Source organism: Microcaecilia unicolor, chromosome 2 (genome assembly GCF_901765095.1).
Source record: "Microcaecilia unicolor chromosome 2, aMicUni1.1, whole genome shotgun sequence".
NCBI lineage: Eukaryota > Metazoa > Chordata > Amphibia > Gymnophiona > Siphonopidae > Microcaecilia > Microcaecilia unicolor.
The window spans coordinates 555,060,724-555,204,902 of NC_044032.1; the positions used below are offsets into that span (position 1 = coordinate 555,060,724).

The 144,179-nt window shown below is 44.3% G+C and overlaps 1 protein-coding gene across 1 annotated transcript; it reads right to left on the reverse strand.

Annotated features, from left to right (window-relative positions):
* Positions 1-2,431: 2,431 nt before the first annotated feature.
* On the reverse strand, positions 2,432-101,771 carry CHIC2 (cysteine rich hydrophobic domain 2). Its single transcript, XM_030191390.1, has 6 exons — positions 101,376-101,771; positions 63,079-63,133; positions 52,275-52,430; positions 9,776-9,832; positions 9,550-9,609; positions 2,432-6,297 (listed from the first exon to the last, which is right to left on the reverse strand). Exons 1-6 carry the CDS (start codon positions 101,492-101,494, stop codon positions 6,247-6,249), a joined length of 498 nt encoding a protein of 165 aa, XP_030047250.1. The 5' UTR covers positions 101,495-101,771; the 3' UTR covers positions 2,432-6,246.
* Between the last annotated feature and the right edge of the window lie 42,408 nt (positions 101,772-144,179).

Sequence of the window (144,179 nt, forward strand, 5' to 3'; positions counted from 1 at the left end):
AAGATATATAAATAAATAAATCAACTTACAAACTTAAACCATGTCTATTGCAGATGGAAAGAGGCCAAGCAAAGTTTAGCACAGCATCTATTGCGCTTAATTTGAAGGAAGAATATCTCTAATAAATCCTGACTAGCATAGTTTTGTTCTACCATGCATCACACAATTACAAAACTCTTGACACATGGGAATCCCAATATACTAAGGAGGCAATTCTGTAACAGGGCACTTCCATTTAGGCATGCCAAAGGCATGTGGTAGAAGCCTATTCTATAACGGTACCTAAACATCTAGGTTCCATTATGGAATACTGCATAACCAGGTATCAGGGCGCCTAAATGTGGCAAGCACACAAAGCCCTACTCATGCTGCTCCTCTGTGTAGGCTGCCCCTTGCATACAAATGCTATGTAAGTTAAGTGGGTGTTTATGGAATGCTTAGATGGTACACACATATGCGTTATTCTAAATTTACATGTGGTGGGGGGGGGGGGGGGGTGCTGTTGAGCCCACCCAAGACAGCAGTGAGAGACAGTTGCTCACTGTGAGTGCTCTTTAATTCCTCTTTCTTCTCTGGCATGAGATTTATCACCTCACAGATGATTATACTTCATCACTATGCCGAAAGCTGATCCACAGCAACCAGCCAGGCCACGAAGCACTCCTGACCAAACTTGGCATCTTCCCACAAAATGGCAGTTTTATTAGCAATCAAAGCTGAAATTTTGTCTTTGAAAGACCTAATAAAAGACACTTGGGACACTACTGCACAGATTGAAGTCTGAAGTTACTCTGCTTAAAAATGAGCTGGTTTCCTCCACTGCAAGAATTACAATACATGAGAAATACATCAGAGCTGTACAGCAGGAGTTGGACCACATACGATACAAACTGAAGTCCATTACTATGCTGGAGCATGGCCTTGAGGTTAAAAAAAAAATGATCCTGAACATAAGAACTATATTAGATCAGACCATTGGTCCATCTAAGCCCAGTATCCTGTTTCCAAAAGTGACCAATCCAGGCCATAAGTACGGCAAAGTTACTCACCTGTAGCAGGTGTTCTACGAGGACAGCAGGCCAAGTATTCTCACAGCTGGGTGACACCATCTGACAGAGCCCGGTGCCGATGATGACTATAGCAAGATCAAGAATTTTATATGGGATCCCACCCGAGAGCCAGAAAACAGCCCAATCTCCACAGAACTTTGGAGGATAACTCCAGAAGAAGGAATCAGATCTGCCTCAGCCAGTAAGGTGTGATAAGGATCATAGTTCCCTGGTCTTGCTTGAGTTTCATTAAAGTTTTCTCTGAGAGGTTTTGAAAGATACACATACAGAAGACCCATTCCTCAATGTAGGAGACAGGAATCTGATGCTAGTTTGCCATGCGATCTGAGTCTGAAGCAGAACTGGGGGACCTTGTTGATGAGTGGCAAAGAGATCCACTGAGGGGGTACCCCACTCTGAGACAATCTTGCAGGCTATGCCCATATTGAGAGACCCACTCGTATGGTTGCAAATCCCTGCTCAGTCTGGCTGCTAGGCAGTTGTCCTTTCCTGGGAGATGTATGGCTCGGAGGTCCATCTCATGAAGGAGGGCCCACTGCCACATCCCTACTACTTCCTGACACAAGGGGTAGGATCCCGTACCCCCTGCTTGTTTATATAAAACATTGCAACCTGCTTGTCCTTTTGGATAAGAATAATTTGGTTTTCCAACCTTAGGAATCAGCACCCAAGAAAAAAAATCTAGATGTCATTGTAGACAATATGCTGAAATCTTCTGACCAGTGTGTGGCGGCTGCCAAAAAAGCAAATAGGATGCTAGGAATTATTAGGAAAGGGATGGTAAGACCAAGATTATTATAGTGCCTCTGTATCATTCCATGGTGTGCCCTCACTTTCAGTATTGCGTTCAATTTTGGTCACTGTATCTCTAAAAAGATATAGTGGAATTAGAAAAGGTACAAAGAGCTAACAAAATGATAAAGGGAGATGGAACTCCTCTCATATGAGGAAAAGCTAAAGAGGTTAGGGCTCTTCAGCTTAGAAAAGATGGCCGAGGAGGGATATGATTGAGGTCTACAAAATCCTGAGTGGTGTAGAACAGGTAGAAGTGAATTGATTTTTCATTCTTTAAAAAAGTAAAAGTACAGGGGACACCCAATGAAATTACATGGAAATACTTTAAAATGAATAGGACATTTTTTTTCACTCAAGCAATAGTTAAGCTCTGGAATTCATTGCTGAAGGATGTGGTAATTGTGGTTAATGTATCTGGGTTTAAAAAAGGTTTGGACAAGTTCCTGGAGGAAAGTCTATAGTCTGTTATTGAGACATATGGGGGAAGTCACTGCTTGTCCTGGGATTGGTAGCATGGAATGTTGCTACTATTTGGGTTTCTGCCAGGATTGGTCACTGTTGGAAGAAGGAAACTGGGCTAGATGGGCCATTTGTCTGACTCAGTATGGCTGTTCTTATATTCTTATGTTCCAAATGGCCCTGAGCTTGAGGAGACTGATATGGAGATCTGTTTCCTGAGTAGACCAAGTCCCCTGGGCGTGAAGATCATCTACATGAGCTCCCCCACCCTAGGTTGGATGCATCCATTAGTACCACCTGAGAAGGTAGAACTTGGAATGGTAGTCCCACAGTCAAATTTGTCTGAATTGTCCACCAGAAAAGGGCATGAGTCAACTCTGGAGGAATCTGGATGACATTCACTAGGTATCCAGACACTTGAGACCACTTGAAGATAGGGTCTACTGGGCTTCTCTCAAATGAAGAAGTGTCGTGGGTGTGACAATGCACTGTTGAGGCCATGTGGCCCATCAATCTCAACGTTTGCTGAGCTGTGACCTGCGTGCTGCTTTGGATTTGCAAGGTGAGCAATGAAAGCCTCTGCTTCTGTTTGTAGAAGAAAAGCCCAAGCCTGCAATGTATCTAGCAAGGCTCCTATGCATTCCAATCACTGTACTGGGAGAAGGTGAGACTTGGGGTAGTTTATGACAAATCTTAGTAACTCTAAACATGCAAATACTTAGGTGCATTGACTCTGATGCTCTCTCCTATGATGTGCTCTTGACCAGCCAATCGTCCAGATAAGGAAATACATACATTCATAGCCTGTGTAGATACATCACTATTACTGCTTGACATTTCGTGAAGACCCTGGGAGCTGACACAAAGCCATATGGCAGTACACGAAACTGGCAACAGCGTATCCCTATTTGAAATCTGAGATACTGCCTGTGACTGGGAAGTATCGAAATGTGAGTATAAGTATTTAAATACAGAGAGTACAGCCAATCATTTTCCTGAACCATGGGGAGAAAAGAGTGCCCAGAGAAATCATCCTGAACTTTTCATTGACCATGAATTTATTCAAGGCCCTTAGGTCTAGGATAGGACAAAATCCTCTCATTTTCTGTGCACAAGGATGTAACTGGAACTTTGGAGAATCCCTTCCCTTCACCCCCTGTTGGCACGAGTTCAACTGTACTGGCCTGTAGAAGGGTGGGGTGGAGATTTCCTCTAGTACCTGCTTGTGCTGAGATCTGAACCACGTTCTAAGTGGGCAATTTGGTGTTTTTTTGATGCCAATGCACAGCATAACTGAGATGGACTATTTGAAGAAACCACCAGTCGGAGGTTAAAAGGGGTCACCTGTGATTAAAAAATGTCAGCCTCCTCCCTACCAGTAGGTCATCCAGGATGGTTACTTTGACTACAGCTATGCGCTCTCTTGGAGCTCACATCTACGTTAGGGGGACAAACTAATATCCAGATTTCCAGAACATATATTGCAAATGGTCTAATTCATTAGAAAGACATTATCTCTGCTGTAATCCTTTAATAGCAGCTGATACAATTCTACAAAAGGGACAACCTCTGTTCTGCCTCTATTGTATGTTCCATTCTCAAATGTACAGATAATTTACAAAGTATGTGCCGACTTGACTTTATAAAATACTACAGCAGATGTGAAAAACCACATGTAAATTAATGAATTTTATAATCTACACATTTAAGTGCAAACTCTGCCCGTGATCTATATGCATGCTTACAGTGCATGCCATGAAACTTACTTGAGCACTTTCATGCAAACTGGCATTTTCTAAGAGGGTATTTAAGCATCTTCGTAAGAGTCTAAAACTAGGTGAAAGCATATAAAATTACCTCCTCTGTGTCTTTGATAGCCATTATAGGCACTATTGTCAAAACTAGCTGTGCACAGCAATGCTAGACTTCTAAATACAGTGGCAATTATGAGATAGGATAAATCACAAGAAATATGAATCTGCCTTCTTCTCTACCAACTGTGTGAGACCCTTACAAGTTACTATATCACCTTATATAGTTTTGTGTGCTCAGCAGTACTTGAGCACTGTTCCTTCTAGGTGCATATCCTTCACTACCAACCCATCCTATATCCAGATGTGGCTGTGCACATAATTCTCAGAATTATAATATGAAAAGCACTGGAATTCAGGTTACATAAACTTTTTAAAAAACTACTGCTGGAAAAACAACCTTAGGTACCAGAAAAAAATGTTAGGAAACAAGCTATTAGACATGACTCCTAAAGAAAGAGGTCTAACTTAAGGCCCAGCAAATGCAGGTTTCTAACTTCATGGAATAAAAAAAAAAATCATGAGAACTATTCAAAGAAAACTCAACTTTTTAATCAAAAGGAAGAAATACAGGTACAAGATCCACTGCTAACGAGGATGAACTAAAGAATATACTTCCTTCAGTGGAGTGGTTAAAATATACATTCATTATGTATGTATATGTGTGTGTCTATATTATCTTTTTTTCACATATACACACACACATCTATATTTCTATAGATAGAGAATCAACTCACACAAATAACATTCATAAAGTTTAAACAGGAGCTATTCTTTTAGTGGTATCAACTTGTCGTTAGTACAAATACTGAACAAAGCAAGCATATTTGTTTCTCAAAATTATTTCACATTATTGCTGAATACCACAGCTACATGAAAAAAAAAACCAGTTCTTAGTTTCCACTAATGTTTCTAAGATCAGTATTATAAACAAAAGCTTTAAGCCCATTAACAAGCTGTTCAAAAATGAAGTATATGCATAAAGAACTGTCCAACTGACAAACAAAATGATCTGACAATTGCCCAGACCCAACATCATATCATATATTTCAATTTATAATTTGTACAGTGGTGCACAAAATAAACTGTGTAAACTCAGACTGATACATAGCAGGGTGGGATATTCATCATCCAATAGATTTTTAATCTCAGAGTATAAATTACCCCTGTTTTAACTTCCTACAGTTTTGAATTGTATTGTCAAAACTGCATTTCATGCAAATGTTTGCCCAACTAAACAAACAAAATCTTCTTGGACAATCTACCACCAATATTTTGTGTTCCTGTGAACAAGAGCAGGTAAACTATGCTTATTTGACTTGATATACCACCTTTCGTGGCGTCATAACTACAAAAATGTTAATTAAAATGAAGCCATCATTTATGGCATCAACTCAAAGAAAGATGCAAGATAAGCTGCACTACTAGTGCATTTTCTGGTCCTCGCCTCTGATATAATCACAAACATGCAAGCTCTGTTTTGAAATTCTTGCTCGATAAAGAACAAATGTGTCTGATGATTAGCACTGAAGGCAAGATATGTGCAGAACCAGTAGACATGACTTTTTTGTTTATTTGAATGAATGAAAACACATTTGTTAAGTCTTCCAGTCACATTCTGGTCACCAAAATGTTACTAGAGGTAACAAAAGCCCATCATTCTGTGGCTAGTTTGTAATATTAAATAAAGTGAAAAAGTAAACATAGATGTTAGATGTACACAAAGTTATGTCTGATAAGGTGATATTACAAGTTATTTAAATGCCAATGGTAAAGTTTTATAAAATACTTGATGTCCATATTAACGGTTACCAATCTTTGCTTAATTTTAAGCTATTTTAAAATATATAACTGCAGAAAGACCAATGGAACCAATTGATTCTAAAATTGTGGATATATTCCCAAGACAAGGCAAATGGAATATCTTTTGCCAAATGATGTGACAATTCCACATACAGGGGGTATGATCTGTATATTTAAAAAAAAATAAATCATGAGGGTCTGTTGAACCAATTTCATGCCGACATCAGAAGAGCATCAAGTAAGGCACCACTGGAAAAACATACTTGGATAAGTCTCTTGAAATAAAAAAAAAAAAAAGAGAGAGAATGCTAATCAGGACGAAAAATTGGTGTCTTTGGTAAAAATTCTATAAGGATGACCTGTCAAGAAAAAGAAAAGAAAGGAGAAGATCAATCGTTTTATGAGTATTAGCAATCTAATTATATTCAAACAAGAAAGTCATATCAAAGCCTTTGAACAAACTTTCCTGAAAATCTTTTTCTGCTAGGATTTCTATTCAGAACTCCCAACAAAAACTAAAGGTCAGATAATCAGGCCCTGAAGTACACCCTATTTAATTTGAAGGTCATTAGGAAATGATGCTACACAGCATGTGCGGGACCAAGAGCAGTAAACTGCAACACCCACAAAGTATCAAAAGGAGAACAAACATATGGTTGACAGACCACTAAACATGTTAAAGCAGAGCACAGGCTAATTTTTAACCAATAAGTTACAAGGTTCAAAATTTTTTTTATGAGAAAACAGACATTTAGGAGGAATTATACGGGGATAGCTTCTTCTTTCCAAGAATACATTTGAAAGGCAAATTTAAATGTACTCTCTTCCTCTAAATTTCAGCTCTCTTAATATCACATTAGAGTTACTAGTATAACAGTAACATTCAGAATTTTCACAACAAGCAGCATGCTTCAAATGGAGTTCTATATTTGTAGAACAATGATATAAAATTCAAATTAATACTGGTATCTTAATCTGCTTTGAGTTTAGCAAGAAATAAGACACCATTCCATCTATCATCATAGAAATAAAAATAATCTAAAGAACTTTGCAATATGAATACCACTAAAGATCAATAAAACTGAATTTCAAAACACAGAAAGAAAAATAAGTAAACTGAATATTCTCCTCTTAACTGAGATGCTTCTGAAGTATTCACGCAAATGATTGCATTTAATTTTCTTATACATTACCTGCAAGTCTATCGAAGCAGTGTATTTTTCTGTCCTAGGAGGTCTCACAAACTAAAGACTCCTTTTATAAGTAGGTTATGCGTAGCTAAAAACGAGTATCTCAAGACATCCTCAGACTTCCTGTGGTAACTTCAAAATGTGCGCATGCTAATTTTTTTTTTTTTGAGGGAGCATGTTAAGGGCAGAGAGCCGGTGTTCCTACACTAAACAATTAGTGCATCTACATTATTGCACACTAACTGGTTAGTACAGGGATAATGTGTGAGCCCTTACCACCTACAAAATGAATGGCGGTAAGTGTTCCCATAGTAATTTTTTAAAATGGCCGCACACTAATGGCCACATTTAAAAAGAGTATGAACTACATATATTCCATGTTCATCACATTAACACACAAAGAGAGAGAAACCAGTTGGAATTTTTAATGGAAAGTAGCAATCCCATTGAGCTATACCTCTCTGAGGCATGGATATATTAATATACTACTGGTATTTGGAATTTTCATAACAAGCAACATGTACGTTTTAGAGATGAACGTAAAATTATAAGAATTTGACTGACCCATAAGAATTTGACTGACCCAGAAAATTAAGTGTGAAAATCTTTTGCCTTTAGAAAGATAGGAAATTTTCTTGTGCTACACAGACTTCAGAACTAGCTGCAAAGACAGACTAGACTGTGGCATATTTGTTATGTTAAGATTAAAAAAAAATAAAAAAAACATGCTTGTTTACTTCATAGTGAAATGGCATTCATCTGTTAGTCATTTTACATACTTCACAGTGAAATGGCATTCATCTGTTAGTCATTTTACATACTTCACAGAAGTCCCCTGCTTGGACTATAAACATTCTTCCCTCAAATTTCCCAAAGGTTCTATTTGAATACATTTTAAGGTAGCTTTTTAAAGTGTAGAAAAATCCTTTGTAAGAGATAGACACGGAGTCCAGAGAGGCCTGAATCAGCTGGTCTTGCCTAAGCACCTCTGCAGAAAGAGGATCTTGTTAACACTTAGTCTGGAAGCTTCATTATGTCTCAGTATTCGTGCCACATTTTTTCCTGTTGCAGAATTTCAGTCATGTCTTTCATCACCTTAAATTAACATGTTTGATATAATAGAGATACAAAAACCTAGGGTATTCAGTTAATTGAATAGAGCCATTTTGTACAAAAGCATTTTTAAAGCCTTTTATGCCTCAATCTAGAAAAAGGTCTTAACAGCACGAAAGTGGAAGAGGGAGAAATGTTAACTGAGCAAAGATGATTTTAAGGCAATTTTCAACTATTTAAATGCCATTTTAATTTAAATCTTTTTATATCATATTACCAATGCATTGTTTCAAAGAACAGAAAAAAAACACCATATAATAAAAAGGCTGTATGTTAAAAAGTTTTATGCTAAATGTTTCTTCCAAGGCTAACCTACATTAACAGTTAACCCTTTTCTGGGTATAATTCTGCATGTACACTGTAGCTAATTTCTATGAGACCTTTTAAGCAGGACTATACAGTGAAGGATTAGGATACATGTACTGGATGACTTTAAGAAGGTCCCTACTGCTTGTCAAGTGTTCTTAGTCCTTTAACACTGCATATATTTAATGTCCTGAAGACAGCATTAAACAATTTCAAAAGCAAAACTAACTCCTCAGTCCTTTCAAATTGCATACTATGATGCACACAAGCATCAATAAGCTGCTAAGACTTTCACATGGAAGGAGATATTTTAGTAAGAGGGTATCCAGCATGAGCGCACCGTATCACAAAAGGTTCCTTGGTGAACCTCCCCCATACAAAATCGACTCTCCAACAAAGTTTGCAGCATGGAGTTTTATACTGTGAAACACCGCACTGCCCCTTTCATCTCTTTAACTGAAAGAAACTAAGCAGAAGACTAGTGACTGTTTATTTGTTTAGCTAACTATAAAAGTAACATCTTTAAGAACATCATTAAAATGTTATCAAGACTTCTGAGCAATGGGGCAGTTAAAAAGCAAAAAGGCTAAAGGTTTCTTAAGCTCCAGCAGTTTGGTTGAAAGGTCTTCTTCCATACTTTGATATGGCTGTTTTATATAATGCTAATCAAGCCTCGGACTTGCTGCGTAACCAAAGTTCTGCTTATTCTTTATACAGCATCTAAAATTTCACACTCCATCAACACACGCTCAAGCTATTTTATCTTGGCAATTAATTTATTATTTTTCAGAGCACAGTGCAGCCTTGTTTTCGGGTCATTCATAACTTTATAAATCAGTCCTGCACATGAGCCCATGCATCTTTGAACCGTAGAAAATCCATCCACTCAAGCGATTAAGCTCCCGACACCTTTGCTGATTAATAATCATGAAAAGAATAAGATCAGAAGCAAAATAAATGATCATTTAATAGAGAAACTCACAAAACAGCCCTTTAACTTACATATTCCATCATGTTATTCGTTTCACATTTCCTTTTGCTCAGTCTCCAGTGCAAGCACAGCTGGAAGAGGGGGATAGAAAAAGAAGAAAAATGAGTCTTGTTTTATTGCAGCATGCAGACTAACCCATTTGTCCACCTTTCATATTTTCAGTCCAACAAAAGCATCTGTTTCCATACTGTGCAATTCACACCCCAAACGTACGAAGCTGCTCCCTGCGGCACTCACCTTGTGGTATAACCTATTGTTTTCCCATTCTAATAACTTCTCAATCGATCTTCGTGTCTGAAAGACAAATGAGAGAGAATTTTACTCTTGACTGGTTTTAGAAAAACTCTGTTTTGCAGCTGCATTGTGTGTGAAAAGGGGGAAAATACAGGACAGTGACTGAGTACAGGGTGGTCTCCAATTGCAGCAAAGCTTCTCTGGTGTTAAACAGTAACCAGAATTTTAAAAAAATGACAAACAGAAATAAAACAACCCTATGGCTTTTTGAAAATAAGTGTGTCGCCAACTTCAAATGAATTACACCTTAACAGTAGCTGAAACATATTTTTTGAGCCTGATTTCCAATTGTTGAAAATTCCAACTCTATGGACAGAAGTGATAAGTAGATGTTCAATTTAGTAAACTTATCCAGCATCCTGTTTAGAAAAACTTGACTTGTCAGAATCTATTTAAAAGCGAAACTAAAAATCGATTAGGATACTGTTCAAATTGGTAGATTTTGCTCATGAATATCATTGCTCTCCTCAGACTTGTAAGCTATGAGAGAAGAGTTTTTACCTGGCAACTTTCCTCCTACTCTTTTGGTCTACCAACTCTATATGACTCTCGCTTTCAGAAGCCATTGATTTTCCACCATTTTGTCAATCTCCTCTTAGTCCAGCCATCATAGCAGTCCACTAGCTGAAAGGCATAGACCATTTAATTACATTACACTGGCACCCTATGGAGCTACCTACCTTTTAAGGCACTACATGACAAGGGACCTAAATATTTGCACTATTAATGCTCTAGGTTCTAAGAATACTGAGATTCTCACAGCAACAATTGCTGGTTGCACCGGATCGAATAGGACTTCAAAGTACTAGCCACCAAGTGTCTCTCTCTGGTGGGCCTGTTCTGTGGAATTCTATATCTTTAGATTTGAGACGCGAAAGAAAATGATCTGATATTTAGAAAAAAGAACCCCCCAGAAACATATTTAAGGTGTAACAATAAAACAATAAAACAGAAAAACAATAGGAATGCTTTGGGATAGTCAGGGAGGGAGGAAGAACTGAAGGATGGTGAATTTTATATGTGGACAAAATTATTCAGGTGCAACACTATGGAGTTTGCAAATTGCTTTGAATGTTGTGCTGACACATGTACTAAAATATTACTAAATAAATAACTCCCTCTAAACAAGCACACCCGTAAACCAGTCATTAGGTATTGTTATTAAGTCATACTTCAAATTCCCTATGACTGCAAAATTCCAAGAACCAAATCCAGGTCTCCAGCATTGCACTTCAGCTGCTGGGCCGGTCCAGGATACATTTAAATACCAAATACTGGTCTAGTATAGTCCATCTCATGAAACTTGTTTCAGTGAGGAGTAAGCTGCTACAATGAATGACAATATAGTATGTTACCAAGTATTAATTTTCAAGAGAGTGTTACCCACCTATGTAAACGCAGTCCTATTTCCATGCATGCCAACATAGTAATTAAAATAAATTGAAGTCCTAATTAAAGCATATGGCTTTCATAAGAACGTAAGAGTAGCCATACTGGGTCAGACCAATTGTCCATCTAGCCCAGTATCTTAGTTTTCAAACATTGGCCAAGCCAGTTCACAAGTATGCTTATTCCTCTGAGAAGATTACTTATGCTCTCTTCCATTTGCTCCTTCATATACATGTTGCACTAATGTATATTAATCTTGCCAAATGCTCATTAAAGCTATGAGTTACAACAAGATCTTCCAGAACTCAAAAAGATGCATAGACATATACATTTCAGAAGAAAGGACATTTTGGCTCACTCACTTTACCCATTAAAAGACATCATTCTGAATTACTTTACTGCACTGTTTCTAGTGTGCTGTTGTTTTGTGGTCTATAGGGCCATTCTTTGCACATTTTCTCATGTTTACTTGAACATTTGCATTCTTATGATGGCCATAACAGCATTCAGTTCAAACTGTGATGTGCTGGAGGATAAATCACAATGCCAGGTGTCGAGATGAGACTGACAGTTGCAGATGCACAGTGACCCACAATTGCCACAAAGCCAAAATGCAACTTCGTGCAGCTGCAGCTTGCTTACAAAAAGAGAGAAAAACATTTCATGCTGAATAAGCAAACTGGCTTTAGTGCCCCACACAGCAATCATCACATACTCTTATGTACTGACTAGCAATTTTTTCAAAAAAAGTAATATAGAGGAGATTATTGTAATATTCATTACCATGCATTCTCCAGTTTATATATATATATATATATATATATATATATATATATATATATAAATCTCCTACTCAAACAACATTTTAAACTCTGCATATAGTTAATTACTCAAGATTCATAATTGCTATCATTTTGGGGGCAATCCTGATTACAGAAATTTTTGCAGATGAACACGAGAGCCAGTAACTAGATTAAAACAATTTTTCAAGTTCAGTCTTTAGTAAATTTTTTCAAACAGTGCCCTAGCTAACAATGATCAGCAGACCTCGCTTGTTTCTTTATAAAGATAGCCTTTTAGACACTGCTCTCCTTTTAAATGAAAATAGGGCAGCAGTTATGGTCACACTTTTTGTTAATTTAGTTGCCAGTCAGCTCCAAATCAAAAGAAAATAAGGCTGCAGAATGTAATTAACATTCAGTTCAGTCGTTTTGTCCCTTGTCTAGCCCCCAAGCTTTGTTAAAATTGCCATCTGAATGCTGAAGGCTGTAGGGAAATCGATTTGATTCTAATCGCACCATGAAAAGAACATGATCTAACTGCTTTCAGCCCTCCGTAAATCTGTACTAGGTCTTTAGCACAATGAAACTTCCAATTTAAAAAGCACTGAATGTCTCGTCAATGACTTTGTGAAGAAAAAAGAACAAGGAGCAGACATAAAAATTCCAATAGTTGTTTAAGCATTAAAGTTCATTTGCATCACAGCGAACCTGAAAAGGGCTGACCCCTCAAACCGCCTCTCAGGTCTATGAAGTTGTAGCCTTGACAGAGCTCATTGACTCTGAAAGGCTACTCTATCAATGGAGAAAAATGGCAATAGGTTCTACTCTGAGCAGGCATCTGCCTGCCCACCCGCTGCTATCCCAATGGTGAAAATCATTCAAAAACCTGAAGCTACCTTGTCTTCTTTCTTAGCACCTTTTCATGATAGATTAAGATCACTATACAATTTTTTACATCAAGGTTTTAGTTTTCCTGCTCATTTGGAAAACCTTTCAAAGCAAACTAATGGGTAATCTAAATCCTTCATTTGCTTTCTTTTACTTTCACTTTCCAAATCTTGATCAGAGTTACAAGCTGACTTGTTTAAACCTTTTAAAATAATTTTCTCTTAAAATGGGATTAAACGACACCTGCAATTAAAATTATAGTACATCTGCAGACATGTTATAAATTGTTCCGCTAATATTACTGATTTAATTAGGCTCTGAATAATTTAACCCTTTTACTGCTGATCTTGAATAAAATATTTTAAGAAACTGATCAAGATTCTGAAGTGACTTAAATACTGGTTTTCAAAAAAAACTATATATCTTTCTAACAACTGTCACTTATGGCCCCTACCACAGAGCATGAAGTATTTGTAAGGCACATTTCCTCAAGATACTAATATGGATACAATTTTAACAAAAAATTGTTTTAAACATTCAGCGGGTTTGATCTCATTTCTATTTGTTAAGGTATGCCAACAATAGTGTGTGTATATATTACTTTAAAAATGTATTATAATAATTGCATAAGAACTATAGAAACAATTATATCCTCCAAACAAATCCACAGTAAGGTATTGTACTGGCAAAATAATTCAATGAATAGTCTTCTTCCGATAGTTATTTAAAATCAGTAAACCAGCATGTAAAATGTTTAAGGCACAACTGTGTGACATAGCTGCAGTTTTCACAGTGTGGGGTAAAAGCTATGAATCAGACAGTATTGCACAAGTGTCGTATGACTTCTCTCAGATCTGACAGCTGAAAAAAGTGCTTGCACGTGCAGCAGAATTAATCATTGCTGTGAATCTCTCTTCGATTTACAGGGGCAGGTGAGCGCACACCAAATTAAAAGGGATCCTTGAGTTCAGGGTAATTTTTTCAGCTCAGCTTTAAAGCATGAAAATTGTAGTAACAAAGAAAGAGCAAAAGAATTCACAGGGCTTCCCAACCACAGCAGAGAAAAATCAAACCCAAAGGCTGTTCTCAATATTGCCTTTCACTGTGATACTGAAAGCTAAATGATCTGAAGAACACGCATACTCAATGCCACCACATAAGAAACTTAAATGTTTATTTTTTAAATCACAACTCAATTTGCGGGAACAAAAAATGCTACATTAAACTCAGAAAGCACCAATAGAGAGGAAAATACTTGGAGGGAACTAATTTTCTGCCAGAGACCCTTTCCCCCCAGCTATTAAGAGATTTTGCTGCCTATGACAAACACCATTAACTAAGCAGCTGAATATACTATATTAAGACCACTCAGACTATAAGAAAAGCTCTACAAAACCATACTTGTGTCTCCAGAGTACTTTTCAGAAGACAGAAGAAACACACATAGGTTTAAGTGTTGACAGGAGAACTACTGCAATATAAAACCCCCTTGCATTTGCCAACAAACTAATAAAAATTCCTATTTTTAGAATAAATTCTAACATACATACATTTGGTAAAATTAATTTTTCTTCATTAAAATAAATTTAAACATTAGCATGGTAGCTCTGGGTTAAATGGCAAAATCAGAACAAATACACACTACCAAGAGCGCTCACACTGTATAGCAAAATCTAGCAACTGTGTAGGATTAACATCTATTCCAAAGTGCTCACTTGCATTAGACAATATAAAATTAAGGCATTCTATGTTTTTGTTGGCTTATATAAAAACTAGTAAAAAAGGCCCGTTTCTGACACAAATGAAACGGGCGCTAGCAAGGTTTTCCTCGGAGTGTGTATGTTTGGGAGAGTGTATGTGAGAGTGACTGTTTGAGAGTCAGAGTGAAAGTGTGAGTGTGTGTGAGAGAGAGTGAGTCTGGGTGTGAGTGTGTTTGTGAGAGAGTGTGTGTGTGAGAATGAGAGTGTGTGCAAGTGTGTATGTGAGACACAGTGTGAGAGAGAGTGTGTGTGTGTGGGCGAGAGAGAGAGTGTGTGTGAGACACAGATTCTCTGTTTGAGTGAGTGTATGAGACCAAGCGAGTGTGTGAGTGACTGTGTGGCACATAGAGAGTGAATGTGATACAGTGTGAGACAGAGTGTGTGAGAGTGAGAGTCAGAAAGACATTGTATATCAGAGAGAGAGTGTGAGCCGTGCCCTCCCAATCCATGGCCATCTGTCCCCTGGCCCCTCCATTCATCCTTTTCCAGCAATTCCCCTCTCTCCCTGAGCCCTGCCCTCCCAATCAATGCCCATCCATGCTCCTCTGTCCCCTGCCCCCTCCATTCATCCCTTTCCAGCAATTCCCCTCTCTCCCTGAGCCCTGCCCTCCCAATCCATGCCCATCCATGTTTCTCTGTCACCTGCCCCCTCCATTCATCCCTATCCAGCATTTTCCCTCTCTGCCTGAGGCCTGTCCTGCAATCCATATCCATCCATGCCCATCTGTTCCCTCCATTCATCCCTATCCAGCATTTCCCCTCTCCCTGAGTCCTGCCCTTCCAATCCATGCCCATCCATGCTCCTTTGTCACCTGGCCCCTCCATTCATCCCTATCCAGCAATTGCCCTCTCTCCCTGAGGCCTGCCCTGCAATCCATATCCATCCATGCCCATCTGTCTCCTCTATTCATCCCTAGCCAGCAATTTCCCTCTCTCCCTGAGTCCTGCCCTCCCAATCCATGCTCCTCTGTCCCCTGCCCCCTCCATTCATCCATTTCCAGCAATTCCCCTCTCTCCCTGAGCCCTGCCCTCGCAATCCATGCCCATCCATGCTCCTCTGTCCCCTGCCGCCTCCATTCATCCTTTTCCAGCAAGTCCCCTCTCTCCCTTCCATGACCCCCCCCCCCTCGCATCCATGCTCCTCTCTATCCCATGTCCCAGCCTGGCCCGCCCTCTTCTCCTCCCCCCCTTCGCATCCATGTCCCCCCTTCGCATCCATGCATCGTTTTGTTTTTTTTTTTCTTCTTTTTCAATTTGCCTCCGTGGCGTTTCCGGCAGCGAAACGTCAGGGAAGGAGGCGGCGCTCCCGACGTGTAGCTTTCCCTTCGCTGTGTTCCGCCTTATTTTGAAGGCGGAACACAGCGAAGGGAAGGCTAGACGTCGGGAGCGCCGCCTCCTTCCCTGACGTTTCGCTTCCGGATTTGTTTGTTTTGTCGCGAGGGCGGGGCAGAGACGGCTGGCTGGCTGGCTTGAAGGGAGGCTTCACACCACGAATCCACGAACCCTACAGCTTCAGTGACGTCAGATGGCTTCAGGGCATGGCTTCAGGGCTTCAGGGCTTCACAGAACGTTGTCCTCATTAGAACGTTCACGGTGCGTTTTATTATATTAGATCCTTCACATATAAAAATCCTTCACAAGTATTCATTAAAGATTTACAGTTTTTGAGCACAGTATCATTATTAACACAATGTGAAGCAATAGTAGGTTTTTTTTTAAATCACTTAATCATCCCAATCACTTTAGAAGAAAATTACAGTCACATACAGGTACACAAAATGGAGGAGTTAGGGGAAACTGGAAACTTGTGAGCAGCAGCACATTAACAATAGCCACTGACTTTCAAAAACATAATGCTTGGCCTCCATTAACCTAAAGCATAGGGTGACTAATGAAAGATTGTACTTTTGATATTTACTATTTAAGGTAACTAATTAAGAATGTTATGAAATGTGTGCTACTGGTCAGAAGCTATGGCTTGAAGCCTCAACAACAAATGCTAACTACAAAGTTCAACCCCTTTGCATATTCGTTTAAATGAGACCGTTTCCTATGGCAAAGTCCAACTGGAAAACAATTTGCTGACACAGCCAAAAAGAGTTTAAACACAAATACTGTCTACGGGACCCTTTCAGTAAGCTGCGTTAAGCACCCAACGGGTGCTCAGTGCAGGAAAAGAGCCTAACGCATGATCTGTTAAAGCACTCTGCATTAGTTTTGCCGATTGCGCACATACAGTGGTGGAAATAAGTATTTGATCCCTTGCTGATTTTGTAAGTTTGCCCACTGACAAAGACATGAGCAGCCCATAATTGAAGGGTAGGTTATTGGTAACAGTGAGAGATAGCACATCACAAATTAAATCCGGAAAATCACATTGTGGAAAGTATATGAATTTATTTGCATTCTGCAGAGGGAAATAAGTATTTAATCCCTCTGGCAAACAAGACCTAATACTTGGTGGCAAAACCCTTGTTGGCAAGCACAGCGGTCAGACGTCTTCTGTAGTTGATGATGAGGTTTGCACACATGTCAGGAGGAATTTTGGTCCACTCCTCTTTGCAGATCATCTCTAAATCATTAAGAGTTCTGGGCTGTCGCTTGGCAACTCGCAGCTTCAGCTCCCTCCATAAGTTTTCAATGGGATTAAGGTCTGGTGACTGGCTAGGCCACTCCATGACCCTAATGTGCTTCTTCCTGAGCCACTCCTTTGTTGCCTTGGCTGTATGTTTTGGGTCATTGTCGTGCTGGAAGACCCAGCCACGACCCATTTTTAAGGCCCTGGCGGAGGGAAGGAGGTTGTCACTCAGAATTGTACGGTACATGGCCCCATCCATTCTCCCATTGATGCGGTGAAGTAGTCCTGTGCCCTTAGCAGAGAAACACCCCCAAAACATAACATTTCCACCTCCATGCTTGACAGAGGGGACGGTGTTCTTTGGGTCATAGGCAGCATTTCTCTTCCTCCAAACACGGCGAGTTGAGTTCATGCCAAAGAGCTCAATTTTTGTCTCATCTGACCACAGCACCTTCTCCCAATCACTCTCGGCATCATCCAGGTGTTCACTGGCAAACTTCAGACGGGCCGTCACATGTGCCTTCCGGAGCAGGGGGACCTTGCGGGCACTGCAGGATTGCAATCCGTTATGTCGTAATGTGTTACCAATGGTTTTCGTGGTGACAGTGGTCCCAGCTGCCTTGAGATCATTGACAAGTTCCCCCCTTGTAGTTGTAGGCTGATTTCTAACCTTCCTCATGATCAAGGATACCCCACGAGGTGAGATTTTGCGTGGAGCCCCAGATCTTTGTCGATTGACAGTCATTTTGTACTTCTTCCATTTTCTTACTATGGCACCAACAGTTGTCTCCTTCTCGCCCAGCGTCTTACTGATGATTTTGTAGCCCATTCCAGCCTTGTGCAGGTGTATGATCTTGTCCCTGACATCCTTAGACAGCTCCTTGCTCTTGGCCATTTTGTAGAGGTTAGAGTCTGACTGATTCACTGAGTCTGTGGACAGGTGTCTTTCATACAGGTGACCATTGCCGACAGCTGTCTGTCATGCAGGTAACGAGTTGATTTGGAGCATCTACCTGGTCTGTAGGGGCCAGATCTCTTACTGGTTGGTGGGGGATCAAATACTTATTTCCCTCTGCAGAATGCAAATAAATTCATATACTTTCCACAATGTGATTTTCCGGATTTAATTTGTGATGTGCTATCTCTCACTGTTACCAATAACCTACCCTTCAATTATGGGCTGCTCATGTCTTTGTCAGTGGGCAAACTTACAAAATCAGCAAGGGATCAAATACTTATTTCCACCACTGTAAGCCTGCAGGGTTTATTTTTGGAGGGAGGGTGTCAAGACGGAGAAGGGGCATGGAACAGTCAGTCAGTGTGCTGTCATCCCTGGTCTGCTAACTGCTTAGTGCATGCATAACGTGGGAGCATTTAGCACTTCCTAAATACGAGGCGATAAGTGATCCTCAGGTTAATGTTTTAAAACGTTTGTGGCAGAAACTCTATAAATAGAAAAATGCCTATTTTACGGCTGCACTGGAAATGGGCTTAGCATGTCCCTTACTGGGGCATGCTAAGCCCAGTTTTACTAGCTCAGCTTAGTAAAAGGACCCCTAAGTTTGCTCCACAATTCAATCAACTGACTTTAATTAAAAAATGACCGGGGAAAGCAATGATAAACCAACCCACAAAATCTGCCAAAAAACTGTTTTGCAAGTGGCGATGCTTAAATTGTTTAACAACCTGGTACTTTTATACTGGAAACCACTTCTACCCTTATTTTTAACATTTAACAAATCTTGTTTGATATACACAAAAGCTTGTACTTACAGCTCATAGCCCTGCTATCGGCTAAAAGCTTTTTCTTCCTCAAAAAAGGATTATTGCAAGCAATTAAATATGGTCAAGGCTTCTTCAAAAACTATCACTAATACTCTAAACTACTATGTGAATACCTTTTTCCCGTCATCTCAACTAACCTTAGCAGTTCAGTCTTTGAGAAGCAGCATGTCAAAAACAAAAAATCCTGCAACAAATGTAAAATTTCTATGCAGCATATTTCATTAACTAGATGTTTCAGTATTTTGGGACATCAAACTAATAAAAATTTTACTTTCCAAGAAAAAGCAGACATGAAATATTTTAATTTTACTTACGAGCTCTCTTATCAATTTCAACCATAAGGTTGATTTTCCTGATATTCAGCCGGCGCATGGAAATATTCAAACCCTGCTGTAAAAGTAGTATTTAGAGATCTTCCACCTCCTATCCAGAAATTAGGTATTTAATCGCCCTATAAACAAACCTATATATTTTATTTATTTTTTATTTTTGTTACATTTGTACCCCGCGCTTTCCCACTCATGGCAGGCTCAATGCGGCTTACATGGGGCAATGGAGGGTTAAGTGACTTGCCCAGAGTCACAAGGAGCTGCCTGTGACTGAAGTGGGAATCAAACTCAGTTCCTCAGTTCCCCAGGACCACCTTTTTGCAGGCTCAATGTGGCTTACAGAGTATGGAAATGAAAACGTCATTACATGATATAAGAAAACAGTCGATCATAAGCTGAGGTGAAAGAAGAAATTAGGTAGAAGGTGTTAGGTAAGGTCGTGTGAGAGGTGTTTTGGTGTACTTGGGTGGTTTAAGGAATGATTTGTTTCATTGAGGGTGACTTTTGTAGGCTCTGTTGAAGAGATGTGTTTTTAAAGCTTTGCGAAAACTGGTTAGATTGGTCATGGTTTTTAGGGCCATGGGTAGTGCGTTCCAAGACTGTGTACTTTTGTACGCAAAGGTAGTAGCATAAGCCTGTTTGTATTTCATTCCTTTACAGCTGGGAAAGTTCAAGTTGAGGAATTTGCGGGCCGATCTTTTGGCATTCCTTGGCGGTAAGTCCACTAAGTTTAACATATAGAGTGAGGCATCTGCGTGAATGATTTTGTGAACAGTCGTGCTGATCTTGAACTCAATTCGCTCCTTGAGCGGGAGCCAGTGCAGTTTCTCTCTGAGGGGTTTCGCACTTTCGTATTTAGGTGTTCCAAAAATGAGTCTGGCTGCGGTGTTCTGGGCTGTTTGGAGTTTTTTTGATGGTCTGTTCTTTGCAGCCTGCGTACAGAGCGTTACAGTAGTCCAAGTGGCTTAATACCAATGACTGTACTAGGGTGCGGAAGATGTTTCTTGGGAAAAAAGGTTTTATTCTTTTGAGTTTCCACATCGATTGGAACATTTTTTTCGTCGTGTTCTTCGCGTGGGTGTCGAGAGTGAGGTTTCGATCTAAAGTGACTCCAAGGATTTTCAGATTTTCTGAGATAGGATGTGTGAAGTAGGGTGTGGTTATTGTGGGGTATTTGTTTGTGTTGTGTTGGGAGGTGAGAACTAGACACTGAGATTTTTCTGCGTTGAGCTTTAGCTTGAATGAGTCCGCCCAAGACTGCATGGTCTGGAAGCTCCGGTTGATCTCGTTGGTTATTTCGTTTAAGTCACTTTTGAACGGGATATGGCTCGTAACGTTGTCGGCATAAATGTAAGGGTTAAGGTTTTGATTGGCTAGGAGTTTGGCTAATGGCATCATCATTAGGTTGAAGATAGTCGGCAAAAGGGGGGATCCTTGAGGAACTCCGCATTCTGGTCTCCAAGGAGGCGATCTGTCCGTGTTCGTTGTTACTTGGTAGGATCTGGTGGTGAGGAATCCTTCAAACCATTTGAGAACTGGGCCTCCGATTCCAAAATACTCTAGTAGGTGTAATAGTATTTCATGATCCACCATGTCGATCAGTGATTAAAACCAGCCCATCTTGCTACTTTTGCAGTTCACACTACTCTCTGTCCCTTCCCAATTTAACTCCCTCATAAAAAGTCCCTTTTCCCGTCTAGATTTCCCTCTTAACTTTTACACAGCTTCAGCCAGACATGGTTCCCAACTTTGTTATAGATTTTATACAATGCACCTTACTCCCTTTCCTTCAGCCCTACCTCATTCATGCCTTTTCATGCCTTCTAGAAAGCTACATCCCCAAGTACTACTCAAAGGTGGTAATATATTTTAAAATTTTAGGCAGGAGACAATTGTCTTTAGTTTAGGAGACACAAAATAGATTTCCTTGCTCCCCCTCCCCCCATTTCTTTTATTTTACTTTGCACTTAAAAATCAGAAAAGAAACTAAGGGGCTCAATTTCAAAGCACATATACTTACTAAGTTACACTGTGCTTTGAAAATAAGCCCCTTACTTTATTTTCCTTTTTTTTTCCTTTCTGATTTTTTAGGTACAAAGTGGCAAATCTTAAATAAATGCAACCCCCAACCCCCCAGTCATCTCCCCGGAATTTTTCTGCATCTATATTATGCAGTGAAAGACAGTGCTTTATCATATGAGGTAATGAGCTGCAAGAGTTACTTGAATACGTATTCTAGGCATATAAAATGAGATGCAGATTACTGAATGAGATGGATGTGTAAGAAGGTGTCTTTAAGAAGTCATGTGAACTAGTAATTGATAAAAATGTATTTAAAACATACATTACCTTACAGAAGCCTTCACACCCTTGTACACTTTTTTCATTCATAAGCACATAACTGCCATACTGGGACAGATCGAAGATCCATCAAGCCCAGTATCCTGTTTCCAACAGTGGCCAATCCAGGTCACAAGTACCTGGCAAGATCCCAAAACAGTACAATACTTTTTATGCTGCTTATCCTAGAAATAAACAGTGGATTTTCCCCAAGTCCATATTAATAATGGCTTATGGACTTTTATTTTAGGAAGTTATGCAAACCTTTTTTAAAACCCTGCTAAGCTAACTGCTTTTACTACATTCTCTGGCAACAAATTCCAGAGTTTAATTACTCATTGAGTGAAAAAATATTTTCTCCGATTCGTTTTAAATTTACTACTTTGTAGCTTCATTGCATGCACCCTAGTTCTTGTATTTTTGGAAAGAGTAAATAATCAATTCATGTCTATACGTTCCATTCCACTCATTATTTTACAGACCTCTATCATATCTCCCCTCAGCCGTCTCTTCTCCAAGCTGAAGAACCCTAGCCGCTTTAGCCTTTCCTCACAGGGAAGTCGTCCCATCCCCTTTATCATTTTCATAGCTCTTCTCTTTATCTGTTCTAATTCCACCATATCTTTTTTGAGATGTAGTGATGAGAACTGCACACAATATTTGAGGTGTGGTCACACCACGGAGCGATATAAAGGCATTATAACGTCCTCACTTTTGTTTTCCATTCCTTTCCTAATACCTAACATTCTACTTGCTTTCTTACCTGCCACCGCACACTTAGCAGAGGGTTTCAACGTATAATCAATGATGACACCTAGATCTCTTTCCTGGTCGGTGACTCCTAATGTGGAACCTTGCATTACGTAGCTATAGTTTGGGTTCCTCTTTCCCACATGCATCACTTTGCACTTGCTCACATTAAACATCATCTGCCATTAGGATGCCCAGTCTTCCAGTCTCGTAAGGCCCTCTTGTAATTTTTCACAATCTTCTTGCGATTTAACAACTTTGCATAATTTTGTGTCGTCAGCAGATTTAATTACCTCACTAGTTACTCCCATCTCTAGATCATTTATAAATGTTAAAAAAAGCAACGGTCCCAGCACAGACCCCTGGGGAACCCCACTATCTACCCTTCTCCATTGAGAATACTGACTGTTTAACTCTTCTCTCTGTTTTCTATCTTTTAGTACACTACCTTCTATCCTATGACTCTCCAATTTCCTCTGGAGTCTTTCATGAGGTACTTTGTCAAATGCCTTTTGAAAATCCAGATACACAATATCGACTGGCTGACCTTTAGCCACGTTTGCTCACCCAATCAAAGAAATGTAATTGATTGGTGAGGCATGATTTCCCTTCACTAAATCCATGTTGGCTTTGTCTCATCAATCCATGCTTTTGAATATGCTCTGTAATTTTGTTCTTTGTAACAGTATCTACCATTTTGCCCAGCACCGACGTCAGGCTTATCAGTCTATAACTTTCCGGATCACTTCTGGAACCTTATTTAAAAATCAGTGTTACACTGGCCACCCTCCAATCTTCCGGTACCATGTTTGATTTTAAAGATAAATTACATATTACTAACAATAGATCTGCAAGCTCTTTTTTCAATTCTATCAGTAATCTGGGATGACGATTACTGGTCCAGGCGATTTACTATTCTTCAATTTGTCAAATTGCACCATTATATCTTCCAGATTTATAGAGATTTCATTCAGTTTCTCTGACTCCTAAGCTTTGAGTACCTTTTCTGGCACCGGTATCTCTCCCAAATATTCCTCGGTGAAGACCGAAGCAAACAATTAATTTAATCTCTCCGCTATGGCTTTGTCTTCCCCGAGTTCCCCTTTTGTAGTCTAAAAAATGCAATTCTAAATGCACTAAAGCAGAAGCTTGTCCACTGCCTCTACAACACTCTATACAGGTGATTCCGAAAACTGGGTTCCACAAACTCTTCAGGGATTCCCCGTCAGTGCAAGTTCTAGCTAGTGGGGCAGGGGTGATCATCCTCAGTCATTCCTGCCCATGTAGGCTCCAATGATAAAATGCCTGGTGAGACTGCCGCTAAAAGATCCCAGCAGCCATTTTGAGATTGGAATTAACACGGATAGAAGTGGCTGAGGATTGTTCCTACCCCCTCTAGACCACCAACAATAAGTAGGCCTGGGGGTGGGGGGCATATGTGTGGTTCCAGAAGAGGGGGGGGGGGTTACTCGGGGTATGAAAAATATTTTAGATGCTCCGACATAGAAAAAAGTTTGGGAATCATGGTTATATTACTTTCAACATAAAGGAACAATTATAGAAATATTCAAAAAAATAAGAAACCGTAACAAACAAACAAAAAAAAGCAGCCAGCAGAGTAGTTATCAGGGTGTAGCAAAAGCTAGGATTTTGCCACACCTTGATTTACCATAGGAGTCACCAACCAGCAATAGCTCAGTACCACACTGATTACTGACACCTGTGGTATATGCGTAACACTGCTTGCAATCAACCTCGTAAGTAGCATTATGTTACTGTCCCAGAAGCATTTAGCCGCAAAGCACTGGCCCAATGCTTCTGGACAGTTCTTAAAGGGGCCAGCAAAACAAGCATAGAGCTCCCACCCACCAGCAGCCCTACTTACCACATGAATATTCACAAAATATGATGCCTCTGACCATGGTAAAACTCACGAGTCGTAAACAGCGACCGATGTACAAAGGGGATTGCATGTAAATGAGACGCATGGATCTACCTATGTGCATTGGTTGCTGTTTGCAACTCGAAGCTGTTAAATGCATTTGACAGTAGACCAACAGTGAATGTTTTGAGTGGTGGGGGCTGGAGGAAGGGCTCACGAGAGGGGTCCACTGACATCCAGAAGGCCCTCTCTCATGCTCCCCACTCCTTGTAACTCAGAAAACTCCCTGGTGGTCTAGTGACCCCTCCCCCGTCCTCCTGACCTCCTCAGTAAATCCCTGGTTGTCCAGAGGACCCGGACCCCCAAGCAAAAAGTCCTGATGGTCCGATGGACTCCAACCTCCCAAGCAAAAAAATCACTGGTGGTCTAGTGACCCTCCATCCTTCACCCTAACTTTAAACGCTGGAGGCAGGAGTAACACTTCCTCACTCCTACCTCTGGGCCCGCTTTCTCAAAATGGAGGTGCCCAGCCCCTGCCCGGTGCATCCTGGATACACTGGGAGGGGCTAAGCACCATATAAGAAAAAATAAAAACGCCTTATATGGTGCTTAGCCCCTTCCAGTGCATCCCAGGAATTTTGCAAAGAGCAGGCATAGAGGCAGGAGGGAAGAGAGGTTGCTTCTGCCTCCAACATTTTAAGGTATGGGGTAGGAAAGGGGGTCACTAGCCCACCAGGGATATTTTTTGCTTGGGGGCAGGAAGGATCAGGACCCAACTTTCAGGGAAGTTAAGGTCTTGTTGGGGGGGGGGGGGTGGGACTGGGTCAGGGGGGTGAACACCTACCATGAGGAGGCCAGGTCCAGACCTGCTGTAAAATTTTGCATGTTAAAAGGTAGGTACTCAGGTCTGTGCATTGCTCACAATGCTCATTTTAATACTAAAGAGCTCCATGCAATGCGTCTGGCATAGGGTTCTCAGTAGCTGCTATGGGGAACAGTAAAAAGGGATGCAAAATCCCTTTGTACGTTACATGGTAAATAACATTTGCTTTAGATAGGCTACAACCAGTCTAAAGCAAACGTTCCAAGTACATTAAGCTTTGTGCATCAGGCCCTCGGTTATTTCAAAAAGTATTTGTTTAGATATAAAATTCTGCATATATTCTACACACATATCCAGAATTGTCTTATATTTGCTTGCTACACCATTATCATGTTTCATCATTATCATGTTACTCAATATCCTTATGTAATACTAAATCTATATTCTCTTATATATTTCCACCATTCATGATGTATTTTAAGCCACATTGAGCCTGCAAAGAGGTGGGAAATATGGGATACAAATGAAATAAATAAATAAATAAATAAATGTTGTAATAACAATCATTTGTACTTATATTCCTTGGATGTTATCTGCCTTGAACTGTATTGTTAACGTGGATTATAAATGCCCATGTTAAAATACATCAAATCATTTTATACACTTTTATTTACCAGGACAATGTGTCCCATGGAGGTCTGGTGATGCAGACTATGCCTAAGTGGCTTGAATCAACTGACTACAAAATCCATTGGGCCAGGGGAGTATTGTACACCATCCAAGTCATATGGCCCAACAATCTTAACATGCTCAAAGCAGACATATACCAACTCATATGAGTCTCCTGCACAATGGATGGCAATCCGGTCCTGTGGAAGAAAGGCTTTTGCCTGAAATCAGATCTAGAACAGCTTCTATGAATTCCAATTAAGGTGACAGGTTTGTGTGACTTTGGGTAATTAAGGCCAAACCCTAGTGACTTCAGCATCCAATATTATGAACCTTAGGCTCCTTCCCATTAAGTACTCTTGAACCACTACTCATCAAGACAGAGAAACAGGAGTACTCCCAGCTAGCATAGATATGTGGAGCTAACCACTTGAACTAGTACTAGTAATGGTGTTTTCTAAGAACTTAAGAATAGCCATACTGTGAGAAAGACCAACAGTTCATCTAGCCCAACAGTGGCCAACCCAGGTCACAAGTAACGGACAGAAACCCAAACAGTAGAAACATTCCATGCTACCAATCCCAGGGCAAGCAGTAGCTTCCCTATGTCTATCTCAATAGCAGATTATGAACTTTTCCTTCAGGAACTTGTCCAAAACTTTTTAAACTCAGATATGCTAACTGGCCTTACCACATCCCTTAGCAACGAGTTCCAGAGCTTAACTATTCAGTGAGTGAAAAAAATATTACCTTCTAGTTGTTTTAAAAGTATTTCCATTTAACTTCACTGAGTGTCCCCTAGTCTTTGTATTTTCCGAAAGAGTAAAAAAAAGAAAAAAAATCGATTCACTTTTACCCATTCTACATCACTCAGGATTTTGTAGACATATTAAAACCTGAGATGTCTCTGTGACTGTATAGAAAGAGAGAAAAATGAAAGCAGATAAAGACTATATGGCCTATTCAGTCTGCCCATCTATACCTTCTACCATCCCTTCCTCTCCTTCATAGACCTAAGTATCTCTCCCAGGCTTTCTTGAACTCAGATACAGTCTTTGTCTCCAACACCACCTTCATCCTACACCACCTCATTTCAGAGCTTCCTTTCAATTGAAAGAGAGACTCACCTTCTGTTAATTTATGCCACAGCAGTATTTAAATATGTCTATCATATAATCCCCTTTCCTGCCTTTCTTCCAAAGTATACTGAGATCTTTACGTCTGTCCTTATATACTTTATGACCAAGACCACTGACCACTTTAGTAGCCGCACTCTGGACCAACTCCATCTTGTTTATATCTTTTTGAAGATGCGGTCAACAGGTATTTTAAATGAGATCTCACCAGAGACATTACCACCTCCTTTGTCCTGCTGGCCATTCCTCTACCTATGTACCCAATCATCCTTCTGGCTTTTACTGTTGCCTTTTCTACCTCTTTGGCCACCAAGATCATTACACCAATGTCCCGTTCCTCTATCATGCATAAAAGTACTTCACCCCCTAAACTGTACAATTCCCTTAGGTTTTTGTAGCCCAAATGCATGACCCGGTATTTTTTAGCATTAAATCTTATCTGCCAAATTCAGAACCATTCTTCAAGCTTTGGTAAGTCCCTCCTGTTATCCACACCATCAGGGGTGTCTATCCTACTGCAAATTTTGATAACATCAACAATGGATTGAGATGAAACTCCAAAACAACCTTTGGCAGGAGCTTGGGGTGGGTTCGGAGTACAACCCTGTCATGGCAGAATCTGGTGAAAGGAGATTTGTCATAAGGGCTTGGAGACTCCCTGGAAGCCTTTAGTCTGCATGACCCACAAGACATCCCCTTCAAAACACAAGAGAGGTGCCACTATCTGTTTCGTAGAGTATTACCATTTATCTCCAGAACTTAACTTGCAGTTCAGTATGTTTATTCTCTTTCTTTCACAAGAACCGCATCCCAAAACTTGGAACAAGGGAAATCAGAACAGGTACCTGATTACTGTACAACACAGCTTCATCGTCTCCTTGGTAGGACGGAGGTCTTAATTACTCTTTTTCTCTTAAACCCTCTGGCTCCTCGGGTTGCTTGGAAACCAGGCTGTCTTATCTAGATTTAGAAGAATGATTCTTTGTCTCTTGTCCCTTCCCTTGCTTTTTACTGGGAGAAGAAAACTTCTGCAGTTCTTTAGTACTTTGTTTGGTATGACAGGACATATACTCCAACCAACTACAAATATTCAATACAATCCTCAATACATTTTCAAGTCTGTGAAGTAAATCTATAGATTTAAAAAAGCGAGAAGTGGGTGGAAAAAGCCTCAAAAGAGCTCCAGGTAGAATACCTTCAGAGCTAATAACTCTTCATCATTGACAAATAAATAAAATAAATCACAATTTACTTAAGTGCAAAAGTATCACCTTTTCAATTCTTATATTTTTTAACAAAGTGAAATGCAATTATCTAGCCTTCTCCAGCAGAATAAAGTAGTCTCCAAAAATAAACCAAAATCTTACATTACCTGCGTACAACAAAATTCTTTCAGTTTGAGGACGGAGCTAAGTATTAATTTATATTCCAAAAGGAGAAATTGTGTCTTACCTGATAATATCCTTTCCTTTAGTCCTACCATACCAATTCTAACCAATGAGTTATGTCAGTCGACCAGCAGATGGAGACAGAGAAGGAAAGTAGTTCCTGTGATTCGCCCCTTAAGGGTATCGAGCATCCTGGAATATTGAGTTATCTCGACCAGTCAAGCAATGGTGCTCATGATAATGCTGCCCACCAATCAGGAATAGCCAAGATTAAGAAATGAAAGTAGGCATAAATGCCTATGCGGTAGGTACATGGTCCACTAAGTCAAGAGGTACATCATTAACTGAAGAGGCTTCCAAAAAAAGAGACCCTAAAATCTGCCAAGAAAAAGACCAAGAAATTTAGAGAGGGTGGGCCTCTGGACTGGACTGGTAGGACTAAAGGAAAGAAAATTATCAAATAAGACAATTTCTTCTTTCATAGCGTCCTACCAGACCAGTCCAGACCATTGGGATGTAACAGAGTCCCTATAGGGTGGGATTAGAAGAAGGTAAAGAACTAAGCCACAGGCTGAGGCAGCTAAAACCTCAAAACCAAGCTCTAGAACCAATTTGGATCATACTAGAAACCAAAAGAGAAAGGCCACACTCCCTGACAACTAGTGAGAAACAAGTAAAACATACCAGAAGATGACCTATGGTTTAAAAGTAAAGTCCCCTCAGAGGGAATGCAACTGAAGAAAGGAGCTATCAACTGAACAGAGGAATGCTAAGCAACTAAGTAGCCAGCAAAAACTGAACTGGTCAATGGTCTATGGTACTTGAAACCCAGAAGAAAAACTCATGCCACATAAGCAGCCACTGATGCCCAAGCCGTGCCACGCAAACGGCCACTGATGCCACAACTGTGTCAGGCAAGTGACTACTGATACTAAGGCAGTGCTATGTAAGTTGATGGATGATGGACAAGCAATGCCACAGATGCGGCTGCTGATTTTGTAGCTGGCTCACAGAATTGGTCTCACAGGCTGAAGTATAACTATGTCAGCGCCTGCAGAAGCTGAAGCAGCATCAAGAAAGCAGCCCTAAAAAAGCCATGCTACAGAGTCAACAACTGGGAATGAAGCAATGTCATGCTGAAGACTGATAAAAAGGAATGCCTGACACGGAGTTGATGCCTCTGCAACTGCACCTGCAGATGGGCACTACCGCTGACTGCTCCCATATCACCAGCAGCAACTGCAGAGGGTGACCCACACAGCATACTACCGCATCTGCAGGTGAACACAGCAGAGAGTTTAGGCTGAAGCCACCCATGCAGCTGCTGCTGCTGCCACCACAGGAGAGTGACTCAGCCAAGGACAGTAGCCGGTTTCTGAATATAATGAATCACAGAGTAGCTGAGGCTGGAAATGCTGTACCCTGTAGAACAGTGGCGCTGAGAAATTCATGCTAGCAAGTGGTTTGAGCCACTAAAGCTGCTTGTTGCTGTATCCCTGCCATACAGAAGGCCAATACTGACCAAGCAATGCCCCGCCATCAGGCAGCGTTGCTGAATGTAACATCCACAGGGCAGGCGCTGAAGAAATTATGCCTAGCCAAGAACATATGTTGCTGAAATTATACCATGAAGGCTGCTGATGAAGCAGAGACTGAGCCCTGAACAGCACTGCTCAAGCTACAGCACGCAGAGGGTTGGAGCCAATAAGATATGTTGTGCTAGAGTCCGGAGCTGCTAGATGGCATGTGCTGCCAATGCCAACAATTGCTGGTGCCTACTGCTAAAGCTACTAGGTGCAATGGACAATGCTGAAGCACTATCCAAAAGGGGACGCTCCAGCAAAGCTAAGCCATACAGCAGGAGGCAGCTGAGCTTCTGCTAATAAACAAAACATTGGTGAAGCTGCTGCTAATAGCTATGCACTGACTGTCACCGATACTAAAAGCCTGAGAAATAGGCAAATGCAGCAGGAAAACTTGCTAAAAGAAATTCGCATACTTAAAGTCTTTTTATAATACCTGTCTTTCTATATTTTATTGTGCATTATATGAAAATTCAATTTAAAAAAATTTAAAAAAAGAAAAAAGAAAAGAAATCTGCACCAACACGACAGATGCTGGAATACATATATGCTTTGGTGCCCCTTGCTAATAAACAAGGAGAACCAAAGCGAAATACGGCCAATTTCTTCAGCTAAACATAGGAGAGCTACCCAGAACTGACTCCCCGAGGTTCAGACTGTGCGATAATGCACAATACAGGCAACTGAGATGAGCAAAAATAATATAAAATGTGGACACTGCTTAGGGTATATCTTAGATAGCAGAAGAACAGTGCCTAGATAAAAATATTAAGAGCTTGTAAAGGTCCCAGCACTAAAGTACTTCTGACAGACCGATCACAATGTCCTTAAGAAAACAAAACTGCAAAGTCGAGATCCAACAAGGAACAGCAGGCAAGAGAACTAAGGCAGCTAACTAATTCACCTTCTTTTGCTCTTTTTTTTTTTTTTTTTAATTGTGTGTATGTTTTTTTTTAAATGTACCAACGCAGGCTAAAAAGAGCCTTAGGAATGCACCATTGGCCAGGGACTTGCTGAAGTCCCGACATCAAGCTCTTCCAAGTAATTAGCCAACTATCAGAACAACATGGACCCCAACCTAATCTAATTTAAATATGTAAATAATAAAAGCATTTAAAAATTATTCAGAGTTGAAGACATTTTTTCATTTGCCTGGATATGAGGAAGGCAAATAACTCCCCTTCAAAGGGGACATCAGTTATACTTTCTGGAGAGATCATCACTGTCAAAGAAATTAACAAATTCAGGGGGCCTTTTACAAAGGTGCACTGAAAAATGACTTGCAGTAGTGTAGGTGCGGGTTTTGGGTGTGAGCGATCCATTTTTAGCGCGCCTGTAAAAAAGACCTTTTTTTTTTTGCTGAAAATGGACGTGCGGCAAAATGAAAATTGCCTGAGTCAATTTTGGGTCTGAGACCTCAAAGCCAGCCATTGATCTAGCGGTAAAGACTCACGCAGTAACTGGGTGGTAATGACCAATGCCCACCAAATGCCACTTGGTGCATGTCCGTTACGCACGCCTGAAAATAAAAAATATTTTTCAGGCGCGCTTATCGGATGCGCGCCAAAAATGAAATTATAGCAAGGGCCACGCGGTAACCGAGCGGTAACTCCATTTTGGCGTGCGTTGGGTGCGTGTCGGTGCCTACGCGGCTTAGTAAAAGGGCCCCTCAACTAGAAGAACCTAATCATATCAATTCTTATTTTAGAATGTAACTATCATTTTTTACTTTCATAAAATGTTTCAGAGCTTAAAAAACCCCAAACCTTCTCATTCATGTGTGAATTTTGAAACGTCATGAAAAACATGCACACTGTGGCCAATGAAATTCCTTTTGTTGATTATATGAAATAGCCAACTCTTTATCCACCAAATAATAAAGAGAATACTAAAATGGTACAAATATTTACTCTTAGCCTGAACTAAGAAGGGCTGAGGTTAATGAATAAGTCATTATTTTTTATGGATTTTCATGAAAATATAATTAATACTATTATTTACCACTCCTGGGTCTAAATCCCTTTCTCATCACCTCATAGAGCCAGCTGCCCAGGGGCCAAGAGGCTAGGATACCTGCTTATAATATATGAAAACTGCTTTGGCTATACCCACAGAAAGCGAATGATACATACCTGTAGCAGGTGTTCTCCGAGGACAGCAGGCTGATTGTTCTCACGACTGGGTTGACGTCCACGTCAGCCCCCACCAACCAGAACAAAACTTCGCGGGCGGTCCCGCACGCAGGGCACGCCCACCGCGCATGCGCGGCCGTCTTCCCGCCCGTGCGCGACCGTTCCCGCTCAGTTGAATGACAAGCAAAGGAATGAGGAAAAAACGCAACTCCAAAGGGGAGGAGGGAGGGTAGGTGAGAACAATCAGCCTGCTGTCCTCGGAGAACACCTGCTACAGGTATGTATCATTCGCTTTCTCAGAGGACAAGCAGGCTGCTTGTTCTCACGACTGGGGTATCCCTAGCTCTCAGGCTCACTCAAAACAAGAACCCAGGTCAATTGAACCTCGCAACGGCGAGGGCATAACAGAAATTGACCTACGAAGAACAACTAACTGAGAGTGCAGCCTGAACAGAATAAAATCGGGTCCTGGAGGGTGGAGTTGGATTCAAACCCCAAAGAGATTCTGCAGCACCGACTGCCCGAACCGACTGTCGCGTCGGGTATCCTGCTGGAGGCAGTAATGTGATGTGAATGTGTGGACAGATGACCACGTCGCAGCCTTGCAGATCTCTTCAATAGTGGCTGACTTCAAGTGGGCCACTGACGCTGCCATGGCTCTAACACTATGAGCCGTGACATGACCCTCAAGAGCCAGCCCAGCCTGGGCGTAAGTGAAGGAAATGCAATCTGCTAGCCAATTGGAGATGGTGCGTTTCCCGACAGCGACCCCTTTCCTATTGGGGTCGAAAGAAACAAACAATTGGGCGGACTGTCTGTGGGGCTGTGTCCGCTCCAGATAGAAGGCCAACGCTCGCTTGCAGTCCAATGTGTGCAACTGACGTTCAGCAGGGCGGGTATGTGGTCTGGGAAAGAATGTTGGCAAGATAATTGACTGGTTAAGATGGAACTTAGACACCACCTTTGGCAGGAACTTAGGGTGAGTGCGGAGTACTACTCTGTTATGATGAAATTTGGTATACGGAGCATGAGCTACCAGGGCCTGCAGCTCACTGACTCTGCGAGCTGAAGTAGCTGCCACCAAGAAAATGACCTTCCAGGTCAAGTACTTCAGATGGCAGGAATTCAGCGGCTCAAAAGGAGGTTTCATCAGCTGGATGAGGACGACATTGAGATCCCATGACACTGCAGGAGGCTTGAAAGGGGGCCTTGACAAAAGCAAGCCTCTCATAAATCGAACGACTAAAGGCTCTCCAGAGATGGCTTTAACCTCTACACGATGATGGTAAGCACTAATCGCACTAAGATGATTCCTTACTGAGTTGGTCTTGAGACCAGACTCTGATAAGTGCAGAAGGTATTCAAGCAGGTTCTGTGCAGGGCAAGAACGAGGTTCTAGGGCCTTGCTCTCACACCAGACGACAAACCTCCTCCACTTGAAAAAGTAACTCTTCTTAGTGGAATCCCTTCTAGAGGCAAGCAAGACCCGGGAGACACCCTCAGACAAACCCAACAAAGCAAAATGTACGCCCTCAACATCCAGGCCGTGAGAGCCAGAGACTGAAGGTTGGGGTGCAGAAGCGCTCCGTCGTTCTGCGAAATGAGAGTCGGAAAACACTCCAATCTCCACGGTTCTTCTGAGGACAACTCCAGAAGTAGAGGGAACCAGATCTGACGGGGCCAAAAAGGCGCTATCAGAATCATGGTGCCGTGGTCTTGCTTGAGCTTCAGTAAGGTCTTCCCCACCAAAGGTATGGGAGGATAAGCATACAGGAGGCCGGTCCCCCAATGGAGGAGAAAGGCATCTGACGCTAGTCTGCCGTGTGCCTGTAGTCTGGAACAGAACAGAGGCAGCTTGTGGTTGGTCTGAGAGGCGAAAAGGTCCACCGAGGGACTGCCCCACTCTCGGAAGATCTTGCGTACCACTCTGGAATGGAGCGACCACTCGTGCGGTTCATGACTCTGCTCAGTCTGTCGGCCAGACTGTTGTTTACGCCTGCCAGGTATGTGGCTTGGAGAAGCATGCCGAATTGGTAGGCCCAACGCCACATCCTGAAGGCTTCCTGACACAGGGGGCGAGATCCGGTGCCCCCCTGCTTGTTGATGTAATACATTGCAACCTGATTGTCTGTCCGAATTTGGATAATTTGATAGGACAGCCGATCTCTGAAGGCCTTCAGTGCGTTCCAGACCGCTCGGAGCTCCAGGAGGTTGATCTGAAGATCTTGTTCCTGGAGGGACCACAGTCCTTGGGTGTGAAGCCCATCGACATGAGCTCCCCATCCCAGGTGAGATGCATCCGTCGTCAGCACCTTCGTGGGCTGCGGAATTTGGAATGGACGTCCCAGGGTCAAATTGGTCCGAAGTGTCCACCAGTGCAGCGAATTGCGACAACTGGGGGACAGGCGGATGACATCTTTTAGATTCCCGGTGGCTTGGCACCACCGGGAAGCTAGGGTCCATTGAGCAGATCTCATGTGAAGACGAGCCATGGGAGTCACATGAACAGTGGAGGCCATATGACCCAGGAGTCTCAACATCTGCCGAGCTGTGACCTGCTGAGACGCTCTGGCCTGGGAAGCGAGGGACAGGAGGTTGTGGGCCCTCGCTTCGGGAAGAAAGGCCTGAGCCGTCTGTGAATTCAGCAGAGCTCCTATGAATTCCAGAGATTGGACTGGCTGGAGATGGGACTTTGGGTAATTTATCACAAACCCCAGCAGCTCCAGGAGGTGAATAGTGCACTGCATGGACCGGAGAGCCCCTGCCTCTGAGGTGTTCTTGACCAGCCAATTGTCGAGATACGGGAACACATGCACTCCCAGCTTGCGTAGATACGCCGCAACCACCACGAGACACTTCGTGAACACCCGTGGTGCAGAGGCGAGCCCAAAGGGCAGCATACAATACTGAAAATGCCGTGTCCCCAGACGGAATCTGAGATACTGTCTGTGAGCTGGCAGTATCGGGATGTGAGTATAAGCGTCCTTTAAATCCAGGGAACATAGCCAATCGTCTTTCTGAATCATTGGTAGAAGGGTGCCCAAGGAAAGCATCCTGAACTTTTCTTTGACCAGGTATTTGTTCAGTCCTCTCAGGTCTAGGATGGGACGCATCCCCCCTGTTTTCTTTTCCACAAGGAAGTACCTGGAATAGAATCCCTGCCCTTCCTGCCCGGGTGGTACGGGCTCGACCGCATTGGCGCTGAGAAAGGCGGAGAGTTCCTCTGCAAGTACCTGCTTGTGATGGGAGCTGAAGGATTGGGCTCCCGGCGGGCAATTTGGTGGAGTGGAGGCCAAATTCAGGGTGTATCCGCACCGGACTATTTGGAGAACCCACTGGTCGGAGGTTATCAGAGGCCACCTTTGGTGAAAAGCTTTCAACCTCCCCCCGACCGGCAGGCCGTCCGGTACGGACACTTTGATGGCAGCTATTTCCCATGGATCCAGTCAAAAACCCGTCCCCGGCTTTTGCTGTGGAGGCGCCGGGGGCTGCTTAGGCGCACGCTGTTGACGGGAACGAGCGCGCTGGGACTGTCCCTGTGCCTGAGGAGGCCTTCGGGCCAGCTGAGAGTACCTACGCTTGTTGTAGGCGTAGGGCGCAGCCTGCCTGGCCCGGGAAAAACGTCCACCTGTTGAGGTGGATGCTGAAGGCGCCCGGTGGGAGAGCTTGTCGAGAGCGGTTTCCCGCTGGTGCAGTTGGTCCACCAACTGCACGACCTTCTCACCATAGATGTTATCCCCCCAGCAAAGGGACATCCGCCAGTCTTTGCTGGGTGCGGTTGTCCAGGTCAGAGGCACGCAGCCAGGAGAGTCTGCGCATCACTATACCTTGGGCCGCAGCTCGGGATGCCACATCACAGGTGTCATAGATACCCCTGGACAGGAATTTTCTGCACGCCTTCAGCTGCCTGACCACCTCCTGAAAAGGCCTGGACTGCTCCGGAGCATGTTGTCGACCAGGTCCGCCAGTTGCTTCACATTGTTCCGCATGTGAATGCTCGTGTAGAGCTGGTATGACTGGATGCGGGTCACGAGCATGGAAGATTGGTAGGCCTTCCTCCCAAACGAGTCCAGAGTGCGAGACTCCCGCCCCGGGGGCGCCGAGGCGGTATCCCTCGAACTCCGTGCTCTCTTGAGAGCAGAGTCCACGACCGCCGAGTCATGAAGCAATTGGGGCCGCATCAACTCTGGGTCAGAGTGGATCCTGTATTGGGACTCCGCTTTCTTGGGGATGGTGGGATTAGATAATGGCTTAAGCCAGTTCCGAAGCAGTGTCTCCTTGAGGACATTGTGCAACGGCACCGTGGAAGACTCTCTAGGTGGTGATGGATAGTCGAGGACCTCGAGCATCTCAGCCCTCGGCTCATCCACAGAGACCACGGGGAAGGGAATGCAAGTAGACATGTCCCTGACGAAGGAGGCAAAGTAGAGGCTCTCAGGTGGTGAGAGCTTCCTCTCCGGTGAAGGAGTGGGGTCGGAGGGAAGGCCCTCAAGACTCCTCTGAGGAGAAATATCTGGGGTCCTCCTCCTCCCCCCACGAGGCCTCTTCCTCGGTGTCGGACATGAGCTCTTGCAGCTCTGACCTAAACCGGGCCGTCTCGACTGCGAGAAACCACGTCCTCGATGATGGCGTCGAGCGGTGGACTCCCGCGTCGGCAGGGATGAAACTCCCTCCATCGACGTCGACGGGGATTCCACCTGCGTGGCGGTCGACACCGGTGCTGCAAGCGGCATTGGTGTCGGAGGCCTCGGCATCGGGCTGGAGCACACCGGCGCCTCCATCAACGGCGCCGGGGGTGCTTGCGCCCCCGGCGCAAGCCTGGCGCATCAGCCCTTCCATAATCCCAGGAAGGATGGCTCGGAGGCACTCGTCCAGGTCCGCTGCCGGGAAAGGCAGGGGGGCCGGTGCGGGTGTCAGTGCCGGAAGCTGCTCGGGTCCAGGAGACGGTACCGAAGCACCCATGGACTGACGCAGCGACACCTCTTCGACCGAGGGGGAACGCTCCTCTCGGCACTGCCGCTTCCTCGGCATCGAATCATCTCTGGAGGCGCCGGAGCTGGTGGTCTCATGCGCCGTGGGTGACCAATGCCGGTGCTTTTTCAGTTTCTTACGGTGCCCGTCATCGGCGTTGAGTGGCAGAGATGAAGGAGGTTGAACCCCCCCCCCCCCCCGGCCTCGAGGAATCGGGTCTGACAGGGTTCGGTCCCGATGGCCCTGGGTAGAGGGAGTGGCCGGGGCCGATTGCCCACGCGGCCGCTCACCCCTGCCATCGCCGGCAGACCGGCGGGCCAACGGTACCTGTACTCCTGGGGTCGATGCCATCGTCGGTGCCGATATCGTCGACATCGGTACTGGTACCGAAGATCCGGCCGTCGACACCGATGCCGTCGAAGGGCCGGCGCAAGTTCCAAAAAGACGGTCCCGTAGAACTTGCCTCGCCACCTGTGTCCGCTTCCGCAAGCCGAGACACAAGGTGCACGTCTTGGTATTATGCTCCGGCCCAAGGCACTGGAGGCACCAAGCGTGGGTATCGGTTTGCGAGATCTGCCGGCCGCACCGACCACACTTCTTGAATCCGCTCGGGACCTTCGAGGACATCGACGGAAAAATCACGTCGGCGAAATCAAAGTAGTCTATGGTGGCGGTGAAAAGCACACCCGAAAAGAAAACGGCCACAAGGCCGCAACGATGCGCCCCCGCTAAAGACGACGAGGGGACAAACTTCTTTTTTTTTAGGGAAAAAATGAAGCGCGAACGCACACAAAGAGAAAAACCTCGAAGAAAAACTCGCGGCTAGGCCACGATCCGGTTTCCGGGGCTGACAGAGAGAGAGACGATAGCACGTCTCTCTCCAGCGCGGAATCGAAAAAAACTGAGCGGGAACGGTCGTGCACAGGCGGGAAGACGGCCGCACATGCGCGGTGGGCGTGCCCTGCGTGCGGGACCGCCCGCGAAGTTTTGTTCCGGTTGGTGGGGGCTGCCGTGGACGTCAACCCAGTCGTGAGAACAAGCAGCCTGCTTGTCCTCAGAGAAAAGGCAGTATATCACATTTATGACCCTTTACTAGAAAATCAAATCAAAGGAAAAGAACACATAGCACAGAGCAAAAGCAGGGGGGGGGGGGGGGGGGGAGGAGTGAGTTTGGAGAGAGAGAAGCCAAGCTTCTTTACCAAAGTTATGCAGTGTTTTTCTTCATTGATGTCAAGGCCTGAATATACAAAGCAGTGTTTTCCAAAAATCATTCAACATTTTGTCTACAACATTCAGAAAGAATTCTCATAGGGCCAATTTCATCTACCACCATAGCCACACCAAAGTAGCAAGAACCTGATAATTCTTTTTCCTTTAACGCAGCAGATGAATCCAGGAACTAGTGGGTTAAGTCCGCCTAAGAGCAGGTGGAGACAGAGATAAACAAACTAAAGGCAGTCATGCCAGACGGCCAGCTCCTTCTTCAGTTAGTATGTCATTCGTAAGCATTTGCCAAGGCCAAAAATATGAAACCAATAACAACCAGAAACCATCCTCACTATGAAAAACAGAGAACCAAATAAGAACTTTGAAATAACTGCAACTTGATCCAGAAATCGGAATCCTTTCCGTGTTCCCATATCTGTCTGAACTCTGCAAGAGAGAACCCGGAAGGAAAAAATAGCCACACTGCGCGGAAAATGAAAAAACCGTCGGCTGAACTAGGGAGGGATCCTGGATTCATCTGCTGCGTTAAAGGAAAGAAAATTATCAGATAAGACATAATTTTACCTTTCTTGTCACTTGCAGCCGTCTAGCCTGTAATGCTTCGCAAAAGTATTACGGGACGCCCAAGTAGCCGCCCGACAAATCTCTTCCAGAGATAAGGCCTCCACCTCCGCCCAAGAAGCCGCCTATGCTCGAGTAGAATGCGCCTTCAGGGCCACTGGAGACGCCCGCCCTTGTAGCAGATACACCGTTCCAATGGCTTCCCTAATCCAGCGAGCAATGGAAGCCTTAGAAGCCGCCTCACCTCTTTTCGAACCCAACAAGAGCACAAAGAGATTATCCGAGTGTCGAAACTCGTTAAGAGATCTGCAAGTACCGAAACAAGGCTCTCCGCACGTCCAGGAAAAATAGAGAGGCAAACTCCCCCAGATAATCCTCTCTTCGAAAAGACGGAAAATAAACCGCCTGATTGACATGGAAAGCCGAAACCACTTTAGGTAGAAATGATAGCACCGTCCGGATTGACACCCCTGCTTCAGAAAACTGCAAAAAAGGATCTCTGCAAGACAAAGCCTGAATTTCAGAAATCCTCCTAGCCGAAGTGATGGCCACCAAAAACACTGTCTAAAGTGTTAGATCCTCCTCAGAAACCTTATTCAACGGCTCAAACGGTGGGGCCTGGAGGGCTCGCAGTACCACATTCAAATGCCACGCTGGGCACGGCTGCCGCAGAGGAGGCCGAAGCTAAAGAGCCCCGCGTAGGAAACAGATCACATCAGAGTGAGCTGCTAATGAGGAACCGTCCAGTTTGCCCTTAAAACAAGCTAGCACGGCCACCTGCACTCGAAGGGAATTATATGCCAATCCCTTTTGAAAACCATCCTGAAGGAACTCCAGAATGACCGGAATGTCCGCCCAAAAAGGCGACTCAGCACGCAAAGCACACCACGCCGAGAAAGCTTTCCACACTCACGCGTATGCTGCTGAAGTAGACTGCTTCCGTGCCCCCAAAAGAGTGGCAATGACTGGTCCTGAAAATCCCTTCCTCAGCTGCCGCTTCTTAATAGCCAGGCCGTAAGACCACAGCGGGAGGGATTTTCCATCTGAACTGGCCCTTGATGCAGCGGATCGGGAGTCACCAGAAGTCGCAATGGTGGCTCTGAGAGTGCTCAAACGAGATCCGCCTACCACGGCCGTCAGGGCCAGTCTGGGACCACTAGAACCACCGGCCCCCGATGCCACACTATGTGGCAAAGAACTCTCCCTATCAGAGGCCATGGAGGAAAAACATACTGCAGCTGTTGTTCCGGCCATGGCTGGAGAAGAGCGTCCAATCCTGCGGACCCTGGCTGCCATTTGCGGCTAAAGAACTGGGGAACTTTGGCATTGCAAGCCATGGCTATGAGATCCATTACTGGTCTTCCCCAACGTTGACAGATCAGCCGAAAAGCTGAGTCCGACAGCGTCCATTCCGCTGCGTCCAAAAGAGTCCGACTGAGAAAATCCGCTTCAACATTGTCTTGACCCGCAATGTGTGCTGCTGACAGACTCTGAACATGCGCTTCTGACCATACTAGAAGACGAGACGCTTCCATTGCCAAGGGAAGACTTCGAGTGCCCCCCGCCGATTGATGTAGGCCATCGTCGTGTTGTCCGAGAATACACGAACCGCCTGACCCTGCAGAAGGTCCTGCAAACTCCGCAGCGCATTCATGATTGCTCGCAACGCCAGACGATTTATCGGCCAAGTTGCTTCAAGAGGGGTCCACGATCCCTAGGCTACTCGATGAAGACAATGGGCTCCCTAGCCCGCAAGGCTGGCATCCGTCACAACTACCACCCAATTGGGAGACGCCAGAGAAACAGCCTTCTGCAAATTGGCTGACCGGAGCTACCACACGAGACTATCCCTGGCCCGGCTCGACCAAGGAAGGCATCGTCGATAATCCAGCGACGACGGCAACCATCTGCTCAAAAGGAAATCCTGAACAGGCCGCATGTGAGCCCTTGCCCATGGAATGATCTCCAAGATCGCCGTCATGGAACAGAGGAGCTGAACACAGTCCCACACTCGGGGAGCGCAATGACTCAATAAGGTCCGTACCTGAGAAAGCAATTTGATCCTTCGACCCTCGGGGAGAAACACCTTCCCCCGCTTCGTATCGAATTGCACTCCAAGATACTCCAGACTCTGAGTAGGAACCAGATGACTCTTGTCCATATTGACCACCCAACCTAAGGATTGCAACACCGCAATCAATCGGTCAGTGACCACTCGACTCTCCTCTGCTGTTGTCGCCCAAATCAGCCAGTCGTCGAGATTTGGATGCACTCGAATCCCGCAGGACCGCTGCCACTACCACCATGACCTTGGAAAAAGTGCGTGGGGAAGTGGCCATTCCGAAAGGAAGGGCCCGAAACTGGAAGTGCTGACCCAGCATCGCAAATCTGAGAAATCTCTGATGGGGCTGCCAAATGGGAATGTGCAGGTAAGCTTCCCTCAAATCCAGAGCCATCAAAAACTCGCCTGGTTGAACAGCAGCAATAACTGCCCTTAATGTCTCTATGCGGAAGTGACGAACCCGCAAAAACTGGTTTACTTTTCTGAGATTGAGAATAGGCCGAAAAGCCCCTCCTTTCTTTGGAACCACAAAGAAGATGGAGCACCGACCTGTACACCTTTCGAGAGGAGGAACAGGAACGATAGCCCCTATCCTTAGCAGGTCTCGCAAACACTGCAGAACCGCTGTCCTCTTGGCCCGCGATACACAGCGGGACTCCAGAAAAAAAGTCTGTGACGGGAGAGATGAATTCTAGTTTGTAACCTTCTCGCACTACATCGAGGACTACTACTACTATTTAGCATTTCTATAGCGCTGCAAGGCGTAAGCAGCGCTGCACAAACATAGAAGAAAGACAGTCCCTGCTTAAAGAGCTTACAATCTAATAGACAAAAAATAAAGTAAGCAAATCGAATCAATTAATGTGTACAGAAAGGAGGAGAGGAGGGTAGGTGGAGGCGAGTGGTTACAAGTGGTTATGAGTCAAAAGCAATGTTAAAGAGGTGGGCTTTCAGTCTAGATTTAAAGGTGGCCAAGGATGGGGCATGACGTAGGGGCTCAGGAAGTTTATTCCAGGCGTAGGGTGCAGCAAGACAGAAGCCGTGAAGTCTGGAGTTGGCAGTAGTGGAGAAGGGAACAGATAAGAAGGATATATCCATGGAGCGGAGTGCACGGGAAGGGGTGTAGGGAAGGACGAGTGTGGAGAGATACTGGGGAGCAGCAGAGTGCGTACATTTGTAAGTTAGTAGAAGACGTTTGAACAGGATGCGAAAACGGATAGGGAGCCAGTGAAGCGACTTGAGGAGAGGGGTAGTATGAGTAAAGCGACCCTGGCGGAAGACGAGACGGGCAGCAGAGTTTTGAACCGATTGGAGAGGGGAGAGGTGACTGAGTGGGAGGCCAGCAAGAAGCAGATTGCAGTAGTCTAAACGAGAGGTGACAAGGGTGTGGATGAGGGTTTTGGTAGAGTGCTCGGAAAGAAAGGGGCGGATTTTACGGATGTTGGAAAGAAAGGGGCGGATTTTACGGATGTTGTAAAGAAAGAAACGACAGGTCTTGGCGATCTGCTGGATATGAGCAGAGAAGAAGAGTCAAAGATGACCCCAAGGTTTCGAGCTGAGGAGACAGGGAGAGAGCCATCAACAGAAACAGAAAATGGGAGGAGTGGGGAGGTGGGTTTGGGGGGGGAAAAAGAAGCTCGGTTTTGGTCATGTTTAATTTCAGGTGGCGTTGAGACATCCAGACAGCAATGTCAGACAAGCATGCTGAAACTTTGGTTTGGATGCAAGGTGAGATATCAGGGGTAGAAAGGTAGATTTGGGAGTCATCAGCATAGAGATGGTAGGAAAAGCCATGGGATGAGATTAATGAACCAAGGGAAGAAGTGTAGATAGAAAAGAGGAGGGGACCAAGAACAGAACCCTGAGGTACGCCGACAGGCAGAGGGATAGAAGTAGAAGAGGATCCACCAGAGTGAACACTGAATGTGCGGAGGGAGAGGTAGGAAGAGAACCAGGAAAGGACAGAGCCCTGGAATCCAAGTGAGGACAGGGTATAGAGGAGTATGCTGTGATCGACAGTGTCAAAAGCAGCAGAAAGATCAAGAAGAATGAGGATGGAATAGAGACCTCTGGATTTAGCCAGTAATAGGTCATTGGAGGTAAGCGCAGTTTCTTTTGAGTGGAGAGGGCGAAAACCAGATTGTAGTGGGTCAAGAATAGCATGTGAGGAGAGAAAATCAAGGCAGCGGTGGTGAACAGCACGCTCAAGTAATTTGGAGAGAAAAGGGAGGAGGGAGATGGGTCGGTAATTAGAGGGTCGAGTGAAGGCTTCTTAAGGAGAGATGTGACCACAGCATGTTTAAAGGCAGTAGGGACAGTTGCAGTGGAAAGTGAGAGGTTGAGAATGTGACAGATAAAAGGAATAAGAGCAGATGAGATGGCATTAAGAAGGTGGGTGGGAATGGGATCAGAGAACAGGTGGTACATTTTGAGGAAGAAAGGAGAAGTGTAGTTTCCTCTATAGTAACTTCAGGAAAGGAGGAAAAGGAATGAGGGAAAGGAGAGAGAGGGGAATGGACTAGTGGAGGGAGAGGTGGCGAGGTAGAGAATTCAAGGTTTATCTTTTGAACCTTGTCATGAAAGAATTCAGCAAGGGTCTGAGGAGATAATGAAGGGGGAGTTGGGGGAGGGGGCATCTTGAGGAGAGAGTTCAATGTGGTGAAGAGAAGTCGAGGGTTAGAGCTAAGAGAGTTGGTCAGTTGGATATAATAATCCTGTTTGGCGCGTAAAAGAGCAGATTGGAAGGAGGTCAGCATGAACTTAAAGTGTAAGAAATCAGCAAGGGCCCGAGATTTCCGCCAGAGGCGTTCGGCGGAGCGGGTACAGGAACGTAGGTAGCGGATATTAGAAATCAGCCAAGGCTGGGGTTTTGTACGCCTTATAGGGCGGGTCATCAAAGGTGCAAGAGTGTCTAAGGCAAAGGATAGAGTATTGTTGTAAGAAGAAACAGCCTCGTTGACAGACGTGGATGGTGCCACAGTAGAGAGGAGGTTTGAAACATGGGAGGATAGAGATGAAGGGTCAATATCGTGAAGATTCCTAGATAATTTAGATAAGATAGGACGGAACTGGGAGGGAGGAGATTTAAGTGTGAAAGTTATAAGATGGTGATCAGAGAGGGGAAGATCAGAGGCAAGGAAACTAGAGGGTGAACAGCTGGAGATGAGATCAAGACAGTGACCATTTTGATGAGTGGGGGAGGTGGAGCATAGTTGGAGATTAAAGGAGGATGTTAAAGCGAGTAAGAGTTGGAAGGATCATTAGCAGGAATATTAAAGTCACCAAGGATGAGAGAGGGGGAGGAAGGATCATGGAAGAAGGCAAGCCAGGCATCAAAGTCACTGAGAAAGGATGAAAGGGACTTATCAGGGGGACGATAAATGACCGCTATTCGAAGAGGCAGAGGAGAGAAAAGGCGGATAGAGTGGACTTCAAAGGAGGAAAAACAGTGAGACTGAGGTGGAAGAAGGGGTTGAAATCTGGAGGAGGGAGAGAGAAGTAGTCCAACACCGCCCCCGCGACCAGCAGGGCGAGGAGTATGTGAAAAAAAGATAACCGCCATGGCAGAGGGCTGCGACTGAAGCAGAGTCATCAGGGCAGAGCCAGATTTCTGTTATGGCGAGCAGATGGAGGTGACGCGAGATAAAGAGGTCCTGGATATAGGGGAGTTTGTTACAGATAGAGCGGGCATTCCATAGGGCGCAAGAGAACGGCAGAGAAGAGGAGGGGAGTAGAGGAATAGAGATGAGGTTAGAGAGGTCGCGGTGAGATCTGTAGAGTTGGGATAATAGTTGGTGAGGAGGGCCAGGATTGGGATTGATGTCACCGGCTGAGAGTAAGAGAAGGAGTAAAAGAGAGCGGAGGAGAGTAGGAGAGGTGTGGCCACGAAGGTGTCGAAGGCGAGAGGTATTTAGGTGGAATGGGGAAGGCAAAATGGAGGGAAGAAAGAGACGGAGATTAAAAGCCAAGAGGGAGGAAGAGGGTAGGAGAGAAGGTGAGGTGATGAAGTCGATGGATGGGCAGTGAGTTCCTGTAGCGGAGAGAGGTAGGGGGTGAGGGAAAAGATTAGGAAGGGACAGGGCTAGGAAGAGAATGTGAATAGGGGCCATAAATGACTGAGGTACTTTAGCAACTGGGAAGAAGATTAGATGTAAAGAGAGAAATGCCCCGCGCGCCGTTAGGTGCGCAGCACCTAGAGCAGAGGCCCTGAGTGGAACGGAGTGGACCTGGGTGTCACCCCGGAGAAGGTGTAAGGATATGCAGATGAGCTGCAAGTCCTCCAAAGCACCTGAAAGGCAGCCGGTAGTAGAGCTGGGCACCTCTCAGCTGAGGAAAGGCTTACCAGGGGTTAGGCCGAAGCCAGCATTCCTCCCCCTGAGGGTCGCCTGATCCTAGCCAAAAAGCACCTGGAAACTCTGTGCACTTGGAGAGAGGGCCCTGGGAAGATCGGGGTGGATCTGGAGTCACCCCGGATACAGCTGTGAGGAAATGCAGAAGGGCTGCAAGTCCTCCACAGCACCTGGTGGGAGCGCTGGGCACCTAGAGCGGAGACCCTGAGTGGATCGGAGTGGACACCCGGAGAAGGCTGTAAGGATATGCAGATGAGCTGCAAGTCCTCCACAGCAACTGAAAGGCAGCCGTTGGTAGAGCTGGGCACCTCAGCTGAGGAAAGGTTTACCAGGGGTTAGGCCGAAGCCAGTATTCCTCCCCGAGGGGGGAGGACTGGTCCGAAGTAATTCTGGCCCACTCTGGAAGGAACAGAGAAACCGACCACCGATCTGCTCTCCTCCCGAGTGGACCTGTGCCCTATCATTGGGAGGCCAGAGAAGGAGTCCCCTGACGAGAAGGAGGTCCAGCCGGACGCTTCTCGTTGCAAAAGGAAGAACGCTACCCAAAAAGAGGATGCTGAAAAGCTGCGTTGGACCGCCCCGGGCGATACCGTCACGTCTCTAAAACGTGACCTCGAGGCTCCCTGCCTGGAAGTAGACTTGGGTCTATCCTCCGAAAGACGCTGAGATTTGGAATCCCCCAAATCTTTAACAATCTTCTCTAGGTCTTCCCCAAAAAGCAATTTCCCTCGGAAAGGCAATTTAATGAGCCATTGCTTAGAGGCCATAGCTGCAGCCCAATGATGGAGCCACAGAAGATGCCAAGAGGAAACGGTCAAGGCCATGAGTTTGGTCGAAGCACGGACCAAATCATACAAGGCATCCGCCAAGTATGCCAGCCCAATATCCATCAGCAACATCTGAGGAGTTCCCGGCATATCAGACTCCGAAATCGAATCCATGACAGAATGTAGCCAACTGAGACAAGCTCTAGCCGCATAAGAATTACAAACAGAAGCTTAAAGTATCAAAGCGGCCACCTCAAAGGCAAGTTTTAAAGAGGCCTCTAGCTGTCTGTCTTGCATATCCTTAAGTGCCACACCACCTTCCACTGGAAGAGTCTTCTTAGTGACCGCCATCACCAGGGCATCCACCCTAGGCAGAGCAAACTGCTCTAAAAACGGTCCGCTGAAACCGGATACAGCCTGGCCATAAGCCCTGGCTACTTTCAGCCCCCCATACGGATCTGCCCACTGGGCCGAAATCAACTTTTCAATAGCTTCATGTACCGGAAAGGCCTTAGAAGGTCATCTGTTACTAGCCATCTTGGGGTTGACCGCCTGAGAAGCCACAACCTCAGGGTCCTCTATATTCAGGGCTTCCAGTGTCTGAGAGATAAAGGAGGACAACTCCTCCTTATGGAAAATCCTCACAGCGGAAGAGTCCTCTGGTTGGTCAGTGAGGACACTGTCCTCCACGTCCTCTACCCCCGTCTTCTCAGAGCCACCACGGAGGAAGCTGCAGGCGACCGTATGCAGGACCCCTCCTCAGACCCCAAAGAAAGCCTAGGCTTTTTAAAGGAGGAGGAGGGGGGGCAAGGCTTTTTTCAACAAAAACACCTGATGGAGTAGCAAAATAAACTCTGGCGAAAACCCCTCCCCCGCAACGAAGGAGGTCGCAGCCATGGCACCTGCACCACGGCCCACAGTGCCTGACGCCCCCCCCCCGACTCCCCTACCAGCAGAGAAGAAACTTTGCCCCAAACCGCCACCGGAGCTGGCTCCGCGACCTATCGCAAAATGGCGTGAGAATCGCCAGGCTCTGGGCGGGAAAGCACGCTTTTGGGGGGGGGGGGGGCACCCCTCCATCGAGTCCTGCCAAATCAGTGCACCCCGCTCTGCAAAGGCCTGCCACCGAATGCTGTTTCCCGCATCGGGAAAAGCGTTTTACCGCCTCCACTGCCATCGCCCGTCCCCAAACAGGAACCCAGCAGGACTTACCCCGGACCGGGAAAGCGCGGGAACTGACAGCTGAGCCGAAGAAAAAAAACTCTCCAATTCCACTTCGAGGCAGGCTCAGGGCAAGCAGGCAACAGAAAACAGGACTCGGACAGCAGTAACACAAACCTGCTCTCAGCAAAAACCCTGTGCTTGTGTGTTTCTCTTTTAAATAAATTCTATGGTTCTCTTTTTTTTTTTTTTTTTTTTTTTTAGTGAGAAGGCACAAACAAACAGGGAAGGAAAGGAACAGCAAAAGCCTGTTCAGAGGGAATTTGAGGAGCAGCAGGGACCCAGCAACTGCGTATGCTGCCAAAGGGGACACCACCAGTCCGCCACCCCCGACTCAAATTGGCCACCGGCCCAGGAGAACCCTCAGAGGCCTTGGGCTCAGGAGCTGGAGAAAAAGCCGTCCACCACCTGCTGAGATAGAGACATACTAACTGAGGAAGGAGCTGGCCGTCTGGCATCACTGCCTTTAGTTTATCTCTATCTCCACCTGCTGGTAGGCGGACTTAACCCACTAGTTCCTGGATTCATCTGCTGCAAGTGACAAGGAAATCTGTGTTATCTGCTAAGGGCGCAGCTTGATTTCCTAGCAATGAAAGAAATCAAGACTCAGTTTCTCTGAAACCATGGACTTCTTAGCAAAACTGGTATGAAAAAATGATCAGACTAAGGATGATGTTGTGACACCACGATAATATATAACTTCTTATCCAAACCAAATGTTTGACAGCAAAACAAGTCCTGTAAGTGTCCACTCACTTATGAGTTCAGCTCTTCATACTCGGGAATAAAAGCAAATAACGAGCATGGGTACAAGACTGGTGGTCAAGGCGCAATTCAGTCACTCAACAAAATTACAGAGGCCGACACTCTAAAGAAGCCTAAAATTAGAAAGCCAATGTCAACAGAAATTCTTGGAGGACAAATATTTGAAAGGTATTAATCTGCAAACAAACCTTTTCCAGAGATGAGAATATGCTAGAATGCTAGAACTAGAGGACATGAATTGAGGTTGAAAGGAGGCAGACTCAGGAATAATGTCAAGAAGTATTTTTTCACAGAAAGGATGATAGATAACTGGAATGTCCTCCCTTAGGAGGTGGTGGAGATGAAAACTGTAATGGAATTCAAAAATGCGTGCGATAAACAGAAAGGAATCCTGTTTAGAAGGAATGGATCCAAAGAAGCTTAGCTGAAATTAGGAAGCAAAATCAGTACTGTGCAAACTTCTACAGTCTGTGCTCTGATCGTGGCTGGACAGATTCAGCTTCAGAAGTTGAAAAACAAGGCCAGTGCTGGGCTGACGTCTACAGTCTGTGCCCTGATTATGGCTGAATAGATTTGGATGCGCTGGAGTGGAGTTTTCAAGGGCGTCAATGTCAACTTCAGAAATTTTAGAGCAAGGCCAGTGCTGGGCAGACTTCTACGGTGTAAGCCCTGGAAATGGCAAGGAGAAATCAAGACCAGGTATATACAGGAAGTTATCACATACCAGATAGATTACAAATTCAGCAGGACACAAATCACACCTTTGAATCACTGTGGGTTGAAATTCCATGTATAAAAGGGAAAAAAATGGTGATAGGAGTGTACTACCGTCCGCCTCGCCAGGATGAGCAGGTAGACACAGAAATGATAAAAGAAATCAGAGACGCGAACAAAATGGGCAATGTGATAATAATGGGTGACTTCAATTATCCAAATATAGACTGGGTAAATGTAACATCGGGACACGCTACAGAGATACAATTCCTTGATGAAATCAAGGACAGCTTTATGGAGCAACTGGTGCAGGAGCCGACGAGAGAAGGAAAAATTCTAGACTTGGTCCTTAGTGGAGCGCATGATCTGGTGAGGGACGTTATGGTACTGGGGCCGCTTGATAACAGTGACCATAATATGATCAGTTTTGACATCAACCTTGAAGTAACTGTACACAGAAAGTCAAATACGTTAGCGTTTAACTTTAAAAAAGGAGACTATGATAAAATGAGAAGAACGGTAAAAAAAAAAAAAGGGAGGCAACTGAGAGAGTAAAAACTGTACAACAGGCGTGGACGCTGTTCAAAAATACCATCCTGGAGGCCCAGGCCATACATATTCCGCGAATTAGAAAAGAAAGACGGAAGTCCAAAAGACACCCGGCCTGGTTGAAAAGTGAGGTGAAGGAAGCTATTAGGGCTAAAAGAAACGCCTTCAGAAAATGGAAGAAGGAACAGTCTGAAAATAACAAGAAACAGCATAAGGAGTGTCAAAGCAAATGCAAGGCGCAGATTAAGAAGGCCAAGAGGGAGTATGAAAAAAAGATAACATTAGAGGCAAAAAAACATAGTAAAATTTTTTTTCGGTATATTAAAAGCAGGAAGCCGGCAAAAGAATCGGTTGGGCCGCTGGATGACCGAGCGGTAAAAGGGGCGATCAAGGAAGACAAAGACGTAGCGGAGAGACTGAATGAATTCTTTGCTTCGGTCTTCACCGAGGAAGATTTGGGTGGGATACCGGTGTCGGAAATGGTATTTCAAGCGGACGAGTCGGAGAAACTTACTGACTTCACGGTAAACCTGGAGGACGTAATGGGGCAGTTCGGCAAACTGAAGAGTAGCAAATCTCCTGGACCGGATGGTATTCATCCTAGAGTACTGATAGAACTGAAAAACAAGCTTGCGGAGCTACTGCTAGTGATATGCAACTTATCCTTAAAATCGAGCGTGGTACCGGAAGATTGGAGGGTGGCCAATGTAACGCCCATTTTTTAAAAAGGCTCCAGGGGAGATCCGGGAAATTATAGACCGGTGAGTCTGACGTCGGTGCCGGGGAAAATGGTAGAGGCTATTATCAAAAACAAAATTACAGAGCACATCCGAGGACATGGATTACTGAGACCAAGTCAGCATGGCTTTTGTGTGGGGAAATCTTGCCTGACCAATTTACTTCAATTCTTTGAAGGAGTGAACAAACATGTGGACAAAGGGGAGTCGGTTGATATTGTGTATCTGGATTTTCAAAAGGCGTTTGACAAGGTACCTCATGAAAGGCTACAGAGGAAATTGGAGGGTCATGGGTTAGGAGGAAATGTCCTATTGTGGATTAAAAACTGGTTGAAGGATAGGAAACAGAGAGTGGGGTTAAATGGGCGATATTCACAATGGAGAAGGGTAGTTAGTGGGGTTCCTCAGGGGTCCGTGCTAGGACCGCTGCTTTTTAATATATTTATAAATGATTTAGAGATGGGAGTAACTAGCGAGGTAATTAAATTTGCTGATGACACAAAGTTATTCAAAGTCGTTAAATCGCGACAGGATTGTGAAAAATTACAAGAGGACCTTACGAGACTGGGAGACTGGGCGGCTAAATGGCAGATGATGTTTAATGTGAGCAAGTGCAAGGTGATGCATGTGGGAAAAAAGAACCCGAATTATAGCTACGTCATGCAAGGTTCCACGTTAGGAGTTACGGACCAAGAAAGGGATCTGGGTGTCGTCGTCGATAACACACTGAAACCTTCTGCTCAGTGTGCTGCTGCGGCTAAGAAAGCGAATAGAATGTTGGGTATTATCAGGAAAGGTATGGAAAACAGGTGTGAGGATGTTATAATGCCGTTGTATCGCTCCATGGTGCGACCGCACCTTGAGTATTGTGTTCAATTCTGGTCGCCGCATCTCAAGAAAGATATAGTAGAACTGGAAAAGGTGCAGCGAAGGGCGACTAAAATGATAGCGGGGATGGGACGACTTCCCTATGAAGAAAGACTAAGGAGGCTAGGGTTATACAGCTTGGAGAAGAGACGGCTGAGGGGAGACATGATAGAGGTATATAAAATAATGAGTGGAGTGGAACAGGTGGATGTGAAGCGTCCGTTCACGCTTTCTAAAAATACTAGGACTAGGGGGCATGCGATGAAACTACAGTGTAGTAAATTTAAAACAAATCGGAGAAAATTTTTCTTCACCCAGCGTGTAATTAAACTCTGGAATTCGTTGCCGGAGAAAGTGGTGAAGGCGGTTAGCTTAGCAGAGTTTAAAAAGGGGTTGGACGGTTTCCTAAAGGACAAGTCCATAAACCGCTACTAAACGGACTTGGAAAACTCCAAAATTCCAGGAATAACATGTATAGAATGTTTGTACATTTGGGAAGCTTGCCAGGTGCCCTTGGCCTGGATTGGCCGCTGTCGTGGACAGGATGCTGGGCTCGATGGACCCTTAGTCTTTTCCCAGTATGGCATTACTTATATGTAATGAGTTTATTTTGTTGGGCAGACTTGAAGGACTGTACAGATCTTTATCTGCCATCATCTACTATGTTACTATGCTACAAAGGGCACTATAACTAATAGTAATAACTAATAGGCATTCACATTCCTCTGGATCACACGATTCCCAAACTTTTTTCTATGGTGGAACCCCTAAAATATTTTTCATACACAAAAGAACCCTACTCCTTCCCCCCATACATAGAGCCCCCCCCCCTCTTTCTCGGAACCACACAGACCCCCACCCACCCAAGCCTACTATATTGCTGGTTTACAGGGGGGCAGAAGCGACCCTCAGTTGTTCCTGCCCATGTTGGCTCCAATCTCACAATGGCTGCCAGAAACTTTAGCGAAAGTCTCATCAGCCATTTTGTCAGCAGAGTCGGTATGGGTAGGAACGACTGAGGATCACTCCCTGCCCTATCTAGCTAGAACGGAGGAACCCCTGAAGAGAGTTTGCAGAACCCCAGGGTTCCGTGAAACCCGTTTGGAAAATTACTGCTTTGGATAATGAGGCTACTCTCATTAATGAAAAAGAAGCTATGTTACAGCCACTCCTCCTCTCTTTATGTTGAAAGACTTTAGGGAATGATACTGCACGTTACCTTCATTTCCTAGACTACAACCTATCCTCTTGTTTAATGAGCTGACAGCACTAAGGACAATTTTCCACAGTTCAATATTAAAACTAAAACCATACATCCTTAGGAAATGTGGTTGGATTATGCAAACAATTCAGATAACTATATATCATCAATTTAATATCACCGCTATAGTTGTACACAATCAGACCCTGTTTAATACATTTAAGAAAAACAACTTACTCTTTTACTGAGGCAAACAACAGGCCACATACTGCAACCTAATGTACAGCAACAGCATAAGCAACCGCAAAGCAGCCACCGAACATTAACTGGAAGGTTCTTCTTAAGACAGCTATTAACTCTGTTTATGCTGGCCTTAAATTCTTCAGGTGCAACCTATGAAAAAACAATTTAGAATTAAGAATCTAACACATAATTTTTAAAGTGAGCTATACATAGAGGGGCATAATCGAACAGGGCACCCATGTTTTCATGAGGGCGTCCTCGCAGGTCGGCCACCCAAAGGGGCGGGGAAACCCGTATTATCGAAACAAGATGGGCGTCCATCTTTCGTTTCGATAATACGGTCAGGGACGCCCAAATCTCAACATTTAGGTCAACCTTAGAGATGGTCGTCCCCGGTTTCCAGCCATAATGGAAACTGAGGACGCCCATCTCAAAAACGACCAAATCCAAGTCCTTTGGTCGTGGGAGGAGCCAGAATTAGTAGTGCACTGGTCCCCCTCACATGCCAGGACACCAACCGGGCACCCTAGGGAGCACTGCAGTGGACTTCACAAATTGCTCCCAGGTGCATAGCTCCCTTACCTTCGCTGCTGAGCCCCCCAAAAGCCACTCCCCACAACTGTACAACACTACCATAGCCCTAAGGGGTGAAGGGGGCACCTACATGTGGGTACAGTGGGTTTCGGGTGGGTTTTGGAGGGCTCACATTTACCACCACAAGTGTAACAGGTGGGGGGGGGGGGGGGGGGATGGGCCTGGGTCCGCCTGCCTGAAGTGCACTGCACCCACTAAAACTGCTGCAGGGACCTGCATACTGCTGTCAAGGAGCTGGGTATGACATTTGAGGCTGGCATAGAGGCTGGCAAAAAATATTTTTTAAGTTTTATTTTTAGGGCGGGAGGGATTTGGTGACCACTGGGGAAGTAAGGGGAGGTCATCCCCAATTCCCTCCGGTGGTCATCTGGACAGTTCGGGCACCTTTTTCAGGCTTGGTCGCAAGAAAAAAATGGACCAAGTAAAGTCGGCCAAGTGCTCATCAGGAACGCCCTTCTTTTTTCCATTATTGGCTGAGGACGCCTATCTCTTAATCACGCCCCAGTCCCGCCTTCGCTACAGTGCCAACATGCCCCCGTGACCTCCCACAACAGAAAGCAGTTGAGGACGCCCAAAATCGGCTTTCGATTATGCTGATTTGGGCGACCCTGAGAGAAGGACGCCCATCTCCCGATTTGTGTCGGAAGATGGGCGCCCTTCTCTTTCGAAAATAAGCCTGATAGTGTGTGGAAAAAAACATTTAGTTTGACCTTTGAAAATATACAGTATAATTGAGTTTTTTTTCTTATTTAATTCAAAATTTGTGTTCAAAGTGTCCTCCTTCAACCTTGACACATTCACAAAATCGTCAATGCCACTGAGCTGTTGGTTCAATGAATTCTAGGCAGGGGCGTATCTGCGTGGGGCCACAGGGGCCTGGGCCCCCGCAGATTTCGCCCTGGACCCCCCTACCGCTGTCAACCCTCCCACGGCGTCGCCGTCACCTACCCCTGCCGAGGTTCGCTGCGACGTCAGACTCCGTCCAAAACTGGAAGGGATGCAGGCTGCAGCTTTCAACAGCACGAGGAAGAAGAACTTAAAACAAAACCTCGGCTGGGCTGGCGGGGTTGGGGTCCCCCGCCAGCTGAACTAATATTTTTAAAGGCACCGGCAGGAGGAAGTGGACCTCGGGGGGGGGGGGGGGGGGGGGGTAGGTGACAGCGGTAGGCGGGGGAGGGTTGATGGCGGTAGGCGGGGGAGGGTTGACAGCGGTAGGGGGGCGGCGGCCATGGGGGGCTATAATGTGCCCCCTCACTCTAGCTCCTGCCCCCCCTACCGCCGAACCTCAGATACGCCCGATTCTAGGGTTTCATTAATTAAGAGCTCATATGTTTTCACAGCTCGATGCGCTAGAGTGCCATCTAAAATAAAGTACTCATACATGTTTTGAATTTCAGGCAGAAATTTCTGCAGAAGCAGGGAGTTTTTGGATTATTTATAAAAATGTTTCGGGGGGGGGGGGGGGGGGGGTCCATTTTTTTTCGGACACCGTGTACACTTATGATGGTGGCTTCATCTGTTAAGGTGCTGTTATCACCTTGACTGCGATCTTACTTTTGTTTCTTCCACAGATACTTATTCAAAAGTTCTTGAGTTTGAGCTCAACAGCTGGGAATCAATAACAGCAGTGTCTGCCTTACATCTGTGTAACAAATGTTCTCTACTGTTTACCTCTTCCTTCCCCTACACAAAAAATGAGTTATGAAAAAGTTCCCTTAAATGTTTTTTAGCAAATTACCCAAGTCACACAAAAAAACATAAGGTCTTTGTTTAAGCCTTTGATTATATATACAATCTTTTTATAAATTCAGTTTATCTCCCCCCATGGACTTTTATGTTTCAACGGTTTTTATTGATGATAATAAACATTGTGAACATAATCAAAAAAAAAAAAATTCAAACTCTTCGTAAACATAAGAACAAATCACATTTGCATACTTACATCGTAACAGCATCATCAATGTTTTTTAACATCGTTTTCTCCCCCTCCCCCCCCCCCCCCCCCCCCCCGGGCTTATATTTCAACGTTTGTTTATTATTGATGACACTTCAAACAAAAATCCCCTTCCCTTTCTGCATATACAAAGATATATTACAGTTCCAGTACACAGGTGTATCTATATGCTCTTAACAGTCTTCAACTATTTGTTAACCACATAGTATTGAACATACATTAAAATAATACAACTTTTAGCTCGTGTCATGTGTTCAATCTCTAAAGTATTCCTTTCATCTTTGATTACTATTTTTCATGGTGTTGGTATGAGCACTGTCTATTACATTTATAAACCATTGCAAATCCCACGTCTACTGATTGTTTCCCTGCTTATAACGATCCCAGCCTGTTAAGCACTGCGCTCCTAGCCTTATGGGAGATACATTGTAAGTAACTTGACCATATCTTAACAAATATTTTCCTTTTCTTCGGAACGTTATATGCCTCTCTAGCTTCCCATAGCATTAACTCATGTAGTCTACTTCTCCAGTACCAATAGGATAGAGGTTCAGCCTGCAACCAGTGTTTAAGTATACATTTTTTTCCCACTGCATAGGCCTTACATAAAAATAGCTCTTGATCTTTATCAGAAATCCCATACGCATTTCTTTTGTTCAAAAGCACTCCCCTCCATGAGGGTAACAATCTATGTCCCAGGAGTTTTTCAAAATATGTCTGTAACAATTTCCAAAAGTGTTGTATTCTAGCGCATCGCCAAAATGCATGGAAAAATGTATTGTTGTTTTCATGACATTTTGGGCATTGTACATCTGTTGTCCATCCTGCTTTTACTGCTTGTGATTGCGATATATATCCCCTGTGAATTACCCTGTATTGACTCTCTTGTAGATCCGCCCCACCTACTTGCCCCGGGATTTCTTTTATCAATTTTACAAAATCTATACCTGTCAACTCATATCCTAGGTCTTTGCTCCATAATTTTTCAAGTGACTCATATTTACGGGGGGGGCTCAGACTCACCCATGCTTTGTGCAAACCTGATACAGACACCTGCCCTCGCTCGTCCCCTTTCAAAAAATCCCGGATCTTGGATCCCAGTCTTGTACCCAAAGCAGTTTGATCCATGCTAAACCAGTAGTGATGTAATTGCCTATAATTATAATGATCTTTAGTGTTTAGTGATAATCTCTGCCTCATGTCATTGAAGCTATATAGAACTCCCTCTTCATTTACTAAGTGTTCTAATAAGGTGATGCCCTGTGTCGACCAGTTCTCGAATAGCCCCTTTTCCAACCCAGGTGGGAAATCTCCATTCCCACACAGTGGGAGTTGATCGCTAACATTGGGATTATATTGCCAAGATTGCATTACTACTCTCCATATCTTCCTCAAAGGCTGAAGCATTATACTGCTTCTGGCCCATCCCGGTAAGCTTTTTGTTTTTGCATGTAACAAGAAATTCAAATGCCAGGGCCTAAATAGTGCCCGTTCCCATCTCAATGGTGTATACTGAGTAGTATTGCAGAGCCAGTCTCTGAGATGTCTCGTAAGGCATGCCTGGTTGTACCTTTTAATACAGGGTAATCCCAATCCCCCCCGTGCCCACCCGTCAGTCAAGTGATCAAATCGCACCTTGGGTTTCTTCCCTCCCCATAGAAATCCCCGACAAATCTTATTCAACTGTCGTGAATCCTTACTATTTATGTATATAGGTAGCACTTGCAACAAATAAAGCCATCTGGGGAATATAATCATTTTAAATAGATTTATTCGGCCCATTAATGATATCGGTAAGAGATTCCATCGTTCCATAGACTGTCTAGTATCTTGTAAATGTTTTACCACATTAATTGTATAAATTTTCGTGGTATCCATTGTTAAGCGTATCCCTAAGTATCTAAAAGATTCCTCTGCCCATCTCAATGGTAAATGTCTCAACCTTTCTCTGATTTGGTCTCCCTCTCTCTGCAAAACTTCAGATTTATCGAGGTTGAGTTTAAAACCAGAGAAATCGCCATACTCTGCCATACACTCTAAGAGAGCCGGCAGCGATGTCTCCGGCTGAATTACGTGGGCTAGCAAATCATCTGCAAAGGCTGCTATTTTGAAAGTTTCTGATCCCACCTGAATGCCATGTATATCCGGTGTTCTCTGTATATCCCTTATCAATGGGTCCAGAGTAAGAACAAACAACAGGGGTGACAATGGGCATCCCTGCCTTGTCCCCCGATTTATGGGAAACGGTGAGGACACAATACCGTTGACCCCTACCTGAGCTTGTGGCGAATAATATAAAGCTTGAATCGCATCTTGAAAAAACCCCTTTATACCGTAGGCGTCTAAAGTTCCAAATAAAAATCCCCATACCACTCTATCGAACGCCTTTTCGGCGTCGAAACTGACTAGTACCGATGATATACCCTGCTTGGATGTTTCCTCCAATGTTGTCAAAATCTTCCTCATGTTTTTGGTGATGGTTCTACCCTGCACAAATCCTACCTGAGATTCCTCAATTAGATCTGGCAATATTCGAGATAGGCGATTTGCCAAGACTTTAGCCAATAATTTAGCTTCATAATTAAGCAGCGATATGGGCCTATAAGATTCAGGTTTCTGGGTATCTCTCCCTGGCTTTGGAATTACTATAATTTGTGCTGTTCTCAAAGAGGAGGGCATTTGTTTCTCCTGTACTATGGCATTAAACATTGATGTAAGTGGTGTTACTATGTCGTCTTTTAGTAGTTTGTAAAATTCTCCTCTGTATCCATCCGGGCCCGGGGCTTTACCCAGCGGTCCCTGCTGTATAGCCCATGAGACTTCTTCTACTTCTATGGGGGCATTTAGCATAGTTAAACCTGATACTTCTATTTGTGGTAGAACCTGTCCCGCAAAATAGATCTCACTGTCTACTGCTGGTGGGTCTGGAATGGCATATAGATTCTTATAGTATTCTTGCATAATTTTATTGATTTGAAAATCCTCGTTTTCTAATATTCCATTAACTGATTTCAATGCTTTTATCTTATAAGGACCCTGCTGAGACTTTGTCAGTTTGGCTAACATTCTCCCACTTTTATTGGCATATTTATATAATTGATATCTATAGTAAGCATAATTTTTTTTTGCTCTGCAATGTAACCTCTCGTTCAGTGTTTGTTGCAATTCCAAAAGTTGGGCTTTTAGTGTTATATTATGATGCCGCCCATATTCACGCCTAACCCTTGTTATTTCTTTTTCTAGCCGAAGCTGTTCCTTCTCCCATATTTTTTTTTGTTGGCTCGTGTATGCAATTGTCTCCCCTCTAAGTACGGCCTTGGCCGTATCCCAATAAAGTATTGGAGTCGTCTGGTGTGCCTGATTAGCGTCTAGAAATTGTTTATATTTTTTTAGTATGAACTCTTTAAAGTTCTGGTCTTTATATAATCGAGGAGGGAATTTCCATTGAAACAAACCAGGTCTTCTTTCTAATGCTTCCCACATTACTGTTACCATAGCATGATCTGATATTTTAATAGGGCCTATGTCCGCTGCACGAATTTGTGTAAAAAGGGGTCGAGAAATAAATATATAATCTATTCTTGACATGGTGCCATGCGCCCGACACAAGTGCGTATAGTCACGCTCCGATGGATGTAGTGTTCTCCACACATCCACCAGGTCAAAGACCTCACTTAACATTTCTATTCCTCTGGATTCCCCTCCCGACCCCTTCCTTCCCCCTTGCGACCTATCCAATGTGGCATCTCCCACCGCATTAAAGTCCCCTCCCACCAGCAGGGGAATTCCCTCAAAGCTTATTAGATGTCGTAGAAGTTGTTTATAAAATCCCTTAGCATATGTATTTGGAGCATAGACAGTACATAAAACCACTGGTTGATGTTCTACTGTTAAATGTGCTAACACAAACCTGCCTTCCTTATCGGCAATAATTTTGTGGGTCTCAACCTGTATCCCTTTCTTAATCAATATTATCACCCCCGCTTTTTTGGCCTGTGCCGGGGATTCGTAGTAGGTACCTACCCACCAGCGACGTAATTTCTCATGTTCTTTGGCATTTAAATGTGTCTCTTGCAACAATGCAATTGTAACTTTCTGCTTATAAAGTTCCTGTAGAATTTTCTGTCTTTTTATCGGTGAAGATATCCCTCCCACATTCCAAGACACTACTTTAAATGTCATCCCGCGTGTTCTTTGTGGCTAAAGTCCCTGATTCTAATAGTTCATTGTGTGGATGGAAGGGGCATCCCAGCCTATACCCCCGCCACCAATAACTATACAGTAGATTTCTTAAACATGCTTTGTCTGACATGACATTTCCTTTGTTCTGTGCTTCCACAACCATGAAACATAAATTCCTCTTTATCCCTCCCTCTACCCTCCCCCCACCCCCACACCCCAAGCCCCCTCCATATCTTACAGCACCTGTGTGCTTCACTTCCGTGCGCCGGATCCGGGATCCCACCCAATCCATTGAATTATATCATTAAATGTTTGTCGTCCCCCTTGTATCTTTACAAATGGAACCATTAACTGTTTAATTACCAATCTATCCCAACAAGAACAAATTATCATAACTCATCTGTCCAATTCTTCTTCTTCACCTCCTTCCATTCAGGCTCTTTTTATTCCTTCTAGGTCTTTGTTCAGGTGTTTCCAGGATTATTTAGTCTGTCTGCTTCCAACCTGTCTGCAAATGCTTGGGCTGCTTCCACTGTGTCACAATACTTTACTGCGCCGTTGTGTTGAATTCTCAATTTAGCTGGATATAATAAGCTAAAACGGATCTTCATCATATGTAGTCTCCCACAAACTGGCGAATACTGTTTACGTTGAAACGAAACTTTGGTAGAGTAATCTTGAAAACACAGTATCTTGTGGCCGTCTATTTCCAGTGCCTTCCCTTGCCGAAGAGCTGCTAGCACATCCATTTTATGCTGATAATGGAGTAATCGTAAAATGACCACTCTAGGCCTTGCATTTGCTTCCTTTCGCGGGCCCAGGCGATGAGCCCGCTCGATCTGAAGTGGTCCGTTCTTAGCTGGTTGAGGCAGATTCTTGATAAGCCACGGCTCTAAGAAGCCCCGCAGTTCTGTATTGGTTATCGATTCCGGTATTCCTACTAAGCGGAGATTGTTCCTACGAGAACGATTCTCCAAATCATCCACTTTTTCTTCCAAGTTTGAAATCGTTTTTTGGAGGTGTTCAATTGACTTAGACATGTCCTGCGAAGAGTCTTCCACGACCCCCAACCTCTGTTGAACCTCCTGAATTTCCGTGGTAAAAGTGGTGATTCTTTGATCCATTCTTTCAAGTTTATCTATAATTTGTTGGAGCTTATGGTTCATGGTGTCCTCCACAGCAGCTTTAACTTCTGTTACAATTTCTGACGCCCAAGCAGAGCTGATCGACGGTGATGACTGAAAGCTCTTATCTGCCATCTTTGTTCCTCCGTTCTTGTTTTTTTCCATCTCTTTCTTGGTGCTTCTGGTCGCCATGTAATAGTTCTAGGGTAACCTGTATACGTGTTTTCTTTCCAGGAGTGTATAGGTCTACCCTGCCTTTACAGTCTCAATAAAGTTTTATTCTTTTTTATTGGTAATTTATCTGGTCTGGTCAGCGTGAGCAACTGAGTACAGCTCTTTTCTTACCGCTAGCCTCTTCCTCCGCGGATCAGCTTGAGGAGCACATGTGGGAGCCAAACGTTTGGCCTAATCCCCCTCTCTGCCGCTCCCCTCGTGCGCACTTCGCTATTTGTCTTGGCTTCCGTCTCTCTCTCCCATGCGTCTCATTGCTTGCTCGCCCCTTTAGTTGCCCCTCTGATTTGCCGCTCCGGTATTTGCTCGCTATAGCGAGTGTGGGTATTTTACCGTCACTTCAGCCTCCTTACACAGCTCTTTTTACTTCTGGCATATGTCTTCCGGCTGTTACCAATCGCGATTCCACGCGGGCACGAGCAGGCAAGCGTTTATCAAAATTTTTCTCCTCATTCGAACCGGGTGCAACTTACGATATTCTGAAGCATACAGTAAGTATTCCGCTTCCTGTTGCTCTCTCTTCTCACATAATTTGGGGGCCGATAATACTATTTCTGGTGGGATCCCAGTCTTCTTCTTCAGGAGCTCAGCTCGCGACGGCCATCTTGACCGGCAGCTCCACCGGAAGTCCCCCCCATGGACTTTTAAATCTTAAGCAACTATTCATACATTTTTTCTTCAGTACAATTTGCTTACCGGGGGGGGGGTGGGGGTTAGACAGAGTAAGGAAATCATATTGGCAGTTGAGGGGAGTGGGACTAATTCAGCATTAGGACTGCAACATTTTGTGTGGCACTACCTCCACCCTCCCCTCATTTCCCCCAACCCACCCAAAAACATATTCCCCTCCGGTGGCAATTCGCCATCTTCCAGTGAATCCAACCTGGCCAGCCAGGAGACACATGACAATTGGCCATCATCTACCTCTGAAGTCAGCGAAGCAACATCAAAGTTTTGCGCCTCTAAACGTGACCGCTTAGCCAGCAAAGGAGGGGACGCAGCTAACCCCCCCCCCGCCCGAGGGGGCCACAGGAGCTGCAGTAGCGGACCCCCCAGAACGCTTGAGGAGAAAGGTTTTGTGCATCAAAAGCACAAACTCAGGGGGAAAGGGAGTTTCAGCTGCTTCAAAATCTCTGACCCCCCATCTAGGTAACTCTGGCTCCAGAAGAAATGACCCAGGCACCGAATCAGCATGAGGCCCTTCAGCCGCGGTGGCAGCCAGGAGTGGCCCACGTGGAGAAGGGCCCAAAATAGTGCCAGGAGAGGACTGCCCAGGAGGAACGGTGAAAGAAACGAGGTGCGCCAAAGCACTGGGAGCCGGCGCTCCCTGAAGTCTCCCGTAGTTGGCACAGATAAAAAACGTCTGCTGATGCGCGCGTTAAAAAGCTGGGAAGGGCGGCCACCACCAAAGATCCCAGCATCAAAATCATCTGCTGCAAGGTGGGGAGAAGGAAGGCCGGAGGAGCCCGCCAAAGCTGCCGCCGACTCCTCTACCTGCTCTCCCGAGAGGGAATGGCCCCATATCTCGGCCAAATGCTCTCCATTTAATGAACCGCGAGGGCAAGATAAACAAACTCTCGACGCTGCTCTCCGGCTTCCACATCGGGAGCAATGCTTCACTGTTGCAGAAGGAATCGCCACTAGAATCACCAGGACCCAACACTGCGCCTAGCACACACACTCCCCACAGCCACAAGAGGGAATGAAGCCCTGCTTACTGTGAGTTCCAGTGTGTTTTTTTTCACCTTCAGACAGAAGAAAGGCACTGACTCACGTGGAGCTGGAGAGAACGGAGGGACCTGGCCCCAACAGGTGTACCCTGCTCACCACCCTAAGGGAACACTCACCACCCTGAGGGAACGGGTGAAAACCCCAGAAACCAGAGCTGCACAGTTATGATCCTCCACCTGCTAGATAGAGAGAATACTGAGGTTTGGGTGGTTGCACATGACCACATATAGTGAACCTCAGAAGTTCTCTCTATCTCCATCTTCTGGCAGAGAGACATAACTCATCAGTCTCTGGACTGATCTATGGGACACTATAGAATTTATTTTTGTATATGTTCCAAAAAGGAATTTGCATTCTCAAAAGGACTTTAATATTAAAGTACCTTCTTTAAAATATTTTTACTTAGGCAATACAAGTAAAAATACTACTGGATTTATATTTTGTTTGAATATTTATCATTATATTCCACCTGGAGCTTTTATGTTTAGGCAGGATATAAATCTTAATTCAATTAAAATGTGCTAACATAAAAACTCAGTAGTACAAATCTGCTTGGTGGCAGCAGCAGCTATCCATTATTTAAAAAATCCACTATTTAATGGCAGCATGCATGCCTTACAGTCTCAACATTTTTGGGAAAGTACAGGTCCACTGAAGACAAAGTTAAAAAAAAACAGGAATCAGTTGCATGTTGAGAAAAGTTCAGTTAATCAAGGTTGCTCTGATTACCTTATTAATCTACATAAACTGGCTATATACCCATAGCAAGTATGTGCAATGCACAAAAAGGGGAAGTTATTAATGTGGGCTACCGTTAAGATGGGTTATTTTACTGTTTAACCTGGGTTATTAGATCTCATTGCATAAAATGTGACCTATCTTAATGGCAGCCCAGGTTGATAATTCTCCCCCTAAATCTGTAGCCGACGCAGAGGACGTTTTTAGCAATTAAGCATTCTGAATTGATATTACAAGCACTCGCCTTTCCAGTTAGAGAAGAAGGAAATTCTGCTTCAAATCTGTTGCTAAGTCCAAACCTGAAAGAAGAAAGAATTACCATTACATAACATATAGATGAATTGGAAAAGTGAACAGCAAGAAACAAAATCTACACCCAACATTATTTTTTAAATTAATATTACCAGCTTTGTACACCTAAACCACATGAAAACACCTGACTAGATTTAGCCAAATTTCCAGCTGAAAACTTTGCTGTTTGATTTGGATAAATTCAACTAAAGATAATCAGTAAAAATTAAACCAGTCATGCTTTAATGACTTAGGCCAAAATGCACTAAAAAATTGTTAAAGCCCTTCCCTTACCGATTCCCTTAGCGAATCGGTAAGGAACGGGCATGCATCAAGGAAAAGGAATGCAAATGAGCTGCTCGTTGTAGCTCACTTGCATTCTCTATTCCATCGGTAAACAGTCGGCCAGTCAAGCATACGCAGAGCAGTCAAGCGTTATGCTGGCTGCTCTGCGCATGCCAAATACGCCTCTGTGCCGCCCGAAAGGAAGACGCCGTGCCGCTCAGCCCCTCCACGGCCTGCTGCAGGAAGGCTCCGATGTGGCTCGATCATAGCAGGAGAGTGCAGTTGAGGACGTCCATCCAAAAAGGCGTCCTTTTTGGACGTCCTCCCCCCCCCCCCCCCAGTAATAAAAACGCCTTTTTGGACGTCCTTCACTCAGCTGAGAGACCTGGAAGTCTCTGAGCCGATTTGGGCGACCCTGAGAGAAGGACGCCCATCTCCCGATTTGTGTCGGAAGATGGGCGCCCTTCTCTTTCGAAAATAAGCCTGATAGTGTGTGGAAAAAAACATTTAGTTTGACCTTTGAAAATATACAGTATAATTGAGTTTTTTTTCTTATTTAATTCAAAATTTGTGTTCAAAGTGTCCTCCTTCAACCTTGACACATTCACAAAATCGTCAATGCCACTGAGCTGTTGGTTCAATGAATTCTAGGCAGGGGCGTATCTGCGTGGGGCCACAGGGGCCTGGGCCCCCGCAGATTTCGCCCTGGACCCCCCTACCGCTGTCAACCCTCCCACGGCGTCGCCGTCACCTACCCCTGCAGAGGTTCGCTGCGACGTCAGACTCCGTCCAAAACTGGAAGGGATGCAGGCTGCAGCTTTCAACAGCACGAAGAAGAAGAACTTAAAACAAAACCTCGGCTGGGCTGGCGGGGTTGGGGTCCCCCGCCAGCTGAACTAATATTTTTAAAGGCACCGGCAGGAGGAAGTGGACCTCGGGGGGGGGGGGGGGGGGGTAGGTGACAGCGGTAGGCGGGGGAGGGTTGATGGCGGTAGGCGGGGAGGGTTGACAGCGGTAGGGGGGCAGCGGCCATGGGGGGCTATAATGTGCCCCCTCACTCTAGCCCCTGCCCCCCCTACCGCCGAACCTCAGATACGCCCGATTCTAGGGTTTCATTAATTACTGGGGGGGGGGGAGAGGAGGACGTCCAAAAAAGGACGTCTTTTTGGATGGACGTCCTCAACTGCACAATCGAACCGCATCGGAGCCTTCCTGCAGCAGGCCGTGGAGGGGGTGAGCGGCGCGGCGTCTTCCTTTCGGGCGGCACAGGTTTTTATTAAGTGAAGGACGTCCGAAAAGAACGTCTTTGGAGTGGGGTTTTTTTTCAGGTGAAAGACGTCCAAAAAGGACGTCCCTGACGACATTTTTTTCTTCCGATTTGCCACAACGAGAGGTGTAGACCTCCCGTTAGGTTTTTCATGGTAAGGGGATCGGAAAACCGTAGTGCATCTCATTATAATAGCCTTTGGATCATCTGCATTCCGTTTTCGTTAGCTGCTACCGTGATCGGAAAATGGCTTGGAGAAGCCTTTAGTGCATGCCAGGGTTTACTACTTGCTTGTTAATGGCTCGTTAAGTTTAGTGCATCTGGCCCTAATTCATTTGTAGTCTGCCTAAAATCTAGGTGGATCATACTTTACACATACAATTATAAAAACAAAAATATTAAAAACAAAACATCACAATCAAACATAAAACAGCAAAGCAGGCAACAATGACTCTTCAAAATCTGAAACTAATCCATAGCTTATATGCAATGAGTTATGCTCTATAATGCTTTGACAAATCCCTCTTCAATAATTTCTTACATTCAAGCAGTACCTGATGTCATTCCAACATGTGTTGCATCAGACAATGGAAAGTACTTGAAATATGTGTACAACACAGCATATGTCTAGTAGCACTATAGAAATAAGTAGTGTTTTGTAATTGTGCAATGCATGGTAGAACAAAACTATGCTAGTCAGGATTTATTTGAGCTTAGCGGAGATTGGATGGCAGAGGCGGGGCTGGTGGTTGGGAGGCGGGGTTAGTGCTGGGCAGACTTATACGGTCTGTGCCCTGAAAAGACAGATACAAATCAAGGTAAGGTATACACAAAAAGTAGCACATACGAGTTATCTTGTTGGGCAGACTGGATGGACCGTGCAGGTCTTTTTCTGCCGTCATCTACTATGTTACTATGTAAAATGAATTTTCCTTAAAAACTGTGATAAACGGCATCTCTCTTCAGATCTTAATGCCCAGTTTAATCACTGTGCAAAGATAAGGGAAAATTAGGTTCTTACCTTGGTAATTTTCTTTCCTTTAGTCACAGCAGATGAATCCATTACGAATGGGTTGTGTCCACCTACCAGCAGGGGGAGATAGAGAACACTGAAAACCATAGTGCCTCCTGGATGGCTAGCTCCATCTGCCTCTCAGTATTTGAAGCTTCCAAAGCAGTGTTAAACCGCAAAGTAGCATAACATGAACTTTCCTCACAGTGAATGAACGCAAGCACTTGTGCTCCAAAAAGTGCGTCCCTCCTGGCAGCCACATCCAGCCTGTAATGATGGGCAAAAGAGAGCTTAGAAGCCCAAGTAGCTGCACTACATATCTCTTGAAGAGAGAGTGCTCCCGTCTCAGCCCAAGAAGAAGAAATCACTCTTGTGGAATGTGCCTTAAAGGAGGCCGGCCAGATAGCAGATATGTAGAAAAAATGGCTTCCTTAAGCCAACGGGCTATAGTGGCTTTAGGTGATCAGAGGTCCTGAAAACATTAGTCATTCGCAGGTACTGCAACAGAGTCCTGCGTACATCCAAAAGGTGCAACTGCCCAAAGGATTCTGGAAACTCCTTCCTAGAAAAGGAGGGCAAAAAAATAGGCTGGTTTAGGTGAAATGCTGAAACCACCTTAGGCAGGAAGGAAGGCACAGTACGTACCGTTAATGTGGACTCCGAAAATTGCAGAAATGGGTCTCGACAGGACAGCGCCTGGAGCTCAGACACCCGTCTCACCGATGTGATGGCCACCAAGAAGACTGCCATTAAAGTCATATCCTTCTCCGAAGCCCGCCGCAGCGGCTTGAAGGGTGAACCCTGCAGAGCCTTCAATACCAGCCCCAGGTTCCAAGCCGGACAAGGTGCCCGCACGGGAGGACGGAGCCAAAGCACTCCTCTAAGAAACCGTGCAATGTCTGGATGCGTAGCTAAGGAGAGGCCAGCGACCTTCCCTCGAAAGCATGCCAATGCTGCCACTTGCACCCACAGGGAATTATAGGCCAAGCCTTTTTGTACACCATCCTGCAAAAAGTCAAGAATCAGCGAGACAGAAGCCTGCATGGGTGTGATCGCCTTTGGAACACAACAGTCCTCAAACGGGCGCCAAATCCGAGCATACGCAATGGAAGTGGACCGCTTGTGGTTCTGCAAGAGAGTGGAGATGACCTAGTTAGAATAGCCCTTGTCTTTCAATTGCGTCCTCTCAATAGCCATGCCGTAAGACCAAAGCGGCAGGGATCCTCCATGGTTACCGGGCCCTGTGTCAACAGGTTCGGTACCAGAGGCAAAGGAAGAGGAGCCTCCACCAGCATCCGCCGGAGGTCCGCATACCAGGGCCGCCTGGGCCAATCCGGGGCAATGAGAATCACCACTCCCTGGTGCAGCCGAATTCGGAGTACTAGCCCTATCAAGGGCCAAGGCGGGAACATATATAGGAGGCCCAGAGGCCAGGGTTGAGCCAAGGCATCCAACCTCGCCAAGCGAGGATCTCTTCGTCTGCTGTAAAAGCACGAGACTTTGGCATTTGTGCTTGACGCCATCAGATCCGCTACGGGCGTTCCCCATTTGGCACAGAGTTGAAGGAACACTTCGTCTGCCAGCTCCCACTCCGCTGGGTCGATGTGGTGTCTGCTTAGATAATCGGCTTGCACGTTGCTCTGACCTGCAATATGAGCTGCTGAAAGGAACTGTAGATGCAGCTCGGCCCAGTGGCAAATCTGAGCGGCCTGCACAGCCAGTACTCCGCACTGCGTTCCGCCTTGACGATTTATGTAAGCTACTGCCGTCATATTGTCCGACAGCCAATCCCTCCAAGGTCGATTGAAAGGCCAGCAACGCCTGGAAAATTGCTTTTAACTCCAAGCAACTGATGGACCACTTCGATTATTCGAGTATCCACAGACCCTGGGCATGCCTCTCCTGGCAATGAGCTCCCCAGCCCTTCAGGCTGGCATCGGTTACCACCAAGCACCAGTCGGGGAGTGCTAACGGCATTCCTCGCCGCAGCTTGCTGTCTGAGGGCCACCACTCCATGCTGAGTCGGGCCACAGGGAGCCAACTGAGTCTGCACTGATAATCCTGGGAAATGGGAGACCAACGTTGTAGCAGGGAATACTGCAGCGGTCTCATGTGCGCTCTCGCCCAAGACACCATTTCTAGGGTGGCCGTCATCGACCCCAAGAGCTGGACAATGTCCCAAGCTCGCGGGCGAGGCATCCTCAGGAGCAGACTGACCTGGGTCTGAAGCTTGCACCTCCTTTGCTCGGGTAAAAAAAACAACCCCGAGGCTGTGTCGAACCGAACCCCAAATGCTCTAGAGATTGAGAGGAGGTCAGGTGACTTTTGGGTATATTCACGACCCAGCCCAGAGAATGCAGTACTGAGACCACTCTGGCTGTTACATGACGACTCTCTTCTGCAGAGTCTGCTCTGATGAGCCAATCCTCGAGGTACGGGTGAACCCGGATACCCTCTCGCCTGAGAAAGGCAGCTACTACCACCATTACCTTGGAAAAGGTTCAGGGAGCTGTGGCGAGGCCAAAAGGCAAGGCCCGAAACTGAAAGTGTTTTCCCAACACCGCAAACCAGAGAAACCGTTGGTGCGGGGGCCAAATAGAGATGTGCAAATAAGCTTCTTTCAGGTCCAAAGCCATGAGAAACTCTCCTGGCTGAATTGCCACAATGACGGAGCGCAGGGTTTCCATGTGGAAATGCCGCACTTTGAGTGACTTGTTGACTTTCTTCACGTCGAGAATGGGCCGAAAAGACCCACTTTTTCACGGCACCACAAAATAAATGGAGTAACGACCGCAGCCGCGTTCGGCGGGAGGCATGGGGATCACCGCTCCCAGGTGCAACAAGCCTCGCAAGGTCTCCTCTACCGCCGCCCGTTTGACAGCAGTGCCACATCGGGACTCCAAAAACACGTCTCTCACCGGGGCAGTAAATTCCAATCTGTAGCCGTCTCTGATCAGGTCCAAAACCCACTGATCTGAGGTAATCTTGACCCACTCCTCGAGAAAGAGGGAAAGACGTCCTCCAACTGCAGGAGTCGAGGAGTGGGCCGGTGCACCATCATTGAGAAGGTCGCCCATGAACTCCAGGCCTTGAACGGGCCGCTGCGGAGCGTTTGTCCGAGCGAAAGGAGTTCCTCTGCTGAAAACAGGCACGCAAAGTAAACCCAGCAGAACGCCCCAGGCGGTACCTTCTAGTTTCACGGAAGCGAGGTCTGGAAAAGGATAGAACCGCCTGACCCTTGGAAGAAGGCCGCAGCCTATCCTCGGGTAACTGCTGGGGTTTAGCATCCCCCAGGCCCTTGACAATTTTCTCCAACTCCTCACCAAATAGGAGAAGGCCCTGGAAGGGCAACTTCACCAACCTTTGCTTAGAGGCCATGTCAGCCGCCCAATGCCTTAGCCATAGAAGGCGGCTAGTGGCCACTGCCACAGACATCTGTTTAGCCGAGGCTCTGACCAGATCATAAAGGGCACCAGCCAAAAATGACAAGGCCGCCTCCATCCGCGGTGCCACCTCCACAAGGGGCTCCGCTCCATCCCCGGGCTGTTCCACTGCCTGTTGCAACCAAGCGAGGCAGGCTCGAGCAGCATAACAACTGCACACAGATGCCCGTAAGGCTAGGCCTGAAATTTCAAAGGACCGTTTCATTGCTGATTCCAGCTGTTGGTCCTGTATGTCCTTCAGGGCGACCCCTCCCTCTACTGGGAGGGTAGTCTTCTTCGTCACAGCCGTGACTAGGGCATCTACTTTAGGCACAGCCAAGCGTGCCAAGTGCTCCTCACTAAGAGGGTGTAAGTGCCCCATTGCCCTGGCAACTTTGAAAGGCCACTCGGGGTCAGCCCATTGAGCCGAAATAAGCTCTTGGATGGAGTCATGCAAAGGAAAGGCTCGAGCAGGCTTCTTAGTACTTGCCATCCTCGGATTACCAGAGGAGGCCTCGACAAGCGCAGGATCTTCAATAGAGAGGGTCTGCAAGGCGTCAGAAATAAGCGCTGGCAGCTCCTCGCGGTGGAAAATCCTAACCGCGGTGGGATCATCTGGATCCAGTGGCAATCCGGCACCTTCCTCTGGCTCCTCAGACCACGAAGGCCTACCAGACCTCTCAGAATCCCCACAGCCCGACCACGGAGGGGGGGGGGGGGGGGAAGGAGGTGCGGCCAGGTAACCAGGTAGCAACGCAGAGTCAGACACCTGCGGCAGAGCCCTCTTTAACATGAACGCTTTATGTAAAAGCAGCACAAACTCAGGGGAGAAAGGCTCACCCTGGTCTCCCGGTTCCAATCCGGGGCAAGCAGCTCCTCTGGTAGCCTCCATCCAAGACTCCCCTCCGGCCTCAAACCCTCCGCTCCTGCAGGGGTCGGACCATGCAGCGCATCCAAGATGGCGCCCGCTGCCAGCTCCACCAAGCGGGAAGAGACCGCTCGCCATGCTCGTGCCGGCCCTGACGTCTGAAGAGCACGATTTACAGAGCCCCGCTGCTGATCTGCGCTTGCCACAACGTGAACAGCGCTTAACAACCTCCGCAGCCATCGCCAAAAACGGCGGAAAATTTCAAAATTGAGGATTCATGCCAAAAATGCCCAGATCGCGGGCCCCTCCCCGGAGGAGCTACAAGACGCTCTTACCTCAACAGACCGAGTCCCAGAGCTCCGGTCACGCTGCACAGACAGAAGATAGCCTCAGAATCGCAGTGCTAACAAGCGTGTCGCGTTTTTTTTTTTTTTTTTAAACGCTGTGAGGAAAGTTAGAGGCAACAGCTAAAGAGGCACTCCGGAGGTCCAGAAGAGTGGGAAAGGACGAACCAATGTGCCTGCATCCACATAGAAGAGAGTGGGAAAGGAAGAGACACGGCAAACCTATATGCCTACATCCACATAGGGGGAAGGGTAAGGCAGGGAAAGGGCTAACCTATGTGCCTTTAAAATGGAGCTGCAATAGCCACAACACCCCTGCTACAACTGGCAAAAGCACAGAAGCCACCCCAGGCGGATTCTTGAAGGAGCTGAATAAGCTGCGTCCAACCCTGCTGGGAGAAAGAGAATACTGAGAGGCAGATGGAGCTAGCCATCCAGGAGGCACTATGGTTTTCAGTGTTCTCTATCTCCCCCTGCTGGTAGGTGGACACAACCCATTCGTAATGGATTCATCTGCTGCTGATGACAAGGAAAAAGCAGATTCCTTTTTCAAAGCTTTATGTATAAGGAGGAGTATTTTAAAATTTCTCCTCTCACTAACTGGGAATCAAAGTTAATTGTTTCAAAACAGGAATGATATGTCAGAAACACGAGCAGCTGATACAAGATGGGCTGCTGTATTCTGAATCATCTGTAACAATTTTATACTTGTAACTGGTAAGCCTAAATACAGCAAATTGTAATAGTGTAGGCCACTAATTACTAGGCTATGCAAAACACATCTAAAACTATTTAAGCGGAATACAATTTTTCAACCTAGTCAACATCCACAGGTTAAAGAAAGAACTTTGAATGACAAAACATATACATGCTTTGAATTCAACGTTACTCTTAATCTGTGGACATGTTTTATCCATATTTAAGGCAAGTATGCTTTCTTGTAACCAACCAGCTACAATACATGTACCCTGAAAGGGTTTGACTGCACTATCAATTGATGTATCAAATGCAAACTAAAACTGTACATACGTATATACACTATAGTGTATGTTTAGGGCCTTCAACTTATGACAAACGGATGAGGTAAGTATTAAATAAAACAACAGACAATAAGGAGCCCTATGGAACTCCACAAATTAAGCCCCTCAATCCAGAAACATGATCTACAATCCAAGCTTCCTGGAATGGATGGCATACATCTACGGGTACTCGAAGAACTCAAGTACGAAATTGCTGATCTGAGGTTACTAATATGTAATCTATCATTAAAATTGTCCATAGTAGAGAACTCCGCCCCCGCAGTTGACTAGTTCCCCCTCTGAAGGATCAATGGGTCCTCCGCCACGGAGCAAAGAGGAGATGGTCACGAGTGAAGCTCAGGTACAACTCGAGAGGGAGACAGGGGGACAGTTGGAGCCCCCTGAGGTGAGCAGTCCTGCTATAATGTCTGCGGGGCAACAAGGAATGGAATCTGTGAAGAAACCGGAATATATGGAGAGTTCTCCTCTTAGATTGTTGGAGAAGCCGGCAGAGGTAACTCTTGATTCTCTGTGGGATTTAATTTCTCAATCTATACAAATTTTTTCTCAACACACTAGTTTTATATCTGAGAAATTAACAGGGATTGAACAAAGGATGGCAAAAACTGAATTAAATATAAAATCTTCAATTGAAAGAGGAAAAACTATGGAGAAAAATATTACAGATATGGGAAACTTACAAGTTGCAATGTTAAAGGACATAGCTATTTTGAGAAGAAAGACGGAAAACTATGATAACTATATGAGGAATAACAATCTTAGATTTATAAACTTTCCAAAGGTTAAAATGGTGAAGCCAATAGATATGTTAAAGAGATACCTTCAAGAAATACTAGAAATCCCTGAAGCAAGTTTGCCTCCTTTTACTCAAGTGTATTACATACCACAAAAAGAATTGGCTCAACAAGAGCAAAAAGACTTCTTAGATGTGACTGCCCTCCTAGAAACTTCCGAAACTGAATTAGCTAATGCTGCTACTTTGGTAGCTATAGTAGCTTTAGAACCCGGCAAGGAATGGCTTTTTCGATTGTTTTTTTAGGAACAGGGATAAATTATTCTTGGGCCTAAAAATAAATTTGTTTCCTGATGTTTCAAAAAAGACCCAGAGAAGGCGGAAGCAATTTTTATTGTTAAACCGTTCTTCAACTGGGAGAAGTATTTTATTTAAGATTTCCTTGTAAATGTATCATACAATACAATTCTTTATGGATCCTTCATATTTAACATCATTCATTGCCTCAAAAAGAGCTGGAGTTTAATTATATTAATTTTCTGTTCTAGGTGCTGATTAGTTTTGCAAATTGATCTTTCTTTTTCCTTAATTCCTCTTAATTTTTGATCTTCTTGGAACCTAAATGTATGTGAACTTGAGTGTTAGTAAATATGTATACTATATCATATTATATTATTTGATAATGTGAAGCATATAACACTTTCCTGGTTCAAGTGTATAACCTTGAAATATGATCTAAAATGTAAAAAAAAAAAAAAAATTGTCCATAGTACCTAGGACTTTGGGAGAAATAGAAGCTACACCAGTTATATCCGATTTGCACCCCAGGGAAGGGAGCTCAGTTCTGTTGATTCCTTCGGTACTTGTCACTCAACCAGCAGTCATTAGTCTAAGAGATAATTTGGGAAGCTGCCTCTGAACAAACAGAACAATTATTTCCTAAAGTTCATGAGCTGGCTCAGGTAATCGATAAATTGGAGAGTCAAGTGTTACCATTAAAGTCTGAACTAGATCAAGCTACTGGAAAGATAAAAGAATCAGAGGTTAATCTTTCTTCTATGAAAAATTTACAAATGGAAATGATTAACTGTTTTACAATTAAGAAATGAGACTGAAAAATACAGCTCGTACTTGTAATTTACGTGTTTTGAACTTTCCTAAAATTCCTGCAACCTCAACAAAGAAAATGTTTAAAAGTTATTTACGAGAAGTGTTAATGGTTCCTAAAATAATTTTCCACCTTTGGCTTGGGTTTATTATTTGTCCCCCCAAAAAATTATATATATATATATATATATAATGCTGAGCTCCCCGAATTAGAGGTTGATAGATTGAATGTTTCAGACTTATTAGAATCTTTTTTTTTATCTGGGCAATGTTCTGCTTCCACGTTGATAGTGACTCTTGCACTATATTCAGACACATAATGGCTCCTAAAATTGCTCTTTAGACATAGAGAGAAAATGTTTCATTCTTTCAAAGTTTCTATGTTTCCTGATCAGGCCAGGGAGACACAAAGGAGGAGGAAGCAGTTCTTGTTGCTCAAGCCTGCAGTTGTGCAGTTGGGGGCATTATTTTTCCTAAAGTTTCTATGTAAATGTGTAATGGTTTCAATCTGCTACAATTATGGAACACATAAACAAACATGGCTTAAGGGGACAGAGTCAGCATGGGTTCAGCCAAGGGAAGTCTTGCATCACCAATTTGCTTTATTTCTATGAAGGCGTGTATAAACATGTGGATAAGTGAAGATACTTACTTGCAGCAGCTATCCTCCAAGGACAGCAGGCCTTATATTCTCACAATTGGGTAGCGCAATCCCGCGTTACCCGGTCCTGAGCTTGTAACAAGCTAACAAAACAGAACATTGTCGAGCGCGGAAGCAACTCCATCACACATGTGTGAGTGCCTCTCTGCCCCCCGTGAGAGCACGGTTACCTCAGTTAGATACAACTACATAAAAAAGGAAAAAAATAGGAGACAACTCCAAGGGGAGACGGGAGGGTTTGTGAGAATAAAAGGCCTGCTGTCCTCAGAGAATATCTGCTACAGATAAGTATCTTTGCTTTCTCCAGGACAAGCAGGTCATTCATTCTCACAACTGGGGTATCCCTAGCATCCAGACTCTCCAAAAATAAACATTGATGAATTCTAACTATATACAAACTGAGTGAGAGTGCAGCCTGAAACAGAATAAAACAGGCCTAGGGGGGTGGAGTTGGATTCTAGACCCCAGATTCTAAAACACTATCTGCCTGAACCAACTGCTGCATCAGGTATCCTGCTCCAGGCAGTAATGAGATGTGAAGTGTGGACTGAAGACCATGTTGCAGCCTTGCAAACTTCTTCAATGGAGGCTGACTGCAAGTGGGCTATAGATGTAGCCATAGCTCAGACATTGTGAACCATGACATGACCCTCCAGGGTCAGCCCAGCCTGGGCATACGTGAAGGAAATGCAATCTGCCAGCCATAGATGGAGCATTTCCTGATGGCGACCCCCACCCTGGAAACAAAAAGTTGGGCGGTCTCTCTGTGGGGCCTAGTCCATTCCATGTAAGTAGGCCAATTCTCGCTTGCAGTCCAAGGAGTACAAGGTGCTCTCACCAGGATGGACATGAGGTCGGGGAAAGAATGTTGGCAAAACAATCGTCTGGTTCAGATGGACCTCTGACACAACCTTTGGCAAGAACTTAGGGTGCGTGCTCTGTTGTGATGAAACTTAGTATAAGGTGCATCCACTACTACAGCCTGAAGCTCACTGACCCTATGAGCTGAAGTAACAGCCACCAAGACCCTCATAAGAACATAAGAATAGCCATACTGAGTCAGACCAATGTTTCATCTAGCTCAGTACCCTGTTTCCAACAGTGGCCAAGCCAAGTCACAAGTACCTTGCAGAAACCCAAATAGTGGCAACATTCCATGCTACCAATCCCAGGGCAAGCAGTAGCTTCCCTATGTCTGACTTAATAGCAGACTATGGACTTTTCCTCCAGGAACTTGTCCAAACCTTTTTTAAACCCAGATACGCTAACCACTGTTACTACATCCTCCAGCAAAGAGTTCCAGAGCTTTAACTATTTGTTGAATGAAAAAATATTTCCTCCTATTTGTTCTAAAATTATATACATAATTTTCTTGAGTGTCCCCTAATCTTTGTACTTTTGGAACAAACTGGAAGCTATGGAATAGACCTCTGGCAATTGTTTTTAAATCTTACAAAATCAGAGATGCAGGCCATAAAGGATCTCTTCATGAATACACAATATATGATCAATAAACCAGGGAGAGCAAAAAATATACAGATCAGGGACATTTAAACATGAGAGACCCAATGACTGCTTCAGGTGTCCTCACATTATAGGAAATTGTACTGTGATCCTATCAGAGAAGTCCAACAGAAAATCAAAACTGTAGTAGAAAAGGCATACCACATGAGGTTCATAACAGAAAAAGAATCTTCATTCTGAGGGGCTGGACACCTTAACAGCTCTGTTATTTAAATGATCCCTAAAATCCTTAAATCTACTGAGGTGCCACCTAAGTGTCCTGTAGTTTCTGCCATCACGTAAGGGGTAAAGGTAAGGATAATGGGATTCGATATACCACTTTCTGTGGTATAACCCAAGTGGTTTGCATTTATTTTATTCAGGTACTCTCTCTTTCCCTAGTGGGCACACAATCTAAGTATTTGTACTTGCCCAGTACTTCAGGTGGCAGTTCAGTGGATCGAAAGGAGCTTTCATCAGCTGGGTGAGAACGACGTTGAGGTTTGACAGGGGCCTCTGACAAAAGCAAACCTCGCATAAAGTGAACAACTAGAGGCTATCCAGAGATGGGCTTACCCTTTACATGATGGTAAGCACTAAATGTACTGAGATGAACCCTTACAGAGTTGGTCTTAAGACCAGACTCAGAAAGGTGTCAAATATTTAAGCAGCGTCTGTGTAGGGCAAGAAAGGGGATCTAGGGCCTTGCCCTCGCACCAGAAGGCAATCCTCCTGCATTTGAAATAGTAACACCTCTTGGTGGAATCCTTCCTGGAAGCCAGCAAGATCTGGAAGACACCCTCAGTCAGACCCAAGGAAACAAATTCTAGGCTCTCAACATCCAGGCTGTGAGGGCCAGAGACTGAAGTTTGGGATGCAGAAAAGATCCCTCGTTCTGTGTGATGAGGGTCAGAAAACATTCCAATCTCCACGGTTCTTCAGAAGATAACTCCAGAAGATGAGGGACCAGATCTGCCGAGGCCAGTAAGGCGCGATCAAAATCATGTTTCCGGGTCTTGCTTGAGTCTCATTAAAGTCTTCCCCACAAGAAGATGGGAGGATATGCATACAGAAGACCTGTCCCACAATAAGGGAGGAAGGCATCCAATGATAGTCTTTTGTGGGCCTGAAGCCTGGAACAGACCTGAGGGACTTTGTGATTCATTTGAGTGATAAAGAGATCCATCGGGGGATGGGGGGGGGGGTGTGCCCAATGCTTGGAAGATCTCGTGGACAATGCCTATGTTGAGAGATCACTCGTGCGGTTGCATAGCCTGTTGGCCAGACTGTTTTTGCCTGACAGAGAAGTGGGTCAAAGGAACATGCCATGCCGGCGAGCCCAGCACCACATCTGGGTGACCTCCTGACACAGAGGGCATGATCTGGTGCCCCCCTGTTTGTTGGTGTAATACATGACAACCTGTCTGTTTGAATGAGCACAATTTGGTGAGAAAACTGATCTCTGAAAGCCTTTAGAGCATTCCAAATCACCTGGAGCTCCAGGAGGTTGATCTGAAGATCCATTTCCTGAGTGGATTAAGCTCCTAGAGTGTGAAGCCCATCCACATGAGCTCCCCAACCCAGGAGAGAAGCATCCATCATCAGCACTTTTTGCGGCTGAGGAATTTGGAACGAAAGTACCAGAGTCAAATTGGATCGAATGGTACATCACAACAGACAGCGAAAAAGTTCTGGGGACATCTTCCAGAGTTCCCATGGCTTGGCACCACTGTAAGGCTAGAACCTATTGGGCTGATCTCATGTGAAGGCGTGTCATGGGAGTCACAAACTGTGGAGGCTATGTGGCCCAACAACCTCAACATCTGCCGAGCCGTGACCTGTTGAGAGGCTCGAACCTGAGAAGCCAGTGCGACTACAGTGATCACTCTCGGCCCCAGGAGAAAGGCTCAAACCTTCTGCGTATCGAGCAGGACTCCAATAAATTCCAACTGCTGGATGGGGTGAAGATGGGACAGAGTAGTTTAAAACGAACCCTGGCAGCTTGAGCACCTGAACAGTCCTCTGCATGGACTCCTGAGAACTGTCCTCCAATGCACTCCACCAGCCAATCATCGAGATAAGGGAACACATGCACTCTCAGCCTGTGTAGCGATGCTGTGACTACTGCTAGTCATTTGGTAAAGACCCTGGGAGCTGACACAAGGCCAAAAGGCAAAACGCAGCACTGGAAGTGGTGTGTTCCCAGCAGAAACTGAAGATACTTTCAATGGACTGGAAATATCAGTATGTGTGCATGTGTGTCCTTTAAGCCCAGACAGCATAGCCAATTGTTTTCCTGAATTATGGGGAGAAAGGTGTCCAGGAAAACCATCCTAAACTTTTCTTTGACCAGGAATTTGTTCAGGGCCCTGAGGTCTAGGATGGGATGCATCTCCCCCTGTCTTCTTTAGCAGTCTTGGAACTGTCAGTGGAATTGCTGCTAACTTGTTTGTCTAGGCATAGCAGCATGTTCTGTCTCACAAGTTTGTTTGTTCTAGCAATACTATCTGCTCCTTGCAATTACATCTGTCTCTGGAATGGGAGCAAGCTCCGCCTACTTCCCACATACGTCAGAAGCTAAAGGTTCTTTAAAATCGAGTCTGAAACTGCTTTAAATTATTCTTACATCTTATCTATAGAAATCAAACAAAATAAAACATGGAAAAGAAAATAAGATGATACCTTTTTTATTGGACATAACTTAATACATTTCTTGATTAGCTTTCGAAGGTTGCCCTTCTTCGTCAGATCGGAAATAAGCAAATGTGCTAGCTGACAGTGTATATAAGTGAAAACATTCAAGCATTACTATGTCAGTCTGACAGGGTGGGAGGATGGGGGTGGGTCGGAGGTATGCATGGGGACATCAAAGCATATCATTGATATTCTAACAGGATGGGTGAGGGGTGAGGTGATCAACAGAGACATACAGCTTTATGGTTTATAATGGGCTAGGAACCCCAGATCCTTGTTAAGTCCTTTCTGTTGGGTGTTAAAATATTCAATCATTCTGACTTCAAAGGTCTTACGTTCTTGTATGGTTTTAAAGTTACCTTTCAGTATTCTCACTGTGAAATCACTGGTACAGTGTCCTTGGAACCGTCAGTGAAATTGCCTCTAACTTGTTTGTCATTCTAGGCATGGAAGCATGCTCCGCCTCACAAGTTTGTCTGTTGTAGTGATATTATCTGCTCCTTGCAATTACATCTGTCTCTGCTGTGGGAGCAAGTTCCGCCTACTTCTCGCATACATTAGATGCTGCGGGCTCCTTGCTACAGCGCTTTTGTGCTGCCTAAGGTGCAAGCCAAAGGAATGCATCTTAGTGCACGCCTTTCTGCAGTGTCTTCTTTGTCCTCTGATTGAGGTATGCGTCTTATATTTCCATTTTACTTGGATACCTTTTAAAAGTTGTAATGGTTTGAATTTAATTTTATCTTATTTTATCAAGTAGTTGAAATTTGTTAAATGGTCATATACTTTGGGTTTGAGTAATCAACCTTTAGTACCTCAAATAATATGCTCTACAGTCTTTCACCTGGAATTGCATTGTCTTATGCTCAGCCATTACGCCCTATTGAATCTTTACAGCCAACACTTAGGAAAAGAAAATTCACTAATTTTAGAAAACCAGGTTTTGGTACTAATGCACATAATAAATCTTATCTTAAATATATAAATTGTGTAGGTCTGAGCGTCCTCAATCTTACGACCCTATTCCTTGATATTATATAAAGATTGGATTAGTGAGCACTAACTTGGATGTCCCTTTCTAACTGAGACTTGTTTTTTTTCAGAAGATCATCCACAGATCAATGAAATTTGTCCAGTGTGTTATAAATTACTATCTTTACCTACATGTGGGAAGAAAGGAGGTGGAATTGCTCTGGTGGATTACTAGAGGTAATTTTAGTTGATTCGTATATTTCTTCTAATCTTGAAATGTTTTCATGTCAATTAAGAGATTCCACATTGACTGATGTTCTGGATTATATTTTATGCTATTGCCTCCCTGGCAAATGGTATAACACCTATCCCTTATTTCATGATTTGTTGTTAAAAATTCTGTTTCTAATTCCTATAATTTATTATTAGATGTTAACTTACACTTAGAAAAAATTAAGGTTACTAAAATAATTGATTTCTACTCCTGTTTTCTCTAAATTATTCTATACCTACTGTTTCGGTGACTCATGAGAAAAGGTCATCAATTGGATTCTCTGATACTACTTTAAAGCTGTCAAACGTCATCAGGTTGTCAGATGTGGCCTGATAACCAGTCTTTGTGGTCAGACCATGATCTTTGTTCTTTCAATATTCAATGGAGAGAATTTAAGGGTCTTCCTAGACCATCATTGCTTTGCCACACCTTCTAGGGGTAAAATTGAGCCATCAATTTTTTGGAACCTAGTATTACAGCACTGGTCCCAAAATGATAATTTTATTAATGTTTGGGCACATCTTAGTAGCAACATTTTAGACAAATTAGTTCCTTTTCGTGCAAAAGTAAGATTACAGAAAGAGAGAGATTTTAAATGGCTTACTCCTGAAGTATTAAAAATGTTTATGCAGAAAATTAGAATGTAAATGGCGCAAGGACATATCTGATCAAAGGAAACTTGGAGAAAAGCTATACATGATTATAAACTGGCATTAAAATCTTTGAGGAAAAAGGGGAAATTAGGTTCTTACCATGATAATTTTTTTTCCTTTAGTCATGGCAGATGAAGCCATTACGTATGGGTTGTGTCCATCAACCAGCAGGGGGAGATAGAGAGCACTCAACTTTTCACAGTGCCTCATGGCCAGCTAGCTCCACTGCCTCTTCAGTATTTGAAGCTTCCTAAGCAGTATGGCAAACCGCAATGGGAATAACATGAACTTTCCTCACAGCGAACGATGGCCCCTTAGCAAGGGCATGAACTCAAAAAAGGAGGGAATGAACTCATCCTCCTGGAGGGAATAAACTCGTCCTCCACTTTGTATAAACGGAGGGAATACTTGCATCCTCCTGGAGGGAATAAACTCATCCTCCCAAAACATGAACTGGAGGGAATGAACTCATCCTCCTATAACTGTAACAAGAATCCTGAAGACTGTTTTCCGACTCCCCAAGGATGGAATATAACTTCAGGAAACAAGAACAGCACCTAAAATCAGAATCACTGCAATACAGACAATCATACAGGGAGGGCTCATGGTTTCATCTGCTATGACTAAAGGAAAGAAAATTATCATGGTAAGAACCTAATTTTCCCTTCCTTGTCATCAAGCAGATGAAGCCATTATGTATGGGATGTAACAAAGCAATCCCTAAATAGGGTGGGAACAAGCCACACCACGCGCTAGCACCTGTGCTCCAAAACGCGCATCCTTCCTGGCAGCCACATCCAGCCTGTAATGTCGGACAAAAGAGAGCTTAGAAGCTCATGTTGCAGCACTGCAAATCTCATGAAGAGAGAGTGCTCCAGTTTCCGCCCAGGAAAAGGAAATCGCTCTTCTGGAATGTGCCTTAAAGGCTTCAGGCGGTGCCCAGCCAGACAGCAGATATGCTGAAAAGATAGCTTCTTTGAGCCAACGGGCAATAGTGGCTTTAGACGCTGAAGACCCTCTGCGAGGACCTGCAAACAGCACAAAAAGATGATCAGAGGTCCTGAAAGAATTTGTAATTCGCAGATACTGCAACAGAGTCCTGCGCACAGCCAAAAGGTGCAACTGCTCAAATGAATCTGGAAACTCCTCCTCAACAAAGGAGGGAAGAAAAACAGGCTGGTTTAGGTGAAACGCTGAAACCGCCTTAGGCATGAAGGAAGGCACGGTCCGAACCATGACCCCTGACTCTGAGAATTGCAGAAAAGGGTCTCTACAGGACAGCGCCTGGAGCTCTGACACCCGTCTCGCCGAGGTAATGGCCACTAAAAAAACGGCCTTCGGTGTCAAATCTCTCTCTCTGAAGCATGCTGAAGCGGTTCAAAGGGAGCCCCCCCTGAAGGGCCTTCAATACTAACCCCAGGTTCCAAGCTGGACAAGGTGCCCGAACGGGAGGATGGAGCCGAACCACCCCTCTAAGAAACCGTGCCACATCTGGATGAGCAGCTAAGGACACGCCTTCAACCTTGTCACGTAGGGAGGCTAATGCCTCCACTTGCACCCGCAGGGAATTATAGGCCAAGCCTTTGTGTACACCATCCTGCAAAAAGACCAGAATCAGCGAGACAGGAGCCCGCAACGGAGAAAGCGCTCTTGAAACACACCAGACTTCAAACTGGCGCCAAATCCTGGCATAAGCCACGGAAATGGAGCGCTTATGGGCCTGCAGGAGAGTGGAAATTACCTTATTTGAGTAGCCTTTATCTCTCAATTGCGCCCTCTCAATTGCCATGCCATAAGACCAAAGCGGCAGGCGTCCTCCATGGCCACCGGACCCTGTGACAACAGGTGCGGAACCAGAGGTAACGGAAAGGGAGCCTCCAACAGCATCTGTCGGAGGTCCGCATACCAAGGCCTCCTGGGCCAATCCGGGGCGATGAGCACCACTTCTCCTGGATGCAGCCGAATCCGCAGGAGCACTCGCCCTATCAAGGGCCACGGAGGGAAGACATATAGCAAGCCCAGGGGCCAGGGTTGAGCCAAGGCATCCAACCCGGCAGAGCGAGGATCCCTCCGTCTGCTGAAGAAGTACGGGACTTTGGTATTGGAACTGGTCGCCATAAAATCCATCACTGGCTTGCCCCATTTGGCACATATCTGCAGGAATACATCGTCTGCTAGTTCCCACTCCGCTGGATCGATCTGATGCCTGCTTAGATAGTCGGCTTGCACGTTGCTCTGACCTGCAATGTGAGCTGCTGACAGGGACTGTAGATGCAGCTCGGCCCAGTGGCAAATTTGTTCGGCCTGCGCGGCTAGAGCTCTGCACTGAGTGCTGCCTTGTCGATTTATGTAGGCCACTGCTGTCGTGTTGTCCGACATCACTCGGACAGCCAATCCTTCCAGGGTCACTTGAAAGGCCAGAAGAGCCAGAAACACCGCTTTCAACTTCAGGCGGTTGATAGACCACTCCGACTCGTCGGGCGTCCACAGACCCTGGGCATGCTTCCCCTGGCAATGTGCGCCCCAGCCCTTCAGGCTGGCATCTGTCACCACTAGGCACCAATCGGGGAGCGCCAGCGGCATTCCCCGCCGCAACATGCTGTCCGAGAGCCACCACTCCATACTGAGGCGGGCCACAGGGAGCCAAGAAAGTCTGCACTGATAATCCTGAGATACTGGAGACCATCGTTGAAGTAGAGAATACTGTAGAGGTCTCAGGTGCGCTCTCGCCCATGGCACCACTTCCAAGGTGGCCGTCATCGATCCCAACAACTGGACAATGTCCCAAGCTCGCGGGTGGGGCATCCTCAGGAGCAGACGGACCTGATTCTGAAGCTTGCACCGCCTTTGCTCGGGAAGAAACACATAGCCCGAGACTGTGTCAAACCTGGCCCCCAAATATTATAGAGATTGCGAGGGGGTCAGGTAACTTTTGGCCATATTGACGACCCAGCCCAGAGATTGAAGGACTGAAACCACTCTGGCTGTAGTTAGATGACTCTCTTTTTCCGAGTCTACTCTGATGAGCCAGTCGTCTAGGTACGGGTGAACCCGGATACCCTCTCGCCTGAGAAAGACAGCTACTACCACCATTACCTTGGAGAAGGTTCGGGGAGCTGTGGCGAGGCCAAAAGGCAAGGCCCGAAACTGGAAATGTTTTCCCAACACCGCAAACCGCAGAAACGTCTGGTGCGGGGGCCAAATTGGTATGTGCAAGTAAGCTTCTTTCAGGTCCAGGGACGTGAGAAACTCTCCTGGCTGAACCGCCGCAATGACAGAGCGCAGGGTTTCCATGTGAAAATGCCGCACTCTTAAGGACTTGTTTAGCTCTTTTAAGTCCAGGATCGGGCGAAAAGACCCGCCTTTTCGTGGCACCACAAAGTAAATGGAGTAGCAGCCTAGACCTTGTTCGGCAGGAGGCACCGGGGTCACAGCCCCTATCTGGCACAGACTGTGCAAAGTCTCCTCTACCGCCGTCCATTTGGCGGCAGAACCGCATCGGGACTCCACAAACAAGTCTCTCACCGGGGCTTAGAATTCTATTCGGTATCCGTCTCTGATCAGGTCCAAGACCCACTGATCTGCGGAGATTTTGGCCCACTCCTCGAAAAAGAGGGAAAGTCTTCCTCCGATGACAGGAAACGAGGAGGGGGCTGGCGCACCATCATTGAGAGGGTCGCCCCTGAACTCCAGGCCTTGAACCAGCAGCTGCGGAACGTTTGTCCGAGCGAAAGGAGTTTCTCTGCTGAAAGAGGGCACGATAAGTGAACCCAGCAGCACGCCCCGGGCGGTACCTTCTAGCTTCACGGAAGCGAGGTCTGTAAGAGGAGCGGACCGCCTGACCCTTAGAGGAAGGCTTCGGCCTATCTTCGGGCAAGCGCTGAGGTTTGGAATCCCCCAGGCCTTTAACAATGTTTTCCAACTCCTCACCAAACAGGAAAAGGCCTTGAAAGGGCAACTTCACCAACCTTTACTTAGAGGCCATGTCCGCCGCCCAATATCGTAGCCAAAGAGTGCGGCAAGCCGCCACTGCTACAGCCATTTGTTTAGCCGAAGCTCTGACCATATCATAAAGGGCGGCAGATGAAAAAGGACAAGGCCGACTCCATCCGCGGAGCCACTTCAGATAAGGTCTCCGCTCCATCACCGGGCTGTTCCACTGCCTGCTGTAACCAAGCCAGGCAGGCTCTAGCAGCATAACAACTGCATGCAGATGCCTGAACAGTGAGACCTGCCGAATCAAAGGACCGTTTCAGAGCTGAATCAAGCCTGCGGTCTTGAATATACTTCAGGGCAACACCTCCTTCAACAGGGAGGGTAGTTCTCTTTGTCACAGCCGTGACCAGGGCATCCACTTTAGGCATTGCAAAGTGAGCCAAATGTTCCTCACTCAGAGGGTATAATTGCCCCATAGCCCTGGCAACCTTCAAAGGTCCCTCGGCGTCAGCACATTGAGCCGAAATAAGCTCCTGGATGGAGTCATGCAAAGGAAAGGCTCGAGCAGGCTTTCTGGTACTAGCCATCCTTGGATTAACAGAGGAGGCTGTGCCACTCCCAGGATCTTCAATCGAGAGGGCTTGTAAGGCATCTAAAATAAGCGCTGGCAGCTCCTCGCGGTGGAAAATCCTCACCGCAGAGGGATCATCAAGCTCCTGTGGCAATTCTGCACCCGACTCTGGCTCCTCAGCCCAAGAAGTTCTGCCAGACCCCTCAGAATCCTCATAGCCCAACCATGGGGGGGGGGGGGGGGGTGCGCGCCACACTCAGAAGGGGAATTAGCCCTTCTGCGTTTATCAGGAGGATAGTAAACAGGCAAAGCCAACTCCAAAAGGACAGGATTCACCGGGGGGGCAGGCAGAGGATCCGAAGATCGCTGTGGAAGAGCTCTTTTAAGCATATATGCCCTATGCAGCATTAAAACAAAATCAGGGGAGAAAACCGCTCCCTGACTGCCCGGATCCTGCCCAGAGCTATGAGCTCTATTATTAGTCTCACTCAGAGTACCCCCCCCCCCTGGATTCAGGGCTCTCCGTCGCAACGGAGGCCACGCCATGTGGAAAATCCAAAATGGCGTCCGCTGCCAGCTCAGAGCGCAAAAGATCGCCGCTCGCCAAGCTCGGGCCGGCTCTACCGTCTGTACAGCACGAATTACAGAGCCCCGCTGCTGATTTACGCTTGCCACATTTAGAACAGCGCTTTACAGTCTCCGCAGCCATCGCCGAAAACGGTGGTAAAATTCAAAAATGGCGGTTCGCGCCAAAAACGTCCCGATCGCGGGCCCACCCAGGAGGAGTCAGAAAACACTCTTACCTCACTAGACCGAGTATCACAGCTCCAGTCCTGCAGAAGAATCTCAAGAAAAAAACACCTCTTTTCCAAGATCGCTGCGCAACTTTTTTTTTTTTTTTTTTAACGCTGTGAGGAAAGCAGAGGCAAAAGAGGTAAATAAAAACACTCCGGAGGCTCAGATAAGTGGGAAAGGCAGGGAAAGGCAAACCAATGTGCCTGCATCCACTGAGTGGGAAAGGACAGGGAAAAGCAAGCTAATATGTCCACATCCACGGGGGCATGGGTAAGGCAGGGAAAAGGCTGACCTAAGTGCCTTCAAAGTGAAGCTGCTATAGCCTCTAACACCCCGGCTAACAACTGGCAAGCCAGGAGCCACCCCCAGGCAGATTTCTGATGGAGCTCAAAGAAGCTGCAGCCACCCTGCTTGGGGAGATAGAGAATACTGAAGAGGCAGTGGAGCTAGCTGGCCATGAGGCACTGTGAAAAGTTGAGTGCTCTCTATCTCCCCCTGCTGGTTGATGGACACAACCCATACGTAATGGCTTCATCTGCTTGATGACAAGGAAATATTATTCTCATCTGATTGAAACAGACCATTGTAATATAAAGCGATTATTTCATATAGTAAACTCTCTTAGTAAATCATCTCCACAAATTGATGTTAATGACCAACTACCTACAGCAAATCAGCTAGCTTTTTTCCAAAATAAAATTACTAACACCTATGTTTACTAAGGTGTGCTTTAGGTGCGTTAGCATGGTTAACGCGCCCATAGAAATGTATAGGCGCGTTAGCGTTTAACACACCTTAACTTTAAAGGTGCTTTAAAAACGCTAACGCACCTTAGTAAACATACCCCTAAGTTAAGAGCAGGGTTTTCAGATTGTAAACTTGAAATAGAAGTTGAATTTTAACCTTCTGTCTCAGAAGATTTCCCAGGTGATAGAATTTGGAGTGATTTTCTTCCAATTTGTAGGGAAAATTGTCAATTTTTACAAAAATTATAGTACATCCTATTTCATACTGGATAGTTGTTTCTCTTACTTAATGCAAGCAGCACCTCTGTTTTTTAGAATAGCATTATATGATTGAATTCAAGAGCAGCTATTCCTCGGTCTCTTTCCCACTGCAATAAATGAAATAATATTCATATTGAAAGATCTAATTATCTGCTACTGTCATATCAAATTATAGACCCATAGCTTTTATTCCATTTTTTTTTTTTTACTAAACTAACAGAACACAACAATTAAGGTATTATTTAGAGAAATTTTCATTATTGCGTTCTTCTCAGTCAGGATTTCGGTCATTTCATAGTACAGAAACAGTTGTCAGTTCATTGATAGATAATGCTAGATGCCTTTAAGTGAAGGGAAATGTGCAGTGCTGTTCCAATTCGATCTCTCAACGGCATCTGACTAAGCAGATCATAAAATCTTACTGTAGTCACTTGAAGACACTGGAATTACTGGGTGGGTGTTAAATTGGTTTGGGACTTTTTTGGTCTGTTATTACAGAGTTAGGGTGAAGAATGTCTTTTCATCTCCATGGAGGAGTACATGTGCTGTGTCTCAGGGATCTTCATTGCTCTTTAATGTTTTTCTGAGATTTTTAGGTATACCATTACAAAATCATTTTTTACATTATATTTAAGCAGTTGACATTTTAGTCTTCATTCCATATCTGATATTGATTCTAACTTGATTCAACAATACATGGCATTAATAGATAATTGGATGTTTTGCCAACAATTGAAATTGAATACCAACAAAACAAAATTTTTGTTTTGACTTTAATCCAGAGAATATCCCAAAATCAGTTAGTATAGATCAAGTTAGCTTTGAATTTTCTCCGGTAATAAAAATCTTGGGTGTATTAATTGATAGCGCTATTACTCTGAAAAATCAAGTTTTATCTTTAGTGAAAAAATGTCTCTTTCTTATGAAGAAACTATGATGTGTGCATAATTATTTTGAACAGGATCATTTTAAACTTCTGGTTCAGTCACTCTTGATTTCTCAGCTAGATTATTGTAATCTTTTATATTTAGGCTGTAATAAAGGTCTCATTAGGAAACTTCAAATGATCCAGAATATGGCTGTCTGTTTAATCTTTGGTTTATCCAAATTTCATATTTCCCCTATTTATATGAAATGAAACTGATTGCCTATTGAAGCTAGAATACATTTTAAGCTAGCTTGCTTTCCTTTTAAGCTTCTATATGGTTTAGCACTTGATTAATTATATTCATTTTTTTTCTATATAGAGAACAAGACATAATGGTTCAGTGAGTTTTTCAGTCCCTTTGGTGACAGGAAAAAAGAGATTCTATCTATTTGAATTAAGTTTGTCTTTTCAAGGAGCAAAGTTCTTGAAGAGACTGAAGCTATTCTTCACTCCTCTGAATCATATTTTGTTTTCAGGAAAATGATGAAAACTTTCCTGTTTCAAAAATATATACCTCATTCAAATCACTAATCTAAATTTCACTGCTTTTTTCCCAGTTAAATAATGCTGCTTTTTTTTTTTTTTAATAACTATGTGACCTGCTTTGTACTGCAAGGTAACAGTGGGATAAAAGACCAATTTATTTATTTTATTTATTAGGATTTATTTACCGTCTTTTTGAAGGAATTCACTCAAGGCGGTGTACAGTAAGAATAGATCAAACATGAGCAATAGACAATTACAGCAGTAAAAATATTCAAAAACAATACAAAGTATGGCATGGTATACTATTTACAATGTGAACACAATACGTAATAGAACATTATAATTGATAGCGAAGGGTAAAGCAAAGATGTAACATATAGAAGGGTAAGAAAGTAGGAAGAGTTAGAAAGTAGGATGATTGATTTAAAGAAAGTTGCACATGATGTCAGAGAAATGGTTAAATATTATCCCAGCTAGGGTAGGAGTGGACAAACATGTCCTGCTGCAGCATATGCAGCCTGAGTCACTCCTTGTGCGTGTGAGTGAGACTAACAAGGTAGTCATTATCATAAGGAAATACCTGGAATAGAATCCCCACCCTTCTTCCCCCCGTGGAACGGGCTCAACCGCATAGGCCTTTAGAAGAGCAAAGAGTTCCTCAGCAAGTACCTGCTCATGCTGAGAGCTGTAGTAATGAGCTCTCAATGGGCAATTTGGAGGTTTCAGGAGCTAATGTAGGGTGTACCCGAGATGGACTATTTGGAGAATCCACCAGTCGGAAGTTATAAGGGGCCACCTTTCGTGGGAAAACTTCAGCCTCCCCTTGACCACCTTATGATACACCTTCTGCTGCTTGGCCAACTGGCGAACGACTCATCCTGCTCTGGAGAGAGAGTCAGCCAAAGTCTAGCAACTTGCACACCGAGTCCCATAAGTACATGAACGTAAAGAGCTGTAAGACTGTATATGGGACATGAGCACCGAGGCCTGAAACATCTTCCTCCCCCCCAAAAAAGAGTCCAAAGTCCTAGCTTCTATGTCTGGGTGTGCCAAGACAGTCTCTAAAAATCCTGGCTCTTTTGAGGGCGGATTCCACCACCACAGAATGATAAGGCAATTGGAGCTTATCAAATCCAGGTGTGCTGTGTATCCGGTACATCACGTCGATCTTCTTGGACAGGAACAGAGGGGACTCCCAATTCCGGACTAGGTCTTCCTGGAAGTACCTCGTGGAGAGGGACAGTCACAGCCTCCCTAGGAGGAGACTCGTGGTTCAGGACCTCGAGCATCTATTGACCCTGGGCTTGTTCTTCACTTTAAAAAAAAATGGCATATCATCAGCCATTTACTTCACAAAAGAGGGAAATGAAGGCTCTCCGGAGATTTTCTCCTTTTGAGCGGAGGGGAAGGTACAGAGGGGATGTCCATGGGTCTTGTAGCAGTTATGCAGATTGATACACCTGATGCAGACCCCAATGTTGATGCCGACGTCAAGGAATTGGACCTGGCCTCTCTGGACACCTGGGTCCTCTTCATGCGAAGGCAGGGGACACAGCATGTTTATGGTCAAGCCCTAAACATTGAAGACACCAGGAATGGGTGTCTTTCCAGCGATAGTCCGACTGCACCAGGTACAGCGCTTGAAGCCACTGGGAACTTTCATGGACATGAACAGAAAAACGTCCGCAGTTACATCAAATGAATCAATGGTGCATGAAAAAGGGACAAGGCACCAGAAAAAGAAAGGAATAAAACCAGCCATTACCCTAAAAAAAGAAATGAACAAATCATGAGAACAGAGCACCAAAAGGTGGGGTTTTGGATTCATCTGCTGCGGTTAAAGGAAAGAAAATTATCAAGAAAGTCAATTTCTCCTTCCCTAGCATCTGCATCAGATAAATCCAGAGATTTGTGGGATGTAGCAAAGCAGTCCTCATGTAGGGTGGGTATCTGAAACTCCCACGGACAGAACCAAACGGCTGAAAGAAGAGTCTGCTTGAGCCACAACATCCAGATGATAATGCTTGGAAAAAGTATGCAATAAGGACCAAGTAGGTGCTTTACATATGCCTTTGAGGGAAAACAAAACCCTCATAATTCCGCCCAAGAAGTCATAGGGCCCTAGCAGAACGTGCTCAAACAGAAGCCAGCAGCTGCTTGCTGGAAAGAAGGAAAACAGAAGCAATAGCCTTCTTAATTCTGTGTAAAAAAAAGTCACCTTAAATGCTGCAGGGCCCTGATTCAGGCCCAAAAAAGAACAAAAAAGATGACTGGAATGCTTGACAATATTGGTAGCTAGCAAATACCGAAGAACCACTCGCCAAACATCAAGGCAAAGGAGCAAGCAAAAATCTGAAACCACCCTGGGAAGACAGGAAGAAAAGGTACAAATAGTCACTCCTGAATCTGAGAAAGGAATGAACAGATCTCTGCCCAACACCTGTAACTCAAACTCCCGAGCTGAGGCAACATCTACTAGGAGGAGAAATTTGAAAGGAAGATCTTTAAAAGTAGTCTGCTTCATGGGGTCAAAGGGAGCCTTTTTTTTTCTTTTTTAGAGCCCGCAAAACCATGAAGGTTCTACTAGGCATAAAGACAACAAAGAGAAGCCTAAGATGACTAGCACCTTTGAAGAAGTGAACCACATCTGGATGAGAAATGAATAGGGAATCGGGAATCCAACCCCGATAAAAGGCAAGAGACACCACAAACTTTAAAGAGTTGTAAGCAAGACCTTTTTAAGAGTATCCTACAAGAAGGCTAATGTGTGTGGCAAAGAGGTCTGAAACAGAGACCACGCCGGTTCAGAGCACCATGTTTCAAAACGCACCCGACACGAGCATACAAGGCTAAAGTTCAGCATTTTCTTGCCAGAAGTAAAGTTACAACGATACTGCATATATAATTTGCATATCATTACTGTTGAGTGTTGGGAAGTTTTTTTCAGCACTGTTCTGGCGGTATTTCTCGGCCCGGTTCCTTACACTGCCAAGCATCGCTCCATTAATTTATAGACAAAAAAAGAAGTGGAACTGCAAGCGGGGCAAAGGCTGGAAATAAACTTACTCCTATACAAACAAATATTCTATTTGTGGATAAAAAGGAAGCTGGTACGTACATATACTTGGAAACTTCATATCATACATTTAATAAAACTAACTTAAAGAATACCACCAGCAGTAATACAAACTTGCAACATTATGAACAAAACCTAGGACTGTGTGTTTTTCTCAACATTTACATATTTGATAAAACAGTGTTCTCCACCAAAATGTTTGGTAGCTGAGTGGGAATGGAGGAATACTCACAATATTATAAAGTTTCTGTTATTTATAAATGCAACCGCTATATCTCTGCAAAAATATGGATATTTAAAGTAAATGCATAATCCTGGGCAAAATGTTGTGTAATTTATTAACCGATTAAGGTGGAGGGGGGAAGTTATCAATGTGGGCTACCATTAAGACGGGTTACATATTACCACAAGTCATGCTATTTAAGCACAGGATCGCACTGCATAAAATGGGATGACTTGTGATAAAATAACCCGTCTTTATGGTAGCTCACATTGATAACTTTCCCCTTTAATGATAATTTTTGTTTTACAAATAATATTGAAAAACAAACTCCATTGTTTTTCAATATTATTTGTAAAACAAAAATTATACTCTGTACTAGTCAATCTTATTTAAATAATACAAAAAATGTATATACACATATAAAAAAATGAAAATAAGAAATACTGTAAACAAATGTTTCAAAGATCTTTGGTCTGACACAATATAGTGGTTCTTATGAGCTAAGTGTAAACATGCTCTGCAGCCATAAAAATCCAACTGAATAGGTAAGAGCATTTCTCATTGAAAAAGTTATCATGCAAAAAAAATATTATGACTCTATCGTCTAAGCAATTACAATATAAATCTCTCCACTATCAGTCGTACTGTGAAATACAAAACCTGAAAAAAATAAAATCACAACTCAACATACATGTAGCAAACGTGCCATACAACAGTAGCACTAATTATGATTCAAACAGCAAGAACCCTAGTATTACAGGTATTACATTGCATCCTAGAACACCAATACACCTACTATGGTCAAACAGAACAAGTGAGACTGCTACAAATCTCTACAAAAACTGCATGCACCACACCATGGTCACAGCCAAAACATAGCTACAGAGGAGATAGATCTGTGGATTCAGTGGGTGCTGAGCACCCCCAATATTGAAGAAACTCCTTCATTGTGTGCAGGGAGGGGCTATTTGTATTGTGTCCGGCACCCCAACTGTATTTTGAAACACTGGCACTTCTGCAAAAATACAGAATATAAATCAGAAAGAAATATGAAAACAAATCTGAACTAATGACCCAAAGAAGTCAAACTTGGCATGTACAACACTGGAGAAAGAAAAACAAATTCATTTACTCTTGTTTTTAACACAATACAAAGACATCCACAATGCACAATTCCCAAAACTAACACATTCCAGTTCATAAATTCAGAATAAAAACAGTTTCTTTTTCTACCTTTGTTGTCTGGGCATTTTATACTTCTAATCATGTTGCTCCCAGTGAGTTTCTCTCTTCCACTTTCCTGTCTGTCTTCTTCTAGTCTTTCACATCTGTCTCTAATGTATTGATCTTTCTCTGTTAGCTCTTTCCTCCCTTTCTTTTCTGACTGAGAAAGTGAAATTTGAGTAGACACCCTTCAGTTCTCCGCTTTTATTTTTATTTTTCATCTCTATTTCTCAGACGCTAGTTCTTCCATCCCAATCTCCTTGACGAACCCCTATGGCTTCTCCCACATAGTTCCATCATGGTCCACATCTCCTCTTCCTCCACTGTTGTAGCTTAGCCTCTTTTTATCTTTCTCTCCACTGCCCAGGCATCTTGTTTCTCTCTCCAACCCTACCCTTCTAACTTTACACCTTCTCTCTCTCTACTTCCTACTCTTGTAGCCAAATACTTTCTCTCTCTCTCCACCTAGCATTTCCCTTTCCCTCCCTTCCCAACAGTGTAGCTTCTCCCCTTTCCAAATTTGATATAATTACTTCCAGCTATTTCACACTACACTGGCTGCCTACTGAGGCCAGAATTTATTTCAAACTGGCGTGTTTTCTCTTTAGACGTATACACGATTTGGCACCAGATTACTTATATCCACATTTTATATTTACTTATGCTTTGAGAACAAAATGCACTGGTACTGTAGGTTATTCTTTCCCATCATCAAAAGGGAAAAAGAGATTACATCTCTTTGAATTAGGTATCGCAATTCAAGCGGAAAGAATCTTCTCAGCATATTGTTTTTAGGAAAAATTTGAAAAAAAACTCGTTTCAGAAATATGTATCTCATCCTAACTGTTGACATCAGTAATTATTCTTTACGTTAGTTAATATGTATTTTTTAATTAATGAACTTATTATTATGGCCCTTCTTCCCAGTTAAATGAAACTGGATTCTTAAAAATTGTAACCTGCTTAGAATTGTGAGGTAATAGCGGGATAGAAAACTGATTTATCATTACCATCCTCCTTCTCTCTATCCCTTTCTCCTTACCCTCCCAATCAGAATATCCCACTCTGTTCTTGCCCACCATATTCAGCAACTCTTCACTCTCTCACTTCACTAGCCGTTAAGCCCGTTAAAACGGGCGCGTATTGGAATTTTTTTTTCCCAAGGCCCCCCTCCCGTTGCAGCTGCAAGGCCCCCTGCCATCCTCCTTCCCTGCCAGCTCCAAGGCCCCCTCTGTCCCTCCCTCCCAGCTCCAAGGCTCCAGTCCTCCCCCCTTCCCAGCTGCAAGGCCCCCTGCCCGCCCTCCCTCCCAGTTCCAAGGCCCTCCCCACCAGCTCCCAAGGCCCCCTTCCCTCCCTCCCAGTTCCAAGGCCCCCTGCTCTCCCTCACAACTGTAAGGGGCCCCATTCCCTCACAACTGTAAGGGCCCCCCTGCCCTCCCTCCCAGTTCCAAGGCCCCCTGGCCCCCCCCCGTGCCTTCTTCCCAGCCAGCTGGAAGGCCCCCTTCAGTCCAGCCCTCCCAGCTCCAAGGCCCCCCTCCTTCTGAGACCTCCCATGTCCCCGTCCCCCCCCAAGGTAGCCGCTACCGCCCCCCCACCCCGGAGTCGCCCCCGCCCCCCCTTCACCCGGCCCGGGCCCTCTCTTCGTTATTCAACTTACAGCAGCGCCAAAACAGCAGCAAGCAGCAGCTCCCGTTGGCCTTCCTTCACTGCCTGTGCCTCGCCCTCGTGTGATGTCAAGTCGGCGAGGGCGGGGCACAGGCAGGGAAGGAAGGCCGACGGGAGCTGAAGCTGAGCTGCTTGCTGCTGTTTCGGCGCTGCTGTAAGTTGAATAACGAAGAGAGGGCCCGGGCCAGGTGAAGGGGGGGTGGTGGCGACTCCGGGGGGGGGGGCGGTAGCGGCTACCTTGGGGGGGGGGGGGAGCGGTAGCGACGTCAGCGGTTCCCTCCCTCCACTTCCACCCAGTTTCCCTCTCTGTCTCGCCCCCTCCCCCCGTCATCACGTCTTGACGCGGGGGCGGGACAGAGAGGGAAGTCTCTACTGCGCATTTGCAGGTGAGTCGGTCACTTGCCATTTATAGGTTTGATACCCACTGTCTCTTCTGTTCCCTAGTATCTCATTTTCCTCTCTACTCCCTGTCCAGTATTTTTCCTTCTCTCCCCCACTGGTCCAGAATTTCTCCTTCCCTCTCACCCCCAAATGATCCAGCACTTCTTCTCCACACCCACTCCATGGACCAACATTTTTTTTCCTTTCACCTACTCCACGAACCTGCATTTGTCTTCCACCTCCTCCTCCTCCTCCACGGGCAAGCATCTTTTTCTCCCTCCCCCCCCTCCATGGTCCAGCATTTTTTCTTCCCTGCCTCCCCCCTAGCCATCCATCCAGCATCTTCTCTTGCCTCTCAGCCCTCCTCTGTGTACTTTTAAAAATGGTCTTCACTGCTGAAGCAACCGGCAGTGAACAGTGATTCAGACATGCTGTTCATGCCCACCACAGAGCCTTCTCTCCGATACTTCCTGCCTTTCCAGAAACAGAAGTTGTGAATATGATGGTCTGGCTTTTTTTTTTATCAGGAGTTTAATTGTTTTGATAGTAACTATTATATTCTTTCTGTACAAGTGTATTCCTTGTGAAATTCTAATTCTATAAATAAATTTTTTTAAGTCTGATAAACAATATGGATGAGGAAGTGACATCACTGGCTGTGATGGCTGCATAGCTTGAAAGCTCCAGGCAAAATACATATAACTCCTGGCAAGCAACTGGACTCAACTCTATTTTAAAGCCGATTACCACCCGATATGAGCGTTAAGAGCAGAGCGCTGGATTTATCATATTTTGCCTACATGGGAGTGGTGGAGCCTGGTAGCACAAAGCATGAACCATGTGAAAAAATGGCAGCGGCGACCTCAAAATCTCCCAAGCTCTTTATGGCTGGTGACAGTACAGTGGTGCAAACTGGCAAACCAATTCAAGACAATAGAGACGGGATGAAAGAAATCAAGGAGGATAATGCTGTTCGGTCAGAGCTGGCCATGTTAGTGGCTAAGCTCTGCACAGAAATTATTGAATAGGCCACCGAATGGAAGACTCGGAGCAGCGCCTTGATGAACATGCAAAAGTTTTGGAAAATATGAAGAAACAATTGCAAGAAGTTCAAGTGGCTTACACACTGATGCTGGACAAAATGGAGGACATAGAAAATGGAAGCAGGCGCTATAACTTCTGATTTCGGGGAGTGCTAGAAACACATACCCTATGTGGATTGTGAGTGTTGTGCAAGGCATAGCAGGCACCATGTTAAACAGAGATGACTCTAAAGTAATCCTGGACAGAGAGCAGAGTTTTGGGAAACCCGAGGAACAACAAACCAAAGGATATTGTGGCTTGCTTTAGTAACTATAAAATAAAAGAACAGATCCTGCAAACAGATAGAAGACCTGAGAACTTTTGCTGGGATTCCTACCAGATTGAGGTCTACCAGGATTTATCGGGAGCCACCTTGGAGCGCTATATGGATTTGAAACTGATCACACTTTAACTACAGGCGGCTGGTATCCAGTATAAATGGTGCCATCCATTTTGCCCTGGTGTTCTATATGGAGGGCAAAATCACCAAATCTGCACCCTAGCAGAGCGCAGCAGCTTTTTCCACAAACAGAATCTTCCACAGCGCCACAGTCGATAGGGAGTCATTCGACACTGGGGTTTCGAGCACAATCTAAGTGGCAATGGGTAGCCAAGGGCAATGGCTGCCTATAACGTCAACAATCTGCCAAGAGGCTGTCTGAAGCTGCCCCAACTTGAGAAGTGATGGTTGTAGACCATAATTGTTATTTCTCTTCTTGTGGGCAGCGAGCAAAAGGCTCATTCTGCTGCACAGTTTGTCTGTTGAACGCAGGTTCTGATCACTGTTGTGGTTACCAGTTATATATTTTTGTATACTTTTCACCTTGCCAGAGAAAACGATTTGATTAACGGCAATTTGGGAATGCATGCTGTTTTCTAATTATGGTCATACGATTTAGACAGGCTAAGAGAGATATGCCTTAAGTCACACACTTCCTCAAGCTGGCGGCCTCTCTGGTGGGTGGAGAGATGGTTAGGAATCTTACTCTGCTGAAGGGGAGGAGGGAGGAAGGGAGACAGGGACCTGGGGATGATAGTGGGTGGTGGAGACATGTTCCAGTGAGAATGGGAGGTAGGGACATGCAGTCTGTATCTGGAATGAAAGATAAGGGCAGGCAAGGATGGGAGTAGGCAATTTAGATATAGACAACTAAAAACCAACTGTTAATTTCTGGATAACAATCTTACTAAGCCAGCGTTTCCAAAACTGTGCGCCGCAGCACACTCACTAGGGTGCTGCAGCAAATCCCGACCTCCCTCCCACCCGAACCGCTACTGAAGACAGCAGCAGCAGAAAATGAAATACAAAAAACAGCAAGCACAGGGCTGCAGCATCATTCAAGCATGTGCTGTCAGTTCTGCTGATCCTCGGCCCCTGGAACTGGAAGTTGACATCAGCAGGGGCAGAGGACCAGCAGAGCCGACAGCTCTCTCTCATCTATCTCACGGTAGACACAGCACAATCAGCCATCAGCACTTGGCTCTACTTCACTGCTTTCTGCACTTACCCCTATAATTGTAACAGCTGTCTTACAGTCCTTTGGTATAAATTTTAAACAGGTGATGGTACTCAACAAGATCTGATGAGAGTAATTTATCCTCTCCTCCTCAGAGATGTTTACAGTTCATCATCTTTGCTACTGAAATTGATGCTGGATCCTCTGGCATTATTTTGTAACATCATCGTGACAGAAAATCACTGGGAGCATAACACTTCCCCAACAGGCAAAGAATGGAAGAAAATCTTAAATTGCACCCTTAAATAGCAGTAAACTTTGGCAGATCTGATGTTTGTACAACCAACTACTTAATTCAGCAAGAAGTCCCTACCCACAGACAGATTTGATCATCTGTAAGAAAATGACTGCTAGCTAATACAAGGTCTGATTCAGAAAGAACTGTGCCCCAATGCAGACTGCATGGCTCTTCCACATTAAGAAAAATCTGCAGCGATGCAGTCAGCTGAGATGCAAATTCAAAGCACTCAGAACTTGAGCATAGCTCAAGCAATGCTATAGTCCTAGGGCCCTGTTTACTAAGGTGCGCTAGCATTTTTAGCACATGCTAAAAGCTAGCGACACCCATGGGTGTCTCTAGCATTTAGCGTGTGCTAAAAAAAAACTAATGCACCTCAGTAAACAGGGCCCCTAGTCTGTGTGCTTGCTTTCTTTTTTTAATTTTAAGAAAAATCTGTTTGTTTCTTGCTACAGGAAGCAGAAAGGGTATTCCAGACCTTCTGGTGGTGCTTCTTGATCCTCTTCAGTTGCGGGGCCAATAGATAGCTTTGTGATTCATGGCAGAGGCTTGATTAATTCTCAGGGGCAGAGGCCACCAGGAGCATCATCAGAAGAGGGAAGTTCGATGTCTCCCCTGGCACTGGTAGTCACCCTTAGCCCAGAAAAACACAGGCAACCTTCCTGCCCCTTGGCATTGTTGCAAGGTTGAGGGCAAGGTGTGCAACAACTGTTGGAGTTAGTAACTCAATTGTGCAGCAGGGAGGGGAAGCTGCTTCTGCTGCTATATCTAAAACATCTTTATTTGTGCCAGACCATGAGCCTGTGGATGAAGTGATCTGCCTTTGTAACATCATCAGGCTCCTGGTGAGCTGCTTAATAAACCACAAGTATTTACGTTAGAAACTTTGGGGGTTGCTATTTCAAAATTTGAAGACCTCTCTGGAGCAGTTTCAGGATCAAAGTTCTCAATCAGAACAAAATGTTAGAAACCGTTTCTAATCTTTCTTAAATCGACTGAATATGAAATTTGAGGATATGGCATTTAGACTGACAAAGGTTGAACTGAAACTTAACATCACAGAGAATGGAATCCATAGAAAACTAGATGAATATGAAAATGAGAAATCTAAAATTCTTAGGTGTAGAAACAACTTTCTATTGCAAGTATGTACGTAAGAAATGTGCTGAAGTTATCAGAGATACCAACTTTATATTCCATCTACAGCTGATAAAAGAGAAAACCGGACTGGATCTCTAGCGCTTTTTTTTTAGTTTGAACACTTCAGTTGATGAATTTTAGCTTTTGTCCCAAATCAACTTGATATTTTGACTGTGGATTTTGCAAAAACTTCTGTTTGTGATATGGTTTTGAGAAGATACTTTGGACACTGCCAGAAGTTGCTTTATAATGTTAAACTTTGGGTTTTTCCTGAAGTAGCTAAGACCACACAGGTGCAGTGAAGCCAGTTTTTGCTATGGAGATCTTGGGGCTCTCGACTGGGGACTCAAATTTTGATAGACATTTCCTTGCAAGTGTATGATACTGTATTGGAATGTTGAATATGTATTTTTGAGCCATCATAGTTAATTTTACTGAGTAGTAAAACTCCCATGACTATTACTACTTCTGGCAATTTAGTTTCCCTTGAGAGAACTGTCAATGAAAAGGGGAGTTTAGCAGTCAAAAATTATTTTAATATAGTGACTGATTTAAATTTATAACTGAGTAGAAAGCGATACGATTTTATGTTGGTTTATTTATGACTTATGAGTTGAAATGGATTATGCATGTTTGTATCTGTTACCCACCAAGTATGATGGGATTGAGTGGGATATAAATGCTATTTTGCTTTTTTCTTCTATGCAATACTATTTAATTTTTCTTTAGTTTTTCTACAATGAGCTCCGCTTCCTCAATTGTGAGCTATAATTATGGAGAGCCTTCCAAGTTTAATTATTTTCCTGTTTAATTTCTTAAGTCAGATAATATATTGGTGTATTTTGGTTTGGCTTTCCAATTTGTTTGAAGAGTTTAAATGCTTGCATGTATGTTTGAAATTTGCAAAAATAAATTTTAAAAATGGGGGGGTCTTGCTCACTAATCAGGGAAAGCCTGCCAGACACATCCATACAAAGGTTCTGCGGTAAGGATAGCTTCACTGGTGCATGTCCGAAGAAAACGAAAGTACCAGCACTTATCTGTGCATGAATCAGAATTGTTCTACACTTAACTCCACAAAAATTTCTTGCACATAAAATTTTTACAAGGCTAATATTTACATGCAGAATATGTGCAGATGTGTGCTGGCACTTTTGTTTTCTTCAGACATGTGCACAATGAAGCTGTGGTTACCTTTGCACACAGCTGTTACCTCTGTCTTTTAAAGTTGAAGGTATATATAGTCACAGAAACAAGGGAAAAAAGTTGTAAGCAAATGCAAACAAACTGGCATTAAATCCTCTCAACTAACCCTTCCATGCTACCACAGACCTGGCACAAACTTCACACTGTCCTTATGTTAAAATCCTGTTTACTTCTGTGCATTACAGAAGAATACCAAATAGTCTCATTTTTATCAAGGGTGACATGCTTGTCCGGGGAGGGGGTGAGAGCCTCGCCCAAGATGTGGCCACTCAATGCACTGGCGGGTAGCGGCTGGGTTTTACTGCCAGCTCACATTCGGGGTAGGAGGATGTTCATGTAGGCAAGATTCAGGAAGATTTCCTGGCCCAAACCTGCTCTTTCTGGATCAAAAATCTGAATCGCCACAGGGAAATCTTCTCCAATTGGGCTATCAAGGAGGGGCGAGGGTGGGCGGTACTTAAATTAGGACTAGAGTATGACACGGGGATGGTGACCTTCGCTTACCACAGGTACAGAGCTAATAGGACAGGGACAAACTTTGATCCCATCCCTGAGTCACTCTCTAATGCAGATGTTTTGATTTTTTTGGAAAACAAGCAAAGTGCTGGCCAAAACTTTCACAAGGGTTCCTTTGCAATCCTGCTACCAGCACGTCCTCTGAGAGGTCATTTTCTATTGTGGGGAAAAACTGCAGAAGACAGGAGAGCTAGACAGAATCCTGAGATTGTTGATGATTTATAATTCAGCCACAGATCAAAAATTCATAACAATGCATCATAGGCATATTTTTCCTCATGCTAGGGCATACAAAGTGGGTTGTATTTTGTACCCCTGGACATTTTAACAGGGTAGATTAGGGTTCCTTGTGCAGATGAGGACAGAGCTTGTGGGGATGGGGACAAACTTTGTCGCCATGTCATTCCGTAATTAGGAGGCCTTTGGGCACAGGAACTCTCCAGCTCCTCTGAGGCATCTGATTTATCTGTCCCACCTAGCCACCCACTCATTTTCCTTCAGGATTGTTTCAATTTGTGATTTATTGTTTGTTCTGGTATTTTTTTTCTATTGTCACAGCTTGAGGGTACCCTTGGCAAGGGTACATTCAAAAGAGGTCCTTTGAACAGGCCTCAATTTTCACCCGGCAGTGAAGATTGAACATAAGCACACAAACTCGTCCTTGCGCTTGCTGTTTTATGATGGTACACACGTTTACCTTCGTTTGTTTGATACAATGGGCCTACTTGCTGTTTATGGCGATAGCACTCTTACTTCAAGACTGCTCAGACTAAATCAATTTCTGCACCAATAAACAAAGTTGCGGGCCCGTTTTATACCACTCTGTTGTTTAACTAGTTCTTAAGTAGTTATTTCAGTGATGTTAGTTGAACTTTAATATGGTAAGTGTCTAGAGGGGATATAATGATCTCACAGCCCCCATTAATTTTAATACACTATGCACACATGTACTATGCAAGTTAACTGCTGCGGTGAACCCCTTTGTGAACTATGTGATCAGTAATGTGTGTGCAAAAGATAATGCTCATTAACCATGCGCTTCTGCATGGGCTGCAGTTATGAAGAAACTGATTTTCTGTATATTAATAATTAAGCACCTGTCAACACTAAAAATCCTCACACATACTCCTACAAAAGCACCAACCATTGCACTTTTCAGACCATCTTCCCAGGCCCTCGATACTGTAAGTTGTTACAATTTCCTGAATCCAGGATTAGCCCCTCTTTAATGGTTTCGAAAAACAATGCAAGGCCAGCATTTGCTCTTAAAGGCTGGCTGGCTGACTGAGGTGAGGCACTTCCTCGTGCACATCAGGCTCCACCACCGAGTCCCATAGACGGAATTCAACTACAGGTCCGAAAGAGATAGGCAGTCTGACCCCAGATTTCCTAGGTGCAACCCCCCCGCCCCCTACCCAGTTCTTACACTGTGACGTGCCCAGAGCCACGCACCACTACCGGGTCCGGCGAGAACTTAAGTAGCTGCTCTTCCAGGGCTCTCTCCTCGTCCTCTTCCTCCTCGTAGATCTCGTCGAAATCCGCCATCCTCCTCGTCCACCCCACCAGCCTTTGCGAAGAAGGCAAAAGGACCGGGGCCTGCACTGACCCCGGCCGCCGCTACCGCCTGCTTCTCGGTGTTGGAGTACTAGAGAGAAAAAAAGAAAAGGAACGAAACAGCTACCGCCACCCCTTCGAACATCTCTGTGCCGCTCGCTACAAACCAACAACGAGAAGCCTCCAACTACAATACCGCAGCCGCTACTACATCTCCCACCTCACCGGCGCCGCAACTACGGCAACAGCGCGAGGTCACACAAGCCGAGGCCAGTAGTACCGCGAGGCCTCACGTGCCACTATACGCACGCGCAGAACCTCTGGGAACATCTTTCGCTTCCAAGCTCTTCAGCTGGGAGCAAGGAGGTTTAACAGACAGGAGTTGAAGTGACGTCAACAAGTTGAAACCATTAAGGTTATTCTCTGTTTCCATTCCCTCCCTCCCCGTCATCTGTAGTACACTCAAAAGAAAGCGAGCAAACCTATGAACTGCTGCATCCAAGGTGCCGTTTTTTTAATTGTTGTTGATAGCATTTTTATTTAATCTCACTTATATTTTCAAACATGCCAGCTTGTGCAGCATACGGATGTACACAAAGGAAGTATAAGAACGGAATAATTTTTCATAGGAGTAGAGTAGTAATCTATATTAATAAATCCCACCTTGAACGTTCTGAAGCTCACTCCAAGGCAGAGAAGCACAAAAATCCTGTAGTCTTCATAGGCTAAGACCAGTCACCCTCACTCATAGACCCGCCCTCAGCCACGCCCCATCTGTACATAAAACACCACCTCAACATTCTGAAGACAACCTGCTGAAGCCATCTGCAAAATCCCTAAACAGTTGTAAGTTCATGGTGGTGAAGCCATCCAACTCACCATATCTCTCTGTCCCGCCCTCGAGGGCGGAATACAGAGAGTAAAGGGATCCATAAAGGCACCCCTACCAACTGGCAACCCCCTCCAACAAACAACGACCCAGGCAGGGGGAGTGTTTCCGTACACCTCCCCCTGCCTAGGAATCGCTACAGACTGCTGGCAAACTCCCCAACCACACGACCACAAAAGACACCCGCAACCCCCCCCCCACACACACAAACACACATAAACACACACACACACAAACACATACACACACACGCAAACGCACACACACACTCAAACGCACACACACACGCAAACACACACGCAAACTCACACACACGCAAACGCACACACACACGCAAACACACATGCAAACGCACACACACACGCAAACATAAACACACACAAACACACACGCAAACACACACGCAAACACACACACAAACACACACACACACACACACAAACGCAAACACACATAAACACATACAGAAACACACAAACACACACAAACACACACAAACGCAAACACATACACATAAACGCACACACAAACGCACACACGCAAATGCACACACGCAAACGCACACACACAAACGCACAAACACACACAGAAACACAAAAACATACACACAAACACACACACACACACAAACACACATAAACACACACAAAAACATACAAACAAACACACACACACACACACGCAAACACACATAAACACACACACAAAAACATACACACAAACACACATAAACACACACACACAAACACATACACACACACAAACACACACACAAACACACACAAACACACACACACGCAAACACACACACATACAAACACAAACAAATGCAAACACACACACACACATAAACACAAACACACACACATAAACACATGCAAACGCACATGCAAACACACACATAAACACATGCAAACGCACACACACAAACACACATGCAAACGCACACACAAACGCACACACACAAACACAAAAACATACAGACAAACACATAAACACACACACAAACACACAACACACACACACATACAAACACACAAACACACACACACACAAACACATACAAACACACACACACACAAACAGCCTCAACGGTGCACCTCTAAGTGCCCCCCCCGCCGCATCGCCACAACAACCCGTGCAACGGGGTATCAGAAAGCCCCTACCCCCTTCCCTCCTCGCCGCATCACCCAACCCCTCCCCCGCCGCTTCACCAAGCCCCTCCCCCCACAAACAAACACAAACACACACAAAAACACACACACACACAAGCAAACACACACACACAAACACATAGAAACACACAGACACACACAAACACACACACACACATACATACATACAGTGGGGGAAATAAGTATTTGATCCCTTGCTGATTTTGTAAGTTTGCCCACTGACAAAGACATGAGCAGCCCATAATTGAAGGGTAGGTTATTGGTAACAGTGAGAGATAGCACATCACAAATTAAATCCGGAAAATCACATTGTGGAAAGTATATGAATTTATTTGCATTCTGCAGAGGGAAATAAGTATTTGATCCCCCACCAACCAGTAAGAGATCTGGCCCCTACAGACCAGGTAGATGCTCCAAATCAACTCGTTACCTGCATGACAGACAGCTGTCGGCAATGGTCACCTGTATGAAAGACACCTGTCCACAGACTCAGTGAATCAGTCAGACTCTAACCTCTACAAAATGGCCAAGAGCAAGGAGCTGTCTAAGGATGTCAGGGACAAGATCATACACCTGCACAAGGCTGGAATGGGCTACAAAACCATCAGTAAGACGCTGGGCGAGAAGGAGACAACTGTTGGTGCCATAGTAAGAAAATGGAAGAAGTACAAAATGACTGTCAATCGACAAAGATCTGGGGCTCCACACAAAATCTCACCTCGTGGGGTATCCTTGATCATGAGGAAGGTTAGAAATCAGCCTACAACTACAAGGGGGGAACTTGTCAATGATCTCAAGGCAGCTGGGACCACTGTCACCACGAAAACCATTGGTAACACATTACGACATAACGGATTGCAATCCTGCAGTGCCCGCAAGGTCCCCCTGCTCCGGAAGGCACATGTGACGGCCCGTCTGAAGTTTGCCAGTGAACACCTGGATGATGCCGAGAGTGATTGGGAGAAGGTGCTGTGGTCAGATGAGACAAAAATTGAGCTCTTTGGCATGAACTCAACTCGCCGTGTTTGGAGGAAGAGAAATGCTGCCTATGACCCAAAGAACACCGTCCCCACTGTCAAGCATGGAGGTGGAAATGTTATGTTTTGGGGGTGTTTCTCTGCTAAGGGCACAGGACTACTTCACCGCATCAATGGGAGAATGGATGGGGCCATGTACCATACAATTCTGAGTGACAACCTCCTTCCCTCCGCCAGGGCCTTAAAAATGGGTCGTGGCTGGGTCTTCCAGCACGACAATGACCCAAAACATACAGCCAAGGCAACAAAGGAGTGGCTCAGGAAGAAGCACATTAGGGTCATGGAGTGGCCTAGCCAGTCACCAGACCTTAATCCCATTGAAAACTTATGGAGGGAGCTGAAGCTGCGAGTTGCCAAGCGACAGCCCAGAACTCTTAATGATTTAGAGATGATCTGCAAAGAGGAGTGGACCAAAATTCCTCCTGACATGTGTGCAAACCTCATCATCAACTACAGAAGACGTCTGACCGCTGTGCTTGCCAACAAGGGTTTTGCCACCAAGTATTAGGTCTTGTTTGCCAGAGGGATCAAATACTTATTTCCCTCTGCAGAATGCAAATAAATTCATATACTTTCCACAATGTGATTTTCCGGATTTAATTTGTGATGTGCTATCTCTCACTGTTACCAATAACCTACCCTTCAATTATGGGCTGCTCATGTCTTTGTCAGTGGGCAAACTTACAAAATCAGCAAGGGATCAAATACTTATTTCCCCCACTGTACATACAAACAAACACACACACATACATACATACATACAAACAAACACACACAAACAAACACACACACACATACAAACACACACACACAAACAGCCTCGACGGTGCACCTCTAAATGCCCCCCCGCCGCATCGCCACAACCCGTGCAACGGGGCATCAGAAAGCCCCTACCCCTTCCCTCCTCGCTGCATCACCCAACCCCTCCCCCGCCGCTTCACCAAGCCCCTCCCTCCCACATCGACCGCCTCGCCACCCGCGACCGCTAATACAAACTCTGTCCAGCGGCTGCTGCTGCTTCTATTCAGCAGCAGCCGCCCGTACATAAAGAAAACAAACAAACAAAAAAACAACCTCCTAAAACGCACCTCCGTGGAGAACCATCTCACATTGGCTGACGTCTCTGCAGCCGCTCCTCCTCTCCCCTCAACGTCAGTGCCCCTGCCAGAAGACCCCGGAGAAACGCTGAGACGTCAGAGGGGAGAGGAGGAGACTTCAGCCAATGTGAGATGCTTCTCAATGGAGGTGCGTTTTAGGAAGATTTTTTTTTTGTTTGTTTTCTTTATGTACGGGCTGATGCTGCTAAATAGCAGAAGCAGCAGCCGCCGGACACAGTTTGTATTAGCGGTTGCGGGTGGCGAGGGGGTTGATGAGGGGGGGGAGGGGCTTGGTGATGTGCCACGGTGGGGGGGTCGGGTGATGCGCGAAGGGGGGGACAAGGGGCTTTCTTTGGGTGCTGCGCTGGCTGGGGGGGGGAAGGGGGTGTCTCGCTGGACATGGGTGGCTGGAAGGAAGCAGGGGGAGAGGAGGGTTGATGGGCATGGGTGGCTGCAGGGGGAACACGAGGAGAGGAGGGCCGCTGCAAATGCCTGGCTGCAAGGGGGCAGGGGAGAGGGAGGGGGTGAGGGGGTTCCTCACACCACACACGCAGTCACTCATTCTGTCTGCCACATACACTCTCACTCACACACTCACTGTCTTTGTCCCTCTCTCTCACACAGTGTCGCACAGAAACACAAAAACTGTCTCTCACACACTCTCTCTCTCTCACACAAACACATACACTCTGTCTCTCTCTCTCACACATTCTCTCTCTGAAACACACGCTCTTTCTGAAACATACACTCCAAGGAAAACCTTGCTAGCGCCCGTTTCATTTCTAACAGAAACGGGCCTTTTTTACTAGTTTATTATAAATCGTAATCAGTGTGTCATTTGGAGGGGCTGATTATAGGGAAACCAGAGCTGCCAAGGGCTCTACCCACTCTACATGGCTCCGCCCCTTGGCACACCTCAAACCCACAGCCATTTCAGAAAATATTTTATTTAATATTTTATTTAATAGCCTAATACCTTTTCAATTAGCTTTCAGAGGCCAAAACCTCCTGCCTCAGGTCAGTATAATGCTGTTATGATATCTTCTCCTGACCCGAGGAAGGAAGTGTTGGTCTCTGAAAGCTAATCAAAACTGTTTTAAAATCAGTGAAAGTATCACCTTATTTTCTATTTTGTGTTTTATTTGCATTTATTAAACTTTATTAGCACAGCTACCACGTTACTTTATCCTAAGTTAAAAATAAAATTATAGGCATGACCTCTCCAAGACCCGGAAACAGTAACGCTTCGCTATGGAGGTCGACAGTGGAAACACCCGAAGTGGGTTAGGATTTTCACGCGATCAGAGGAGGTCCTTGCTCAGCTTTGACTCCAGATAATAAACCAACTGGGGGACTGGAGAGTGAGCTCTTCCCCCCGAAGATATCTGGAGCAGTTTCTGTGGAGAAATTGGACCTGGTGAAGCCAAACAATGTCACAATGGATGCACTATGGGAAGTGCTGCAGAGTGTGAATAACTCTTCTTCAGATGTCAACATTTTTTTGGGAATAAATATGTGATTATATCAATACTTATTTAACAAAGTGGAAGTCCAAGATAAAAAATTAAAGACTTTGATTTCGGAAATGGTTTCGGAAAATCAGTTAATCTGGTAATGAAGGACAATTACACTGCGTAAGGCCTGGCTCTGATGGAGATTCCATGTTGGGGGAGCTTCTGGACCCTCTCCTTTTATATCAGTGGTTGATAACCCCTACTTCCCAGCGGGGCAGGGGGTGTCTCGCTTCCGAGCATGGGCGGTGGGGGGTTGTCGATACGTTGGGCATTTCGTAGCTTCGGGGGGAGATGTCTTTCCAACGTTTGAGCAGGCGAGAGCACAATGGCAACTATCTAGAACAGATTTTTTTTCTCTTTCCTGAAGCTGAGGCACTGTTGCTCTTCTTTGACCTCATCCAGGGGAAGAGGGTTGGTTTTCACTCTCCTGGATAAGCTTTTTTGTGAAACACCTGCACATACAAACAAATTAGCAGTATGGTATGCAATGGGCAGGGAGCACCGTCCTTCCTCTTGTACTGCTCAGTTGACTCAATGGTGAGGGGAACAGTTGGGGGAGGAGGTGACCGAAGCGGAGTTGTTAGCATGTTTTGTACTGTCCTGTCCTCCAAAATCTCCCCTAGTGCAAATCTCCAAGCTCCTGCATGGCACTTTTATTACCAGAGCTAAGGGAAACAGAAGGTCTCTGGGAGGATAACACCTGTGTGCGCTCTAAATCCAGGGTGGATACTCCGATTCATCACTTTCTAGAGTGTGTGCAGTTATAGGAGTTCTGGTGTGGAGTACTTGAATCCCTGAAGAGTGTAACTGATACGAGTATTGAGTGATCTTACTATGTACCCTTATCTCCCCTTACGTTCCCACCCTTAGCCTCCGCTCTCAAGACAAATTCCTCCTTTCAGTACCCTTCTCCACCACCACCAACTCCAGGCTCCGCCCTTTCTGCCTCGCCTCACCCCATGCCTGGAATAATCTCCCTGAGCCCATACGCCAGGCTCCCTCACTGCCTATCTTCAAAGCCTTGCTCAAAGCCCACCTCTTCAATGTCGCCTTCGGCACCTAACCACCATACCTCTATTCAGGAAATCTAGACTGCCCCAACTTGACATTTCACTCATTAGATTGTAAGCTCCTTGGAGCAGGGACCGTCCTTTTTTGTTAAACTGTACAGCGCTGCGTAACCCTAGTAGCGCTCTAGAAATGTTAAGTAGTAGTAGTAGTAATTATGTTTCTTGTAAAAAATTGGAACTTCTGGAGAACCAATTAAGGAAAAATAACTTGAGAAAGATAAATGTTCCTAAAATACCCTATATATAGTTATATTATTAGTGACTTTTGCCTTTGATTTAGATAGGAACAATGTTTTGAAATTGTATTTCCGACATATGGCTGATAGTTTTTTTGGGTTCAAAGATAAATATATTTCCTGACATATCAAGGGAATCGCAGACTAGGAGGTGTGAACTCTTGGCTTTTAAGCCAAGAATCATTGCCCTAGGTGGGACCTTCCTAGAGCGATTCCCTTGTAAGTGTTTTATTTCCTGATTACTTATTTGTTGAACCCAGGAAATTATAAGAGTTTGTGGAGTTAAAAGAACAGATGAAGAACCCTCTGCAGCAACATCCTTTAAGTTACCACTGTACTGGCTGCAATTACCGATTAACCTTCCTCCCTCAGAAAATATGAATTGTAAGATTAACCATTCCGTGTTTTTCTTATTTTCTTTGAGATAGTTTTCCTGATCTTGGATCCCCCAATTGTGGATAATAATGTGGACTAACAAAGATGATATTTTTCCTTAATGTTTGTTTTAATTGACATTTTCTCTTTTCTTTCCCATTTATGTATTGGACATAAATGTAATATAAAATGAATAAATAAAATAATTAAAAAAAAATAATATTATTTTCTTTACCTTTGTTGTCTGGCCATTTAGTTTTTCTAATAGTGTTGCTCCCAGTCTCTTGATTCTGCTTTCCTTTGTCTTCTCTTAACTCTCTTGCCAGGGTTTCCTGTCTATTTGTCATTTTCCTCTCCTTTTTCTTTGTTTTCTTCAATATTTTTCTGCCTCTCTCTGTGTCCAGATTTAATTCATTCTTACTATCCATTCTTTAATTTCCTTCTTTTTACTTCATCTACCTATGGCTTTTCATCTTTTCCTCATCCTTGTTCTCCCCATGCCCCTTCCTCTTATTCTTCAGTCTTTCACTACTCTGTCCTCTCCCCCTTTCCATCCAGCAGCTCCCCTCTTTCTCTCCCCATCCTTCCAGTGTCTCCCCTCTTTCTTTCTGCATCCTTCCATCCAGCATCTCCTCTCTTTTTCTCCCTACCCTTCCATCCAGCGTCTTCCCTCTTTCTCTCCCCATCCTTCCACTCATCTACTCTCTCTCCTGATCCTTCCATCTAGTGTGTGTGTGTCTACTACTACTACTACTTGACATTTCTAAAGCGCTACTCTCTCCCCCCCTCCTATCCAGTGTCTCTCTTTCTCTCTACCCTTTTCTGTTCAGTGTCCCCCCCCCCTCTCTCTCCACATCCTTCCAGTCTCTCCCCTTTCTCTCTGCATCCTTTCATCCAACTCCCCTCTTTCTCTCCCTATCCTTCTATCCAGTGTCTGCCCTCTTTCTCTCCCTATCCTTCCATCCAGCGTCTTTCTCTCCCCATCCTTCCATCCATTTTCCCTCTTTCTCTCCCCATCCTTCCATCCGTCTTCCCTTTCTCTCCTTATCCTTCCATCCGTCTACCCCCCTCTCCCGATGCTTCCATCCAACATCTACCCCCCTCTCACAATCCATCCAGTCTCTCTATCCCCTTCTTTCCATCCAGTGTCTCTCTACCCTTTTCCATTCATCATGTCCCCCTCTCTCTCTCCCCATCCTTCAATGTCTCTCCTGTTTCTCTCCCTACCCTTCCAGTGTCTTCCCTCTTTCTGCTCTCAGCCAGGATCCCCCCTTCTCCCCATCCTTATCTTCAGCAGCTTCTGTCTTTCTCCAGCCCTTCTCCATTCTCTCCCCATCTTCCCACTCTCTCCATTCTACCTCCTGCCTCCCGCTCCCCCTTCCACCTGAATCTTGACATCAGCATTTACATGCACTGAGTGCCTACTTTCCTTTATAGAAAAGGCTCCCAATAGGCATTACCTTGGTGCCTAAATATTGGTGCCCCTTTATAAAACTGCCCACTTACTGACTGAATATCAACACTTAAATCTATGTTATGGGGATAATATTCAGCCCACTGTGGAAAGCAGCTTGTAAGCTGGTTCCAGCCATGAGCTGACCTAACCTCTAACCTTTTCCATTCATCATGCCCCCCCTTTCTCCCCACCCTTCAATGTCTCTCCTGTTTCTCTCCCTACCCTTCCTTCTAGCATCTTCCCTCTTTCTGCTCTCAGCCAAGATCCCTCTCCTTTCTCCCCATCCTTATCTTCAGCAGCTTCTGTCTTTCTCCAGCCCTTCTCCATGTCCCCTCCTTCTCTCCCCATCTTCCCACTCTCTCTATTCTATCTCCTGCCTCCCGCTCCCCCTTCCACCCGATATTCGTTTCCTGGCCACTGCTGCTTCTCCTGTTGAGCAGCAATGGCCATGACCAAAAAAAAAAAGAGAGCTAACAAAAAAATTTAAAAAGCAAGCGCAGGGCTGCAACAGCCTTCATGCATGGGCTGTCGGCTCTGCAGATGCTCCTCTCTCTGTCCCCGGAGTAGAGCAGGAAGTCGATGTCAACTTCCTGCTCCTCCAGGGGCAGAGAGAGGAGAAAGGAGCGGCTGCAGAGCCGACAGCCCATGCCTGAAGGCTGCTGTGGCCCTGCGCTTGCTTTTTTAATTTTATTTTTATTTTTGGTCGCGGCTGCTGCTGCTGAACAGGAGAAGCAGCAGTGGCCAGGAAATTAATACTGGGTGGAAGGGAGAGCTGCCGACGGTGTCTCAGTGGAGACTTTCCCACTTTTGGCGGGAGTGCAGATGACCCGCTTTGGTGGGAGTCTCCTGCTGAATGCGGGAGACTTGGCAGGTCTGGGACACCCTAGCACATGTTATATTCATGCAGAAATTTTTTTTTCTCCTAGTAAAGGGCCACTGAAACAGACTAGAATCAGGTGCTCAACATTCAGAGTTTCTATCTATTTATTTACTTATTTATGGCAGTTATATCCCACATTTAATATGAATTAAGTTGAAACCTGGGAGCATTTAAAATCTTTTTTTCCTCCTCTGCCTAGATCAAAAGAGAAAGATGGTTTGTGGGAACTTGCTCCTTTTGTTTTGTGGATTGCAGTGGAATATTATAAAAATGCACTTAATATTGTTTATTACTATTTAAAAGAAAGATATTCAATAATGAGGGCAGAACTGTTAATCTGATCGTGAGCCCTTGTGCCCAGGCCGAGGCTTAGGAAGGACCTTGGCCAAAACCTAGGGTAGACCAGACAGGCGCTATGCAATACCACAGGCCTCAAAGCCCCGCACACTCAGGAAAATCAACAAGCACCACCAGAAAAGGGAAATAGACCACTCAGGCGGCCGATCGGGAACCCACTCATACAGAGTCCAAGCGTACGGGCCGCAAGGCCATACTGGAACTGAATCATACACTAGGGAAGGGACTGGAGCTCAAGCAGCACACACAGCGCCAGGCAGTGACACAAAGGGAATGACAACAGACCAAACTGGCGGATACAGACTACAACCAGAGGGAGAGAATACAAACAAAGGCTACACAGTAAGCCAGGTAGCGGAAGACAGAGCCCACAGGGAAATAAGGGGAAGCCAGGGTCAGAGCAGGACACTATAGACTCGGAACCTAAAAGAGTGAAGCTCCACAGAAATGGCTAAGCAGGAAAAAACAGACTGAAGGAAAAGGCTGCTAGAATTCCCCAGGCGGAGGAGGGCCAGGACCCACCAGGGTCAAATCAAACAAAGTACACCAAGGGCAGAAGTGGACAGAAAGAAAAAGCAGCTTCTAACTAACTACAGCAGAAAAGGAGGACAGAGCTCCCCAATGTCAAATAACAAACACAGGGCACCCAGAGTAAAAGCACAAGAGGGAAGGACTGCCTTCAAATACACACACAAGAAAAGGGCCAGAGCCCACAGCAAAATAACAAGCAAAAGCAGACTACAGAGCAGTGGAGTAGCCAGACAGCCAATTTTGGGTGGGCCTGAGCCCAAAGTGGGTGGGCACAAAATTTTCTCTCTGTCCCTGCCCCCTTCCTCCCCGCACTCTCCACATCTCCCCCGGCACCTCCCAATTCAAAATATACTTTAGCTCATAAAGATCCCCAAGCTCTGTCAGCTGAAAACTTCCTCTGAAGACAGCCAGAAATTCCTTTTACCAAGCTTGGCAGGCAGCAGTAGCAACAATGCTTTGAGACACCGATGCTGGCACCCCATGCATGCTTAGTTATCGGTGGCTCAAGGATGTTGCCGCCATCTGCCAAGCTTAGTAGAAGGGAGTTTTGGCTGCTTTTAGAGGAGGTCCTCAGCTGATGTAAGTTGGGGATCCCCACCAACTACAGCAAGGGTCAGGACTAGTGTTAGACATGCTAGGGCCCAGACTCTCACCAAATACAGAACAAGGGATCACAAATTAGAAATAAAAATATGTAGACAAAAATTGAACTCGGAACCTCGGCATGTTACAGTGGAGAAATAAAATCAGAAATGTATTTCTTTTTTCTACTGAACACAATAAAATGATATCTGCTATGCACATTTCTCAAGCTAACAAATTTCAGTTAATAAATTCAGAATAAAATGTCTTTTCTACCTTTGTTGTCTGGTCATTTTATTTTTCCATTATGTTGGTTCAAGTTTCTCTTTTTCCACTTTCCTGTCTTTCTGTTAATTCTCCTTCAAGCAGCTGCTATTCATTTGTCTTTTCTCCACTCTCATTCCATTCCCTCACTACACTGACATATTGATGTTTGTTTCATTTTAGCTCTTTCCTATCTTTTTTTTTTTTTCCTCCTCTCTGTCCACTCAAATTTCATCTTCTAATCCTTTTCCTTTTTACTTTTCAGATACCTATCAGATTTCCATCTCCTTCTTTCACCCACTAGCTCTCCTATTCCCCATCTCATTCCTTCTCCAGCCTTCCATCTTCAATCTACTCCCCATAATCACTATCATCCTCTCGCATTTCCTTACCACCCCCCTTGGCCTTCCACATGGTTCCACCATCCCAGTGTCTGCCTCCTTCCAACCCTTCTAGCCCAGCATCTGCTCCCTCTTTCTCCTCTCTCCACCCTCTATCCCCTCCTAGCATCTTCCTGTCCTTTCTCTCTTTCCTCTTGCCCCTTCCCCCAGGGGCCAGCATTTCTCCCCCTCTTCCCTCCCACCCGCATTCCAGCATTTCTCCCTCACTGTCTTCTACCCCTGGATCCTACATCTCCCTCCTTCTTCCCCCTCCTCCACCCTCATGTTCAACATTGTTCCCTCTTTTCCTCTTCTCTCTCACCCTTGCATCCCAAGTCTAACATTTGTTTCCCCCTTGCAGCATCTCTCCCACCACCATGTAACATTTCTCCTTCATCCCTCTCTCCCCTGTGCAGTACCTTTTCCTCCCCTCCCTCCCAGGTCCAACATTTCTCTTTCTTTTGTCATTCACCCCTCCTTCCCTCCCCACCCTACATCCAGCAATTATCCCTCTGTCTCCCCTCATATCCCAATAATGATCCCCTTTCTTCTACTCTCCCATGCATGTCTCCCTCTCCTACACCACCCTGCATCTCTCCCTCCCCTCCCTAACAATTTTCCTCACTCCTACACCCCCTGTTTAGCATCTCTTTTCTTTCCCTCCCCTCCACTCCCATGCCCAAGCAGCCCAACAATTTTATCTTCTCTCCAACCCCCCCCCCCATATGCAGCATCACCGGCTTTCCCACTTGCTAGTCACCAAATAACTGAACGCCCAGCTCCTCTCTTGGCCCCTTCTGAGCCAGCTGGCAGCAGCAATTTTCTTCTAGCTTCGGTCCCTGCATTCTTTCCTTCAATCGTCGCCGGCAGTGCTGCCATTCACACAGGCAGCTCTGCTCCCCTCTGCCGCGTCTATCCGGCCCTCCTACGTAAACAGGAAGTGCATCAGAGAGGGCCGGATGGACGCGGCAGAGGGGGGCGGAGCTGCCTGTGTGAATGGCAGTGCTGCCGGCGACGATCAAAGAAAAGAATGCAGGGACCGAGGCAGCGCCGGCGGGGAGGACAAGAACTTCCGTTGCAGCCGGACGCCGGAGAAAAGGTAGCGAGTGACGTGGGCGGGCCTGGAGGGAAAGTGGGTGGGCCTGGGCCCACCCAGGCCCACCTGTGGCTACGCCCTTGCTACAGAGAAAGGCTGCTTTCAAATATAAGGACAGGAAAGAAGCAGGGCACACAAGAGAACAGAAAGGGCTAAAGCAAATACCAGAGAAAGGTTGTCTAAAAGAGGCAGGGCTCACAAAAGACAAATATCAAGCACTGCACATAAAGGGTTAAAGCAGAGTAGAGGGAAACATAAACAAACAAAGCAGGAACAAGCTTACCATGGACAGAAAGGCTGCCTAAAAGAGGCAGGGCTCACAAAAGATAAATGCCAAGCACTGCACATAAAGAGTTACAGCAGAGTAGAGGGAAACTAAACAAACAAAGCAGGAACGAACTTACCACGGACAAATCAACACCACAGCCAGGCAGGGAAAAATAAGGCAGAGGAGAGACAACAGACCCAACTGCACTGCATTGAAACAATCAAGGAAATGCTGGTTACAACCAGCACACATAGAGACCACAAACAAAGAGAAGAGGAAGCAAACTCCAAAGAATGCACACTGTTCCACCAGCACAGAATAAGCAAGAGAACCAGAGCTCAGCTGAGAGGAAGTAACGCTAGAGCATCCACTGTAGGGAGAGGTAAATTTAAATAAGGTCTGACTTCTGATGTCTGCTGCTTCAGACGTCAGCTCAATCCCTGACAGGCCAATCAGCAGCGAGTCCCAGTCATTCCTCTGCTTGTCTCAGTAGAATCATAACAAGAGCTACCTTCATTAGAAGTCCAGAGTCAGTCTCAAGTGCCAACATTGTCCAGTTCAACACAATATTAGCAGCCACGTTCATACAAAGTTAATTATGCTCAGTGGAAAATAAATCTGTTGTCTCAGACTGCTTGCTATATGAATATTCCATCATTGTTTCATATTGCTACCACATAGCACGGGCATTTGCTTTAAACTTTGATTGTTTTAATTTATCTACACCTTACATGCACATGTTTTTACTTTTTAAACCCAAAGGTGAGTCTTATGGATGGGTGAACAATAAACTGTGTTGTTTCTGATTTTACTTGTGTTGGAATGTTTTCGGTCATGATGATCTGTATATCTGCTGTCTGTCTGGAATTTTGGAAGATGGAAATATGGAAATAAAAATTAAATTTTGGATGTACTTTGTAGAAATTGTTGTTTACTTTTGCAATGTGATGGATGCCTGTTCTGGTGTGTGCATGTGATAATCTTTGAATAACTGCTTATACTTATGGCTATGATTTCTGAACATGCTGCATCATTAAAGGACAGACTTTTAAATGCCCAGTTGGGTATATATACTAATCTCAACTTTGTTAAATGTTTCAGACATATCCATCTATTTGCTCTCATGATATAACTGAATGCTATTATTCTGTCTCACTGTATTGTCAAACGTAAGCCAAATTGAACCTGGCTTTGCTTGGGATAATGTGTGATTTAAATGTTAAACAAAGAAAAAGTTATTCTCCACCTTTTAAGACAGTGCCTTCCTGCTGGATAGTGATGGCACAAGGAAAGCAAATTTGGTCCAATGAAAACTGACTCCAAATAACCTGTTCCTTAGCTGGGCCCTAGTGTTACCATATTGAAAATGTGACTATGCCATGCCTCTGTGGTTATGTTCCACTAATAAGATTAACTGGCTTTCTTGAAAGGGTTATATAAACTTTGGATGCATGACTAGGGACACAAACATGCACTTATTTATTCAGTATCACAATTCCTCATGTACAGCCACAAAACAATCTTTTACGGTGGATAGTGTTCACAATTAGCTCCTTTTATTATCTACCAGATAAAAATAAGAGTTTTCAGTTTTGGCACAGTATAAGTCATCACAAGAACAAAATATAAGGAAACCAATGGACTGCATTAGGGGCTTATAGCCCATTTAGTTATGTTTAAACAAGAGATCTGCATGAAACAAAATATTTATTTTTATTTTGACTTATAAAACCACTTGCCCCTGAAACGTTCAAAAACAGAATAATCCATTTGTGTATCTAAAATGTAAACTTCTTCAAAACAGATGCAGATGTGATCCCATGTGCCCCAATGAAAGGAGAGTTTACATTTATTTTCATGTAATTTCAATATATTCCATCTTTATAACACCAGGCTTCCCAAGGCAGATTACAACAACAGTTAAGATGAACCCATCAAGAAACAGGATATCCTCACTGAAGTCTTGCCATCTATATTGTATAGAACAATGTAGAAAAATAAACACAAAATACAGAGGTTATAACTGCTGTGTCTACCAGGTATAATAATTTTTAAGCTCTTTTAGTAATATTTCATTTTTATTTCATGGTATTTATATCTAGATATGGAAAGCTTTCAAATAAATTAAAAAGCTGTCAAATAAGTAAAAAAAAAAAGAAAAAACTATTTTGTCCTCCACCTTTTAAGGCACTGCCTATCCAACAGGAACAGCTTAGACTTTTTACAGATGGACCACACATTTATTTTTAATGATCTTTTGCTATTGTTTTCAATAGCATTTGCTATTGTTTTGGCTGAACTAAAGATCTGCCTACTGCTGGCAAGCTCTGCCTACTAGTTCAGCCCATATAATGGACTAGATATAAACACCCTGTCTCCTGTTTTTTTCTTCAACCTCCTGCTCCTCCCAGCCAAGGTGGTTTAATAGACAGGAGTGGAAGTGAGCCTAATTGGCTTCCTTGCTTACAATGGACTAAATAGTCCCAGCACATCTCCATCTCCCTTAGGGTTACCATATGGCTCCAGAAAAAGGAGGACACATTGATCCAGTCTGGGTTTTGCTTCCATTAAAAGCAATGGAAGTAAAACCCAGACTGGCTCAATCTGGCCTCCTTTTTTTGGAGCCATATGGTAACCCTAATCTCCCTGCAATGCCCCCCTTCCTCCTGGTCTAGCACATGTCCATCTTCCCACAATTCCCTCATGTTCCTGGTCCAGTACATATTCATCTCCCTGTAATGCCCCCTCCTCCTGGTCCAGCACAGTCCATCTTCCTCCAGCCCAGCACACATTCATCTCCCTCCAGCCCCCTCCCCAGCCCAGCACATGTCCATCTCCATTCAACCCCCTCACCCAGCCCAGCATACATCCACCTCCTTCTAGCAGTCCTCCCTCCTCAATGGGTACAACGTATTTCTCACTTCTCCTCCTCCCCCCCCCCCCCCATCAACGGGTCCTTGCTTCTCCTGATACTAAAATCCGGTGTCCCTCCCTCCCTCCCTCCCTCCCTCCCAGATCCGCTAAAATTGCTTCATCCCTTTCCCTAACTGTGATTAAGATACGTTGCTGTGGCTGGCATCGGAGACTTCCCTCTGCAGGTCCCACCTTGGTGCCTTCTGGTTGAGGTAACTTTCTGTTTTCGTAAAGGCAGGACCAGCAGAGGGAAGGCCCTGACACTAGCCACAGCAATGTGTCTTAATCGCAGTAGTCGGTGTCAAGGAAGAGAATGGAGAAACTTTAGCAGATCCTGGAGGGAAGGAAAGACGCTGGATTTCAGGTGGGGCAAAAGAGAGAGGGACATGCCAAGGGCAGTGCAGGGCCCTGTTCAACCACGCCTGTCTAATACTGGCCCTGAAGAAATGCATTGTGTTTGACCCTCAACAGTATATCCTGTTAGGATATCTATAGCTATTTCTTTGATGCTGCTGTTATATTTTATTTGGATTTTGCTCACACCTTCAGGTACACTGGGTATTTCTCTGTCCCTGGAGGGCTCACAATCTAATTTTGTAAAGGTCACAAGGAGCAGCAGTGGGATTTGAACTGGCCACCTTTGGATGTCAAGATGGGTGCTCTAACCACTAGCCCACTCCTCCACTCCTATGTGTATGATTTGCATTTAATTTTAGCAAAAAAAAGTGAGATTGGTTAACCTATAGTAATAGAGAGATTCACTCCCAGATTTCTAAGAATCCTAGAACTGGCAGAAGCAGCAGTACAGCTTTTAAGTTAGTGGGTCCAAAGAAACCATCCTCTGTCCCTATTCCCTCCCCACCGCCAACCCCCACCAAGACCCTAGTTGCTGATGCATGTGATGTAAGAAGAATGTTTAAGCCATGGCCTCAGTGGCCTAGCCCATTCCCATTTATGGCCATATATATTCCCATATATATCCCATGGCCTATCCCATTCCCATATATGGCTATATATAGTCCCATATATATCCCATATATGGCCTATAGTAACCAGAACAGGATATGACCCCTAACCGTCCAGTTACATAAATGTACTTGAGATGTATAGAACATTTTCAGCAACTGCCATGTTACCCATTCCAAGAGGGAGTCTTTTTGACCAGTCCTGGATTTCTGCCAACCTCATCCTGGTGTATTATTGGACCTGCAGCACTGATTTCAATGGATAGAATCATGGACTACAAATCCCACACTGCTCTGGGATGTAAGTGTAAAACCAGGACTGGACAAAAAGTCTTCCTCCTGGAATGGGTAACTTGGCAGCTCTGCATGTTCCTGGATGCAACATCAAATCTTTGGACTGGGAAGAATTAATACAAACCTGGGGACCAGCAAAACAGACATGACTTAATTCTTTATAATATTGCTTTATGATCAAATATGGTTTGTGGTTTATACCACTTTATGATCAAACATGTGAGTGCACCACTGTCAACAATGTAAGGCAACATCTGTTTACCAAGAATGATCAGTATAGGAAATTCCTCTTACTGCAGACACTTTGCTTCAGCATACAAAGAGAGCAGCATTTCTTACTGGTCATACATAGGGAATCACATCTTCAACGGCTTTCCCTTATTAACCAGGGCTTTGTTCTTTCAGTCGGTATGTAGTGAGAGCCATTGTGGATGACACAATCAGAAATTGCTAAGCCATCCTCAGAGCTCATCTGTTGAATTTGCAAGTCAGAGTGCAGAAAACCAAATACACGGTTTAAGTGTGATTATTCTGTATATATTTGATGGAGATTGCTACCACCATGCTTTCAATGGTACTTTTACATTTCTGTTCTCCTTTCTTAACTAAAATCATGTAGCTTACATTCAGTATTGTACTTTAATTATACTCTTGTTTTATGTGAAGTAGAATAACAGTCTTTGAGAAGTTGAACAATGGTGGGCTAAAATAAAAGTAATTACAATAATTTAATTTGAAAATGTAATTTCATTTAAAAGCTTATATCCTGACTAATATTACCACAAAACCATGTACAGTAAAACAAATAAAAACATAATACAGCTGAAAATAACAGTGAGTCATAATAACATCCAGTAACATGGCACAAACATCAGAGAAAGAGGACAACAAATCATTTATTTATAGAACTTAGGAACCCTTTTACTAAAACTTTTATACCTATTGGCTACTTAGCATTTAGCGTGTGCTATGCTTTAGTAAAGGGCCCCTTATTGACTTCTTTCCTTCCTTTGCGTAACAAAACATGCCCCAAATGGTATACATATATCATTTGAATTATAAAATGCATCACATCAAACAACAAAACAAAACAAACTATTCAACTTTAACCCCCAAATTCTATAAATGGCGCTTAAAATTGCATGTGCAAATTTAGGCATGCACCCAATTTGAACATGTAATTTAATTGATTAACAAGTCAATTAGCAACGGTAATTGGGTGCTAATAATCCATTATCAGCATTAATTGGCATTAATTGAAATTTAGATATGCATTTATAGTTGCAGGGATCGGCATATAAATTTGGCATGTGGCTCCAAAAAAGAGGCACAGCCATGGGTGAGTTTTGGGTGGATCAAAGACATTCCTACAATTTATACATGCTGTTATAGAATAAGCAGGATCTGTGCCTAATTTAGATGCCTGGATTTACCCCGGGGTTTACTTATTGTAAATCCTCACGTCTAAAGTTAGGCGCTGAGCCAAGTGCTAAGGGCTAGATTCTATATATGGTACCTGAAAAATTATGCCTAGGCCTAAATTTTAGACTAGGCTTAAAGTTCCACACAGTATTTAGAATACGCCGAGCGGCTTGCCATGCAACCAAATTTGGTCGCATCCATTTAGGCCATGTTTTACTTAGTGTAAATCCTGATGCCTAAATTAGGCGCAGAGCGGGTGTATTCTATAATAATGCTCATAGATTTTAGAAGCACCCATGCCCCGCCCATGGCCATGCCCCCTTTTCAACTATGCGACTTAGAATTTAGATGCACTATGTTATAGAAAATGCTTATCAAGTTGTGCATGTAAATCTCAATTAATGGCAATTTGTGCTCATAATTGCTTATTAACATCCAATTAACAGCGCTGATTAGCTAGTTAACTAATTAAGTTATGTGCATTGTTATAGAATACGCTTAAGTTTCTGTGCAGAATTTCAGGCACCATATATAGAATCTGAGGGAAAGGGTAGTCTACAAACAGTGCCTAGCGTTCAGCGCTGTTTATAGAATAGCAGTTTAAATAAACAAATAAAAAGGACAATGAACCAGGGAACTGGAGTAAAACCATAATCCACCTTGCTTAGGTGACCTAGCCCAGATAGGTTAACCCATATTATTGTTTTTTTTTAATTTTTTTAATTTGTTCACACCTTTTTCAGTAGTAGCTCAAGGTGAGGGACATTCAGGTACACTGGGTATTCCCCTGGCCCTGGAGGGCTCACAATCTTAGTTTGTACCTGAAGCAATGGATATTAGGGAAGTACGTAAGTAGGATGAGAGGTAAAATATAATTAAAAAGCATTTAATTAGGTAGATTAAAACTTAAGGGTTGCTGGGCTCAAAATGGCATGGTGACCCATGGTTATATTCTAGCAAATTCTTTTCTCCTATTTTGATGATGAAAGCTGCTTTGATTCATTGAATGGCAAATTTTCAAATAAACATAAACATAAATGTAGGCTACAGTAAAATAACACACAATTTTGCCATTTAATTCTCATTAGGGGGCATCAATTGTGCATTATTCCCTTAATGAATGTTAGTAATTACTCCCTTAAAGACTATAATTAAAATTATAAATTTTATTCTGAATCATTTGGTAGCCAGTGCATTACCATACTCTACCCTGTTTAAAACCAGGGCATGGAGGAACAGCTGGAGATCCTTGTCTAATAAAGGATGTAAGAGGTGGATTTTCTTGAGAAAAAGAAAGATTTCTTTAGTAGACTGGTGATATGATGAAGAAAACCGAGTCATGAGTCAAAGATGGTCCCAGGTACAGTCACAGGTTTCTTTAAGGGAACAGGTGTGCCCCAAATCAGGGCAACTATAGATGGGAACATCTTCAGCAACAGAGCTTCTGATTTATGGGGTATTTAGCTTTAACTAGTGGCAATACAACTAATCAGCCACCACATCAAGGCAGGAGTTATGGCAGTCAGGTCGAGAAAGATAGGTTCCAGATAAGTCACTAGTCACAGTACACACCCTTGCAAATTTCCAAAGAAACTGTTGAAATGAAAGAAGAAAACAAGGCTTGTATGAATAAGACAAGATAAGGCAAGAAAAATCCTGTCCAGGAATCTGGTACTAGGACAGGAACGGACTGGCAGCTAGAACAAGGTAAGAAGCAGGACATACTGCAGGATCCAAGGCAGGAAATAAGAGCATTGACTGGAATACAATCACAGAGACAAATGAAATAACCCAGCTCTGAGCCAGTCCAGAAGCAGGGCAGATAAACCCTCAGCTTTCTGACCTGCCTGCAGCAGGGCCAATCAAGACAAGACAAACCATGACAGACAAGACCTGAGCGAGCGGCACAATTTAGGGGGCAAATTACTTCTGTGCATGAAAGAGGAGCAAGAATCAGGAGGGATCATATGTGATAATCTTAAGATGGCCAAACAGGTAAAAAAAAAAACAAATTGGCAAAAGCCAGAAGGATGCTTGACTGCATAAGGAGAGGAATGGCCAGCAGGAAATAGGAGGTGATAATGCTTCTGTACAAGTCTCTGGTAAGACCTCATTTAGGGCCCTGTTTACTAAGGTGCAGGGGCGTATCTGCGTGGGGCCACAGGGGCCTGGGCCCCCGCAGATTTCGCCCTGGACCCCCCTACCACAGACCCTCTCCACCTCCCCCTCCGTCCCGCCCGCCACCAACCCGTCGCCGATCTTTGCTGGCGGGGGACCCCAAGCCCCCGCCAGCCGAAGTCCTCTCTTCCGTGCAGGATGCAAGTTGCAACGCTTCCTGTTCTTCTGAGTCTGACGTCCTGCACGTACAACGTGCAGAACGTCAGACTCAGAATTTGGAATTCAGTCTGACGTCCTGCGCGTTGTACTTGCAGGACGTCAGACTCAGAAGAACAGGAAGCATTGCAACTTGCAGCGGCGCAGCCTACATGGAAGAGAGGACCTCGGCTGGCGGGGGGTTGGGGTCCCCCGCCAGCAAAGGTAAGTGACAGCAGCGGGGGAGGGTTGGCGGCGGCGGGAGGGGGTGGGAGAGTGTCATTGGTGGCGAGGGGGGGGGTCCGGAAATGGCGGGGGGGGGGGGGGATCGGTGGCGCCGGGGGGGGGGGGCTAAAATGTGCCCCCTCCCTCTGGCTCTGGTCCCCCCTACCGCCAGAGTCCAGATACGCCCCTGCTAAGGTGTGCTAGCGTTTTTAGCACATACGAATGCTAGAGACACCTATAGGAATATATGGGTGTCTCTAGCATGAGCGCATACTAATTTTTAGTGTGCACTAAAAATGCTAGTGCACCTACAGCGAGGCTTAGTAAATAAGGCCTTTAGAGTACTGTGTACAATGCTGGTGACCACTCCTTCAAAAAGATGTAAACAGTATGGAGTTGGTCCAGAGTAGGGTTACCATATGTCCGGATTTACCCGGACATGTCCCCATTTTGAGGACATGTCCGGACAACCGGGCGGGTTTTGCCAATCTGCCCGTTTGTCCAGAAATCCGGACAAACGGGCAGATTGCTAGCCTCCCCTCCCCTTACTTACTACTGCCCTGGTGGTCTAATGACCTCTTCCGCCTTTATTTTGGACGTCCCTAGATATGGACGTTTCTGATTTTCAGCGATTTTTGAAACCAAAGATGTCCATGTCAAAAACGTCCTAATGCAAGCCATTTGGGCGTGGGAGGAGCCAGCATTTGTAGTGCCCTGGTCCCCCTGACATGCCAGAACACCAACCGGGCACCCTAAGGGGCACTGCAGTGGACTTTAGAATTTGCTCCCAGGTGCATAGCTCCCTTACCTTGTGTGCTGAGCCCCCCCAAAACCCACTTCCCACAACTGTACACCACTACCATAGTCCTTATGGGTGAAGGGGGGCACCTATATATGGGTACAGTGGGTTTGTGGTGGGTTTTGCAGAGCTTGCTGTTTCCTCCACAAATGTAACAGGTAGGGAGTATGGGCCTGGGTCCGCCTGTCTCAAGTGCACTGCAGTACCCACTAGAACTGCTCAAGGGACCTGCATACTGCTGTCATGGACCAAAGTATTACACCTGAGGCTGGCACGACATATTTTTAAAGATGTTTTTTGAGGGTTGGAGGGGGTTAGTGACCACTGGGAGAGTAATGGGAAGTCATCCCTGATTCTCCCCGGTGGTCATCTGGTCATTTCAGGCACCTTTTTGTGCCTTATTCGTAAGAAAAACAGGTCCGGGTGAAAACGTCTTAGTGTTGATCAGGGACGTCTTTGTTTTTTCAATTATGGGTCAAAGACGTCCAAGTGTTAGGCATGCCCAAGTCCCGCCTTTGCTACGCCTCTGACATGCCCCCTTGAACTTTGGATGTCCTTGCGATGGATTTCCGCTAGAGACGTCCAAAATCGGGTTTCGATTATACCGATTTGGACGTCCCTGGGAGAAGGACATCCATCTTCCATTTTATGTCGAAAAATGGACGTCCTTCTCTTTTGAAAATGAGCCATATAGACTGTTTCTGAATTCATGAAAGCTTGGGTGAGTGCATAGGGTCTCTAAAGGAAAGGAAGGGATGGTAAATGGGATGGATGGGCAGACTGGATAGGCCTTATGTTCTTTATCTGCCTTTATTTTTCTTTGTTTCAATGTTCTATGTTTCTAAGACACAAGTATACCTAGTACTGTGGGGTAAACACCATGTGGTTCAGGTGATGTGGTACTCTTTTGCCTTATTACATCTTCTAGGGTCCTCTGAATTGTCACCACTGAATACCATTGTTGGCACGGGTATTTCCTTTCAATCCTTTTCAGTGAAGACTGAAGCAAAGAATTCAGATAGCCTGTCTGATATGCTCTTGTCATGTCTGAGGGTCCCTTTTACACCTCAATCATTTAAATGTCTAATGGACTCACAGATTTCTTGCTCCAAATATACCTCAAATAGTTTTTCTTATGAGTTATGTCTCTATGGTGAGATTCTTTTCAAATAACCAGTTTCCTTGCTTGATCAGTGCTTTCTTCAGGTATAGAATTCATGCTATGCTGTTTCCAGGATGACTTCTATGATTATTCCAGAGAAAGAAATTCCAATGTTGTGGGCATTTTCTTGTTATATCAACCCCTAGGCTCTTGGAGTAAATCTGAACAAGAGTTGTTGGATATAATTGCTCAAGCTTCCTGCTAATTCTCAAGGTTGATGATTTTGGGTGATTTAAATTTACATTTGGATGATATAAATGATATTTTTGTTATTGATTTCAAAGTTTTTTTTACAGAACTCTGGTTTGATTTTAAGGGTTGGAGGTCCCACTCACGAGAAAAGACATACCCTTGATTTTTTAGCTAGTACATCATATTTAACTGAAAATTGTGTATGGTGAGCAATCCCATAGTGAGATCATTTCCAACTGGATTTTGTATTGAATTTATGTTTAGATAAACCTATTAAAACATCTAACTTAGGGGATCTTTTACTAAGGCGCGCTCATGTTTTTGGCACGAGCTAAAATTGTAGGCGCGCTAAACGTTAGAGACACCAATGCATTCCTATGGGCGTCTCTAATGTTTAACACGTTCACAATTTTAGCGCACGCTAAAAACGTGAGCGTGCCTTTGTAAAAGACCCCCTTAAAGACAATTTTTTCTAGGGGGGAAATAGATTGTGTTCGGTATTGGACTGAGATGTCCACCTATTTGGAAATACTTGCTGAATCTGGGTCACCAAAATTACAATGGGATTCAGCTTCTCTTTGTGTTTTAGACAAATTTTTCCCTTCAAAATCTAAAAAGGTGCCTGTTAATAGGAATTCACCTTGGTATAATTCAGAATTAAAGACTCTGAAATAACAGTGTCATAGGTATGAAAGAAAATGGTGAAAAACTATTAATGTTTTAATTAATTAATTCATTTAATTGCTTATGTTTGATTTATTCTTACTGTACACCACCTTAAGTGAATTCTTTCAAAAAGGCGGTAAATAAATCCTAATAAATAAATAAATTTAGCTGAAAAATTGGTTTGGAAGTCTGCTTTTAAATCATATAAGAAATAAGTAGTGACAACACGGAAAAATTGTTATAGCAAAATGATCATTGATGGTAATGTTAATAGTAACAAGTTGTTCACATTGGTGAAAACTTTAACAGCAAACACAAATATTTCTTTAGATTGTTAGTCTCAACCAGTGCTTTTTTTGTAGAAAAAAAGGTGCCGGTACTCATTATGGGCAGGGTCACCACATATGGCTCCACCCCTATGATAGCCACACCCACATTAACCACACCCCCTATACAGTACCAGCCATGGCGCATATAAACAGACATCATTGAAAATATTATAGTACTATAGGAGAAAAAAATAACGTGATTTTTTTTTTCATGATAAATAATCTCTGTAAGCTCTTACAGCTCCAGTATACCCAGTGCAAAATAAGACAGCCAATGTAAATTCTCAAATTGGACATATTACAAACACTAAAATGAAAATAAAATGATTTTTTTCTACCTTTGTTGTCTGGTGACTGTTTTTCTTTCCATATTGGTCCCAGTCTGTGATTCTGCTTTCCTTTGTTTTCGCTTAACTCTTCTGTGCCATTTGTCATTTTTGTCTCCTTTTTCTTTGCTTTCTTCAATATTTTTCAGGCTCTCTCTCTGTCCAGATTTAATTCATTCTTACTATCCATTCTTTAATTTCCTTCATCTACCTGTGGCTTTTCATCTTTTCCTCACCCTTGTTCTCCCCATGCCCCTTCCTCTTATTCTCCAGTCTTTCTCTATTCCCCTTTTCCATCCAGCAGCTCTGCTTTCTCTCCCCATCCTTCCAGTGTCTCCCCTATTTCTTTCTGCATTCTTCCATCCATCGTCTTCCCTCTTTCTCTCCCCATCTTCCGCTTTCCCTCTCTCTCTCCCCATCCTTCCATCTGTTTTTCCCCCTCTCTCTCCCCATCCTTCCATGTTTTCCCTCTCTCTCCCCATCCTTCCATCTGTTTTTCCCTCTCTCCCCAATCCTTCCATCTGTGTTTTCCCTCTCTCTCCCCATCCTTCCATCTGTTTTTCCCCTCTCTCCCCATCCTTCCATCTGTTTTTCCCCTCTCCCCAATCCTTCCATCTGTTTTTCCCCTCTCTCCCCAATCCTTCCATCTGTTTTTCCCTCTCTCTCCCCATCCTTCCCTCTGTTGGTTTCCCTCTCTCTCCCCAATCCTTCCCTCTGTTGGTTTCCCTCTTGCCCTCTCTCCCCAATCCTTCCCTCTGTTGGTTTCCCTCTTTCCCTCTCTCCCCAATCCTTCCCTCTGTTGGTTTCCGTCTTTCCCTCTCTCCCCAATCCTTCCCTCTGTTGGTTTCCCTCTTTCCCTCTCTCCCCAATCCTTCCCTCTGTTGGTTTCCCTCTTTCCCTCTCTCCCCAATCCTTCCCTCTGTTGGTTTCCCTCTTTCTCTCTCTCCCCAATCTTTCCCTCTGTTGGTTTCCCTCTTTCCCTCTCTCCCCAATCCTTCCCTCTGTTGGTTTCCCTCTTTCTCTCCCCAATCGTCCCCCCCCCTCCCCGCGACACTCCGGGCGAGTCCTGCACTTAGTTTTTTTTTTAAGACTCAGAACGTGCAAACGATGCAGCCGGCAGCGATTGAAAGAGGCTGTCTGGGCTGGCGTCTGCGTCGGAGCTTCCCTCACCCTCTGCGAGTCCCGCCTTCATTGTTACGACTTCCTGTTTCGCAGGACTCGCAGAGGGTGAGGGAAGCTCCGACGCAGACGCCAGCCCAGACAGCCTCTTTCAATCGCTGCCGGCTGCATCGTTCGCACGTTCTGAGTCTTAAAAAAAAAAAACTAAGTGCAGGACTTGCCCGGAGTGTGGCGGGGGGGGGGGGGGCGGGGCGGGCAAAAAAAGGTGCCGGTACGCCGTACCGTTGCGTACCGGCACAAAAAAAGCACTGGTCTCAACTACCAACTGCACAAGAATGAGCTGATTTCTTTGCTAATAAGGAGGGGCATAATCAAAAGGGGCGCCCAAATTTTCCTGAGGACGTCTTTGCAGGACGTCCCGGCGAAGGGGCGGGGAAATCCGTATTATCGAAACAAGATGGGCGTCCATCTTTTGTTTCGATAATATGGTTGGGGATGCCCAAATCGCGAAATTTAGATCGACCTTAGAGATGGTCGTCCCCGATTTTTGGCAATAATGGAAACCGAGGACGCCCATCTCAGAAACATCCAAATCCAGGCCCTTTGGTCATGGGAGGAGCCAGCATTCGTAGTGCACTGGTCCCCCTGACATGCCAAGACACCAACCAGGCACCCTAGGGGGCACTGCAGTGGACTTCAGAAACTGCTCCCAGGTGCTTAGCTCCCTTACCTTGTGTGCTGAGCCCCCCAAAACCCACTTCCCACAACTGTACACCACTACCACAGACCTTATGGGTGAAGGGGGGCATCTACATGTGGATACAATGGGTTTGTGGTGGGTTTTGGAGGGCTCACATTTACCATCACAAGTGTAACAGGTAGGGGGGGATGAGCTTGGGTCCGCCTGCCTAAAGTTCACTGCACCCAGTAAAACTGCTCCAGGGACCTGCATACTGCTGTCATGGAGCTGGGTATGATATTTCAGGCTGGCATAGATGCTGGAAAAAATATTTTTTAATTTTTTTTGAGGGTGGAAGGGGGTTAATGACCACTGGGGGAGTAAGGGGAGGTCATCCCCGATTCCCTCCAGTGGTCATCTGGTCATTTAGGGCACATTTTTGTGGCTTGGTTGTAAGAAAAAAAGGACCAGGTAAAGTCGTCCAAGTGTTCGTCAGGGACACTCTTCTTTTTTCCATTATGGGTCGAGGACACCCATGTGTTGGCACGCCCCAGTCCCGCCTTCACTACGCCTCTGACACGCTCCCATGAACTTTGGTCATCCCCACAACGGGAATAAGCCTTAAGGTAATTCAGATTTGTTTAGATTTTATACATTCCATTAATAGTACTAACAATATCTGATTCCTCTCTGTTGCCTATGGAGGGGATCCACACTGATCAAATATGAGATTCCTTTTCCTCTTTGACTCCTACTATTACTGCTTCATTATTGAAAAAATGTTCTCACTCTCAATGTATGTTGAATTCCTGTCCAATCTTTTTGTTTTCAACTATTCCATATGCAGTTCTTCAGAGGTTGACAGCTAAATTGAATCACCTATTAGCAATTGGCTCCTTACCTCTTGATACGGGAAAATTTGTTTTGATACCTATACCTAAAATTAATGGCTTAGATTTGTCTCTAACTTCTAAATATCGCCCCATTGCAAATATACCTGTGTTTACCAAATTAATTGAGACATATATGAGTCAACTATTCATGGATTATATAGATTGATTTTCTTGTTTGCACTTTTCTCAAATTGGATTTTGATCTGCCCATAGTATTGAAATGCTTTTGCTGGTATTGACTTCCCAAGTGAAGGAAATGTTAAGTGCTGAACAGCAGATGATCTTGCTGCAATTTGATATCTTGCTAGTGTTCGACACTGTCGATCGTACTATTATGCTTGATAGAATAGCAGATATTGGTGTTTCAGGATCAGTACTTAATTGGCTTACTGATTTCATGAAAAAACAGAGTTACTGCTTTTGTCAGAACAAGGTGCTTTCCAGATATTGGTCTCTAGGTTGCGGAGTCCCTCAGGGTTCACCTTTAATACCAGTACTCTTCAACTTTTTTTAATGTCTTCTTTAGGGCTACTTAAACTGAATACTGGAGAGCTTGTTATCCTATGTGGATGACATTTTATGTTTGTTACCTGTATCTCTTACAGTTTATGAATTGTTTGACGTTATCTCCTCAGGGATATACAGAATTCAAAAATGGGCCTGGTCAAGTAAGTTAAAATTGAACTCGAACAAGACAAAAAATCTTATGGTTCAACAAATCTGAAGTGATTATACCAAGTGAAACTGAGTCTCGAGTGTTGGGAGTGATTTTAAACTCTTCACTGTCTTATGGTCCGCAAGTTAATCACCTTTGGAGGAATACATTGTTTAAGTTAAGACAATTAAGGTTGATTCAGTCATTTTTCAGTGGAGACCTGCTCTCTGGTTCAGATGATGATACAGCTTCATCTTGATTATTGTAATGTACTGTATGTGGGAATATGCTCCAAACACTACAAGCTTCATCAAAATACTGCTGTGAGATTAATTTTTAAAATAAATAGATTTACTAGGATCTCAAAATATATGATGAGGTTGCATTGGCTTTCGGTAAAATAGCATGTCACTTTTAAAGCATTGTGCTTATTGTTCCAAATTCTTTATGGTTCAACCTCATACCTTTTGATAATTATAGTTTTAAAATCCTTATTTGGCCATTCGTCAAGATTGTTAAATCAATTAATTCTTTGTCCAATGCCTTTTGGTAAGATGCGATTTTGAAAGGTATTTAATACAATTTTTGTGGTTATTGTAGTAACATTATGGAATTCTCTCCCATTATTTATTAAAGTTGAGAGAAATTACTTAAAATTCCATAAGTTGCTGAAGATATATTTTTTCAAATACTGCTACTAATTTTCGGTTTGCTTGGCTTACCATGTTACGACTGTGTTAAGAATGCTTCCGAGCTACTCTCAATTTGTACATCGCATTGAACTCTTGTTTGGGGGAAATTGTGATTAATAAGCCCTGTATTGATATTGATATTGTATCTGATACGCCAATCCTTGTGCTTTTCCCTATTTTTTTCATTTGGATCCACTTTCCATTTTTGGAAAGATGTTCTTTTGGTTATAATAGCCTCTCTCACCTCTCCTTTTAACCATACTGGCTATTGTTTTGCTTTCCATATGGCCATTTTAATGAGTGGAAACAATGTCCCCTCTAAGCTGCGCAGGAGTCCTCCACCTATATTGATGCCAGTGGGAGGTGCTGTTTCAGTATCACATCTTTAATAGTGAGGGACAGGCAAGCTCCACAGTTCTCCTGGAAACCTTCCTGTCCCTAGAGACTGTAAACATGATATTGACGCATCACTCCTCACTATCAGGAATTTAGTTAGAGGACTCCTACACAGCTTAGAGGGAACATTGAGTGGAATACATCTGATCTGGTTTTGAATATAGTCTTTTTAAAATAATGTCCTTATGTTATGTTTCCGTCACGTAGTGAAGGACTACGATAGACTGAATCCTATTGGGACAGGACAAGGATAAAAGTGGATTAGCTCAAGTAGGCCACCAGGTTCTGGAAGAAAGTCCCACAATAGGGCATAAGGGTACTGAATCCACACAAACAGAAGAGGGAAGCGCTGCAGGCAACCAGAAAAAAGCAAAGAAGACAGTAAGAGCCCCAGTCACACAAGAAGCCAAATGCTGAACTAGGACCCACTCATACAGGAAGCAAGGCTAGTACTGGAACCCATTCACACAAGAAGCAAGGCTTGTTCTGGAACCTATTCACACAGGAAACAAGGCTTGTACTGGAACCAGAGGCGTATCTGGCCTCCGGCGGTAGGGGGGGCCAGAGCCAGAGGGAAGGGACACATTTTAGCCCCCCCCCCGCCGCCACCGACCCCCCCCCCTGCCGCCACCAACGACTCTCTCCACCCCCCTCCCGCCACCAGCCCTCCCCCGCTGCCATTTCTTACTTTTGCGCCGCGGTCCGCTTCCTCCTGGGCCTTTAAAAATATTTCTTCAGCTGGCGGGGGACCCCAACCCCCACCAGCCAACCTGAGGTGACGTCTTTCAACTTGAAAGTTTCAAGTTCTTTGTCTGCCGTGGCCGACGTGCTGGAGTTGAGCGGCTGAATCCAGTTCGGAGTCTGACATCGCACGACGTTCGAACGTCGCACGACGTCAGACTCTGAACTGGATTCAGCCGCTCAACTCCAGCACGTCGGCCACGGTGGACGAAGAACTTGAAAGACGTCACCTCGGGTTGGCTGGCGGGGGTTGGGGTCCCCCACCAGCTGAAGAAATATTTTTAAAGGCGCAGGAGGAAGCGGACCTCGGTGCAAAAGTAAGAAATGGCAGCGGGGGAGGGCTGGTGGCGGGAGGGGGACCAGGGTGAAATCTGTGGGGGCCCAGGCCCCTGTGGCCCCACGCAGATACGCCCTGACTGGGACCCATTCATACAAGAAGAAAGGCTTGTACTGGAACCCACATACACAAGCAGGAAGACACTGTGCTGGAACCCACACACACAAGCAGCAAGGCTTGTACTGGAATCCGTCTACACAAGAAGCAAGGCTTGTACTGGAACTCACTCACACAGGCAGCAAGGATTGTACTGGAACCCACTCACACAAGAAGCAAGGCTTGTACCGGAACCCATTTACATACAAGCAGCAAGATTCTGTGCTGGAACCCATACACACAAGCAGCAAGGCATTTACAGGACCCTACTCTCTCAAGAAGCAAGGCTTATACTGGAACCCGTTCACTCAAGGCTTTACTGGAACCCTGGCAAGCAGATGGAACCCACTCACAAAAGCAAAGGCATCTCAAGACCCATAGGAACAAGACAGCAGCTAGGGCTCTCCCTGTCTAAAAAAAAAAAAAAAGACATATAGCAAAATCAAAAACAACAACAACAACAACAACAACAAAACAGTACTATCTCCTACAGTCTTTAACATCGACTGAAAACTTATTAGGCTGCACTTTTCAGCTTGTTTGCATTTATCTGTGTTTATCTGCAGCAATGTATTTCTCTGTAACAAAGCTGTTCAAATTACTTTCAGTTGCTGCTCCAATTCCATTCTCTTTCAGTCATTTCATAGTACATTACTGCTTACACCAAAGAGTGCATTTTGGGTACTCCCACTCAGGGGAGTAGCCAGACCTCAATGTTTGGGGGGGGGGGGGGGGGTCTGGAGACCAAAATTTGGCCTCCCTGCTGCAACCCCTGCCATGTCACAATCCCACATATCTTCCCAACCCCTTTCTCCAGCGCTGTTCTCTGTGCATTGCCTGCCCTGCTTCCTCTCACATCGCATGCATTCTCAGTTTTAGTGAAACTGAGCATGCACACCCTGAGCTACTACTGAAAAAGGTATAAGCAAAATCCAAATAAATAAAATAAATATTTTCGAATGGCACACAGTTGGCTCCACCATTCTTGTATATTTAGATAGGAGTTGTCCTTTCCAGTTTAGTATGATTAGATGAAGAGCAAGAGCCATCATGGTATTGAAAGGTTTGAGATGATTATCATCAATGGAGAGATTAGGGGTGGAACAACAGAGGATTATCAAATAATATGATGGAGTTGAACATTATTATTACTAGTAAAAAAGGCCCGTTTCTGACACAAATGAAACGGGCGCTAGCAAGGTTTTCCTCAGAGTGTGTATGTTTGAGAGAGTGTGTGTGAGAGTGACTGTGTGACAGAGAGAGAGAGTGCATGTGTGTGTGTGTGTGTGTGACAGAGAGAGAGAGAGTGAGACTGGGTGTGAGTGTGTCTATGAGAGAGTGAGTGTGTGTGTGTGAGCATGAGAGTGTGTGCCAGGGCCCCTCCATCTCGCCCCCCCTCCGAGTTCCAGGGTCCCCTTCCCTCCCTCCCATTTCCAGGGTCCCCCCTCCCTCTGTCCCTCCGTCCCTCTCTCCAAGTTCCAGTGTCCCATGGAACTGGGAGGGGGCGGAGAACGTTGGAGGAGTGACGTCAGCAAGTGGTTACAATCCCAGTGACACACATTGGAACGTTGGAGTGATGTCAGCAGGTGGTTACGATCCCAGTGAGACACATTGGAATGTTGGAGGAGCAAACTATTATATTAGATTATTATTAGCATTTGTATAGCGCTACCAGACGCACACAGCGCTGAACACCTGACATAAAGAGACAGTCCCTGCTCAAAAGAGCTTACATGGGACATGCTAAAGCATTCCGCATTCTGCATGTGCACGTTAAATGGGCAGTAATTTTTTTGTGGGGCCTGCCTGGGCTAGTATTACTGTGCTAACCAGTTACATGAGCCCTTAACACCTCCTAAATAGGTGGCAGTAACTTTTTCCATGGTAATTTTTTGTAATGGCTACGCGCTAATGCAAACATTAGCACATGGCCATATACTGAAAAAATTAGAAAATAGCCTTTCTTTATGGCCATGGTAGATATGGCTTTAGCATAAGGGAAAGACCCAAATAAGGGCACGCCAAGGCCATTTCTTACCGCAGCCTAGTAAAAGGACCCCCCTGTGCTTTTTGTTTGTATTTACAAACTGCCAAGTAGTTAACAGGAGTCATGTGAACTCTATCAATTCTGCCCTTTGTTTAAAGACACCTCAGATACTTTTGTCTTTATTACAAATTCACTATAGGGATTCTCTAAATTCACTATTTTGTTACTATCTTTCAAAGATAACTTACTGTGAACCATACAATTTTCCAATACATTTTAGTTTAAAAACCGTTCTGCTTGCTTTTTGAGTTCAAGTCTCTTTATTCATTTTTAGCAATACAAACAACCAAACAGAACCAGATATCATGATACCGTCAGAACCATTATAAAAATTACATTCCTAACATATAATCTGCTATAATAAAACTCACCCTCAACGTTCTGAGGACACTGACGTCAGTGAAGCCAAGCCCTGACTTCCTTCAAAAAGGTTCGAAGGTTCGTGGTGGTGAAGCCACCAAAATCGCTCCGGGCCCTGCCCTCGAGGGCGGAGCAATGGCAGAACAACGAAGGGGTTGGCAGGGAGGGTGGGAAATCGCTCCGGGCCCCGCCCTCACGTCAAACGTCATGACGTTGGGGGCGGAGCAATGGCAGAACAACGAAGGGGTTGGCCATGGAGGGGGGGGGGGTTCCCGACGAAAACCTTGCTAGCGCCCGTTTCATTTGCTCTGAAACGGGCCTCTTTTACTAGTTATCCAATAATTCCCACTTGCAACACTCTCTCTTGTCCTCTGCCTGGTTTTCACATCTACGATATGAACAGACTGTATTCCACCTCTGGATATCAAGAATGAGAAAGTGTCCTTCCAGTTACTTATAATCAATTTAAGCACTACAGCTATCAAAAAAAGTCCAATAGCTGAGCATACCCCTTTGACCCTTGTGAATGCGTTCTGTCAAAAAGTTTTAAAAATTTCTAGTATATTCTAAAAAAATTAATAATCTATATATCTAAAAGTGTTTCAAAATTTAAAAGGTGATATCATTTGTGGGCCCTTTTACAATACCACCATAGAGCTACCGCAGTGTTGGTGCGCCAATCTGCGACTACTGCTGGCCTATTGCAGGAGCCAGTGGTAGTGCTGCCCCCAGCGCATGCCATTTCTAGCAGAACAGAAATTAATTTTTTGCTCTGGGGGCTTACCTTGCAGTAATCAGACAGTGCCATGCACTGCCCTGTTACCGCCAGGTCAGTCCGGGAGCCCTTACTGCCTCTTAAATAGGTGGCGGTAAAGGCTTCCCCCAGAAATGGCCATTTCCTTTTTTTCAGCCTTTTACCCACTACAGTAAAATGGGCCTTGGAGCATGGCAAATCCACAACACTAACACAGGGTCCCTTTTACCACAGCTTAATAAAAGGGGCCCTTAATTCTTTCTTTCATATGAAGATTTTGTTTTAAGTCTTTGGACCTGTCCTTCCCTTTATCTTCTCTCATTTGTTGTGTTTGTCCTGCATTTATGACTCCCAACAACAGTGGCAGTTGATAGCCCTGCTGACAGAAGTCCTGAAGAAGCAATTACATTGGAATGGACCTCCAAACAGCCACAGGCTTTTGAATGTCTAAAGGCAGTGTTTACATTGCCTCAATTCTGGTTCACTTCACTCCAGAGCAACCTTCAGTGACAGAAGCAGATGCATCAAGATTGTCCATAGGGACCAGCAAACATGCTCCATCCATGTGTCTTTTACTCTCAGAGGATGACAGCACCAAAAAAGAACTGCTGGTGATAAAAATTGTATTGGATGAATGACACCATCTTCTGGAGGGAGCACATGAACAAATACAAATAGTCATAGATCACAAGAACTTAGAATTTTAAAATGCTACTCAAAATATGAATTCTACACAAGCAAACTGATCATTATTCTCCAAATTCACTTTGATCTGTCAGCCAGGATCCCAGGACAGCAAGGCAGATGCCTGGAAAGAGGAGGGATAGACATCTGATCAAGAGACACCAACTAGTGTACTTTAAGCCAATAAATTTTATTGCGGGTACTATAAAGAGAATATCCTTGAACAAATCAAGAAGGAGCTGACCAGGGAACAATTTGCTTCAGATCATAAAAGGTTGGCAAAGGGATTTCTCTTTTCTCTGGATTACCATGCTAAGTGGGAAGATGATGAGACTTGAAAGAAGTCAAGAGATGCATCAGTCTAATCACCTGTGTAACAGGATCTTGCTGTTTCTCATTCTCAGGATATACTTCCTGAAACATGTCCACAGAGATAGAGACTGTTTCCCTTTCCAATGAAAAAACTAGCCCATTGCTCATAGTGAATATAGGAAATAGTGAGCCTCCATGGCAAGTCTCACTCTGAGGGCAGCATGGCCTCCCCCTGGCTTGGCACCTTAGGTGACTACCTGTATTTCTCACCTTTTACAATTGCTCTGTGAACTACTTCCCTGCTTCTGTGGAAGGTTTTCTGCTTGACTGGAAAGAAATGTTTGCTGCTAGGCTGAGATTTTTCTTCTGATAGTCAGGATGGTCTGTAGGAAGTCCTATGATTATTCACAGATGCATCTGGTAGAATCTTAGTGTACACAGTCACAGGCTCAGAGAACGCCTTTTTGTTTTCTTCATTTAGGAGCCCTTCTACTAAGCAGTGCTAAGCAGCTAATGCGGGGTTTTCAGCGCAGCAGACAGCAGTGCAGGCTCACACTACTGTCTTCTGCAATGAAAGGGCAGCCACTGTGGTAAAATCCCTACATTAGCTGCTTAATGTGGGAGAGGGTGGGACCTTGGTGTGACATGGGCAGGGGAAGGAGTTGCTGGCTCTTACAGCAATCACATGGGTCATTATCATATACAAGCTGTTAAGAATGCTGATAGCGTAGTTGAATTTACTGCCACCTCAAGAGGAGGCGGTAAGTTTAGCTGCATTACTGGCAGTCTGGTAGCATGTAGAGCTGGCACTAGTTGCAGTGGGGCTCTGTGATGTAAATGTAAATGTAATATGGTTCCTGTATCCCACCAACTCCCACCATAGTGGTTCAAAGCGGGTAACAGAGAATAAAAAAAGAAAAATTAATAACTAAAAAGCATGAAGTAAAAATTAACCTAAAAATGTTTTTAAAAAGATAAGTCTTCTGATTCTTACAAAAAGAAAAATAAGAAATGGATGATGAATGCAAAACAGACGGAAGAGATAACCAGAAATGAGGAGCTTGATAACTAAAAGAATCCTTGAGAAAATTTTTAAACTTAACTCCTGAAAAAGATGGTAAAAATAAATGAGATGGATCTCTCATTCTGGCAGTCCTACAAGCTAAAAATTTAAAAATATAAACTGAAGCAAAACCATCAAACATTTTGAATATATACAAGCCAATTTAAACAAATAGTGAGCTTGAAATGGTAGCCAGTCTCAGTATGAGTTTGGCCGCTGTATTCTGCAAAATCTGGAGTTCTGAATGAAGTTTTGACTGTTAGGGCCCTGTTTACTAAGCCACGCTGTAGGCGTGCAGACTTTTTAGTGCGCACTAAAAATTGACATACACTAATGATAGAGACACCCATAGGAATATAATGTGTGTCTCTATCATTAGCATGCACTAATTTTTAGTTCGTGCTAAAAAGTTAGCACCTACAGTGCAGCTTAGTAAACAGGGCCCTAAGAGACAAATGCAAAATATTACAATAATCAAAATGTAATAAAATGACTGATTAATGAAATATATTATCAAAATAATGAGAAATTCATCGCAACTGTTAAATTTTGAAAAATACAACTTGCGTGAACTTGAGGTTCAAAAGAAAAGGTAGTATCAAAAATGAACTCAAGAACCTTAGACATTTGTTCCACCTTTAAGGATGGATCCTTCAAGACAACAAAAGAATCTGGAATAGAATTAACAATCTGATCTAGCCAGAGCAGTTTAATCTTGTCGGCATTCAATTTGAAACCATGGATAGAACTGTGATATTTAATCTTAAAAATACAAGATGTAATAACATTCAACTCAGTACTAACAGATATCAAAAGTAACATATCATCTGCATATGAATAAAATTTCACACCCAAAGATGAAAACCCAAAGTTCATCTGTGTCATATAGATGTTAAATAAAATGAGCGACAATGGAGACCCCTGTGGAACTCTGAAACTGGCTTATAGTTAGTCACAAGTTGCGGATCCTTTCTAGGCTAACACTATTGGTAGCATCTGCTAGGGTGCCATCTGTGAATCCCTGAAGTAAGAGCCCATTAAAAAGCTCCTTCAGCTTAGGAGAACCTTAAAACACTTGTAAAAATTAACAGGAAATCTGTCAGTCCCAAAGGCCTTTCCACAGGGGAGTGACTTAATTGCATCTAGGATTTCTGCTCCAGCAGTTTACACTAAGCATGAGATAGACAAGGGTGTTCCAGCCCTTGAAGAAAGGTCTCCACTTGGTCTACATGGACATCAGCTATCAAGACATACACATGATTATGATATTCACAGAATTGTACATTTATATAAGCATCTTTACTATCATAGGTACCATCCAATCATCAAGGGGCCTGAAGTCTCTGCTAAGATGTTTCATTTGTTCAATACTGAGCAAACGGTGTTCTGATTTATTAGAGGCTACATAAAAGATGGCATGCTACTGAAATAGACACCCCTGTCTCCTTACTAAGAAGCCTATTATATTGATATTTGGCGTGTTTTTGCAAATCTATTAGAATAGAGGGACTATTTGTAGAAATATGTTGAGCCTATGACTCCTTTTTTTCTAAGTCTACCAACTCCTGCTTACCAATCCCATCAGGACCACTCCTCTAATGGTAGTCTTGAAGGCATCTCACCAAGAGGTCACTGAGGTATCTCATATGCAGTTAGCCTCAAAATAGAAAGCTATTTCCCTCTTAAGAAAATCTTTAAATGTTTCCTCAAACAATAGGCTGGTATTAAGCCTCCATTGTGTATGTGTGTGTGTGGGGGGGGGGTGGGGAGGGGGGTGGATAATGGCTCAAAGTGCAATAAAATTAGCACATGGTCTGAAAGAGAAATCAAATCAATTTCAGTACTTAAAGTGTGTTGAATTATGGTTTGTGAGACTAAAAAAGTGAGACTAAAAAATAGTTGATTCTGGTGGCTTTTGGTGATTAAACAGTTGTTTTAGGTTATCTATCTAAGATGTAATTCAATGGCAGATTAAAATCACCTCTCAACACCAAGGGTTGATCAGCCAACTCCTGGAAAAAGTCTGGGAACCAGAGTTGGGAGAATAAACTTTAGCAAAATGTACTGTTTTACTATCTATAGTGAGTGATAAAATGACCCATCTACCCTGAGCATCAGTATGCTGAACCTAGTCAGTATGGGCCAGATTCAGCAAATGGCACCCTAATATTAGTACCAAAAATAATTGGTGCCCAGCGCTATTTCATAAAGGATGTTCTGGGATGAACACTTTTTATACAATAGGGTAGGATGCTGAATTCTGTGCCCAACTTAGAGCACAAGGATTTACACCAGGTGAAACAAGGTGTAAATCCTGGTGCATAAATTGGTCACACATTTGTGTACAATTGTCTAGAAAGCCCCTGACTCTCCCATAGAAATGCCCCCTTTGCAGTTGCACGTGGATACACTTAGGTACTATCCTATAACTGGGTACATAAATGTATTTCCACATTGACCGGAACCAAAAATCAAAATAATGACACACTCAGTTTCAAAAATATGTATAAATGACAGGAATGTGTATTACAGAAGGAAAAAGCCTCAAAGAGCTCCACATCAACCGATCTACAGAGCTAAAGATGATCACAATGATCTGTTCTTCATCATTGGCATAAAAAACCTTCCCAGTCTAATGGCTTATGAACTTTTCTTTCAGGAAATTATCCAAACCATTTTTAAACCCTGCTAAGCTAACTGCTTTTACTACGTTTTCTGGCAATTAATTCCAGAGTTTAATTGCACGTTGAGTGAAAATATATTTTCTCCAGTTTGTTTTAAATTTACTACTTAGTAGCTTCATTGCATGCTCCCTAGTCCTGGTGTTTTTGGACAAAGAAAACAAGTGATTCACATCCAGCTGTTCCATTCCACTCAGTATTTTATAGATATCTATCATATCTCTCCTCAGCCATCTTTTCTCCAAGCTGAAGAGCCCTAACCGCTTTAGCCTTTCCTCATAGGTAAGTCGTCCCATTATCATTTTTGTTGCCCTTCTCTTTACCTTTTCTAATTCTGCTATATCTTTTTTGAGATGCAGTTGTAGAGTGTATACAGATAGCATACATTTGGAGTGTTATTGGGGTACCTGACACTTAGCATAAATTCTAAGAGAAATGAGTCTCAAACAAGACTAACATTAGCGAGTGAAGTGTCAGAAGTGAATGTGTTCCCCAATCCTTAGATCGAAGCCCACAAGCCCGAACAATAAAAAGAACTAACTCCACAACCAAGTATTGTAAAAATAAGGCTTGCTCTGCGCAGCTGATAACTTAAAGCTATGGAAAGCTAATTATAACACACTGCAGTAAGATCAGAGATCAGCAGCACCATCTTGGTTCTGAACAAGAAAACCTAAAGTGCTTTCCCTCTGCTTACAGAAATAGAACGCTCTTGCTGCTATCATTCATACCTCAACTTATTAGTGTCAATTTAGTCACTATAAGTAATTTCTTCTCTAGAATATAGCTTTTAATATTGGCTCAGTATATCTTACGTTCTTTTACAATGAATGAGACACACATACTCGCAAACATAAAAACAGGGCTGTCTGTAAATTTAAAATCAGGATTTTACTTAAAACAGTTTATTAGACTGTTCATTGACTTAGAAAATGAAACTCTGTGTTCAAGGACCTCTAGTCTGGGAATCCTGCTAAAGTAGGATTGTTGATAAACATGTACCTAGTAAAACATAAAAAAAAATAACACAGTCCAGAAAGAGTTCCAAACCTCCAGTAGCTATGTAAACATGCCCTGAACTATAAAAGTAAAGTTAACAAAAACTCCAAACCCTGAGAAATTAATACTGTGGTGCGGGTAAGTTATCTTGATATCAATCCAATCACATCTATCTCAGTGGAACCTCAAATCTGTAGAGCCCATACAGAAAACACACTTTTGGGGTGTTATTGGGGTACTTGACACATAGTATTCTAAGAGAAATGAGTCTCCAACAAGACTAACATTAGTGAGTGACATGTCAGAAGCGAATGTGTTCCCCAGTACTTAGATCCAAGCCCACGTTGCCCAAACAATAAAAAGAACTAACTCCACAACTAAGTATTGTAAAAATAGGGCAATTATTTTTATTTATAATAGCAGCGAAGATAATGTATAAGGAAGGCAAGAATATAGACACATCAGGTCTTATCATAGAAATAGCTTAGAGCAAATGCACCTAAATCCCTAACTAGACTCTGAAGTAAAAGAGAGTTATTCTGAACCCACAGCACATATATAAGGAACAACCTGATGCAGACTTCTAGATGGCAGCATGTTCCTCAGATGGTCAGTCAGGTCCAGTGCAGGTCTGCTCCTTGGATGGGATGTCAACACAACAGCCCTTGTCTCTGATAAGAATCCCTTTTTATGCAGAAATCATGGGCTGCAGCTGTACTAATGATGCACATTCTGGCCTTGTGGGTGATGCATATATAACATTGTTATCCCCATTGTTGTGACTTCAGGGGCCATATGATTGTCTCACTGGCACCACAGAAAGGGATGCACCATGACAAAGAGCCAGGGTTTCATATACAATCTGCAGTTCTGCTAGCTACAGCGTCTCTCCGGCTGCAAGGGTTATTCCAAGAGTCCTTGGCTGTTCTGGCCATGATGTCAATGCTAATAACAACCCTGTTATTCTAGCATATTAGGACCCTTGTCAGCAGTCTTCAGCTGTATAGAAGGTCACAGCTTCAGCAAATAATAGGCTTTGCATTGAAAGATGGAATAAGCTTGAGTTTACATTTTTGAAGTCAGGTTATTAATGCTGGATAGTGCCATGTATTATAATTCCATATATCTGTGTTATTTAGGAACATATATAGTGCTTCATAGTACTTGTTTTGTTCCTACACAGTGACCAGAATTGCACATAGAATTCGAGGTGCAGTCGCACTATGGAGTGATACAAAGGCATTATGACATTCTCGTTTTTGTTTTCCATTCCTTTCCTAATAATTCCTAGCATTCTATTTGCTTTTTTAGCCACCACTTCACACTGAGCAGAGGGTTTCAATGTATTATCAATGATGACAACTAGATCCTTTTCCTGGACAATGACTCCTAATGTGGAACCTTGCATCACATAAAATATTTGGGACAAGGAAAGGAGCTCTGACCATACAAGGCCCTCTTGATCAGTGCTTACTAGTGTGCCCTCTTTGCTGCATTTTTAGATTTATAGTCCTCTTTTCAAAGATAACTTGGAATTGATGCCCATAGATGTAATGGGATGAAAGTAGCACTAGGTTATCCAGTCTGGGTTGACCTGGATCAAGTGACACATTGTTTCTGTGCAGGCAAGCCTACAAGTAAATGCACTCTGCAACTGATCTAGTTGAGGTTTTTGATCTGTGTATCAATTTCTGACCACATTCCTCTTTCAGGTTCTGAATCATAGCCCCCAAACCCACCAGTTTGAATAGATTCTGACTAAAATAAAATTCAACCCAGATCCAACTTTACTTGCTAGTTTAGTATATTGATGACTTCAAACTTATATTAGTTTTTTTTCTCTTGAGATCTTTAATAAGATTTGCGCTTTGTATTGCTTTGAATGACAATTTAATATGCTCCCTTAATTGATGAATTAGACTAATTATGCTAATTCACAAAGACATCTTTTGTCATTAAAATATGTTATACAGTATAGTACCTGAACATTAAATGAAATTCCTACTGTCTATTTCTTGATGCTGTTCTTTGTTGCACTTGAGATGTGCTCTATTGTTAGATATTTGATTCTGCTCCTGAAATTAATGGGCAAGCAGAATGTAATGGAGATATTAGGGCCCTAGAAGTGGAACTGAGCTACTTAGACATGGGAATACCCAGTTTTGAAGGATCTCATGGATTATCAGCCTATACTACATTTCAAATCTGTGGCTTCTTTGGAAAGAAAATACAAAAGAGAACTCCACATTTCCATGTTTTATATTAATGTACAGTCTACAAGGAATGAACAATATTAATTCAACATTATTGTTATGAAAGAACTGTAATCAGTTTCATTTCAGTACCCCTGCTTTCCCTGGAGCAGCCATCTTGATTAGAATATCCTAACTTGTATTATACATTCTGATATTTTTTTTAAATTGCAATTGTATCCCACATTTTCCCACCTATTTGCAGGCTCAATGTGGCTTACATGATTATGTTAACATTGTCATACCAGGATATATGGTTTTTGTTTGCAATGATGTGTCAGATGATATCACTTGTATCAATGGTATGATTGATATGTGCGATATCTTTTATAGGAATTTTATCATCACAGCTTTTTCCAGGGAAAATAGAGAGAGATTTATTGATTGCTCAAAGTGTTATGATAGAGCTCCAGTAGAAATATATAATAGGACTAATACTAGAAATAAGTTAGGATAAGGAACTTTGAAGCTTATGCACTGTCAAACACTTAACTCACAGGACCTTGACTATAAATAAAAGGTGAACTTAGGCCTCTTCCTAGTCTTTTACTACTGCCTGTCTCTGCCCTATGATGTGGCACCACCTGATTGGCCTATTTCTAGATTCCTTGGACTGATTGGTCCTTCCACCAACTGGTTCCCTCCACATATACAGTATATATTCTATATACCAAAGTTTCTTAACCAGTGGTACCTATACCCTGAAGAGGTCAAATAGGGTGCAGAGAAGAGTCTTGAAATCTGAGGCAATTTATGGATCTTTCTAGACAGAGCGAAGGAAGTTAAGATAGTTATTGGTAGTATTTGTGTACTACTATAATTTTAGTGACATGTTAACAGCACTGTTAGTGGCTAACAATTAGTGACATATGTAGCTCTTTGTAGTAACCAGTGGACACTTGGTTTAGAAAGGGAGTGCGAGGGTTTCATTGATCAGTTAAATGGGTCTGGGAACCAGAAAAGGTTATGAACCCCTGCTATATAATCTAGAACTCCCAGTCTTCTCTATCCTCTGATAGGTAACTCAAGGAGCTCTACCTTGCTCACTGTCAATCCCTAGAGTTTGATTTTGGCTAGTCTATTGCTAAAGAACCTACACTGCC

Coding starts and splice junctions, on each gene's coding strand:
- CHIC2 (XM_030191390.1), bottom strand. CDS start 101,494: ATGGCGGATTTCGACGAGATCTACGAGGAGGAAGAGGACGAGGAGAGA. Junction 63,134..101,375: donor GGCTCTGGGCACGTCACAGT/GTAAGAACTGGG, acceptor TTCTTCTTTCAG/GTTTGGACTTAGCAACAGAT. Junction 6,298..9,549: donor CGAATAACATGATGGAATAT/GTAAGTTAAAGG, acceptor TTTTCTTGACAG/GTCATCCTTATAGAATTTTT.